Raw genomic sequence first — 144,179 nt, 5'->3', positions numbered from 1 at the left:
TTTATAAAAAGTGGACCAAACAATCATAGATCATTGTAAATGTTTTAATTGATTAATGTTGTGTAACGGCTAAATTTTTTGCTAGAAATGACTTATTGTTTGGGAGTAAACACAATTAAAAATGCCTCGCCCCCGTCTTCCGATGTTTGCAAAACCCAATATATAAAAAACTAAAAGAGTTTACAATCCTTAAAAACCACAGATAATTTTTGGAATTATCTCTCTTAGCATTTGTGCATATCCATTTTGGATGTTCAATTCTTTTTCAAATCCAAACTTGAGTTTTCATTCTCCCATTTTTCTCGTAAACAAAAAAATTAGGGAAATAGATCACAACAAAATGAAAATTTTGGATTTTATGTACACAAAAAATAGAAAACTATAATAAATGTAAGTGAAGAAAATGATTTCACGCACTAAAAATGAACACCAAGTTTTCGTTATATATGTTTGGAAAATTCCACTAGTACAACCACAAATGGCTTGGTGGAATTTTATAAGAAGGAGATTTCTAATTGATCGTAACATGTTTTAAATGTGGTGGATATGTGTGCCTGAAACATGTTGAAGAGGCAAGTGACCTAATGATCAAAAAATTTTAAAGAGAAGAAAAAATTAAATTCTCAAGTTAACGTGCGGTGGGATATTTGCCAGAGCCAAACAACTCACTTTTTACCTATTTTTAAAAAAGCGGATGTAACAATCGTAGATCATCGTAAATGTTTTGATTGATTATTGATGTGTAACGGCTATAATTTAAGTTAGAATTGACTTATGGTTTGAGATTCAACATTCAATTAAAAATGCCTTGCCCCCCTCTTCCGATGATTGCAAAACCTAATATATAAAAAACTAAAAGAGTTTACCATCCTTAAAAATCACTGATACTTTTTGGAATTATCTCTCTCAGCATTTGTGCATTTCCATTTTGGATGTTCAATTTTTTTTCAAATCCAAACTTGAGTTTTCACTCTCTTATTTTTCTCATAAACAAAAAGATAAGGCAAATAGATCACAATAAAATGAAAATCTTAGAGTTTATGTATGCAAAAAATTGAAAACTATAAAAATGTAAGTGAAGAAAATTAATTCACGCACTAAAAATGAACACCAAAGTTTTGTTATCCATGTTTGGAAAATTCCAAAAGTAGAACCCCTTATAGCTATATGGAATTTTATAATAAAGAGATTTCTAATTGATCCTAACTTGTTTTAAATGTGGTGGATATGCATGCCTTAAATGTGTTTAAGATGCAAATGACCTAATGATCCAAAAATTTCAAGGAGTAGAAAAAATTAAATTCTGAAGTTAAGGTGCGGTGGGATATTTACCAGAGCCAAACAACCCACTTTTTGCCTATTTTACAAAAAGCGGACCTAACAATCATAGATTCATCGTAAATGTTTTGATCAATTAATGAAGTGTAACGGCTATAATTTTTGTTAAAAATGATTTATGGTTTGGAAGTCAACACTCAAGAAAAAAATGCCTCGCCTCATCTCGCCCACCTCCCCCCCCTCCCTCCCCCCTCGCCCACCCTTCCACGCTCCCCCCTCTATTCCAATGATTGCAAAACCAAAATATAAAAAACTAAAAGAATTAACCATCTTTAAAAATCATAGATACTTTTTGGAATTATCTCTCTCAGTATTTGTGCATTTCTCTTTTGGATGTTCAATTTTTTTTCAAATCTAAACTTGAGTTTTCACACTCCCATTTTTCTCGTAAACAAAAAGATAAGGCAAATAGATCACAACAAAATGAAAATTTTAGTGTGTATGTATGTGAAAAAAAATGAAAACTATAATAAATGTAAGAGAAGAAAATTAAATGTCGCTCTAAAATTGAACACCAAAGTTTTGTTATCCATGTTTGGGAAATTTCACTACTACAACCCCTAATTGCATGGTGGAATTTTATAAGAAAGATTTTTCAAATTGATCCTAACATGTTTTAAATGTGGTCGATATACATGGCTGAAACATGTTGAAGATGCAAATGACCCAATGATCCAAAAATTTCAAGGAGTAGAAAAAAAAAAATTCTCAAGTTAACATGTGGTGGGATATTTACTCGAACCAAAGAACCCACTTTTTACCTATTTTAAAAAATTGCGGATCTAACAATCATAGATCATAAATGTTTTGATCAATTATTGATGAGTAACGGCAATAATTTTTGTTAGAAATGACTTATGGTTTGGGAGTCACCACACAATAACAACCCAACCCCCCCCCCCCCCCCCCCCCCCCCCTCTTCTTCTGATGAAAACAAAACCAAATATATAAAAAACTAAAAGAGTTTACCATTCTTAAAAATCACATAAACTTTTTGGAATTATCTCTCTCTGCATTTGTGCATTTCTATTTTGGATGTTCAATTTTTTTTCAAATCCAAACTTGAGTTTTCACTCTCCTATTTTTCTCGAAAACAAAAAGATGAGGCAAATAAATCACAACAAAATGAAAATCTAGGAGTTTGTGTATGCAAAAAATTTAAAACTATAATAAATGTAAGAGAAGAAAATTATTTCACGCACTAAAAATGAACACCAAAGTTTTGTTATCCATGTTTGGGAAATTCCACTAGTACAACCCCTAATAGCTTGGAGGAATTTTATAAGAAAGAGATTTTTAATTGATCCTAACATGTTTTAAATGTGGTGGATATGCATGCATGAAACGTGTTAAAGATGTAAATGACCTAATGATCCAAAAATTTTTAGTAGAAAAAATTAAATTGTCAAGTTAAGTGCAGTGGGATAATTACTAGAGCCAAACAACCCACTTTTTGCCTATTTTACAAAAAAGTGAACCTAACAATCATAGATCATCGTATCTATTTTGTTCGATTATTGATGTGTAACGGCTATAATTTTTTTTAGAAATGACTTATGGTTTGGGAGTCAATACTCAGATAAAAATGCCTCACCCCTCCCCCCCCTCCTCCAATGATAGCAAAACCTATTATAAAAAAATAAAGAGTTTACCATCCTTAAAAATCACAGATACTTTTCGGAAATATCTCTCTCAGCATTTGTGCATTTCCATTTAAGATGTTCAATTTTTTTTGAAATCCAAACTTGAGTTTTGTCTCTCCTTTTTGTCTCGTAAACAAAAAGATAAGGCAAATAGATCACAACAAAATGAAAATCATAGAGTTTATGTATGCAAAAAATTCAAAACTGTAATAAATTTAATGGAAGAAAATTATTCCACGCACTACAAATGAACACCAAAGTTTTGTTATCCATGTTAGGGAAATTCCACTAGTACAACCCCTAATAGCTTGGTGGAATTTTATAAGAAAGTGATTTTTAATTGATCCTAACATGTTTTAAATGTGGTGGATATGCATGCCTGAAACGTGTTGAAGATGCAATTGACCTAATGATCCAAAAATTTCGAGTACAAAAAATTAAATTATCAACTTAACGTGCGGTGGGATATTTACCTGAGCCAAACAAAACAATTTTTACCTATTTTACAAAAAGAGGACCTAACAATCATTATCATCGTAAATATTCTGATCAATTAATGATGTGTAATGACTATAATTTTTGTTTGAAATGACTTATGGTTTTGGTGTCAACACACAGTTAATAACGATCCCCCCCCCCTTCTTCCGATGATTGCAAAAAAAAATATATAAAAAACTAAAAGAGTTAACCATCCTTAAAAATCAAAGATACTTTTTGGAATTATCTCTCTAAGTTTTTGTGCATTTCCCTTTTGGATGTTCAATTTTTTTTCAAATCTAAACTTGAGTTTTCACTCTCCCATTTTTGTCATGAACAAAAAGATAAGGCAAATATTTCACAACAAAATGAAACTTTTAGAGTTTATGTATGCAAAAAATTGAAAACTATAATAAATGTAAGGGAAGAAAATTATATCTTGCACAAAAAATGAACACCAAAGTTTTGTTATCTATGTTTGGGAAATTCCACTAGTACAACCCCTAATAGCATGATGGAATTTTATAAGAAAGAGATTTCAAATTGATCCGAACATGTATTAAATGTGGTGGATATGTATGCCTGAAACATATTGAAGATGCAAATGACCTTATGATCCAAAAATTTCAAGGAGAAGAAAAAATTAAATTCTCATGTTAACGTGCGGTGGGATATTTACCAGAGCCAAACAACCCACATTTTGCCTATTTTACAAAATGAAGACCTAACAATCATAGATCATCGTAAATGTTTTGATCAATTATTGATGTGTAACAACTACAATTTTTGTTAGAATTGCCTGATGGTTTTAGAGTCAACATTCAGATAAAAAAGCCAAGCCCCCCCCTGCCCCCTCCCTCTTCCAATGATTGCATAACCCAATATATTAAAAACTAAAAGAGTTTACCATCCTTAAAATTCACATATACCTTTTGGAATTATCTCTGTCAACATTTGTGCATTTCCATTTTGGATGTTCAATTTTTTTTCAAATCTAAACTTCAGTTTTCACTCTCCACTTTTTGTCGTCACCAAAAAGATAAGGTAAATAGCTCACAACAAAATGAAAATCTTAGTTTATGTATGGAAAAAATTGAAAACTGTATTAAATGTAAGGGAAGAAAATCATTTCACCCACTAAAAATGAACACCAAAGTTTTGTTATCCATGTTTGGGAAATTCCACTTGTACAACCCTTAATAACTTGGTAGAATTTTATAAGAAAAAGATTTGTAATTGGTTCTAGCATGTTTTAAATGTGGTGGATATTCATGTCTGAAACGTGTATAAGACTCAAATGACATAATGATTCAAAAATTTTGAGAAGAAAAAATTAAATTCTCAATTTAACGTGCAGTGGAATCTTTACCCGAGCCAAACAACTCACTCTTTGCCTATTTTATAAAAAGTGGATCTAACAATCATAGATCATCGTAAATGTTTTGATCGATTACTGATGTGTAACGGCTATAATTTTTGTTAGAAATGACTTATGGTTTGGAGTCAACACTCAGTTAAAAATGCCTCGCCCCCCCCTCCTCCAATGATTGCAAAACCCAATATATAAAAAACTAAAAGAGTTTACCATCTTTAAAAATCACAAAAACTTTTTGGAATTCTCTCTCTCAGCAATTGTGCTTTTCCATTTTTTAAGTTCAATTTCTTTTGAAATCCAAACTTGAGTTTTCACTCTCCTAATTTTCTCGTAAACAAAAAGAAAAGGCAAATAGATCACAACAAAATGAAAATCTAAGAATTTGTCTATGCAAAAAATTGAAAACTATAATAAATGTGAGGGAAGAGAATTATAGCAGGCACTAAAAATGAACTCCAAAGTTTTGTTATCTATGTTTAGGAAATTCCACTAGTACAACCACAAATGGCTTGGTGGAATTTTATAAGAAGGAGATTTCTAATTGATCCTAACATGTTTTAAATGTGGTGGATATGCATGCTTGACACATGTTGAAGATGCAAGTGACGTAATGATCAAAAAAATTTAACGAGAAGAAATAATTAAATTCTCAAGTTATCGTGCGGTGGGATATTTACCAGAGCCAAACAACCCACTTTTTGCCTATTTTACAAAAAGTGGACCTAACAATCATAGATCATCATAAATGTTTTGATCGATTAATGATGTGTAACTGCTATAATTTTTTTTAGAAATGTCTTATGGTTTGGGTGTAACCACTCAATTAAAAATGCCTCGCCCCTCCTCTTCCGAGGATTGCAAAACCCAATATGTAAAAAACTTAAAGAGTTTTCCATCCTAAAAAATCATAGATACTTGTTGGAATTATCTATCTCAATATTTGAGCATTTCCCTTTTGGATGTTCACGCACTAAAAATGAATACCAAAGTTTTGTTATCCATGTTTGGGAAATTCCACTAGTACAACCCCTAATAGCTTGGTGGAATTTTATAAGAAAGAAATTTCTAATTGATCCTGACATGTTTTAAATGTGGCAGATATGGATGCCTAAAATAGGTTGAAGATGCAAATGACCTAATGATCCAAAAATTTCCAGGAGTAGAAAAAACTAAATTCTCAAGTTAACGTGAGGTGGGATATTTACCAGAGCCAGACAACCCACTTTTTACCTATTTTACAAAAAGCGGACGTAACAATCACAGATCATCGTAAATGTTTTGATCGATAATTGATGTGTAACAGCTATAATTTAAGATAGAAATGACTTATGGTTTGGGAGTCAACACTTAGTTAAAAATGCCTTCCCCCCCTCTTCTGATGATTGCAAAACCCAATATATAAAAAACTAAAAGAGTTTACCATCCATAAAAATCACAGATACTTTATTGAATTATCTCTCTCAGCATTTGTGCATTTCCATTTTGGATGTTCAATTTTTTTTCAAATCCAAACTTGAGTTTTCGCTCTCCTATTTTTCTCATAAACAAAAAGATAATGCAAATAGATCACAACAAAATGAAAATCTTAGAGTTTATGTATGCAAAAAATTGAAAACTATAAAAATGTAAGTGAAGAAAATTATTTCACGAACTAAAAATGAACACCAAAGTTTTGTTTTCCATGTTTGGGAAATTCCACTAGTTCAATCCCTAATAGCTATGTGGAATTTTATAATAAAGAGATTTCTAATTGATCCTAACTTGTTTTAAATGTGGTGGATATGCATGCCAGAAATGTTTTTAAGATGCAAATGACCTAATGATCCAAAAATTTTAAGTAAAAAAAATTAAATTCTCAAGTTAAGGTGCGGTGGGATATTTACGAGAGCCAAACAAGCCACTTTTTGCCTGTTTTACAAAAAGCGGACCTAACAATCATAGATAGATTCATCGTAAATTTTTTGATCGATTAATGATGTGTAACGGCTATAATTTTTGTTAAAAATGATTTATGGTTTGGGAGTCAACACTCAAGAAAAAATGGCTCACCTCGCCTCCCCCCCACCCCCCCCCCCCCCCCCCCCCCCCCCCCCCCCCCGCGCCCCTTGGGAAATTCCACTAGTACAACCTTAATAGCTATGTGGAATTTTATAATAAAGAGATTTCTAATTGATCCTAACTTGTTTTAAAAGTGGTGGATATGCATGCCTGAAACGTGTTTCAGATGCAAATGATCTAATGATCCAAATATTTCAAGGAGTAGAAAAAATTAAATTCTCAAGTTAACGTGCGGTGGGAAATTTACCAGAGCCAAACAACTCCCTTTTTGCCTATTTTACAAAAAGCGGACCTAACAATCATAGATTCATCGTAAATGTTTTGATCGATTAATGATGTGTAACGGCTATAATTTTTGTTAAAAATGACTTTTGGTTTGGGAGGTAACACTCAAGAAAAAATTCAGCGCCTCGCCTAATACCCCCCCCCCCCCTTCTCTTCTGATGATTTGCAAAACCAAAATATAAAAAACTAAAAGAGTTAACCATCCTTAAAAATCACAGATACTTTTTGGAATTATCTCTCTCAGTATTTGTGCATTTCCCTTTTGGATGTTCAATTTTTTTTCAAATCCAAACTTGGGTTTTCACTCTCCCATTTTTCTCGTAAACAAAAAGATAAGGCAAATAGATCACAACAAAAGTAAACTTTTAGAGTGTATGTATGCAAAAAAAATGAAAACTATAATAAATGCAAGTCAAGAAAATTATATCTCGCTCTAAAAAGGAACACCAAAGTTTTGTTATCCATGTTTGGGAAATTCCACTAGTACAACTCCTTATTGCATGGTGGAATTTTATATGAAAGAGATTTCAAATTGATCCTAACATGTTTTAAATGTGGTGGATATGCATATCTGAAACATGTTGAAGATGCAAATGACCCAATGATCCAAAAATTTCAAGGAGAAGAAATAATTAAATTCTCAAGTTAACATGCGGTGGGATATTTACTAGAGCCAAACAACCCACTTTTTGCCTATTTTACAAAATGCGGACCTAACAATCATAGATCATCGTAAATCTTTTGATTGATTATTGATGTGTAACTGCTATAATTTTTGTTAGAAATGACTTATGGTTTGGGAGTCAACACTCGGTTAAAAATGCCTCGCCTCCCCTCCTTCGATGATAGCAAAACCCAATATATAAAAAACTAAAAGAGTTTACCATCCTTAAAAATCACAAAAAAATTTGGAATTCTCCCTCTAAGGATTTGTGCTTTTCCATTTTGGATGTTCAATTTCTTTTGAAATCCAAACTTGAGTTTTCACTCTCCTATTTTTCTCGTAAACAAAAAGATAAGGCAAATAGATCACAACAAAATGAAAATCTAAGAATTTGTGTATGCAAAAAATTGAAAACTATAATAAATGTAAGGGAAGAAAATTATATCACGCACTAAAAATGAACACCAAAGTTTTGTTATCTATGTTTAGGAAATTCCACTAGTACAACCACAAATGGCTTGGTGGATTTTAATAAGATGGAGATTTCTAATTGATCCTAACATGTTTTAAATGTGGTGGATATGCATGCCTGAAACATGTTAAAGATGCAAGTGATCTAATGATCAAAAAATTTTAACTAGAAGAAATAATTAAATTCTCAAGTTATCATGCGGTGGGATATCTACCAGAGCCAAACAACCCACTTTTTGCCTATTTTAAAAAAAGCGGACCTAACAATCATAGATCATCATAAATGTTTTGATCGATTAATGAAGTGTAACTGCTATAATTTTTTTTAGAAATGTCTTATGGTTTGGGGGTAACCACTCAGTTAAAAATGCCTTTCCCCTCCTCTTCCGATGATTGCAAAACCCAATATGTAAAAAACTAAAGGAGTTTACCATCCTTAAAAATCACAGATACTTGTTGGAATTATCTCTTTCAGTATTTGTGCATTTCCCTTTTGGATGTTCACGCACTAAAAATGAACACCAAAGTTTTGTTATCCAATGTTGGGAAATTCCACTAGTACAACCCCTAATACCTTGGAGGAATTTTATAAGAAAGAGATTTCTAATTGATCCTAACATGTTTTAATGTGGTGGATATGCATGCCTGAAACGTGTTAAAGATGCAAATGACCTAATGAACCAAAAATTTTGAGTAGAAAAAATTAAATTCTCAAGTTAATGTGCGGTGGAATATTTACCAGAGCCAAACAACCCACTTTTTGCCTATTTTACAAAAAGTGGACCTAACAATCATAGATCATTGTATCTATTTTGTTCAATTATTGATGTGTAACAACAATAATTTTTGTTAGAATTGACTTATGGTTTGGGAGTCAACACTCAGTTAAAAATGCCTCGCCCCCCCTCATTCGATTATTGCCAAACCAAATATATAAAAAACTAAAAGAGCTTACCATCCTTAAAAATCACAGATACTTTTCGGAATTATCTCTCTCAGCATTTGTGCACTTCCATTTAAGATGTTCAATTTTTTTTGAAATCCAAACTTGAGTTTTGACTCTCCTTTTTGTCTCGTAAATAAAACGTTTTAAGGGCAGAAAATAGAACACAACAAAAAGAAAATCTTTGAGTTTATGTATGCAAAAAAATTCAAAACTATAATAAATTTAAGGGCAGAAAATTATTTCATGCACTAAAAATGAACACCAAAGTTTTGTTATCCATGTTTGGGAACGTGTTGAAGAGGCAAATGACCTAATGATCCAAAAATTTCAAGGAATATTAAAAATTAAATTATCAATTTAATGTGCGGTGGGAAATTTACCTGAGCCAAACAAACCACTTTTAACTATTTTACAAAAAGAGGACCAAACAATCATGATCATCGTAAATGTTTTGATCAATTAATGATGTGTAACGGCTATAATTTTTGTTAGAAATGACTTATGGTTTGGGAGTCAACACATAGTTAATAATGCCTCCCCCCCCCCCCCCCCCCCCCCCCCCCCCGCTCCCCTCACTCTTCCGATGATTTTAAAATCCAATACATAAAAAATTAAAAGAGTTTACCTTCCTTAAAAATCACATATACTTTTTGGAATTATCTCTCTCAACATTTGTGCATTTCCATTTTGGATGTTCAATTTTTTTTCAAATCTAAACTTGAGTTTTCATTCTCCACTTTTTCTTGTCAACAAAAAGAAAAGGTAAATAGATCACAAAAAAAATGAAAATCTTAGAGTTTATGTATGCAAAAAAATTTAAAACTGTAATAAATGTAAGGGAAGAAAATCATTTCACGCACTAAAAATGAACGCCAGAGTTTTGATGTCCATGTTTGGGAAATTTCACTTGTACAACCCTTAATAGCTTGGTGGAATTTTATAAGAAAGAGATTTGTAATTGATTCTAGCATGTTTTAAATGTGGTGAATTTGCATGCCTGAAACGTGTTGAAGACTCAAATGACATAATGATTCAAAAATATCGAGTAGAAAAAATTAAATTCTCAAGTTAACGTGCGGTGGGATATTTACCCAAGCCAAACAATAATTTTTGTTAGAAATGACTTATGGTTTGGGAGTCATCACTCAGTTAAAAATGCCTCGCCCCCCCTCCTCCGATGATTGCAAAACCCATATAAAAAACTAAAAGAGTTTACCATCGTTAAATATCACAAAAACTTTTTGGAATTCTCTCTCTCAACATTTGTGCTTTTCCATTTTGGATGTTCAATTTCTTTTGGAATCCAAAATTCAGTTTTCACTCTCCTATTTTTCTCGTAAACAAAAAGATAAGGTAAATTGATCATAACAAAATTAAAATCTTAGAGTTTATGTATGCAAAAAAAATAAAACTATAATAAATGTAAGGGAAGAAAATTATTTCTCGCACTAAAAATAAACACCAAAGTTTTGTTATCCATGTTTGGGAAATTCCACTAGTACGACCCCTAATAGCTTGCTGGAATTTTATAAGAAGGACATTTCTAATTGATCCTCACATGTTTTAAATGTGGTGGATATGCATGCCTGAAACGTGTTGAAGATGAAAATGACCTAACGATCCAAAAATTTCAAGGAGTAGAAAAAATTAAATTTTCTAGTTAACGTGCGGTGGGATATTTACCAGAGCCAAACAACCCACTTTTTACCTATTTTAGAAAACGTGGACCTAACAATCATAGATCATCATAATGTTTTGATCAATTTATGATGTGTAATGGCTATAATTGTTTTTAGAAGTGACTTAGGGTTTGGGAGTCAACACTCAGTTAATAATGCCTCGCCCCCCTCTTCCGATGATTGCAAAACGCAATATATAAAAATCTAAAAGAGTTTACCATCCTTCAAAATCACATATCCTTTTTGGAATTATCTCTCTCTGTATTTTTGCATTTCCATTTTGGATGTTCAATTTTTTTTCAAATCCAAACTTGAGTTTTCTCTCCCATGTTTCTCGTAAACAAAAAGATAAGGCAAAGAGATCACAACAAAATGAAAATTTTATAGTTTATTTATGAAAAAAATTGAAAATTATAATAAATGTAAGTGAAGAAAAATTTTTCAAGCACTAAAAATGAACACCAAAGTTTTGTTATCCATGTTTGGGAAATTCCACTAGTAAAACCTCTATTAGCTTGGTAGAATTTAATAAGAAAGAGACTTCTACTTGATCCTAACATGTTTTAAAAGTGGAGGATATGGATGCCAGAAACATGTTGAAGATGAAAATGACCTAATGATCCAAAAATTTCGAGTAGAAAAAATTAAATTCTCAAGTTAACGTGTGGTGGGACATTTACCAGAGCCAAACAACCCACTTTTTGCCTATTTTACAAAAAGGGTTCCTAATAATCATATCATTGTAAAGGTTTTGATTGATTAATGATGTGCAATAACTATAGTTTTTGTTAGAATTAACTTATGGTTTGGGAGTCAACACTCAGTTACAACTCCCCCTCTTCCAATGATTGCAAAACCCAATATATAAAAAACCAAAAGAATTTACAATTAATAAAAATCACAGATACTTTTTGGATTTATCACTCTCAGCATTTATGCATTTCCATTTTGGATGATCAATTTTTTTTCAAATTCAAACTTGAGTTTTCTCTCTCCCATTTTTCTCGTAACCAAAAAGATAAGGCAAATAGAGGACAACAAAATGAAAATTTTAGCGTTTATGTAAGCAAAAAATTAACAACTATAATATATGAAAGTGAAGAAAATTATTTCACGCACTAAAAATGAACACCAATGTTTTGTTATCCATATTTGGGAAATTCCACTGGTACAACCCTTAATAGGTTGGTGGAATTTTATTAGAAAGAGATTTCTAATTGATCATGACATGTTTTAAATGTGGTAGATTTGCATTCTTGAAACATGTTGAAGATGCAAATGACCTAATGATCCAAAAATTTCAAGGAGTGGAAAAAATTAAATTCTCAAGTTAACGTGCGGTAGGATATTTACCAAAGCCTAACAACCCTCTTTTTGCCTTTTTTCGAAAAAGCGGACCTAACAATCATAGATCATCGTAAAAGTTTTGATCCATTAATGATTTGTAATGACAATAATTTTTGTTAGAAATGGCTAATGGTTTGGGAGTCAACACTCAGTTAAAATTGCCTCGCCGCCCCCCCCCCCCCCCCCCCTCTTACAATGATTACAAAACCCTATATAGAAAAAACTAAAAGAGTTCACCACCCTTAAAAATCAGAGATACTTTTTGGAATTATCTCTCTCAGCATTTGTGGAATTCCATTTTGGATGTTAATTTTTTTTTCAAATCCAAACTTGAGTTTTCACTCTCCCATTTTTCTCGTATACAAAAAGATAAGGCAAATAGATCACAACAAAATGAAAGTTTTAGAGTTTATGTATAAAAAAATATGAAAACAATAATAAATGTAAGTGAAAAAAATTCTTTCACGCACTAACAATGAACACCAAACTTTTGTTTTCCATGTTTGGGAAATTCCACTTGTACAACCCCTAATAGCTCTGCGGAATTTTATAAGAAAGAGATTTCTAATTGATCCTAACATGTTTTAAATGTGGTGGATATGCATGCCTGAAACATGTTGAAGATGCAAATGACCTAATGATCCAAAACATTTGAGTAGAAAAATTAAATTCTCAAGTTAACGTGCGGTGGGATATTTTCCAGAGCCAAACAACCCACTTTTTGCCTATTTTACAAAAAGCATACCTAGCAATCATATATCTTCGTAATGTTTTGATCGATTAATGATGTGTAACGACAATAATTTATGTGAGAAATGACTTAAGGTTTGGCAGTCAACACTCAGCTAAAAATGTCTCACCACCCCCTCTGTTAATGATTGCAAAACCCGATATATAAAAAAATTGAAAGAGTTAACCATCCTTAAAAATCACATATAGTTTTTGGAATTATCTCTCTCACCATTTGTGCATTTCCATTTTGGATGTACAATGTTTTTTCAAATCCAAACTTGAGTTTTCACTCTCCCATTTTTCTCGTAAACAAAAACATAATGCAAAAAGATCACAAAAAAAAGAAAATTTAGAATTTAAGTATGCAAAAAATTGAAAAAAATTATAAATGTATGTGAAAAAAATTCTTTCACGCACTAAAAATGAACACCAAAAGTATTGTTATCCATGTTTGGGAAATTCCACTAGTACAACCATAAATATCTTGGTGGAATTTATAAGAAAGATATTTCTAATTGATCCTAACAGGTTTTAAATGTGGTGGATATGCATGCCTCTAACGTGTTGAAGATGCAAATGACCTAATGATGCAAAAATTTCAAGGAGTAAAAAATCAAATTATCTCGTTAATGTGCGGTGGGATATTTACCAGAGCCAAACAACCTACCTTTTGCCTATTTGACAAAAAGCGGACTTAAATGTTTTGATCGATTAAGGATGTCTAACGGCTATAATTTTTTATAAAAATGGCTTATGGTTTAGGAGTCATGACACACTCAGTTAAAAATGTCTCACCCCCACCCCACCCACCACCCCCCCCCCCCCCCCCCCCTCTGCCGATGATTCCAAAACCAAATATATAAAAAACTAAAACAATTTAAAATCCTAAAGAATCACAAATACTTTTTGGAATTATTTCTCTCAGCATTTGTGCATTTCTTTTTTGGATATCAAATTTTTTTTGAAATCCAAACTAGAGTTTTCATTCTCCCATTTTTCTCGTAAACAAAAAGATAAGCAAATACATCACAACAAAATGAAAATTTTATATTTTATGAATGCAAAAAAATTTGAAAACTATAATAAATGTAAGTGAAGAAAATTATTTCACGCACTAAAAAGCAACACCAAAGTTTTGTTATCCATGTTCGGGAAATTCCACTAGTGCAACCCCTAATAGCTTGGTGGAATTTTATAAGAAAGAGATTTCTAATTGATCCTAATGTGTTTTAAATGTGGTGGATATGCATTCCAGAAACATGTTGAAGATGCAAATGATCTAATGATCCAAAAATTTCGAGTAGAAAAAATTAAATTCTCAAGTTAACTTGCTGTGGGATATTTACCAGAGCTAAACAACCCACTTTTTGCCTATTTTACAAAAAGTGGACCTAACAATCATAGATCATCGTAAATGTTTTGATCGATTAATGATGTTTAACAGCTATAATTTATGTTAGAAATGACTTATGGTTTCGCAGTCAACACTCAGTTAAAAATGCCTCGCCACCCTCTCTGTCGAAGATAACCAAACCAAATATATGAAAAAATAAAAGAGTTTACCATCCTTTAAAATCTCAGATATCTCTCTCAGCATTTGTGTATTTCAATTTTATATATTAAATTTTTTTTCAAATCCAAATTTGAGTTTTCACTCTCCTTTTTTCTCGTAAACAAAAAGATAAGGCAAAAAGATCACAACAAAATGAAAATTTTAGAGTTTATGCAAAAAAAAGAAAACTATAATAAATGTAAGTGGAAAAAATTATTTCATGCACTAAAAATGAACACTAATGTTTTGTTATCCAAGTTTGGGAGTTTCCAGTAGTATAAACCATAATAGCTTGGTGGAATTTATAAGATAGAGATTTCTAATTGGTCCTAACATGTTTAAAATGGGGTGGATATGCATACCTCTAATGTGTTGGAGATGCAAATGACCTAATGATCCAAAATTTTCAAGGAGTAGAAAAATTTAAATTTTCACGTTAACATGCGGTGGGATATTTACTAGAGCCAAACAACCTACTTTTTGCCTATTTTACAAAAAGCAGACCTAATAAGAATAGATCATTGTAAATGTTTTGATTGATTATGGTTGTGTAACAGCTATAATTTTTCTTAGAAATGGCTTATGGTTTAGGAGTCAACACTCAGTTAAAAATGCCTCGCCCCTCTCAACCGATTATTTGCAAAACCCAATATATAAAAAACTAAAAGAGTTAACAATCCTTAAAAATCACAAATAATTTTTGTAATTATCTCTCTCAACATTTGTGCATTTCTATTCTGGATGTTCAATTTTTTTCATATCCTAACTAGAGTTTTCATTCTCCCATTTTTCTCAAAAAAAAAAAGATAAGGCAAATATATCACAACAAAATGAAAATTTTAGAGTTTATGTATGCAAAAAATTGAAAACTATAATAAATGTAAGTAAAGAAAATTATTTCAAGCACTAAAAATGAACATCAAAGTTTTGTTATCCAAGTTTGGGAAATTCCACTAGTACAACCCTTAATAGCTTGGTGGATTTTTTTATGAACGAGGTTTCTAATTGATCCTAACATGTTTTAAATGTGGGGAATATGCATGCCTGATACATGTTGAAGATGCAAATGACCTAATAATCCAAAAATTTCGAGTTGAAAAACTTAAATTCTCAAGTTAACGTGCGGTAGGATATTTATCAGAGCCAAACAACCCACTTTTTCCTTATTTTAAAAAAAGTGGACCTACCAATCATAGACCATCGTAAATTTTTTGACCAATTAATGATCTGTAATCCCTATAATTTTTGTTATAAATGACTTATGGTTTGGGAGTCAACACTCAGTTACAAATGCCTCCCCTAGCCCCGCCTCCTCCCCCCTCTCTTCTGATGATTGCAAAACCAAATATATAAAAAACTAAAAGAGTTTACCATCCTTAAAAATCACAGATACTTTTTGGAATTATCTCTCTCAGCATTTGTGAATTTCCATTTTGGATGTTCAATTTTTTTCAAATCCAAACTTGAGTTTTCACTCTCCCATTTTTCTAATAAATAAAAAGATAAGGCAAATAGATCACAACAAAATGAAAATTTAAGAGTTTATGTATGCCTAAAATTTGAAAACTACAATAAATTTAATTGAAGAAAATTATTTCATGCACTAAAAATGAACTCCAAAGTTTTGTAATCCATGTTTGGGAAATTCCACTAGTACAACCCCTAATAGCTTGGTGGAATTTTATAAGAAAGAGATTCCTAATTGATCCTAACTTGTTTTAAAAGTGGAGGATATGCATGCCTGAAACGTGTTGAAGATGCAAATGACCTAATGATCCAAAAATTTCAAGGTGTAGAAAATATTAAATTCTCAAGTTAACATGCGATAGGATATTTACCACAACCAATCAACCCACTTTTTTCCTATTTTACAAAAGCGGACCAAACAATAATAGATCGTCGTAAATGTTTTGATCGATTAATGATGTGTAACGGATATAATTTTTGTTAGAAATGACTTATGGTTTGGGCATCAACACTCAGTTAAAAATGCTTCGCCCTCCTCTTCTGATGATTGCAAAACCCGATATAAAAAAAAACTAAAAGGGTTTACAATCCTTAAAAATCAAGAATACTTTTTGGAATTATCTCTCTCAGCATTTGTGCATTTCCATTTTGGATAAACTTGAGTTTTCTCTCCCTTTTTTCTCGTAAACAAAAAGATAAGGCAAATAGCTCACAACATACTGAAAATTTTAGAGTTTATGTATCCAAAAATTTGAAAACTATAATAATTGTAATTGAAGAAAATTATTTCACGCAATAAAAATTAACACCAAAGTTTTGTTATCCATGTTTGGGAAAGTCCACTAGTACGACCCATAATAGCTTGGTGGAATTTTATAAGAAAGAGATTTCTAATTGATCCGAACATGTTTTAAATGTGGAGGAGATACATGCCTGAAATGTGTTGAAGATGCAAATGACCAAATGATCCTAAAATTTCAAGGAGTAGAAAAAATTAAATTCTCAAGTTAAAGAGCGGTGGGATATTTACCAGAGCTAAACTACCCTCTTTTTGGCTATTTTACACAAAGCGGACCAGACAATCATAGATCATTGTAAATGTTTTGATCGATTAATGTTGTGTAACAGCTAAATTTTTTGTTAGAAATGACTTATGGTTTGGGAGTAAACACACTTAAAAATGCCTCGCCCCCCTCTTCCAATGATTGCAAAACCCAATATATAAAAAACTAAAAGAGTTTACAATCCTTAAAAATCATAGATACTTTTTGGAATTATCTCTCTCAACCTTTTTGCATTTCCCTTTTGGATGTTTAATTTTTTTCAAATGCAAACTTGAGTTTTCATTCTCCCCTTTTTCTCGTAAACAAAAAGATTAGGCAAATAGATCACAACAAAATGAAAATTTTGGATTTTATGTACACAAACAATTGAAAACTACAATAAATTTAATTGAAGAAAATATTTCACGCACTAAAAATGAACACCAAAATTTTTTTATCTATGTTTGGGAAGTTCCACTAGTACAACCACAAATGGCTTGGTGGAATTTTATATGAAGGAGATTTCTAATTGATCCTAACATGTTTTAAATGTGGTGGATATGCATGCCTGAAACATGTTGAAGATGCAAGTGACCTATTGATCAAAAAAATTTAACGAGAAGAAAAAATTAAATTCTCTAGTTAACGTGCAGTGGGATATTTACCTAAGCCAAAAAACCCACTTTTTGCTTATTTTACAAAAACCGGACCTAACAATCATAGAACATCATAAATGTTTTGATCGATTAATGATGTGTAACTACTATAATTTTTGTTAGAAATATCTTATGGTTTGGGTGTAACCACTCAGTTAAAAATGCCTCACCCCTCTTCCGATGATTGCAAAACCAAATATGTAAAAAACTAAAAGAGTTTAACATCCTTAAAAATTATGGATACTTGTTGGAATTATCTCTCTCAGTATTTGTGTATTTGCCATTTGGATATTAAATTTTTTTTCAAATCCAAACTTGAGTTTTCACTCCCCCATTTTCCTCATAAATAAAAAAGATAAGGCAAATAGGTCATAACTAAATGAAAATTTTAGAGTTTGAGTATGCAAAAAAATGTAAACTGTAATAAATGTAAGTGAAAAAAATTATTTCACGCACTAAAAATGAACACCAAAGTTTTGTTATCCATGTTTGGGAAATTCCACTAGTACAACCCTAATAGCTTGGTGGAATTTTCTAAGAAAGAGATTTCTAATGGATCCTAAAATGTGTTAAATGAGGTGGATATGCATGCTTGAAACATGTTGAAGATGCAAATGACCTAATGATCCAAAAATTTCAAGGATTAAAAAAAATTAAAATCTCAAGTTAACGTGGGGTAGGATATTTAACAGTGCCAAACAACACTTTTTGCCTATTTTTAAAAAAGCGGACCTAACAATCATCGATCATCGTAAAGATTTTGATCGATTAATGATGTGTATCGACTATAATTTTTTGTTAGAAATGACTCATGGTATGGGAGTCAGCACTCAGTTGAAAATGCCTCGGCTCTCCTCTTCCGATGGTTCCAAAACCCAATATATAAAAACTAAAAGAGTTTACAATCCTTAAAAATTACAGATACTTTTTGGCATTATCTCTCTCAACATATGTGCATTTCCATTTTGGATGTTACATTTTTTTTAAAATCCAAACTTGGGTTTTCACTCTCCCTTATTTCTCGTAAACAAAAAGATAAGCCAAATAGCTCGCAACAAAATGAAAATTTTAGAGTTTATGTTGGCAAAAAATAGAAAACTATAATAAATGTAAGTGGAGGAAATTATTTCACGCACTAAAAATGAACACCGAAGTTTTGTTATCTATGTTTGGGAAATTCCACTAGTACAACCCTTAATAGCTTGGTGGAATTTATAATAACATGTTTTAAATGTGGTGGATATGCATGCCTGAAACATGTTGAAGATGAAAATGACGTAATGATCCAAAAATTTCAAGGAGTATAAAAAATTAAATTCTCAAGTTAACCTACAAAGGGATATTTACCAGAGAGAAACAGCCCACTTTTTGCATAATTTACTAAAAGTGGACCTAACAATCATACATCATTGAAAATGTTTTGATCGATTAATGATGTGTAACGGCTATAATTTTTGTTAGAAAGGACTTATGGTTTGGGAGTCAACACTCAGTTAAAAATGCCACGGCCCCCCTCTTCCGATGATTGCAAAACCCAATATATAAAAAACTTAAAGAGTTTACAATCCTTAAAAATCACATATAATTTTTGCAATTATCTCTATCAGCATTTTTGCATTTCCATTTTGGATGTTCAAATTTTTTTCAAATCCAAACTTGAGTTTTCACTTTCACATTTTTCTCGTAAACAAAAAGATAAGGAAAATAGATCTCAACAAAATGAAAATTTTAGAGTTTATTTATGCAAAAAGTTGAAAATTATAATAAATGTAGTGAGGAAAATTATTTCACACACTAAAAATGACCACCAAAGTTTTCTTATCCATGTTTGGGAAATTCCACTAGTACAACTCCTAATAGCCTTGTGGAATTTTATAAGAAAGAGATTTCTAATTGATCCTAACATGTTTTAAATGTGGTGGATATGCATGCCTGAAACATGTTGAAGATGCAAATGACTTAATGATCCAAAAATTTCAAAGAGTAGAAAAATTAAATTCTCAAGTTAACGTGCGGTGGGATATTTACCAGAGAGAAACAATCCACTTTTTGCCTATTTTAAAAATCATAGATCATCGAAAATATTTTGATCGATTAATGATGTGTAACGGCTATAATTTTTGTAATAAATGACTTATGGTTTGGGATTCAACACTCAATTAAAAATGCCACGCCCCTCTTCCAATGATTGCCAAACCCAATATAGAAAAAACTAAAAGAGTTTGCATTCTTTTGAAAATCACAAATACTTTTTGGAATTATCTCTCTTAGAATTTGTGCATTTCCATTTTGAATGTTCAATTTTTTTTCAAATCCAAACTTGAGTTTTCACTCTCTGATTTTTCTGGTAAAAAAAAAAGATAAGGCATATAGATCAGAGCAAAAAAAAAATTTTAGAGTACATCCCCTAATAGCAGGTGGAATTTTGAGAAAAATAATAAAAGTAAGCATAGAAAATTTGTTAGAAATAACTAATGGTTAGGGAGTCAACTTTCAGTTAAAAATTCCTCGCCCCTCCCCCCCCCCCCCGTCCGATGATTGTAAAACCAATATATAAAAAACTAAAAGAGTTTAGAATAGTTAAAAATCACATATACTTTTTGAAATTATCTCTCTCAACATTTGTGCAATTCCTTTTTGGATGTTCAATTTTTTTTTCAAATCCAAACTTGAGTTTTCACTATCCCACTTTTTCTTGTAAACAAAAAGATAAGGCAAATAGACCACAAAATGAAAATTTTAGAGTTTATGTATTCAAAAAAATTCGAAAACTAAAATAATCTTAAGTGAAGAAAATTATTTCACGCACTAAAAATGAACACCAAAGTTTTGTTATCCATGTTTTGGAAATTCCACTAGTACAACCCCTAATAGCTTCGTGGAATTTTATAAGAAAGAGATTTCTAATTGGTCCTATCATGTTTTAAATGTGGTGGATATGCATGCCAGAAAAATGTTGATGATGCAAATGACTTAATCATCCAAAAATTTCGAGTAGAAAAAATTAAATTCTCAAGTCAACGTGCGGTGGGATATTTACCAGAGCCAAACAACCACTTTTTGCCTATTTTACAAAAAGCAAACCAAACAATCATAGATCATCGTAAATGTTTTGATTGATTAATGATGTGTAACGGCTATAATTTTTTAGGAAATGACTTATGGTTTGGGAGCAACACTCAATTAAAAATTCCTTGCCCCCCTCTTCCGATGATTACAAAACCCGATATATAAAAAACTAAAAGAGTTTAAAATCCTTAAAAATCACAGACACTTTTTTGAATTATCTCTCTCAACATTTGTGCATTTCCATTTTGGATGTTCAATTTTGTTTCAAATCCATACTTGAGTTATCACTCTCCCATTTTTCTACAAAACAAAAAGATAAGGCAAATAGATCACAACAAAATGAAAATTTAAGTGTTTATGTATGCAAAAAATTGAAAACTATAAAAAATGTAAGTGAAGAATATTATTTCACACGCTAAAAATGAACACCAAAGTTTTGCTATCCATGTTCTGGAAATTCCACTAGTACAACCCCTAATAGTTTGGTGGAATTTAGAAGAAAGAGATTTCTAATTGATCGTAACATGTTTTAAATGTGGTGGATATGCATGCTTGAAACATGTTCAAGATCAAAATGACGTAATCATCAAAAAATTTGAAGGAGTTGAAAAAATTAAATTCTCAAGTTAACGTGTGGTGGGATATTTAACAAAGAGAAGCAACCCACTTTTTGCCTATTTTACTAAAAGAGTCCAACAATCATTGATTATGGTAAATGTTTTGATTGATTAATGATGAGTAATGGCTATAATTTTTGTAAGAAATGACTTATGGTTTGGGAGTCAACACACAGTTAAAAATGCCTCGGTACCCCTCTTCCGATGATTGCAAAACCCAATATAGAAAAAACTAAAAAGAGTTTGTAATCCTTAAAAATCACAGAAACTTTTTGGAATTATCTCTCTCAGCATTAGTCAATTTACAATTTGGATGTTTAATTTTTTATCAAATCCAAACTTGAGTTTTCACTCTCCCATTTTTCTCGTAAGCAAAAAGATAAGGTCAAAATGAAAATTTTAGAGTTTATTTACCCACAAAAAAATTGAAAATATATAATAAATGTAAGCTTAGAAAATTATTTCACGCACTAAAAATTATCACCAAATTTTTGTTATCCATGTTTGGGAAATTCCACTCGTACAACCCCTAACAGCATGGTGGAATTTTATAAGAAAGAGATTTCTAATTGATCCTAACATATTTTAAATGTGATAGATATGCATGCCTGAAACATGTTGTCGATGCAAATGACCTAATGATCCTAAAATTTCAAGGAGTAGAAAAAATGAAATTCTCAACTTAACGTACGGGGGGATATTTATTAGAGACAAACAACCCTCTTTTTGCCTATTTTTCAAAAAGCGGACCAAACACTCATAGATCATCGTAAATGTTTTGATCGATTAATGATGTGTAATGTCTATAATTTTTGTTAGAAATGACTTATGGTCTGGGAGTCAACACTCAGTAAAAAACGCCTCTCCCCCCCTTTTCCAATGATTGCAAAACCTAATATATAAAAAACTAAAAGAGTTTCAATCCTTAAAAATGACATATACTTTTTGGAATGATCTCTCTCAGCATTTGTGCATTTCCATTTTGGTTGTTCAATTTTTTTTCAAGTCCAAACATGTGTTTTCACTCACCCATTTTTCTCGTAAACAAAAAGACAAGGCAAATAGATCACAACAAAATGAAAATTTTAGAGTTTATGTATGCAAACAAATTTGAAAAATATAATAAATGTAAGCTTAGAAAATTATTTCACGCACTAAAAATGAACACCAAAGTTTTGTTATCCATGTTTGGGAAATTCCACTAGTACAACCTCTAATAGCTTGGTGGAATTTTATAAGAAAGAAATTTCTAATTGATCCTAACATGTTTTAAATGTGGTGGATATGCATGCCTGAAACATGTTGAAGATGCAAATGGCCTAATGATCCTAAAATTTCAAGCAGTAGAAAAAATTAAATTCTCAAGTTAACATGCGGGGGGATATTCACCAGAGGCAAACAACCAACCTTTTGCCTATTTTTCAAAAAGTGGACCTAACAATCATAGATTATCGTAAATGTTTTGATCGATTAATGATGTGTAATGGTTATAATTTTTGTTAGAAATAACTTATGGTTTGGGAGTCAACACTCAGTTAAAAATGCCTCGCCCCCCCCTCTTCCCATGATTACAAAATCCAAAATAGAAAAAACTAAAAGAGTTTACAATCCATAAAAATCACATAAACAGTTTTGGAATTATCTCTCTCAGCATTTGTCCATTTCCATTTTGGATGTACAATTTTTTTTCAAATCCAAACTTGAGTTTTCACTCTCCCTTTTCTCTCGTAAACAAAAAGATAAGGCAAATAGATCACAACAAAAAGAAAATTTTAGAGTTTATGTATGCAAAAAATTGAAAACTATAATAAATAAAACTGATGAAAATTATTTCACGCACTAAAAATGAACACTAAAGTTTTGTTATCCATGTTTTGGAAATTCCACTAGTACAACTCCTAATAGCTTGGTGGCATTTTATAAGAAAGAGATTTCTAATTGATCCTAGCATGTTTTAAATGTTGTGGATATGCATGCCCGAAACATGTTGAAGATACAAATTACCTAATGATCCAAAAATTTTAAGGAGTGGAAAAAATGAAATTTTCAAGTTAACGTACGGTGGGATATGTACCAGAGACAAACAATCCACTTTTTGCATTTTTACAAAAAATCGGACCTAACAATCATAGATAATTGTAAATGGTTTGATCGATTAATGATGTGCAATGGATATAATTTTTGTTAGAAATGACTTATGGTTTGGGAGTCAACACTCAGTAAAAAACAATGCCTCGCCCCCTCTTCCGATGATTTTAAAACCCAATATATAAAAAACTAAATGATTTTAATCCTTAAAAATCACAGATACTTTTTGGAATTATCTCTCTCAGCATTTGTGCATTTCCATTTTGGATGTTCAATTTTTTTTCAAATCCAAACTTGAGTTTTCACTCTCCCGTTTTTCTCGTAAACAAAAAGATAAGTCAAATGGATCACAACAAAATGAAAATTTTAGAGTTAATGTATGCAAAATATTGAAAATTGTATTAAATGAAACTGAAGAAAATTATTTCACGCACTAAAAATGAACACCAAAGTTTTGTTATCCATGTTTGGGAAATTTTACTAGTACATCTCCTAATAGCTTGGTGGAATTTTATAAGAAAGAGATTTCTAATTGATCCTAACATGTTTTAAATGTTGTGGATTTGCATGCCAGGAACATGTTGAATTTGCAAATGACCTAATGATCCAAAACTTTCGAGTAGAAAAAATTAAATTCTCAACCCACTTTTTGCCTATTTTACAAATCATAGATCATCGTAAATGTTTTGAACGATTAATGATGTGTGACGGCTATAATTTTTGTAAGAAATGACTTATGGTTTGGGAGTCAACACTCAGTTAAAAATACTTCGGCCCCCCTCTTCCGATGATTGCAAAACCCAATATAGAAAAAAACTAAAAGTGTTTACAACCTTTAGAAATCACTGATACTTTTTGGAATTATCTCTGTCAGGATATGTACATTTCGTTTTTGGATGTTTAATTTTTTTTAAATCCAAACTTGAATTTTTACTCTCCATTTTTTTGGTAAACAAAAAGATAAGGCAAATAGATCACAAGAAAATGAAAATTTTAGAGTTTATGTGTGTAAAACATTTTTAAAAATATTATAAATGTTAACTTATAAAATTCTTTCACGCACAAAAAATGAACACCAAAGTTTTGTTATTCATGTTTGGGGAATTCCACTTGTACAACCCCTAATAGCTTGGTGGAATTTTATAAGAAAGAGGTTTCTAATTGATCCTAACATGTTTTAAATTTGGTCGATATGCATGCCTGAGACAGGTTAAAGATGAAAATGACCTAATGATAAAAAATCTTCGAGTAGAAAAAATTAAATTCTCATGTTAATGTGAGGGGGGAGATTTACCAGAGACAAACAACCCGCTTTTTACCTATTTTACCAACAGCGGACCTAACAATCATAGATCATCGTAAATGTTTTGATCGATTAATGATGTGTAACGGCTATAATTTTTGTTAGAAATGACTTATGGTTTGGGAGTCAACACTCAGTTAAAAATGCATCGCCCTCCCTCTTCCGATGATTGAAAAATCCAATATAGAAAAAACTAAAAGAGTTTACAATCCTTAAAAATCACAGAAACTTTTCGGAATTGTCTCTCTCTGCATTTGTGCATTTTAGTTTTAGATGTTCACTTTTTTTTCAAATCCAAACTTGAGTTTTCTCTCTCTCATTTTTCTCGTAAACAAAAAGATAAGGCAAATAGATCACAACAAAAAGAAAATTTTAGAGTTTATGTAAGCAAAAAATTGAAAACTATAATAAATGTAAGTGTAGAGAATTATTTCACGTGCTAAATATGAACACTAAAGTTTTGTTATCCATGTTTGGGAAATTCCACTAGTACAACCACTAATAGGTTGATGGAATTTTATAAGAAATATATTTCTAATATATCGTAACATGTTTTAAATGTGGTGGATATGCATGCCTGAAACATGTTGAAGATACAAAATACCTAATGATCCAAAAATTTCAAGGAGTAGAAAAGCAGACCTAACAATCATAGATCATCGTAAATGTTTTGATCGATTAATGATATCTAACGGCTATAATTTCTGCTAGAAATGATTTATGGTTTGGGAGTTAACACTCAGTTAAAAATGCCTCGGCCCCCCTCTTCCGATGATTGTAAAACCCAATATATAAAAAACTAAAAGAGTTTACAATCCTTAAAAATGATAGAAATTTTTTGGAATCATCTCTCTCAACATTTGTACATTTCCATTTTGGATGTTCAATTTTTTTCAAATCCAAACAAGAGTTTTCACTCTACAATTTTTCTAGTAAACAAAAAGATAACGCAAATAGATCACAACAAAATGAAAATTTTAGAGTTTATGTATGCAAAAAAAATTGAAAACTAAAATAAATGTAAGTGAAGAAAAATATTTCATGCACTAAAAATGAACAGCAGAGTTTTGTTATCCATGTTTGGGAAATTCCACTAGTACAACCCCTAATAGGTTGATGGAATTTTATAAGAAATATATTTCTAATATATCCTAACATGTTTTAAATGTGGTGGATATGCATGCCTGAAACATGTTGAAGATACAAAATACCTAATGATCCAAAAATTTCAAGGAGTAGAAAAGCAGACCTAACAATCATAGATCATCGTAAATGTTTTGATCGATTAATGATATCTAACGGCTATAATTTCTGCTAGAAATGATTTATGGTTTGGGAGTCAACACTCAGTTAAAAATGCCTCGGCCCCCCTCTTCCGATGATTGTAAAACCCAATATATAAAAAACTAAAAGAGTTTACAATCCTTAAAAATGATAGAAACTTTTTGGAATTATCTCTCTCAACATTTGTACATTTCCATTTTGGATGTTCAATTTTTTTCAAATCCAAACAAGAGTTTTCACTCTACAATTTTTCTAGTAAACAAAAAGATAAGGCAAATAGATCACAACAAAATGAAAATTTTAGAGTTTATGTATGCAAAAAAAATTGAAAACTAAAATAAATGTAAGTGAAGAAAATTATTTCATGCACTAAAAATGAACAGCAGAGTTTTGTTATCCATGTTTGGGAAATTCCACTAGTACAACCCTAATAGCTTGGTGGAATTTGATAAGAAAGAGATTTCTGATTGATCCTAACATGGTTTAAATTTTGTTGATATGCATGCCTGAAACATATTGAAGATGCAAATGACCTAATGATCTCAAAATTTTAAGGAGTAGAAACAATAATATTCTCAAGTTAACGTGCAGTTGGATATTTACCACAGCCAAACAAACCACTTTTTTCCTATTTTACAAAAAGTGGATCTGTCAATCAAAGATCATCGTAAATATTTGATCGATTAATGATGTGTAATGGCTATAAATGTTTTTATAAATTACTTATGGTTAGGGAGTCAACACTCAGTTAAAAATGCCTCGTCTCCCTCTTCCGATGATTGCAAAACCCAATATAGAAAAAACTAAAAGAGTTTACAATCCTTAAAAATCACAGATACTTTTTGGAATTATCTCTCTTAGTTTTTGTGCATTTCCATTTTGGATGTTCAATTTTTTTTTCAAATCCAAACTTGAGTTTTCACTCTCCCATTTTTCTCGTAAACAAAAAGATAAGGCAAATAGATCATATAAAAAAGAATTTTTAGAGTTTACGTATGGAAATAATTGAAAGCAATAATAAATGTAAGTGAAAAAAATTATTTCACGCACTAAAAATTAACACCAAAGTTTTGTTATCCCTGTTTGGGAAATTCCATTAGTAAACCCCTAATAGCTTGGTGGAATTTTATACGAAAGAGATTTCTAATTGATCCTAACATGTTATAAATGTGGTGGATTTGCATGCCTGAAACATGTTGAAGATGCAAATGACAATGATCCAAAATTTTTTAGTAGAAACAATTAAATTCTCATATTAAAGTGTTGTGGGATATTTACGACAACCAAACACCCACTTTTTGCATATTTTACAAAAAGCGGATCTATCAATCATAGATCATCGTAAATGTTTTGATCAATTAAAGATGTGTAACGACTTTAATTTTAGTTAGAAATGACTTATGGTTAGGGAGTCAACACTCAGTTAAAAATGCCTCGCCCCTCCTTTTCCAATGATTACAAAACCCAATATATAGAAAACTAAAAGAGTTTACAATCCTTAAAAATCACAGATAATTTTTGGAATCATCTCTCTCAGCATTTGTGCATTTCCATTTTGGAAGTTCAATTTTTTTTTCAAATCCAAACTTGAGTTTTCACTCTCCCATTTTTCTGGTAAACAAAAAGATTAAGGCAAATAGATCATAACAAAATGAAATTTTCTGAGTTTATGAATGCAAAAAAAATTGAAAAATATAATAAATGTAAGCTTAGAAGATTATTTCATGAACTAAATATGAACACTAAAGTTTTGTTATCCATGTTTGGTAAATTCCAATAGTACAACCCCTAATAGCTTGGTGGAATTTTATAATATAGAGATTTCTAACTAATCCTAACATGTTTTAAATGTGGTGGATATGCATGCCTAAAACATGTTGAAGATGCAAATGACCTAATGATCATAAAATTTCAAGGAGTAGAAAAAATTAAATTCTCAACTTAAAGTGCAGGGGGATATTTACCAGAGGCAAACAACCCACTTTTTGCCTATTTTACAAAAAGCGGACCTAACAATCATTGATCTTCGTAAATGTTTTGATCAATTAATGATGTGTAACGGCTATAATTTTTGTTAGAAATGACTTATGGTTTGGGAGTCATGTCTCAGTTAAAAATTCCTCCCCAAACCCCCCACCCACTCCTCCCCTCTTCCGATGATTGCAAAACCCAATATAGAAAAAACTTAAAGAGTTTACAATCTGTAAAAATCACTGATACTTTTTGGAATTATCTCTCTCAGCATTTGTGCATATCCATTTTGGATGTTCATTTTTTTTTCAAATCCAAACCTGAGTTTTCACTCTCCCTTTTTTCTTGTAAACAAAAAGATAAGCCAAATTGATCATAACAAAGTGAAAAATTTTAAGTTTTTGTATCGAAAAAATTGAAAACAATAATAAATGTAAGTGAAGAAAATTATTTCACACACTAAAAATGAACACCAAAGTTTTGTTATTCATGTTTGGGAAATTCCACTAGTACAACCCCTAATAGCTTGGTGGAATTTTATACGAAAGTGATTTCGAATTAATCTTAACATGTTTTAAATGTGGTGGATATTCAAGCCTAAAACATGTTGAAGATGCAAATGACCAAATGATCCCAAAATTTTGAGTATAAAATATTAAATTCTTAAGTTAACATGCGGTGGGATATTTACTAGAGCCAAACAACCCACTTTTTGCCTATTTTGCAAAAAGCGGACCTATCAATCATAGATCATCGTAAATGTTTTGATCGATTAATGATGTGTAATGGCTATAATTTTTGTTCAAAATGAATTATGGTCAGAGAGTCAACACTCAGTTAAAAATGCCTTCCCCTCCCCCCCTCTCTCCTCCTCTTCCGATGATTGCAAAAAACAATATGTAAAAAACTAAAAGAGTTTACTGTGCTTAAAAATCACAGATACTTTTTGGTATTATCTCTCTCAACATTTGAGCATTTCCATTTTGGATGTTCTATTTTTTTTCAAATTCAAACTTTGGTTTTCACTCTCCCATTTTTCAGCTAAACAAAAAGGTATGGCAAATAGATCACAACTAAATAAAAATTTAAGAGTTTATGTATACAAAAAATTGAAAACTTTAACAAATGTAGGTGAAGAAAGTAATTTCACACACTAAAAATGAACACCAAAGTTTTCCTATCCAAGTTTGGGAAATTCCACTAGTACAACCCCTAATAGCTTGGTGGAATTTTATAAGAAAGAGTTTCCTAATTGATCCTAACATGTTTTAAATGTGCTGGATATGCATGCCTGAAACATGTTGAAGTTGCAAATGACCTAATGATCCAAATTTTTCAAGGTGTTGAAAAAATTAAATTCTCAAGTTAACGTGCGGTGGGATATTTACCAGATCCAAACAACTCACTTTTTTCCTATTGTAAAAAACGTTGACTTAAAAATCATAGATCATTGTAAATTTTTTGATCCATTAGTGATGTGTAACGGCTATAATTTTTGTTAGAAATGACTTATGGTTTGGGAGTCAACACTCAGTTAAAAATGCCTCGCCCCCTCTTCCGATGATTACAAAATCCAATATAGAAAAAACTGAATTTTCACGCTCCATTTTTTTCATCAACAAAAATATTAGGCAAATAGATCACACAAAATTAAAATTTTTGAGTTTATGTATGCAAAAACATTTGAAAAAAATAATAAATGTAAGAATAGAAAATTATTTCACGCGCTAAAAATGAACAACAAAGTTTTGTTATCGATGTTTGGGAAATTCCACTAGTACAACCCCTAATAGTTTGGTGGAATTTTATAAGAAAGAGATTTCTAATTGATCCTAACTAGTTTAAAATGTGGTGGATATGCATGCCTGAAACATGTTGAAGATGCAAATGACCTAATGAACCAAAATTTTCAAGGAGTAGAAAAAATTAAATTCCCAAGTTAACGTATGGAGGGATATTTACGAGAGAAAAATAACCCTCTTTTGGTCTATTTTTCAAAAACTGGACCTAACAATCATAGATCATCGTAAATGGTTTGATCGATTAATTATTTTTATGGCTGTAATTTTTGTTAGAAATGATTTATGGTGTGGGAGTCAACACTCAGTTAAAAAGGCCTCAACCCCCCTCTTCCGATGATTGCAAAACACAATATATAAAAAAATAAAAGAGTTTACAATCCTCAAAAATCACAGATACTTTTTAGAATTATCTCTCTCAACATTTGGGCATTTCCATTTTCGATGTTCAATTATTTTTCAAATCCAAACTTGAGTTTTCACTCTCCCATTTTTCTCGTAAACAAAAAGATATGGCAAATAGATCACAACTAAATGAAATTCTAGATTTTATGTATACAAAAAATTAAAAACTATAATAAATGTAAGTGAAGAAAATTATTTCATGCACTAAAAATGAACACCAAAGTTTTGTTATCCATGTTTGGGAAATTCCACTAGTACAACCCCTAATTGCTTAGTGAAATTTTATAAGAAAGGGATTTCTAATATATCCTAACATGTTTTAAATGTGGTGGATATGCATGCCAGAAACATGTTGAAGATATAAATTACCTAATCATCCAAAAATTTCGAGTAGAAAAAATTAAATTCTCAAGTAAACGTACAGTGGGATATTTACTAGAAACAAACAACCCACTTTTTGCATATTTAAAAAAAAGTGGACCAAACAATTGTAGATCATCGTAAATTTTTTGACCGATTAATGATGTGTAATGGCTATAATTTTTGTTAGAAATGACTTATGGTATGGGAATCAACACTCAGTTAAAAATGCCTTGTCGTCCCTCTTCTGATGATTGCAAAATCAAATATAGAAGCGTTTAAAATCCTTAAAAAGCACAGAAACTTTTTGGAATTATATCTCTAAGCATTTGTGCATTTCTATTTTGGCTGTTCAATTTTTTTTCAAATCCAAACTTGAGTTTTCTCTCCCTTTTTTCTCGTAAACAAAAAGATAAGGCAAAAAGATCACAACAAAATGAAAATTTTAGATTTTATGTAAGCAAAAAATTGAAAACTATAATAAATGTAAGTAAAGAAAATTATTTCACGCACGAAAAATGAACACCAAATTTTTGTTATCCACGTTTGGGAAATTCCACTAGTACAACCCCTAATTGCTTGGTGGAATTTTATAAGAAAGAGATTTCTAATTGATCGTAACATGATTTAAATGTGGTGGATATGCATGCCTGAAACATGTTGAAGATGCAAATGACCTAATGATCCAAAAAATTCAAGGAGTAGAGAAAATGAAATTCTCAAGTTAACGTACGGTGGGATATTTACCAGAGACAAACAACCCACTTTTTGCATATTTTAAAAAAAGCGGACCTAACAATCATAGATCATCATAAACGTTTTGATTGATTAATGATGTGTAACGGCTATAATTTTTGTTAGAAATGACTTTCGCATTGGAAGTCAACACTCAGTTAAAAATGCCTCGGCCCCCCTCTTCCGATGATATCAAAACCCAATATATAAAAAATTAAAAGAGTTTACAATCCTTAAAAATCATAGATAATTTTTGGAATTATTACTCACAGCATTTGTACATTTCCATTTTGGAAGTTCAATTTTTTTTCAAATCCAAACTTGAGTTTTCACTCTCCTATTTTTCTGGTAAACCAAAAGATAAGGCAAATAGATCACAATAAAATGAAAATTTTACAGTTTATATAAAAAATAATTTGAAAAATAAAATAAATATAAGCTTAGAAAGTTTTTTCATGCACTCAAAATGAACATCAAAGTTTTGTTATCCATGTTTGGGAAATTCCACTAGTACAACCCCTAATAGCTTAGTGGAATTTTATAAGAAAGTGATTTCTAATTGATCCTAACATGTTTTAAATGTGGTGGATAAGCATGCCTGAAACATGTTGAGGATGCAAATGAACTAATGCTCCAAAAATTTCAAGGAGTAGAAAAAATTAAATTCTCAAGTTAAACTGCGGTGGAATATTTACCAGAGCCAAACAACCCACTTTTTGCCTTTTTTACAAAACGCAGACCTAACAATCATAGATCATCATAAAAGTTTTGATCGATTAATGATTTGTAACGGGTATAATGTTTGTTAGAAATGACTTATGGTTTGGGTGTCAACACTCAGTTAAAAATGCCTTGTCCCCCCTCTTCCGATGATTACAAAACCCAATATATAAAAAACTAAAAAAGTTTACAATCCTTAAAAATCACAGATACTATTTGGAATTATCTCTTTCAGCATTTGTGCATTTTCATCTTGGAAGTTCAATTTTTGTTTCAAATCCATACTTGAGTTTTCACTCTCCTAGTTTTCAAGTAAACAAAAAGATAAGGCAAAAAGATCACAACAAAATTAAAATTTTAGAGTTTATATGCAAAAAAATTTGAAAAATTTAATAAATATAAGCTTAGAAAATTATTTCATGCACTAAAAATGAACACCAAAGTTTTGTTATCCATGTTTTGGAAATTCCACTAGTACAACCCCTTATAGCTTGGTGGAATTTTATAAGAAATAAATTTCTAATTGATCCTGACATGTTTTAAATGTGGTCGATCTTCATGCCTGATACATGTTGAAGATGCAGAAGACCTAATGATCCAAAAATTTCAAAGAGTAGAAAAAATTAAATTCTCAAGTTAACGTGCAGGGGGATTTTTACCAAAGGCAAACAACCCACTTTTTGCCTATTTTAAAAAAAGCGGACATAACAATCCTAGATCTTCATAAATGGTTTGATCGATTAATGATGTGTAATGGCAATAATTTTTGTTAGAAATGACTTATGGTCAGAGAGTCAACACTCAGTTGAAAATGCCTCACCCCCCCTTCTTCCGATGATTGCAAAACCCAATAAAGAAAAAACTAAAAGAGTTTACAATCAGTAAAAATCACTGATACCTTTTGGATTTATCTCTCTCAGCATTTGTGCATTTCCATTTCAGATATTCAATTTTTTTCAAATCCAAACTTGAGTTTTCACTCTCCCATTTCTCTCGTAAACAAAAAGATAGGCAAATAGATCATAACAAAATGAAAATTTTAGAGTTTATGTATGGAAAAAATTTAAAACTATAATAAATGGAAGCGAGGAAAATTATTTCACGCAGTAAAAATTAACACCAAAGTTTTTTATCCTTTTTTTAGAAATTCCACTAGTACAACCCCTTTTCCTTTGACTGAAAAACCTAATAGATAAAAAACTAAAAGTGCATACAATCCTTAAAAATTATAGATACTTTTTGCAATTATTTCTCTTAGCATTTGTGTATTTCCATTTTGGATGTTCAATTTTTCTCAAATACAAACTTGAGTTTTCACACTCCAGTTTTCTCGTAAACAAAAATATAAGGCAAATAGGTCAAAAAAAATGAAAATTTTAGAGTTTATTTATGAAAAAATTTTAAAAATATAATAAATTTATGTGAAGAACATTATTTCACGCACTAAAATTGAACACCAATGTTTTTTTATCCATGTTTGGGAAATTCCACTTCTACAACCTCTAATAGCTTGGTGGATTTTTATAGGAAAGAGATTTCTAATTAATCCTAACATGTTTTAAATGTGATGGATATGCATGCCTGAAACATGTTGAAGATGCGAACGACCTAATGATCCAAAAATTGTAAGGAGAAGAAACAATTAAATTCTCAAGTTAACGTGCGGTGGGATATTTACCACAGCCAAACAACCCACTTTTTGCCTATTTTACAAAAAGCGGATCTATCAATCATAGATCATCATAAATGTTTTGATTGATTAATGATGTGTAACGACTATAATATTTGTTAGAAATGACTTATGGTTAGGGAGTCAACACTCAGTTAAAAATGCCTTGCCCCCCTTTTCCGATGATTGCAAAACCCAATATATAAAAACCTAAAAGAGTTTAAAATCCTTAAAAATCACAGATACTTTTTGGGATTATCTCTCTCAACATTTGTACATTTCCATTTTGGATGTTCAATTTTTTTTCAAATCCAAACTTGGCTTTTCACTCTCCCATTTTTCTGGTAAACAATAAGATCAGGCAAATAGATCACGACAAACAGAAAATTTAAGATTTTATGTATGCAAAAAATTTAAAACTATAATAAATGAGTGAAGAAAGTTATTTCACGCACTAAAAATGAACACCAATATTTTTTTATCCATGTTTGGAAAATTCCACTTGTACAACCCCTAATAGCTTGGTGGATTTTTATAGGAAAGAGATTTCTAATTAACCCTAACATGTTTTAAATGTGATGGATATGCATGCCTAAAACATGTTGAAGATGCAAATGACCTAATGATCCAAAAATTTCAAGGAGTAGAAAAAATAAAATTCTCAAGTTCACGTGCAGTTGGATATCTACAAGAGCCAAACAACCCATTTTTTGCCTTTTTTACTAAAAGAGGATCTAACAATCATAGATCATTGAAAATGTTTTGATCGATTAATGATGTGTAACGGGTATAATTTTTGTTAGAAGTGACTTATGGTTTGGCTGTAAACACTCAAATAAAATGCCTCACACCCACCCGCCCGCAATATAGAAAAAACTAAGAGAGTTTACAATCCTTAAAAATCACTGAAACTTTTTGGAATTATCTTTCTGAGCATTTGTGCATTTCTATTTTGGATGTTCAATTTTTTTTCAAATCCAAACTTGTGTTTTCACTCTCCCATTTTTCTCGTAAAAAAAAATATAAGGGAAATAGAACACAACAAAATGAAAATTTTAGAGTTTATGTAGGAAAAAAATTGAAAACTATAATAAATGTAAAAGAAGACAATTATTTCACGCTCAAAAAATGAACACCAAAGTTTTGTTATCCATGTTTGGGAAATTCCACTAGTACAACTCCTAATAGCTTGGTGGAATTTTATAAGAGAGAGATCTCTAATTGATCCTAACAAGTTTTAAATGTGGTGTATATGCATGCCTGAAAGATGTTGAAGATACAAATTACCTTATGATCCAAAATTTTTGAGTAGAAGAAGTTAAATTCTCAAGTTAATGTACGGTGGGATAATTACCAGAGACAAACAACCCACTTTTTGCGTATTTTACTAAAAGCGGACCTAACAATCATAGATCATCGTAAATGTTTGGATCGATTAATGATGTGTAACGGCTATAATTTTTTATAGAAATGACTTATGGTTTGGGAGTCAACACTCAGTTAAAAATGCCTCGGCACCCCTCATCCGATGATTGCAAAACACAATATATAAAAAACTAAAAGAGTTTACAATCCTTAAAAATGACATATACTTTTTGGAATTATCTCTCTCAGTATCTGTGCATTTCCTTTTTGGTTGTTCAATTTTTTTTCAAATCCAAACTTGAGTTTTGACTCTCCTATTTTTCTCGTAAACAAAAAGATAAGGCAAACAAATCACAACAAAATGAAAATTTAAGAGTTTATATATGAAAAAAATTGAAAACTATAATAAATGTTAGTAAATAAAATTATTTCACGCACTAAAAATGAACACCAAAGTTTTATTATCCATGTTTGGGAAATTCCACTAGAACAACTCTTAATAGATTTGTGGAATTTTATAAGAATCAGATTTCTAATTGATCCTAACATGTTTTAAATGTGGTGGATATGCATGCTTGAAACATGTTGAAGATGCAAATGACCTAATGATCCAAAAATTTCATGGAGTAGAAAAATTTAAATTCTCAGGTTAATGTGAGGTGGGATTTTTGCCAGAGAGAAACAACCCACTTTTTGCCTATTTTACAAATCATAGATCATCATAAATATTTTGATCAGTTACAAATGCCTCCCCCCCACCCCTCCCCTGCTTCCGATGATTGCAAACCCAATATTGAAAAAGCTAAAAGAGTTTACAATCCTTAAAAATCATAGATACTTTTTGGAATTATCTCTCTTAGCATTTGTGCATTTCCATTTTGGATGTTAGTTTTTTTTTTAAATCCAAACTTGAGTTTTCACTCTCCCTTTTTTCTGGTAAACATAGAGATATGGCAAATAGATCACAACAAAATGAAAAAATTTGAGTTTATGTATGCAAAAAAATTTGAAAAATATAATAAAAGTAAGCTTAGTACTAAAAATGAACACTAAAGTTTTGTTATCCATGTTTGGGAAATTCCACTAGTACAACCCCTAATTGCTTGGTGGAATTTTATAAGAAAGAGATTTCTAATTGATCGTAACATGATTTAAATGTGGTGGATATGCATGCCTGAAACATGTTGAAGATGCAAATGACCTAATGATCCAAAAATTTCAAGGAGTTGAACAAATAAAATTCTAAAGTTAATGTACGGTGGCATATTTACCAAAGAGAAACAACCCACTTTTTGCCTATTTTACAAAAAGCGGACCTAACAATCATAGATCATTGTAAATTTTTTGATCAATTAATGATGTGTAACGACTTTAATTTTTGTAAGAAATGACTTATGGATTGGGACTCAACCCTCAGTTAAAAATGCCTCGCCCCCCTCTTCTGATGATTGTAAAACCCAATATAGAAAAAACATTAAGAGTTTACAATTCTTATAAATCACAGATACTTTTTGGAATTATCTCTCTCAGTATTTGTGCATTTCCATTTTGGATGTTAAATTTTTTTTCAAATCCAAACTTGAGTTTTCACTCTCCCATTTTTCTGGTGAACAAACATTTAGCTAATACATGTCCCAAAAGACAAAACAATAACTCTAGAAGATCTACTCTAGTAGAAAATGTCCAACAAGATCTTATAGAAGTAGATGAATATATGTCAGATACAGAATCCATTTATAGCAAAATTAGTATACCAAATGCTCCTCTAGACTCTTCAGAATCAGATGAAGACTTAGTTGTGGATACCGAAGAAAACCTTGACCTAATGGACACAACTTCCGAATGTACACATATATGGTCTTGGTATACTGGGCTAGACAGCAATCCTTGTTTTAAATGTGCTTGGTATCCCAGTAAGAAACAAAGACCTAAATGTAATCAATGCTTCTTAGAAGCCTGCATCCTGTGTCTCAAAATACTTGGTATAGAACCTGTAGACAATACTATCCACAACAGATAACATAACACTAAGCTAGATATCTTGACTAGAAAAATAGAAAATTGTGAAGCAGAAATCAGTATCCTAGATACATTAGAAAAAGATTCCTATGATGGGATTACTGTAGGATTAGATGAACCAGAAACCTCTTATGTTTGTAACCAAGACAAAACCTTTTCTAGTATCTTAGTTAGAGCTAAGATTATTTTCCCCAATAAACAATCTTTAACTTTAGATGCCTTGGTAGACTCTGGATGTACTAAATGTATTATCCATAGGAGACTAGTTCCTCTCCAATTTCTTAAGAAAACTACTAAACAAGTCTTTAGTCAACAAGTCAATGGCACATATAACCCATACACCACTTACTTTGATGAAGGCAAGATCCAATTTTATACAAATTGCTCCACCTTTTCTGGATCTTATCCTTTACCATTAACATGGGTTAGAGACCTTAAACTAAAAGTCAACTTTATTTTAGGCCTTAATTTTATCCTTCATAATAATGGCTCCCTTACTATTTCTAGAGATTATCTTCAATTCCATACGGACACCAGTACAATTCCTGTCTGAACCACATACTCTCCTACTCTCACCTCTTCCGCGGAGCATGGTGGTCCCCTAGATTCAGAATCAGAATCCGAATTAAAAACTAGAGAATTAAAAGAATCAGAATTCAAATTAAAAACTAGAGAATTAAAAACTAGTTGTCAATGTCAAATTCCAGGTAGTTGTAAACAACTCAATAACCCTACTATTCTCGCATTAGAACAACAAATAGACAACATAGGAGACTAGTTCCTCTCCAATTTCTTAAGAAAACTACTAAACAAGTCTTTAGTCAACAAGTCAATGTCACATATAACCCATACACATCTTACTTTGATGAAGGCAAGATCCAATTTTATACAAATTGCTCCACCTTTTCTGGATCTTATCCTTTACCATTAACATGAGTTAGAGACCTTAAACTAAAAGTCGACTTTATTTTAGGCCTTAATTTTATCCTTCATAATAATGGCTCCCTTACTATTTCCAGAGATTATCTTCAATTCCATACGGACACCAGTACAATTCCTGTCCAAACCACATACTCTCCTACTCTCACCACTTCCGCGGAGCATGGTGGTTCCCTAGATTCAGAATCAGAATCCGAATTAAAAACTATAGAATTAAAAGAATCAGAATCCAAATTAAAAACTAGAGAATTAAAAACTAGTTGTCAATGTCAAATTCCAGGTAGTTGTAAACAACTATATAACCCTACTATTCTCGCATTAGAACAACAAATAGACAACAATATAGTTAAATTATATAATAAACTATTATGTAATGAGCAAGTGGAATTATATTCCTAGATCCGCAAATCACTTGGAGGATAGTCGGGTTAAAACAGGTGTTTTTTTCCAACAGCTTGTTGTGGAGGAAGGTCCTATTTAGTATGGTTTGTATTTTTTCTCTCTCAGTAATATATTCACACGTTTTTAAAAAAAAATTATGTTATGAAGAAATAGATGAAGCTTTAATCGAAGTCCATATTCAACAATTTCAGATTTTTCCTGAAGCCGTAGTTCATACAGGCTTAGTCCCAGTGTCAGTTTAACCCGAGACCTACATCCAACAATTACCAAGTCCTCAAGATTATCCAGAAGAGGTAATGGGTGAAGATGAAGATATGGATGATTGGATAGAAAGATTGATAGATTTAGATTATACTTTCTTAGACACAGAAAAACTATATTTAGAAATAATTAACGTTAATCATAAAGATAAACATCACTTACAACAGATCATAGACAAATTAGACCAATTAGAATATTTTGGAGAGAATCCCCTAAAACATTGGGATAATAATCATATACAGTGTAGGTTAGAATTATTAAATCCAAATTATATAGTTAAAACAGCCAATATAGAAGCTACTAACCTAGATAGGGAAGATTTTAAACTTCATATCACAAAACTACTAAAATTAGGAATCATTAGAAAATCTATTAGCCCCCATAGATCCGCAGCCTGTATAGTAAGAAAACACAGTGAACAGAAAAGCGGAAAATCTAGAAAGGTTATTAACTATAAAATATTAAATGATAACACTGTTACAGATAACTATAACATACCAGATAAGTCTCAACAAATTAATAAAATTCAAGATAAAAATATATTTGGTAAGTTTGACTGCAAGTTAGGGTTTTGGCAGGTAAAAATGCATCCTGATAGTATAGAATGGATGACATTCACATGTCCAGAAGGACATTTTGAATGGTTAGTAATGCCTTTTGGTTTAAAGAATGCACCTACAATTTTCCAAAGAAAGATGGATAATATATTTAAAAAATATGACACTTTTGTTCTAGTTTACATAGAAGACATTCTAGTTTTTAGCAAAACTATTGAAGAACATATAGGTCATTTACAATTAGTATTAGCCACTTTTATGCAAGAAAGAATCATTATTAGCAAAACAAAAATAGAATTATTTAAAGAATATATAAAATTCTTAGGAGTAAATATAGGACAAGGACAGATAGAATTACAAGAACATATTTCCAAGAAAATTTTAGAAATGCTAGATGATCTATCAGATACAAAACAACTTCAAAGATTTTTAGGAGATGTCAATTATGCTAGACCCTTTATTAAAGACATAGGAAAAATCATTGGCCCTTTGTATGGAAAAACCTCTCCAACAGGCCAAAAATTCTTTCATCAAGAAGATAAAATTTTGGTCAAAAAGGTTAAAGAAAAAATCCAAAAGTTGTCCAAATTACAAATGCCTTTAGACTCCGATTACCTTATAATAGAAATTGACGGAAGTAATTTAGGATGGGGTGGTGTTCTTATAGCTAAACCCCATAAGTATAGCGAGAAAGAGCAAACAAAAAATTGTAGTTATGCTAGCGGGAAATTTAAAGAGAAAGGAAATATGAGTAGCATAGACTCAGAAATCCTAGCAATAATTTATTCTTTAGAATCATTTAGATTATTTATTATTAACAAACAAGAATTCACTTTAAGAACAAATTACGAAGCTATAGTTAAATATTTCCAAAGAAGTAAAGAAAATAAAATAAGCAGAAGAAGATGGCTAAATCTAGTAGATATTATTACAGGAAATGGGTATAAGATTGAATTTGAACACATTAAGGGTAAGAATAATAGTCTTGCTGATACTCTTAGTAGGAGATGTTTTGACTCAAAAATTATGGTTAATTGAACAAATGGATTTTCCAGACCATCCTCCAGACCAACTTCATCTAGATTTAATAATTATGGTCAAGAATTTCTTAATTTTGGTAGCCAGAAATTAGTAGTTTTTCCTAAATCTAATATTACTTTTAAAACTTTACCAAGCATTTTGGTAACAAAAGAAGAACAATGTTTACTAGACAATTTATGGCTTTCTTATCAAATAATTCCAAAAGATTAGAAGTATTTCTTAGCCAGCATAAATGGGCTTTCAGAATATTTTTCTCAGAAAAAGAAAAGTTTTAATTTTTATGTAGTTTTTCAAGGTCATACTCCTGGAGTCTTCCATTCCTGGACCGAAGTTGTTGAGAGCATCCAAAATTTTAAAAGACCCATTTACAAAGGTTTTAATAATCTGCAAGAAGCCTTAGAAGTAGCCAAGTTAACAATAGGGACAAATTATTACATAGCCCCTTCCTTGAAACATGTGAGAGAAGATCAAGTATCCTATGGTGTTGCCAAGGATAATAAAAGAATTATTTTCAGTGACCTTTGTGAAACCTTAGCCAGAACCATACAAAGACTGAACGAGAAAAGAAGACTTCTAGAAGAGAAAAATGACTTCCTAAAAGGATACATCAAATAATTGGAAGAAGAAAACAGAAGACTATAAACCAGGGCAATAGGTACTATTTGTAACCAGATCCCTACTAGTGAAGGGTTTTCACTAGCTAGTCCGACTCAAACGGCAGCCGATAAAGACTCATCAAGACCGTTGATGGCTGGACATTTGCCAAAAATGTCAGAAGAGAAAAAGAAAGACAAACAGCAGATAGAGCCTACAGAAAAGCAGTATACAAACCTAGAGGAAATCAAGAAGATGATGAAAGAATATTTTGAAGAATACTTAAAAGAACAAGGTTATGAGAAGAACGATTCAGATGCTTCCAGTAAAACTGGATCCACAAGAATTGGAACTCAGACTATTCAGTGTTATTCCCAAGATGAACATGAAAACTTTGATTTCGATTCAGAAGCCATCCATAATTTGACAACACTTGATGGCAAATAGACTATTAATTTAGAAAAGATACTGGATAGAAAAGACAAAAAAGACTATTTAGAAAAGAGACTGGATAGAAAAGACTAAAAAGACAACACATGGTACTACTTTCTTTCTTTCTCCTAATTATTCAATCCTATGGTTCAATTCTCTGCGAACTGAAATGTCTTCATGTCTCTTCATTTGCAGGGGAAAAAGGTCAGCCGAGTAAGAAGCTTAGGACTTCCTCTAAGGTTTTATAATTTTGAAAACCCCAACTCTCGTTCTGTATTTGGTTGCTCTCCTACTCTTCCCCTGATTGTTTTTTCTTGGCAGGAGGATTATCGAATTGCTGTTGTTGATGATGATGTTGATTATGCTGAAGATTTTGATGAGGATCGTCGTGAAGGTATTACTTTTATTCATTTTTTTGTTTTGTTTTAGCTTTTTAGTTTTATTTTACTTTAGGTGCTTGAATTGTGTTTATGGGTACGGAATATGGATTATGAAGATGAATGCAAACTGACAAAGAGGGGATTTTCTAAACTCAAATTAAAGCCTGATCATGCAAACCGCCCTTTATGGGCTTGCGCTGATGGCCGGATCTTTCTTGAGACATTATCACCGTTGTATAAGCAAGCCTATGATTTCCTCATTGCAATTGCTAAGCCCATTTGCTAGTATTTAAGATGTCCTTCTATTTTCTTCTACTTAAAACTCTGTGTGGTTGCTCATTTTCATTTTGTTGGAAAAATGTTGTGCAGGCCAGAGTCTATGCATGAGTATAACTTGGCGCCTCATTCCTTGTATGCTGCTGTTTCTGTTGGGCTCGAGACTGAAACTATAATTACTATTTTTAACAAGCTATCAAAGACTAAGCTCCCTAAAGAAATGATTGATTTCATTTATGCTTCAACTTCTAATTATGGTTAAGTAAAACTTGTACTTAAGAAGAACCGGTACTTTGTGGAGTCCCCTTTCCCGGAGGTGCGAATTTGGTCTCGTATTCTATCACAAGTGGTTTATTAGTATTGTTGATGTTGTTATTATCATTATTATTATTCTTATGGTGATGAGGGGAATTTGGAACTTATGCTTTATATGATACTTGCAAGTGCTGAAGACTTTGCTGAAGGACAAGGTTATATCTAAAGAGAGAATTTATTCCAATGAGGTAATTTATTTTGCTGTTATTTTCTTCATGCATGTCCACTATATTTTTCTAAGGTGTTATTCTGAGTTGTGCCTTTTTATTTTTAGTCTTTTCTCTTATCTTTTTGGTGAGTGACATAAAATTTACATAGGAGTTTCTATGGATTCATCTATATGCCTATTCTTTACATATTTTACTATTATTCAAAATGGTTGCATTTACCATTTAAATCATGAAGTTGTTTGCTTGTTACAGTGGAAGAAAATAACTTCTACTCTTTTTCTTTTTCATAGAAGGGAAGTGGAGTTTGAACATCTCTTTTGAAAAAAAAATTGCGTTGTTAAATAATTTAATCATTTTTTTCCTGCATAGTGAATCAAAACTATCATCTCCAAAGCCACTATCACACTACAGCATGGAAAGATTATTTGTCACTATGGCTAAACCTTCAGATAAATGGTTAAGTTTCTATGATAGATCATGAGAACTTTGACACAATTCTGATGGTGATGCAAACTCTTGATCTACTGTTTAGGGTTCACAAGGAAGTGATGTATTTACAGTTAGCAAAGCTTTGAGTGAAATGGATGGTGGTGGTCATCAGAAGTTGTTCACTGGTGCTGATGTGGCAGCAGTAGCTGAATAGAAAGAAACCCATTCTTTTGAAATAGATCCTGCTCAGGTAGGGTGGTCTATGAATGATGATGTATATTTAAGTGATTAGTGGTTATAATTTTTTTGACCTAACTTCACATTTACAGGTTGAAAGTGTCAAGCAAAGGTGCTTACCAAATGCATTAAATTATCCCATGTTGGAGGAGTATGACTTCAGAAATGATACAGTAAGCTTTATTTCTCACAAATGCTTGATGTTCTGCCAGTTTTGTTCCTTGTCACACATCATGGGTATGTTGTTGACTTGATGTTGCTAACTGCAGGTGAACCCTGACTTAAACATGGAATTGAAGCCTCAGGCTCAGCCACGCCCATACCAGGAAAAGAGTCTCAGTAAAATGTTTGGAAATGGTGAGGCCTATTGTAAGACAATATTTTTCATGTCAATATAACTCTCCAGCAAAATAGTTGAGACTGTTGAAGACAATGTGTAGAATTCTCAGAGAGGCTACATTGGCCAGTGCACTAGAACTAGATATTACACACATTGGTTATCCATGATTTCTTCCAATTTCATGTATAATCTTACTTCATCTTGGTACTGATTGTCACATAGGCCAAACATAATCATGCTTACTAGTGGACATCTCCATCATGATAGGTGCAATTTCAACTGATTTTTCTATTACCAAAAATTTAAAGAATCATGTAGTTGGAAGTAGACTGCTCTCTTTTGTAGTGTGGAATACCAAATGTCTGACATGGTCTATTTAAAGTAACTTATCAGGAACTTTGGTGGTGATGCTATTGGATGAAAAAATTTTAATTTCAGAACTTCCATTGTGGTTGCCAGTCATTTGGAGTTGTTGTACTGACATAGTGCTTGGTGATATCTTATATCGCGATCTATATCATATAAGATTCTATATCAAGAATATGTTAATGAAGCATAATATTATCATATCCATTCTTGATAATCCTTTTCTACATTTGCTTTCATTTTCTCATATCAAATAGTCTGGCTGTTCCATGTATTTCTTAATAAATTCTTTCTTTTTACTTGTTGTCGTTGAAAAAAAATTCTTGTTGTGCCTTGGTTTTAGTGTTTTCTGCCACAAATTAGTTGAACTACATTTTACTAATTGGTGTTCTGCATCTTGTCCAAGCATATTGATTTGTTGTACATTTATATTTGAACTTTTCTTCTTATATTACTTGACCTTGTAGATGCACTGTCGAGAACCTGTGTGGCTCGATTATTTGCTATTTTGAGGGTGCCAGCTTTGAATGTACCACCCAAGAGGTGGCCTAGAGTTGGTTGGTCAATGCTACCACATGCTTGCACTTTCAAAGACATCATGCTGCTGAGTTATGTAGGAGTTTGTCCTATCTAGAGGATTGAATAATGTGGCAATGATGAGGCTGTCAATTTGCTCTAACATGAGCGAGCCTCTTCATGGTATGAGCCCTCAATTGGTGGGTGCAAGTTGTCGATTGTCAGTCACTTGTTAGAAATAATGTTGGTTTTGAAGAAGACCACCTTGGATGTGTATACCCAGAGGCTTTCATTTAAGAAATGATCTCTTAAATTGGATGCTAGGTTCACACCTTTCTTTAAACATTTGTGTCTTAAAGTTGAGATTTGATTATTTTCTTTACTTCTCTGTGTAGCTTGGTCTTTTCTGTTTCGATTATAGATTTTTCAGCATGAGGGTGAACTTGTAGTAAATTGCAGGAAGAGCAAGATCTAGAATTATAGTTCTTCCTTGTGGGGCCGGGAAGTCTCTTGTTGGTGTCTCTGCAGCCTGTCGAATACGAAAGAGTTGCCTCTATTTAGCAACAAATGCTATTTCTGTAGACCAGTGGGCCTTCCAATTCAAGTTGTGGTCTACTATTCGAGATGATCAGATATGTCGTTTCACTTATGATAGTAAAGAGAGATTTCGTGGTAATGCTGGTGTGGTTGTACAACTTATAACATGGTTGCTTTTGGCGGGAAAAGGTTTGAAGAGTCTGAGAAGATAATTGAGGAGATAAGAAATCGAGAATGGGGTTTGCTTCTCATGGATGAGGTACATTTCTTGTGTAAAGCTATATTTTAGTTATACGTGTATGCTTTGGAATTATAGTAGGTGTTTAATGGAAGAAAGGAAAAATTGATGTCAATGGCAAAAAGCGACATAAAATATGAAATAGAGTATGGACTATGATCCAAAACTCTCACCTATTAGATAATTTTAGTTGTTAGACCATGAGGGAAAACTATTTTGAACTATGACCTAGACCCTCTTACTGAGTATAGGTTCTTAAGTGGATGATTTTCGGAGCAACTGCTTCAGCATAGCTAAGTTGTTTGTTGTATATACAAAGTGCATTTATGCAGCATCCTTTCTTGATCATTTTGATTAGCGAATTGTGTGTTGTCACTATTGGACGTGGATTGCACACTAGGCTTGTGAGGTTAAGCAGTTCCTGACATGGATATATGATCTTGGTGCTCTTAAATAAATATTTCACTAAATTTAAACTCTTTCACACTGTTGATTTACACATTCTTTACTTTGGAGATTATCTACCTACTTCTTGTGCTTTCTAATTGAATTTTTCTTACTGTTTCCTTTTATTTGGGTTTCAAACGGTGTTTTCAGGTGCATGTTGTCCCTGCACATATGTTTCAGAAGGTCATTAGTATCACTAAATCTCATTGTAAACTTGGGCTAACTGGTCAGTATTGGTATTTGATGGATTTTGGATCTGCCCTTCTTAAAGAATGTTGTCTTCACTCTTCATATTTGCTAGGAACTGACTTTCAAACTTCATACCACAGCAACCCTCGTGAGAGAGGATGAACGTATCACAGATTTGAACTTCCTTATTGGCCCTAAATTATGTGAAGCAAACTGGTTGGATCTTGTAAAAGGAGGGTTCATTGCAAATGTCCAGTGTGCTGAAGTATGGTGTCCAATGACAAAAGAGTTTTTTTTTAGAATATTTGAAGAAATAAAATTCTAAAAAAAAAAAATAGGTTAGTTACATATGCTCTTTGCACTCGTTTGTATTTTCACCTTTCTAGATTATTCATAAATTTGGTTATGTAAAAAAACAGTTTGTGATTTTGATTGCCTTAACTATGAAATATGTTATGTCCTATATTTTTTATTGACAGCTGTTATGCATTGTGAGAGCTTGTGCCTCTTAGCATATAGTAATTTTACATCTTTAAGTGTAGATCAATTGACAATGCAATTTTTAGTGACATTACAATTTTCCAACAATTTTGAAGTGTTAATAGTCCTGGTTCCTAGACTAATTTAAGTGAATTTACATTTTAAAATGACTAGCTAAATGTACTTTATTTTTTCTAGTGGATGGGTTTATTAATTTAATCTGCATGAAGCTGACTTCGTTAATGAATTGCCCATAGTGTTGAAGTAACTTGATTTTGACTTCAACCAACTTAGATCTCTCTTTTGGTAGGAGTCAGCATATGTAGAAGTTCACCCTTCAGATGAGTATGCCATGATTTTGGTATTGAACAAGTACAATCTTTGCAGTTTTATTTGTTGTACTGGGGTATTTCACACTAAAATCATGGAAATGCACCGTCATAAACTAATTGGTTTGTTATTAAAAAATACATTGATACTGTGTTTATGTCATCATGCTCTTATTTTTAGGATGTTAACAGTTTGCTTCACCCAAAGAGTATTTCTATTAGTTACTCTTCTTTCCTGCTTAACTGTTCTTATATTTTATTTTCTGAATAAAATTGTGGTCTTATTTATTTCTTTGCAACGGTCTTTGTTCTTTCAGGCTTTATATGTAATGAACCAAAATAAATTCAGGGCATGTGAGTTTCTTATCCAGTTTCATGAACAACAGCGCGGTGATAAGATCATTGTGTTTGCTGATAATCTTTTTGCACTTACTGAGTATGCTATGAGAGAGAGAGAGAGAGAGAGAGAGAGAGAGAGAGAAAGGAATTTCAGAAGGGAGCAGACGGTAGAGGTGGGGCAGAAGAAGAAAGAGACAAGTCCCCCACCACTGAAAGCCTAGGGAAAAGAGCCATCACAGAAGCTAGCTCTGCATATTTCGGGTGAATTCTGCAACTGGATCAAGAAAATCGATAGTTCAGCTTTTAAGGATTTTTAGTTCTTCTGATGAAAACCAAAAAGAAAACCCACATCCCAAAAACTCACTCTCGAGTCAAATTATGCGAAGTAAAGCCCAGAGCCGTCTCAGCTTTTCAGTTGTAGAAGATTTTAACTCTTAGAGCAGGGGCGGGTAACAGATAATCCATCAAAGTCTCCTCTCGCTCTTGTTCTCACCTCTCAGCCGAAGAAGAAGAAGAAGAAGAAGAAAAACAAGGAGAAGAGGAGAAGATATAGGATGGAGAGGCTGCAGAAGAGGGGAAGATATAGGATTGAAGAGACTGCAGAAGATTACAGAGGAGGAGTCTGGTTTTGTTTCTGGTTTGGGTGGCAAGTGACGTGGCCGGCCTTGCAATTGTCCTGACGTGGGTGTTGGATTTTGTCTTGTAATGAAAGGGAAGAAGGGGATTGGAAGTCTGTTTAGCTCACGGCCCAGGCCATATCATGAGCAAATCATTTGTAATTACTTTTAAGACACTTAGGGTTCCGCCGCTTTGGGGCTGGATGGATTTTATTCCACCATTTTGGAGTCTTCCATCTTTAAGCTCGTTTAGGTATCAATAGAGAAATCAGCCTCCCCTAGCTTGATTCAATTTTTTTTATTGACTAATCATATGAAGATGAAATTTATTTATCTAAATATACAATTCAACCCTCTTAAAATTTCGTGTTGTAAAAAATCAACTTTGTGCATAAATAATTGATATTGACACAATCAAGACCACATGTAGGACTTACATGAAATAGAGAAGGAGGTATGCCCCTCCTCTCTTTGCGTGTTGACGAGAACATTGTCGATAGATGGGGTTGGCCTTCCCCTTCCTTATTTGAGGGTTGGGGTAGGGGAAGCCCCCTAATGCTCGTTTGCGTCAATAAAGCCAATTGGAGGGGAAGGTCTCCTTTTTTGGAATGTGATAATCAAGTAACATAACGGAATTTATGAGAAAATAATTTTTTTTCTTCTAAATTCCATTAGTAAAGTTATTTTAGTAGATATATTATTTTTTTATCATATTCTTGCAATATATTTATTTCTCAAGACTAGAAATTCTCCTTTATTTCGTAAGTCAATTTATTATGATTTTGATTTAAAAGCTTCAAAACACATTTGAAATGAGTCAAATATTACTTTTTATTTTAACATTCTTATATTAGATGCATATTTGAAATGTGATACTTATCTCTAAAATCGGTTTTAGAGATAAGGCATGGTGTGTTTAGGGAGAACGAATGAACCATTGGGCAACCTAGAAAGAAAGTTCCCAAGGAAAATTGAATTCAGATAAAAACTCCATAGAAATCACTTATGATTGTTTATCATTATAAACAGGGGGAGATTGTAGATCTCAAGATCTTCATTGAGATATTTTTTTATTATAACAAATACTCAAAGTTACTAATGATATACATAAAGTATGCCTCTTACCTCAAAAGGCCTCAAAAGAGATTTATGGTAACATATCCTTTTGACCGGCCATGGTCTTCCCAAATGGCTCATACAAAAAGGGTTAGCAAGCAGTTCATCGTTAAACAGCTTGCAACACCATTTGTCCAAATAAGAGAGAAAAGAGACTCTACTGAGGAATGTTTGCCCAAACTTCAGGATGACCAACCCAAAAGAGGGTAAAAGAGTAAAAATGATAAAAAAAGTTGACCACTGCAAAGATCAAGTTTAAGGTACAAAGGAGTCAAATTCTTCAATAGGAGGAAGTGAAAACATCGTAAGAGGTCAAACACAATGAAAGAAGTTGGCCACATTCTAAAATTGTTGTTGTGTTGCACAAAAAATATATTCTACAATATTTCAAGCTCAGTTTTAGGAGCTTTAAGTTTCAAAATTTTACTAGTGACCTATTATTGTGTTCAACATCAAAAAAAGAATTTAATATATTTTTAAAAAAAATTAACCTTTGTTAACCCATTATTTCTAAAATACAAAAAAGTCATTTTCTAGCTATAATAACTAATTTTTTGAATGTTGGAACTCGTGCTATTTAACCCAAACACAGCCCGAACAAACTTTCTCTCTCATCATAGTGAAAAACCAAACCTCCTAAGCCCTACCGCATGATTCAAGGAGTTTTTTACCTCCTCTAAAGCTTGAAAGGAAGCCAAACTCGATAATTTTTTTCATTGACCTATGTATTTTTTTACTTGATCATTTAAATCCTTATGGAATGCTTATATTTCAACTTTTTAAATGTGTGCCAAGTTATTTTAAGTTCATATTTGAATCAATCATAACATTGTGAATAGTTGTGCGGTTGACAACCATTTGAAATCAATTTTGGAGCATCAATAATATCAATACATGTTTGTATGTTGTTTTAGTGGGGTATTTGAAAGGGCCTTTCTTAAGTATTAAAATGTGGATCAAATCTAAGTATTTGACATGCATATACTTTGAGATATTTCAATCATTACATTAGGTAGTTGTATGTGCATTACCTAGTTTTCAATTAAAACCAATCTCGAATTTACATGGAGACTACACTTTTTAATCAAGTCATTGAAGATTATATTGACTTGATTATATTTTTAAATCTGTCATTAATGGATATTTTAAGTTTCTAATTACATGGGTAAGTACTTAGAGTTGGTGTACTTATTTGCTTGTGTTTAGATTGTTAAAATCTATCTATTAACATGTAATTTACATTGGACTATATTCTAAGCAAGTAATCATTTGCAATTGGGTCAAACTTTGAATAGGTAAAATCGTCCTAATTCCAAAATTATTTGAGAAAAATTATCGTGGTTGAGAATAGAAGTTGGAAAGTTGTGTTTGTTGTTGTGTGAGGCATAAGACCTTGTAGGTAGGCGGTGTTGAAACTCTTTTTGTAGGTTGAAGTTGATGTGCCTAGTGAGTTGTTGCAAATTTGTGAAAGTCTAGGCTAGACCACCCTATTTAGCTATTGGAAAAACCCTTTGCGGGTTAGGCTAGTGAGCTTAGTGAATTGTTGTAAGTCCTTGCATGGCTAGTATTATAATTGGCCTTAAAGACGATTTATTGTAAATATCCTACGCCAACCCCAACTTAACGGAGTTTCAAGGTGCTAAAACATCTTGGGAGGGGGACTAGCAATCTGTGAAAGAATTATGAACTACCTAAAAATATTGTATATGTGTACTTTCTATGGGATTACTCCGGCTTGTACCTTGATCACTATGCATAAATGTAAACTGTGAAATTGGTTTTAAACTATATATTTAGTTTTACACATTGGATTAATTGAAGAAACAAATACATAAATAGGAATTAAGCAAAACCATTTAAAATTAAAAGCAAAAGTTAACAAACTTATTCATCACCCTTCTAAATTTGTTCCTTGTCAACCTTACAAACTATGCCTAATATATACAAAGCATGTGAGAGCATATAACATATTGTGGCCTTTTATCTCCAACTCAGTTTTTTTTCTAAATTTCACATCTATTAAAATCCCAACCCCAAAGTTAGGAGTCTCACAATGAGAATCTGCACCAAATAGAAAAAGGAACTGTTGGCCATCTCTATGTAGGATCCCTTTTGTTCCAGGTTCATAATAGACTACTCAGTCCCTCCCCCACCCCCCACCAAACACAAAAACCCTAGTTTCGATTCCCATCATCATCGTCATCTTCGATATCATCTGCGACTGAGTCCTGGGCTCAGACTGACATCTTCTTGTCGCTATCAGCCACCATCGCCAACCAGTGCCTGCATGCCTGGCCATGTGTGTGCCAAAGGGCACGTCCATGTCTTCTCACAATTGTTCATTTCAGCTGCACTTAGAACGAATTAGACACTCCATCTTCAGTTGTTTTAAGTTCAGTAAATCCATATCTGAGCTCTCAGAGAGGTACATCTATGTCTGCATGGATATGGTAAACCTTGGGAATTGACGTGGTCAATATAACAACCACATGCAGAAGCAGCATATACTGATCAACAAACCCAGACGCATCGCTAGCTCCGACTCCCGTGAGGGGTTCGGTTCTGGCATGCCATGTCCATGTCGACGATTCTGCTTTCACGGTGGGGTTGTTTCCAACTCTGTTTCAGTTCCCCTCTACCTCTATTTGCAGGCAGTAGAGTTACTGCTACGATTCCATTCTTGACCAGTTCTTACAATGGATGCCTGAAACAGCATCGCTCCTTGCTCTGCTGCAGTAGGTACATAGACACCTCTGTTGGCATTTCACAATTACAAGAAAGAGAAAAAAAGGGGTCTTGATTCCATTTCCATGGAGAATACATTTTCCTTCTTTTGAGTGGGTGCTCAACAAAATTCACATGTGAGACTGTCTTCCACTATCAAACAGTTGTTCAGAGAGAGAGTAGTCCCAACAAAATTACTGGGAGACCCAAATGATCTGTCTGATGAAAAAAAAGGAGGGTTTATAGTTCTTTCCATGAAGATCCAAGTCAAGGAGGACGACAAAGGACAGAGATGTTGTTTTCTAACGTGGGTTATTCACACTGTAGAGATTGGCATCTGTATCAAGTCGAGACAAAAAGCCAAAACAAGAATGGTCAAGGAAGATAGAATTTCTTGATATCTAAAATGCATGGAGCTCAAGGATAGTATAAGAAGAATCTCAAGCAAAGCATATAATGAGAACGAAGTAAGTTAAAGCTGGAGAGTTTTTTTACTCTCTGTGAGAATTTTGAGGGTTTCTAAGCTTTTAGAAACAAGAGCTATTCTAGAGTTTCTTCAATGGGATTCTCCTAAATTTTATTTTAAAAGCCCCTGATGGGAGTAAGGAATGTTAGCATGTGCTCTCAGGATGCCCTTACTCAATTTGAATTGTGAACAAACTCGGGGCCTTATTTGAATGTGTTTTTGGAGTTCAACCAATAGAGACGAAAGCCAAATAGTAGGACGTTTTTATCAAATTTTGAGCTTTTGGGGTTTGGAGAAGGAGACATTCTCTCTCTCTCTCTCTCTCTCTCTCTCTTTCCCGACTATATTTGTTTTAAATTCATGCAAGTTAAAATGTCAGTGAGGAGAACCCAATCATTTCAAGAGATTGGACTTTCTAATGTAGGTAGGAGGGGCTGTTCGAGGCACCTGAGGGTCCCAAGGAGGTGAATTCATTCCAAAGAATCTCATGTGGTACTAACTTAAAAGGCTCTATTCTTGGAAAGATTTTTTTTTAATTGGTTTTCTACTGTTAATTTTGCTGGCACTGGGCTAATTGAGGCATGGCTTGTTAATGGACATTATATTTGGAAAAATTCAGATGACAAAATAAAGTTATGATATTTTGTTAATTAAGAACATAAAAAAATGAAGTAAGAGAGATGAAGATAAGGAAAAAGAAAGAAGTAAAGTAGTAGAAGACAAAGGAAGAAGAAGAAAGAAAAGAGAAACATTTAAAGAGGGCAAACTTGAAAAATTCGACTACACCTCACTCATGCATTGCATTTACTTAAATATGAGAGTGATTACATGATTAAAAAATTACCCCCAAGGTTCTCAATAAACTACACTCGTAATATTTTAATTAACTTTTAACACTCCTCCTCAAGCTAAGAAATATGCATCAAATAATACCAGTTTGGAGCACGAGGTATCACACTAAGCTCCATGCAATGCCTAAGTAAATATATTTGTCAATTGATGTTCAATTCTCATATGAGGGGTTATGATTCTTCCACTTAGTACACTTAATCTTTGGTGAAATGACCATATAATTTGATGAACTTCGTTCGTTCATAAAAAAACAAGATTATTGGCTATAAAGATAAAGGCCTGATTATCGCTTGATAACTATCAATCAAATTTACCTCCATACCAAATTTTGACAAAAGAGATTGTATCTGGATCATTTCACAAGTTATAGGTGCCATAGATTTGCATTCAGCCTCTGTACTTGATCTTGCTATTACTTTTTGTTCACTTACTTTTCAATGCTCCAAATGTTCCCAACAAAGGTACAATAACCAGTGCTTGCCTTCATGTCACCTTTTATCCAACATAGTCTCTAGCATAGTAGTCCATCACTTTTATGTGATGCTAATACTTACAAAATATTTTATCCCTAGTCCTCCTTTTAGATGTTGAAGTATTCAATGAACAACCTTTGCATGAACTTTTCTATGTTTCCCCATAAACCTACTAACTAGTCCCACAACATACAATATATCGGCCTCATCAACAATAACATGTATGAGCTTTCCAACTAAGCATATATAAGAAGTTAGATCTTTTAAAGGAGGAGAACTAGCATAAAATAAATCAAGATTAGGTTCTAGTGGTGTATCAACTAATTTAGCTCCCAATAATCCAATTTCACTTAGAAGATAAATTATAGATTTCCTTTGAGACAAAATAGTATATGATTTGTTTCTTGCCACATCTATTTCCAAAAAAATTATTTAAGAATCCCAAAGTCTTTAATTTGAAAATGCTTTTGAAGATAGGCATTAATCTTAACAAGTCCACCTTTGTCATCTCCAGACAAAATTTTATCATCTACATAAAGTACTATCAATATCACACAACTTGTTACTCTTTCCAAAATAAATATAGATTGATCATAGTTACTTCTATGAAATCACAACCCTAGAACAACACGATTGAATTGCTCAAACTATGATCGAAGGGTTTGTTTCAACCCATAAATGGCTTTATGCAATTTGCATGCTTTACTTAACTCTCCCTAAGCAACTAAACTAGGTGGTTGTTCTATATAGACTTTTGCATTGAGATCACTGTATAAAAAATGTCATCCAATTGTTGAAGTGAGCATCCCTTTTTCACAACCATAGACATCAAATTGGTTTCAATTTAATTTAGCAACTAGGAAAAATCTCACACGATAGTCAATGCCATAAGTTTGTATGTAATCTTTAGTTACCAATTGAGCTTTGACTTGAATGGTACAGACCCATATGCAATCCACATTTTTGGCATTTAGGGGAGGAATATAAAGAGATACCAAGTACTCTAAGACACAAGAGCAACACTTTCATCTTCAATTCTAGATTTTCAATGAGGACTCAAAAAAGCTTCGACACAACTAGTGGGAACACATGAAACATCAAGAGTAGACAAAACAAACCTTATAGCAAGAAGAGAATCAATCAAATGATGACAAAAACTTTGAGATGGGAAATCAAGTACATTGTCTAACTCCATTCCTAATTACAACAAGAAATGCAAATTAGGAAATAAGGAAGAGGAGGACTCTCCTTCGGAAGAAATGACTACAGGGAGCCTTGAAGAGGAGCATCACAATTCTCAACTCTGCCATTATCTGTATCTTCCAATGCATTCATTGGTAGGACAATAAGTACTTCCACATGAGAATGATCTTTGAACATGTTGGGCCGATAGTTAAGGATTATCTTAAAAGAAGGAAACATATGTCGAAACATACCAAGTTCTACTTTGAGGGTCATAACATCTATATACCCTTTCTCAAATCTAGGGTAACCCATGAAAAACACTGAATGGATCAATAATACATTTTTTTTCTTGGATGGACTTGAATTATTGTTAAATTCCATGGTTTAATCCATATGAACTAGGTTTTATAACTTTTATATAAAATTTGACTTTTACAATCTTTAAGGTCTTCCACTTTACTTGCCATCTTCATAATAGTTTTCTTTCAATTTTTCCTTTGGGGTATTGACTCAACAACTTAAATCTTCGATTTTCTCGCTCCAACTCATACCATAGACCACTAGAGTGTGTAATAAAGGGTATGTATCTAACAACATCAATACTTTTCTTCACTTCAATTTCCAATTTAATGCACAATTGATGGCAATTCAACTGTTGTAAGAGATGATTTAGTTAATTTTTATAGTTACATAAGACATTAACATCAACGCTTAAGGATCATTTGTGTCAACTTAGGAAAATAAAACGGTGAGAAAATTATTTTTTCTTTTACTAATTTTCTCATTGGATGATGTTTTTATTGACAAACTCTCTTAGAAAATTTTGTTGCATTTGTGACGCCATTGAAAATAAAATAAAATAATAATTATGTAGCTGTAGTGTTTACAATTGGAACAAAATAAGAAATTAAATATAGAAAATGAGCAATCAACATAAATCTTCTTGGCTTACGTTTCCCATGATATCGGATTAAGCAATAAGAAACATAGTTATTTTTTTTTAAAGACAAGAAGATAAAAAAGAAAACTTTTTCTATTCATTAAATAGTGCAAATATTAGAAAAAAATTCAAAAAATAATTCCTCTATTTATTTTTCTTATAATGTTCTATCGGCATATACACACCCTTAAATTTTTTATGACTCGTTACATGTAATCTCCATAACATAAGTAAAATATATGCTAGCTAGGGTATACCTTGTTATTTTTCAATCATGTTTCTCATGACCTCCACAAAACTGAGGTTACATTGTCCTCATCAAAGACTCAGGTCCAACACATAATCAAAACTAGGAGTGTGCGAAAAAAAAAAAAACTTAAATTCACTCTGTTGGGTGGAGAAAGGATAGAAGGTAAGAACCCTAAGTTCAGGTCAAGTTTGGAACTTGAGGTCCAACACATAATCAAAGTTAGGAGTGGGCAAAAAAAAAAAAACTTAAATTCACTCCGTTGGGAGGAGAAGGGATGGAGGGAAAGAAACCTAAGTTGGAGGTAGGCTTGGGTTTTCCCAAATTTGACCTAAACTTGATGGAAATACCTTATAGATATTTTTTTAAAATTAAAATAACATATATATAAAACTTATCTATTTTTTATTTTTTATTATTTATATTTTGACATTGTATAATAATTTTATACATTGTATTCTTTAATTATTTTTATATTTAAAAAATATTTTAATTGGAGAATTACTAGGTTGACTTGGGAATGAGACAATGGATAATGTTTGATTTCTAAACCGTTCGGGTTTCCGAGTTGGGGTTCGGGTTCTCAAAACCCGACCCATGCTTTCCCCTCTAAATTAACCTGCTTTTTCTTTGGCCGGACCAGCTCAAACGGCGTTTACTAGATCGCTGGTTTAGATGAATCGAGCTAAGCAGGGTAAGAAGTCTGTGTGTTTTTTTTTTCTCCCTCATTATTTGGGTTTTTATCGACCTCGCGACTCTGCAACTCTGCTGCTGTCTTCTCATCGATGGCGGTTAGGGCGACAGTATCTCGTTTCCCGACCGATCCCGATGCACAGGAAGCCTCCGATTGACGAGCTTGGTAACCCCCCTGTTTCCAGGTCCAACGGTAACCTTGTTCCTCGCTGCGATAATTGCTGGGCTTATTTCAATTCCTACTGTGAGCTTGAACAATGGGCTTGGACTTGTTCTCTCTGTGGCACTCTTAATGGGTTAATGTCAGAAACAATCACTCGTTACTCTTGACCGGAGTTATGTGCAGAGATGTGATCTTCCTTCATAGATCTCAAGCTACCTGGTAGAGTTCCGTTTTATTATAATTGAACCTGAGTTTTACTAGATCATTTAGCTGTGAGAATTTAAGTCTAATAGCATTTGATCTTACCAGATGACAGCGAGGAAGCTATGAAGGCTCGGCCGGTTTATGTTGCAGTAGTGGATCTTGCATGTAAGATTCGATAGTCTTTGTGATCATACCCTTCATTTCATATGCGAACTTTGCTACATTTTATCTTTATCGATGTTACTACTGCATTTTGCTTTTTTTTTAAAGTGTTTATTAGTACCTTATATAGAGTTGTATTTCCTAGATCGAGGTGTAAGTGTTGTAGGGGTGTCTTCTTTTGTTACTGTTAAATGTTTAACCATGGTTTACTGATAAGATGGCTCATGTATTGAGGTGATTATGTTGCTATGTTTGTATGTGTTTTCCTTGTCGAATCTGTATTGACTTGTACAATGGTACTAGTTATGCACTCGATGTATCTGAGTATTCAAATATTTTTATTGTATCATGTAAAAGTTTTTATGGTAAACAGCGTTGGCAGGATTACATATTTATCCAGTCAAGATAAATGACAAATTCTTGATTCCCACTTTGGAGTGTTGTGTCCAGACGGAGTAATGGTAACTTATGCAATTGATGAAACTAGTTCAGTCAAGCTGCATTATGTCCAATCATTTCCTGTATTACGTTACCTGTTAGGAGCCAAATGTTGCCTGAAGATTTATTGGGAGAAAAGATAATTGGCATTCTTCTTTTTTCTTTTTTGGTGTCATCAAGCATTAACAAATGGCTACTTCATTAAAGATACTGTTCATGTTTCAGGAACATTGTATAGTTCAATCACTTGAATGCTCATCCACTAAATATTTATGACCCTACATCCATTATGGTATTGCATTACAGTTCTTCTAACCTTTTTTATTTTTTCTAAATGGATCATAGTAATCAAAACTTTCTCAAAGATGTCTCAAAAGCCCATCTAAAAGTTGTTTGTGGCTGTGACGCAAAAGCAAGATGATGAGGGTAATCTTGTGTTCATGGTTATCATTCATGGATATTACATGGAGGCGGAATTATAATCATAAATCTTGTCTTCTACAAGTTCAATATGATGAGTTGGCATGAGGCTCAAAACTGTATTAATTATTTTGCACATTTATTAGTGATATAAAAATTTTAAGTTCTCAACATGCTCTATCCCTTACATTGTGCTAGAATTCACTTACTAGTTTTTTGTTGTACTTCTGAACATAAATGCAGCATCTGAGGAGTTTTTGGAGTTGATCAAAAGTGCGCTACTGGCTTCTTTAGAAGGTGGGCAATTGTTTTTCTCAGTATTGGCCTTCATAAGGTGATCAATATTTTAGAAGATCACCCTCAGCTTTTCACACATTTGTGGTTGCATTGGTAATTATTATTCTTGTTTATGATAATGTTTTAATACCAAATACCTTTTACATTTGCAGCACTTGGGCCGGGTTCTCTGTTTGGGCTTGTTACATTCAGTCATAAGATAGGCTTATACGATGTGCAAGGACCCATACCAGTTGTCAAAAATGTCTTTATTCCCCCCAGATACAAATGCTTCATTGCCCTTTGAGCTTGAAGATGCCATGCCATTGTTTTCTTTCTTGGCTCTTGTATGTTTATGATGGCAAATGTCAACATACCCTTGACTTCAAATTGTTAAAAAAAAAAGAATCTCTACCAACACTACAATCAATTGGAAAACGGATTTTAGTGAAGGTTTGGTTCATTCTCCAACAGGTAGATACTTGCAAAGACCGAATAGCTGCAGCCTTGGAAACACTGAAACCTACAACTTCATGGGAAAGAACTATAGCTGCTGGAGAAGGACATGATGGTATATTATTAGGTGGCAGAGGTTTTGGAGCTGCAATGGAGGCTCTAATTAACTACCTTGGATCAGAATACGGAAATACATTTGCACTGGGTATGGTAAAGTCCAATACTTACTTCCCTGTGCTTCTTTTACATTATCATGGACCAAAATAAATTAACATATGTTTCTTTTATAGTCATCTTTGTTCTAACAATTTAGTGATGTTTGTTGAAAATCAAGTAAATGCATATTACCTGTAAATGGATTTACAGAATGACATTTTGTTTCTTAGGAAGTGGTCTTGAATTGCAAAGCCTCCATCCTTGGATGAGAAAAGGCTTCTAATTCCCATTGAGGATGGAACAATGCTATGAGGAAATTTCAGTTAATCTTTCACCTTATTGACATCTGGTGGCACCAGATTTAGATCATCAAACATTCTTGCAGTTACTGCCACCAAAGTGTGTCATCCATGTTTGATGTCTTCCTCTTTCCAATGCACAAGATATATCTGGTTCTGTTTTCCTTATGGGTAGACTTATTCTTTCAACTAAAATCTATCATTAATTTTTTTCTAATAAAATCTTTTTCATTATTGAAAAAATGGCCTGTACCCCTTATTGCTGGATGCTCTCTCTTTAAAAAAGTTGAGTGTTTTCATTGTTCTTTTCCCATTGATGTTCGTTAGTCATATGCATGCAACTTATTGTGAGGGATAAATCTAGAGAGTCATTCCTTGTTTTTCTATTCGTATTTTTGAAGATTTCTGCTTTGAATCTAGGATTGTCTTTATCCCTCACTATGAAAAGTATATGTTAATTCTATTAATTATGTCTTGTGAAACCATAATGGCTGGAAATGAGCTAAATGTTGCCAATTGAAAGAATTTGTTTTTCAATGGTTGATTATCAGTTTCCTGGAAAAGCACTGGTCACAATTTTTTTGGATACTTCCTCTTACCAGGTAATAACATGTTCTTTTCCTTGGGTGGAGTGTTTCCTCTCAAGGGCGACAATAGGGGCCTGGAAGAATATCTTGTCTCAATTTACCTTTCTGAATTTTGTTTTCTTAAAATTGACTGTACTAATTGCATTAATATTTATAAACATTCGTTTATTGGTTATGTGGCTCCAAAATCGACTGCATTAGTGACTATCAACATTTGTTTATTAGATATTTATGTGGGTCAAAAATTGATTGCAGCTAGGGTTTTTACATTTTTGTCTGGTCCTCCTGATTATGGAGCCAGTCAATTAGTTACAAGGCGTTATGGTGAGCAATATGCCAGTAAAGGAGAGGATGCAGACTGTGCACTGCTTCCTGAGCAGACACCCTTCTACAAAGAACTGGTAAATTGCCTTATGCCTCTATATATACCCAAGTGCTGAAATGGTTGAGTTTTTTAGAATCTACAAATCTTTGGAAAAATAATCCATGATGACTTTGCACAGGCAGCTGTTGCTGTTCAATCGGGGGTTTGTGTGGACATATTTGTTGTTACCAATGAATATACAAACTTAGCTTACTTAAAATTCCTTAGCATCAAGAGTGGCGGCTCACTATTTCTGTACTCTAATACTGATGACTCTACACTTCCTCACGACATGTAAGTTGATTTGCTTATATCCACATTTTGAGAAATCATACTTTTTTTTTTGTTGTGAATGAATGTGGAATCACTTTTTTTGAATGATTGAAGAATGACATTTTTTTTGAAATGATGTAGAATGACATTAACTGTTCATCTGCATTGAAGAGTAAAGTTCACTCTTAATTACTTAGAAAATATTTTTTTTTAATAGGGATCATTTTTTTTAAATCGATTTTGGTGAGACGATTTGGCCTGCTCATTCATTCATGGGGTGCCATACTATGAAAAGACCATGCTTGTAATGTTAGAGCTTAGGTGTTGCATGGGTTCAGTTATGCAGTGGAAAGTTGAATTTACTTTTACCTGTGTCGGCCTAGTTGCATCCTTGGGATAACCCACACTAGTCAGCCTCCCTTGCATACAAATAGTTGGCCCACAATAAACCTTTTCTCATATACACAAATCTGTCTACATACAAGATATTTGAGAGCTCCTTTGAGTCTCTATGTCAATGTCTGATTGTTTGGCACTCATCCAGCCCCCCTATATATAGTTGGGGAAATTGCTGGCCACATGCCCCTTCGAATGGTCATGGGCTTCTTGGCGCATGCCTCCTCATGTAAAAATGCCCCAGCTAACACCCCATGGCCCACGTGACTAGAAACCGTTTAGGAACCATTATAAGCTGAATTTTGATGGTAGCGCCTTTGGGAACCTGAGTTTGGATGGTTTTGGCGGGGTGATTTTTGATCCGGTCGGCACTGCCATACTCTCTTACTGTGGCCCTCTCGGAATTGCTGACTCGACCATTGCTAAGCTCTCTGGTCTCCTTCATGGCTTGTGTATTTTTAAGGATCGCTTTAGTGGTCTCCTTATCATGGAGGGAGACTCCAAGGTCGTCATCGGATGGTGCTCCACCTCATCCTTCCCCCCGTGGTGTCACTGGCAGATTTTTCTTGATATTTTGGATATTGTATCCACAATTTCTTTTACTTCATCTCATTTACTTAGATCAGCCATTTCGGTTGCTGATTTGTGTGCCTAGGTCCCCCCTTCAATCTCTTATTGTTAAGGGAGGTCTCCCTTGATGTATCTTCCCTTTCTTTGAAATAAGTTTATCATCATTAAAAAAAAAAAGTTGGCTGCCACTAATCTGACTTGCCTCCATGCCTTGGTGTTCAAGCACTAGTCCGTATGTGCCCAACCTATACTTGCAGTGCCTAGGGGTGGCATTGAGTCTAGTCGAGCCAAGTTTGAATCTGCATATGTTCAAGCTGGGCTTGATTTAAATACTTCGAACTTAAGCTAGAGCCAAGCTCAGCCTTAAGCTTAAAATTGGAATTGAGCTTGAGCAGGGTTCATGCTCTAACCTACATTTAAAACTTTGCATAAAATACAAGTCAAATAAACTGTGCATAAAATTATGCATAAATTTTACTTAAAATTGGGCATGACCTTTGTACATAAACTCTGCATAAAATTGTCTATAAACTCTGCATAAAATTGTTTATAAACACTGCATAATATTATGCCAATGTGACTTATATAAAAACATGACCTATATACAAAATGTGACTTTTATATACATTTCCCACTCTCTTAAGCCTAGCCAAACTCGAACCTGTATATGTTCGAGCTTTGCTTGATTTGAATACTTTGAACTTGAGTTCGAGCTCAAGCTTAGCTTTGAGACTAAAATTGGAATCGAGCTCAAGCCCAAGAATTGTAACCAAATTTGAGCTCAAGCTCGAGTCGGGTTTGAACTTTAACCTACATTTAAAACTTTCCATAAAATACATATTTCATATTAAGTTCAAAGAATCCTAAAAGTATGGAAAACAAATAGAGATAATCTTGCATATCAGAGTTATTAAGAAACGAAATATGACTAGATCTATAACTCATAAAGGATCTCAAAATAATTTGTATTGCATAAATTCTGTACTACATTGCATGGAGAGAATAAGGATGAAGGAGATCAAATGGGAGAAATGAGCTTACCTGTGGCTGACATATATTCCGTGACTTTCGTCTGTAATGCCCAGGTCAGCAATGCCTAAATGCGGTTGGGCGATGAAGAGATTGAAAGCGCTAAAGATGGAACATGGCAGAAATAGGTTGAGGAAGGACTGAAATACGAAACGTCCCTAAAAATCCGAGCATGCATATTACTAGTGGTTGGTAATATGCATGCTCTCTTTTCTTTTCTTTTCCATTTTCCTTGTGCATCCAAACAAGAGAAACCACATTTCTCTTTTTTTTCTCTCTTATTTTTCATGGGCATCCAAACAAGAGAATCGATCTTTTAGTCTCATTCATCTTATTGGGTAAATCTTCTTCAACGTCCGTCATTTCTAAATAACTGGTGCGCCCAACACTGTCAATAATACCATATGGTTTGACATTGTGCACAGCCCCTTTAGGGAAAATCCTCGCAGAAGGGAGCCATTCCTGGTTATGAAAAAGTTGAGTCTCATCCCGCTCTGACCACAGATCGTAGCCTCCAGAAAACTGAGACCTGTTAGCCAAAGCCTTCAACTGCTCGTCGGCTTTGATGGAAAAGAGAGTTGGGGCTTGCTCAACAACCTCCCACGGTCGCTCAAGCTTAGAAACTGCGGCTCTAAGTTCCGCCCTCTGCCTCATTTCGTAAATCTGGCACTCACGGCAAAGACGGGCCTTTAGGAGCTGTTTGGCTTTTTTGGCCTGCATCCACTGCCATTTCGAGACTCCGCCGAGGTAGGTACAAGGCCCCCCACCCAGTTTGTCATGAGGTCAGATGAACCTAAAATCACTTAGGCTAGCGGAACTCCAACTCCCGTGATGGCCTACCTTCAATTCGTCAAAGGTAGTACAACCTCTCACCCCTTAGATCAACGTTGCAAACTCCTTCCTCTTAAATGAAGCACGAGCAATGAAAAGATAGAAAGACAATAGAATAGGAAGAGAAAGTAACCTTGTATTAATACTAGAGAAGATTACAAGGAGTGACCGTCCAAGGTGGAAGGCCAGCACTCTACAAAAACTCTCCCTCTCGTCTATGCTGAATGAATCTACAAGGGTTGAATGCCTTGGTATTTATAGGCTTCAACCCCTCCCTTCTCTCATGCTTCCATCCAATGAGAGCAGAGATCCTCCCTTATAAAATCTCCTTGATTTGATCCTCCATTCAAATCCCTTGATTTGCACCTTTTTCTTAAAATTCGTTTTACCATTGTTATTTTCCTTAGACACTTGGTTAGCCGAATCATTCTTTCTCTCATATTCGGTTAACTTTTCAACAGTAGATAAAGCTGAAGCTAATGTCTTTACTTCCTGTGGGCTGAGCAAGAATTGAGAAGATGGGAAGTAAAGACATTAGCTTCAGCTTTAACTACTACTGAAAAGTTAACCGAATATGAGAGAAAGAATTATTCGGCTAACAAAGTGCCTAAAGAAAATAACAATGGTATAACGAATTTTAAGAAGAAGGAGAAAGAGGCGAAGAAGTCACTGGCAAAGGATGCCAAGGCTAGGCCAGAAGAGAAGAAACGAGGGACAAACAGAAAAAGAAGGTCCGTTGTTTCATATGCGAGGGATTGTCTTAAAAAGAGGTTCCTCAATGCTGCTCAAACTGAGGTGAACAATGGAGGGATTGAGCCTAGGTTGGGCTCCTTAACACTTCTCCATGCTGTTGTCCATTCAAAGGAGGAGAAGGCTGCTCCACTTCCGATAAGACCCTTAAGAGAATTTCTTTTTATCTCTCTAACACTTGCTGGACGTACTGTTAGAGTAGTGGTGGACACTGGCGCCACCCACAACTTCCTTTTGTCAGTGGAGGCTAGGCGCCTAAATATACGAGGAGAGAAAGATGGGAGTAAAATGAAAGTTGTAAATTCTGCTGGTTGTAAAGTCTAAGGCATTACCAAGAACGTCCCGGTGCAGATAGGCAAGTGGGTTGAATTTTTGAATTTTACTATTGTTGTCATGGATGATTTCAATGTGATTTTGGGAATGGAGTTTTTCATGGTTTGTAAGGCATTTGTAATGCCGCATGTTGGGGTAGTGGGGATTGTGGACGAGCAAAGTCCTTGTACTATTTCTGAACTTGATAACAAAGATGTAACAAAAAGGACTTAATGCTATCAGCCCTCCAGCTTAAGAAAGGTCTTAAGCAGGGCCGCTCTACTTACATTGCTTTTATTTGTGCTATAGAGCAGGTAGAGGTCATGCCTACCCCTAAAGAGATACAAGCCGTATTGCATGAATATAGAGATGTCATGCCTGAACAACTTCCAACGAGGTTACCACCTAGGAGAGGGGTGGACCATCGTATAGAGCTTGAGCTCGGAGCAAGAAAGCCAGCACAAGCACCATACCGAATGGCGCCCAAAGTGCTGGATGAACTGCGAAGACAACTCAGTGAGCTACTGGACGTTGGGTTCATAAGGCCAAGTAAAGCACCTTATGGGGCCCCTATAATGTTTCAGACTAAGAAGGATGGAAGTATGAGACTGTGCATCGATTGTAGGGTGCTCAAATGGGTAACTATAAAGAATAAGTACCCTATTCCTCTTATTGCAGATCTCTTTGATCAGTTGAAAGAGGCGCAAGTTTTCTCCAAATTGGGTTTTCGAAGTGGTTATTACCAAGTCCGGATTGCTGAAGGAGACGAGGGGAAGACTAGTTGTGTAACCAGATATGGGGCTTACGAATTCATGGTTATGCCCTTTGGCCTAACCAATGCACCTGCAACATTTTCCACTCTCATGAGCGAAGTATTTTCTGAATACTTGGACAAGTTTGTCGTTGTTTATTTGGATGACATCGTGGTGTACAACAAGAGTATGGGCGAGCACAAGAAACACCTTTGAAACGTTGAGAAATAATCAGCTGTATGTCAAGGAGGAGAAGTGCTCCTTTGGGTTGCAAGAGGTGTCCTTTCTTGGACATTGGATAGGGGGAGGACGGATATGGATGGGCAGCAAGAAGGTGGAGGTTGTGCATGTCTAGTCGATCCCTTCCAAGGTGATTGAGCTTAGGAGTTTCCATGGTCTTGCAAATTATTACAGGAGGTTTATCAAGGGCTTTTCAGCTATAACAGCCCCCTTGACCGACCTTCTCAAGAAAGACCAAAAGTGGCAATGGACGGACTCATGCCAAAGAGTATTCCAACGGCTAACCATGGTGGCTGAACCAGTGCTGCACCTTGCTGATTTGAGCAAGCAGTTTGAGGTAAATACAGATGCCTCCAAACAAAAGGATATGAATCCTTTGTAGGAAATAATCTATTATTATGTATTGGATTCTTAGGAAGATGGCCTAGTTCTAGTACCACCAGGTTTAAAGTTAAGGTAGATGATGTAGTAAATGTAATAGGTAATAAAGGAATCAAATTACTTAAACGTATTAAATATTCTCCAGATATTTTGGTAGGACTAGAATGGAATCTTAAATTTAAAGAAAAAAAATAATTAGTCCCAAAGAAAGTATCATGTATACAGACACAAAGGGTAACATAAACATTAGATTTAATAGCTACAAACAGAAAAATAAAGAGGACACTGAATCAGTCTCCAGTGAGAACTATGATTTAGTTAATATTGAATTTGAAACAGATGAAATAATATATCCTAAGGAACTAGAATTAAAACTGGTAGAAAGAGAACTTCTTCACCTGGAAGAAGATCTGATAAAAAACAAGAGGATAAAAGAAGAAGAATACTTGTATTACAACAGTGAAATGAACATTAGAATAGGAAAAATGCCTTTAGAACCAAAAGAAGATGAAACCTTTAGTATCAAAGAATATATGGATGAAGAAAGTTCTACTAATATTCCCGGAAGTAGTTACACTACGTATCCAAGACCTCCACCTAGAGAAGTATATTATTCAGGCAACATGCCTAGGATTCCTTATAGTGAACCCATAAATTTGGATAGAAAAATACATCCAAAGGGAAAACAGAAAAGAAATAGAAAGACCTATAACTTTTCAGGAAAAGGGCAAAGGAAAAATTCTTAATCTTTCAGCCCATGATCCTCAAGAATGGACAATTGTATTAGACCTTTGGAAAAACCAAGTAGTATCAGATTATATCCAGAACTTTTCATCCCAAGATGTAGAAGAAATGTATAGGTACTTAGAAACACTCCTAGGAGAAAGCGTTAAAGCTTTATGGGAAAGCTACAAAAGAAGTAATCTAGAAGAATTTGGTCATATAATGGGCCTAGGATCCAACCCTTATAATTTTGTTAACAAAGTTTACCAGTTAGTAACAAGAGATGACCCAAATTTAGGTTCTATAACACTACAGAAAGATGTTGTAGTTTACTTAGAACAACTTAGTTTACATAATTATAAATATGTTAAAAAATTCCTACAAGACTACTTTTATTATACCTACATTTCAGGTAATGCCTTTAACAAAGACTTAAGAATCAAATTATTTAGAAAACTACCTGGAGCTTTAGGAAAAGAAATTTATGACAAATGGCAAAACAAAGAATTAGCAAACCCTACATCGGTATACTCCATCGGACAGAGAACAAAATTCATTATGACAGTTCTCCAAGAAAAATGTACAGATATCTAGATACAAAGACAGCTTAAGGGAAATGACTTTGGCTTCTGCAAATAGATATATACTACTTAAGCTTATGGTCTAAAATATTCAAGACAAAAACCTAGAAATAAAAGATATTTTAAGAAAGGATATTATATCCGAAGATCTAAGAGTAGAAAGCCTTACTTGAACAAAGATAGACATGTCAGAAGATTCAACCCAAAAAGAACTTATAAAAATAAATTATCTTGTTATATTTGTGGTCAGACAGAACACTTAGCCAACACTTGCCCTAAAAGACAGAACATTAATTCTAGAAGATCCACCCTTGTAGAAAACGTACAACAAGATCTCATAGAAGTAGATGAATATATGTCAGACACAGAATCCATCTATAGTATTGTAAGCATACCCAATGCTCCTTTAGATACATCAGACTCTGATAAAGATCTTGTCCTAGACCTTAATATAGAAGAAAACCTTGACCTTATGGATACAGTAAATGAATGTACCCATACCTGGTCTTGGAATGCTGGTTTAGACAGTAACCCCTGTTTAAATGCTCCTGGTATCCTAGTAAGAAACAAAGAGCAATATGCACTCAATGTTTCCTAGAAGCTTGTATTCCTTGCTTAAGACTCTTAGGTATTGAACATGTAGAATCCCCTAATCATAATAAGGTACACAATACTAAATTGGAAATTATGGCCAGAAAAATAGAAAACTATGAGGCAGAAATAACTCTTCTCTAACATAGATTAGATACAATAGAAAAAGATTCTTATAATGGTATCAATGTAGGATTAGAAGAACCAGAAACTTCCTACGTATGTAACCAAGATATGAGTTAGAGCAAAGATTATTTTCCCTAACAAACAATCCCTCATGTTAGATGCTTTAGTAGATTCCGGCTGTACCAAATGTATTATCCATAGAAGATTAGTTCCTCCTCAGTTCCTTAAGAAAACCAATAAACAAGTGTTTAGCCAACAGGTAGATGGTACCTATAACCCATATACAACCTATTTTGATGAAGGCAAAATCCAGTTCTTTACCAACTGTTCAACTTTTTCTGGATCATATCCTTTACCCTTAACATGGGTTAGAGATCTCAAACTAAAAGTAGACTTTATTTTAGGTCTTAATTTTATTCTTCATAACAATGGTTCTCTTTACTCCATGTTTGCAATGTCCTTTTTACAACTATCTTTGGAGTTAATGTTCAGTCTTTTAGAGCAAGTGTTGGTTAAGTGTTCTGTCTGACAGAACATTAAAAGACAGAAGCGTTTTAGGAACTACCTTCTGGAAGTTTTTACCACTATCTTTTACTTCTCTTACGATTGCTTTCATGCTTATACTTTTCATAATATTAGGCATCGTTCTTGTTACCTTAATACTTACTGCTTTTATCATGTGTTGAGTATTTTTTTTTTTGTTCATATTTAATACTTTATTTTAAGACGTTATTACAGAAAGGTATATAAGGCTGGAAACCACTGGGTGAGGGCTAAGCCCTAACAAACGCCTATGCCTCAGTTGAGCCAAGCGTTGCTCTCAGTTGTCACAACGCCGTTGTACCTTTTTATGTATATTTGGTTAATTAATAAGATAATAAAACAGTTTTTGAGATTTGTTTTGCGAATATTACCTATATATTACTTATACTTAGGATTATTATATAATACCTTAAGAGATTATTGTGCAATATCAAAGGAACTTATAGCTACATATTGTTCTTGGTAATAATAGCATTAGAATTATTTGGATATTTTATATTTCTCCTAGAACAAGTAGATAATATTTAAGCCTCTGATATATTCTTATTACTTAATATGTTAGGGGAATCATAGATAGAACCTAAGATACATGATTTTTATGTTTATAGCTTTAACAATAGTCTTCTGTAATTTAGTTATATTTAGTTTTGTCTATTTTACCTTATCTTTATATTCATACAGAATATTTGTAGAGACTCCTAGGCAAATATTTATACCTAGAACACAAGTAATTAGAAGAACCCCAAATAATTCACCTCTAAATACTCCAGATTAAAGCAGATTAAAGTAGTACCCCTCCAAATTGGTATCTAGAGGGAGGGGGGAGCGAGGGAGGGAGGGAGGCTAAGTGCTCTGACAGAACATTAAAAATAGAAGCGTTTTAGGAACTACCTTCTGGCTAAGTATTCTGACAGAACATTAAAAGACAAAAGCATTTTAGGAACTACCTTCTGGAAGTTTTTACAGCTATCTTTTCCTTCTCTTACAATTGTTTTCATGCTTATACTTTTCATAATATTAGGCATCGTTCTTGTTACCTTAATACTTACTGCTTTTATTGTGTGTTGAGTATTTTCGTTTTTGTTCATATTTACTACTTTATTTTAAGACGTTATTACAGAAAGGTATATAAGGCTGGAAACTACTGGGTGAGGGCTAAGCCCTGACAAACGCCTCTGCCTCATTTGATCCAAGCGTTGCTCTCGGTTGTCACAACATCGTTGTACCTTTTTATGTATATTTGGTTAATTAATAAGATAATAAAACAGTTTTTGAGATTTCTTTTGCGAATATTACCTATATATTACTTATTCTTTGGATTATTATATAATACCTTAAGAGATTATTGTGCAATATCATAGTAACTTATAGCTACATATTGTTCTTGTTAATAATAGCATTAGAATTATTTGGATATTTTATATTTCTCCTAGAACAAGTAGATAATCTTTTAGCCTCTAATATATTCTTATTCCTTAATATTTTAGCCAGAATCATAGATAGAACCTTAGATACATAATTTTTATTTTTATAGCTTTAACAATAGTCTTTTGTACTTTAGTTATCTTTAGTTTTGTCTTGTTTACCTTCTCTTTATATTCATACAGAAGATTGTAGAGACTCCTAGGCCAATATTTATACCTAGAAGACAAGTAATTAGAAGAACCCCAAATAATTCACCTCTAAATACTCCAGATTAAAGCAGATTAAAGTAGTACCCCTCCGAATTAGTATCTAGAGGGAGGGAGGGAGGGAGGCTAAGTGTTCTGACAGAACATTAAAGATAGAAGCATTTTAGGAACAACCTTTTGGCTAAGTGTTCTAATAGAACATTATAAGACAAAAGCGTTTTAGGAAGTACCTTCTTGAAGTTTTTAAAACTATCTTTTCCTTCTCTTACGATTGCATTCATGCTTATACTTTTCATAATATTAGGCATCGTTCTTGTTATCCTAATACTTACTGCTTTATTGTGTGTTGAGTATTTTCGTTTTTGTTCATATTTAATACTTTATTTTAAGACGTTATTACAGAAAGGTATATAAGGCTGGAAACTACTGGGTGAGGGCTAAGCCCTGACAAACGCCTCAGCCTCAGTTGAGCCAAGCATTGCTCTCGGTTTTCACAACGCCGTTGTACCTTTTTATGTATATTTGGTTAATTAATAAGATAATAAAACAGTTTTTGAGATTTGTTTTGCGAATATTACCTATATATTACTTATACTTAGGATTATTATATAATACCTTAAGAGATTATTGTGCAATATCAAAGGAACTTATAGCTACATATTGTTCTTGGTAATAATAGCATTAGAATTATTTGGATATTTTATATTTCTCCCAAAACAATTAGATAATCTTTTTGCCTCTGATATATTCTTATTCCTTAATATTTTAGCCTGAATCATAGATAGAACCTTAGATACACGATTTTTATCTTTATAGCTTGAACAATAGTCTTCTGTAATTTAGTTATCTTTAGTTTTGTCTGTTTTTCCTTATCTTTATGTTCATACAGAAGATTTGCAGAGACTCCTAGGAAAATATTTATACCAAGAAGAAAAGTAATTAGAAGATCCCCAAATAATTCACCTCTAAATACTCCAGATTAAAGCAGATTAAAGTAGTACCCCTCGGGAGGGAGGGAGGGAGCGAGGGAGGCTAAGTGTTCTATCTGACAGAAGCGTTTTAGGAACTACCTTCTGGATGTTTTTACAACTCTCTTTTCCTTCTCTTACGATTGCTTTCATGCTTATACTTTTCATAATATTACGCATCGTTCTTGTTACCTTAATACTTACTGCTTTTATTGTGTGTAGAGAATTTTCGATTTTGTTCATATTTAATACTTTATTTTAAGATGTTATTACAGAAAGGTATATAAGGCTGGAAACTACTGGGTGAGGGCTAAGCCTTGACAAACGCGTCTGCCTCAGTTGAGCCAAGCATTGCTCTCGGTTGTCACAACGCCGCTGTACCTTTTTATGTATTTTTGGTTAATTAATAAGATAATAAAATAGTTTTTGAGATTTGTTTTGGGAATATTACCTATATATTAGTTATACTTACGATTATTATATAATACCTTAAGAGATTATTGTGCAATATCAATGGAACTTAAAGCTACATATTGTTCTTGGTAATAATAGCATTAGAATTATTTGGATATTTTATATTTCTTCCAGAACAATTAGATAATCCTTTAGCCTCTGATATATTTTTATCCCTTAATATTTTAGCCTGAATCATAAATAGAACTTTAGATACATGATTTTTACCTTTATAGCTTTGACAATAGTCTTTAGTAATTTAGTTATCTTTAGTTTTTGTTTGTTTTGCCTTATCTTTATATTCATACAGAAGATTTGTAGAGACTCCTGGGCAAATATTTATACCTGGAAGACAAGTAATTAGAAGAACCCCAAATAATTCACCTCTAAATACTCCCGATTAAAGCATATTAAAAAAATACCCCTCAGGAGGGAGGGAGGGAGGGAGGCTACGTGTTCTGTCTGACAGAACATTAAAAGACATACGTGTTTTAGGAACTACCTTCTAGAAGTTTTTACAACTATCATTTCCTTCTCTTACGATTACTTTCATGCTTATACTTTTATAAATAATAGGCATCGTTCTTGTTACCTTAATACTTACTGATTTTATTGTGTGTTGAGTATTTTCGTTTTTGTTCATATTTACTACTTTATTTTAAGACGTTATTACAGAAAGGTATATAAGGCTGGAAACTACTGGGTGAGGGCTAAGCCCTGACAATGCCTTTGCCTCAGTTGAGCCAAGCATTGCCCTCGGTTGTCATAACGCCGCTGTACCTTTTTATGTATATTTGGTTAATTAATAATATAATAAAATAGTTTTAGAGATTTGTTTTGCGGATTTACCAATATATTACTTATACTTAGGATTATTATATAATACCTTAAGAGATTATTGTGCAATATCATAGGAACTTATAGCTACAAATTGTTCTTGGTAATAATAGCATTAGAATTATTTAGATATTTTATATTTCTCCTAGAACAATTAGATAATCTTTTAGCCTCTGATATATTCTTATTCCTTAATATTTTAGCATGAATCATAGATAGAACCTTAGATACATGATTTTTATCGTTATAGCTTTAACAATAGTCTTCTGTAATTTAGTTATCTTTAGTTTTGTCTATTTTACCTTATCTTTATATTCATACAGAAGATTTGTAGAGACTCCTAGGCAAATATTTATTCCTAGTAGACTAGTAATTAGAAGAACCCCAAATAATTCACCTCTAAATACTCCCGATTAAAGCAGATTAAAGTAGTAGCCCTCCGAATTGGTATCGAGAGGGAGGGTGGGAGGGAGGGAGGGGAGGAAGGGAGGGAGGGAGGCTAAGTGTTCTAACAGAACTTTAAATGACAGAAGCGTTTTAGGAACTACCTTCTGGCTAAGTGTTATGACAGAACATTAAAAGACAGAAGCGTTTTAGGAACTAACTTCAGTAAGTTTTTACAACTATCTTTTGCTTCTCTTACGATTTCTTTCATTCTTATACTTTTCATAATATTAGGTATCGTTCTTGTTACCTTAATACTTACTGCTTTTATTGTGTGTTGAGTATTTTCATTTTAATTCATATTTACTACTTTGTTTTAAGATGTTATTACAGAAAGGTAAATAAGGCAGAAAACTACTAGGTGAGGGCTAAGCCCTGACAAACGCCTCTGCCTCAGTTGATCCAAGCGTTGGTCTCGCTTGTCACAACGCTGTTGTACCTTTTTATGTATATTTGGTTAATTAATTACATAATAATACAGTTTTTTGAGATTTGTTTTGCGAATATTACCTATATATTACTTATACTTAGGATTATTATATAATATCTTAAGAGATTATTGTGCAATATCATAGGAACTTATAGCTACATATTTTTCTTGGTAATAATAGCATTAGAATTATTTGGATATTTTATATTTCTCCCAGAAGATGTAGATAATCTTTTAGCCTTTGTTAGATTCTTATTCCTTAATATTTCAGCTAGAATCATGGATAGAACCTTAGGTACATGATTTTTATCTTTATAGGTTTAAGAACTGTCTTCTGAAATTTAGTTATCTTTATTTTTGTTTTTTTTTCCTTATCTTTATATTCATACAGAAGATTTGTAGAGACTTCTTAGCAATTAATTATACCTAGAAGACAAGTAATTAGAAGAACCCCAAATAATTCACCTCTAAATACTCCAGATTAAAGCATATTAAAGTAGTACCCCTCGGGAGGGAGGGAGAGAGGGAGGGAGGCTAAGTGTTCTGTCTGACAGAACATTAAAAGACAGACCGGACAAACGCCTCTGCCTCAGTGGAGCCAAGCATAGCTCTCGATTGTCACAACGCTGCTATACCTTTTTATGTATATTTGGTTAATTAATAAGATAATAAAACAGTTTTTGAGATTAGTTTTGCGAATATTACCTATATATTAATTATACTTAGGATTATTATATAATACCTTAAGAGATTATCGTGCAATATCATAGGAACTTATAGCTACATATTGTTCTTGGTAATAATAGCATTAGAATTATTTGGGTATTTTATGTTTCTCCCATTACAAGTAGATAATATTTTAGCCTCTAATGTATTCTTATACCTTAATATTTTAGCCAGAATCATAGATAGAACCTTAGATACATGATTTTTGCCTTTATAGCTTTAACAATAGTCTTCTGTAATTTAGTTTTCTTTAGTTTTGTTTGTTTTACCTTATCTTTATATCATACAGAAGATTTGTAGAGACTCCTAGGCAAATATTTATACCTAGAAGACAAGTAATTATAAGAACCCCAAATAATTCACCTCTAAATACTCTAGATTAAAGCAGATTAAAGTAGTAAACCTCCGAATTGGTATCTAGAGGGAGGGTGGGAGGGATGCTAAGTGTTCTGACAGAACATTAAAAGACAGAAGCGTTTTAGGAACTACCTTCTGGAAGTTTTTACAACTATATTTTCCTTCTCTTACGATTGATTTCATGCTTATACTTTTCATAATATTAGGCATCGTTCTTGTTACCTTAATACTTACTGCTTTTATTGTGTGTTGAGTATTTTCGTTGCTGTTCATATTTACTACTTTATTTTAAGACGTTATTATAGAAAGGTATATATGGCTGGAAACTACTGGGTGAGGGCTAAACCCTGACAAACGCCTCTGCCTCAGATGATACCAGCGTTGCTCTCGGTTTTCACAATGCCGCTGACCTTTTTATGTATATTTGGTTAACTACTAATATTATAAAACAGTTTTTGAGATTTGTTTTGCGAATATTACCTATATATTACTTATACTTAGGATTACTATATAATACCTTAAGAGATTATTGTGCAATATCATAGGAACTTATAGCTACACATTGTTCTTGGTAATAATAGCATTAGAATTATTTGGATATTTTATATTTCTCTCAGAACAATTAGATAATCTTTTACCCACTAATATATTCTTATTCCTTAATATTTTGGCCTGAATCATAGATAGAACCTTAGATATAGGATTTTTATCTTTATAGCTTTAATAATAGTCTTCTATAATTTAGTTATCTTTAGTTTTGTTAGGTTTAACTTATCTTTATATTCATACAAAAGATTTCTAGAGACTCCTTGGCAAATATTTATACCTAGAAGACAAGTAATTAGAAGAACCCTAAATAATTCACCTCCAAATACTCCAGATTAAAGCAGATTAAAGTAGTACCCCTCGGGAGGGAGGGAGGGCGAGAGGGAGGCTAAGTGTTTTGTCTGACAGAACATTAAAAGATTGAAGCGTTTTAGGAACTACCTTCTGGAAGTTTTTACAACTATCTTTTCCTTCTCTTACGATTGCTTTCATGCTTATACTTTTCATAATATTAGGCATCATTCTTGTTACCTTAATACTTATGGCTTTTATTGTGTGTTGAGTATTTTCGTTGTTGTTCATATTTACTACTTTATTTTAAGACGTTATTACAGAAAGATATATAAGGCTGGAAACTACTGGGTGAGGGCTAAGCCCTGACAAACACCTCTGCCTCAGTTGAACCAAGTGTTGCTCTCGGTTCTCACAACGCCGCTATACCTTTTTATGTATATTTGGTTAATTATTAAGATAATAAAACAATTTTTGAGATTTGTTTTGTGAATATTACCTATATATTACTTATTCTTAGGATTATTTATAATACCTTAAGAGATTATTGTGCAATATCATAGGAACTTATAGCTACATATTGTTCATGGTAATAATAGCATTCGAATTATATGGGTATTTAATATTTCTCCCAGTGCAAATAGATAATCTTTTAGCCTCTGATATATTCTTATTCCTTAATCTTTTAGCTAGAATCATAGATAAAACCTTAGATACATGATTATTGTCTTTATTGCTTTAACAATAGTCTTCTGTAATTTATTTATCTTAAGTTTTGTTTGTTTTACCTTATCTTTATATTCATACAGAAGATTTGTAGAGACTCCTAGGCAAATATTTATACCTAGAAGACAAGTAATTAGAAGAACCCGAAATAATTCACCTCTAAATACTCTAAATTAAAGCAAATTAAAGTAGTACCCCTCCGAATTGGTATCTAGAGGGAGGGAGGGAGGGAGGCTAAGTGTTCTGACAAAACATTAAAGACAGAAGCGTTTTAGGAAATACATTCTAGTTAAGTGTTCTGAAAGAACATTAAAAGACAGAAGCGTTTTAGGAACTACCTTCTGGAAGTTTTTACAACTATCTTTTCCTTCTCTTACGATTGCTTTCATGCTTATAATTTTCATAATATTAGGCATCGTTCTTGTTACCTTAATACTTACTGCTTTTATCGTGTGTTGAGTATTTTCGTTTTTGTTCATATTTACTACTTTATTTTAAGACGTTATTATAGAAAGTTATATAAGGCTAGAAACTACTGGGTGAGGGCTAAGCCCTGACAAACACCTCTGCCTTAGTGTAGCCAAGCGTTGCTCTCGGTTGTCACAACGCCGTTGTACCTTTTTATGTATATTTGGTTAATTAATAAGATAATAAAATAGTTTTTGTGATTTGTTTTGCGAATATTACCTATTTATTACTTATACTTAGGATTATTATATAATACCTTAAGAGATTATTGTGCAATTTCATAGGAGCTTATAGCTACAAATTGTTCTTGGTAATAATAGCATTAGAATTATTTGGATATTTTATATTTCTCCCAAAAGAAGTAGATAATCTTTTAGCCTCTGATATATTCTTATTCCTTAATATTTTAGCCTAAATCATAGTTAGAACCTTAGATGCTTGATGTTTATCTTTATAGCTTTAACAATAGTCTTCTATAATTTATTTATCTTTATTATTGTCTTTTTTACCTTATCTTTATATTCATACAGAAGATTTGTTGAGACTCCTAGGCAAATATTTATACCTAGAAGACCAGCAATTAGAAAAACCCTAAATAATTCACCTCTAAATACTCCAGATTAAAGTACATTAAAGTAGTACCCCTCCGAATTGGTATATAGAGGGAGGGAGGGAGGGAGGGAGGCTAAGTGTTCTGATAGAACATTAAAAGACAGAAGCGTTTTTGGAACTACCTTCTGGCTAAGTGTTCTGACAGAACATTAAAAGACAGAAGCGTTTTAGGAACTACCTTCTGGAAGTTTTTACAACTTTCTTTTCCTTCTCTGACGATTGCTTTCATGCTTATACTATTCATAATATTAGGCATCGTTCTTGTTACCTTAATACTTACTGCTTTTATCGTGTGCTGAGTATTTTCGTTTTTGTTCATATGTAATACTTTTTTTTAAGACGTTATTACATAAAGGTATATAAGGCTGGAAACTATTGGGTGAGGGCTAAGCCCTGACAAACGCGTCTGCCTCAGTTGAGCCAAGCGTTGCTCTCGGTTGTCACAACGCCGCTGTACCTTTTTATGTATTTTTGGTTAATTAATAAGATAATAAAACAGTTTTTGAGATTTGTTTTGCGAATATTACCTATATATTTGTTATAAATTATTATATAATACCTTAAGAGATTATTGTGCAATATCAATGGAACTTAAAGCTACATTTTGTTCTTGGTAATAATAGCATTAGAATTATTTGGATATTTTATATTTCTCCCAGAACAATTAGATAATCCTTTAGCCTCTGATATATTCTTATTCCTTAATATTTTAGCCTAAATCATAGAGAGAACTTTAGATACATGATTTTTATCTTTATAGCTTTGACAATAGTCTTCTGTAATTTAGTTATCTTTAGTTTTGTCTGTTTTGCCTTATCTTTATATTCATACAGAAGCTTTGTAGAGACTCCTAGACAAATATTTATACCTGGAAGACAAGTAATTAGAAGAACCCCAAATAATTCACCTCTAAATACTCCAGATTAAAGCATATTAAAAAAGTACCCCTCAGGAGGGAGGGAGGGAGGGAGGCTAAGTGTTCTGTCTGACAGGACATTAAAGGTCTTACGTGTTTTAGGAACTACCTTCTAGAAGTTTTTACAACTATCTTTTCCTTCTCTTATGATTGCTTTCATGCTTATACTTTTCGTAATATTATGCATCGTTCTTGTTACCTTAATACTTACTGCTTTTACTGTGTGTTGAGTATTTTCGTTTTTGTTCATATTTACTACTTTATTTTAAGACGTTATTACAGAAAGGTATATAAGGCTGGAAACTACTGGGTGAGGGCTAAGCCTTGACAAATGCCTCTGCCTCAGTTGAGCCAAGCGTTGCTCTCGGTTGTCACAACTCCGCTGTACCTTTTTATGTATATTTGGTTAATTAATAAGATAATAAAACAGTTTTTGAGATTTGTTTTGCGAATATTACCTATATATTACTTAAGCTTAAGATTATTATATAATACCTTAAGAGATTATTGTGTAATATCATAGGAACCTAAAGGTACATATTGTTCTTGGTAATAATAGCATTAGAATTATTTGGATAATTTATATTTCTCCCAGAACAATTAGATAATCTTTTTGCCTTTGATATATTCTAATTCCTTAATATTTTAGCCAGAATCATAGATGGAACCATAGATACATGATTTTTATCTTTTTTGCTTTAACAATAGTCTTTTGTAATTTAGTTATCTTTGTTTTTGGCTGTTTTACCTTATCTTTATATTCATAGAGAACATTTGTAGAGACTCCTACGCAAATATTTATACCTATAGGACAAGTAATTTGAAGAACCCAAAATAATTCACCTCTAAATACTCCAGATTAAAGCAGATTAAAGTAGTACCCCTCCGAATTGGTATCTAGTGGGACGGAGGGAGGGAGGGAGGGAGGGAGGGAGGGAGTCTAAGTGTTCTGAGAGAACATTAAAAAACAGAAGCGTTTTAGGAACTACCTTCTGGCTATGTGTTCTGACAGAACATTAAAAGACAGAAGCGTTTTAAGAACTACCTTCTTGAAGTTTTTACATCTATCTTTTCCTTCTCTTACGATTGCTTTCATTCTTATACTTTTCATAATATTAGGCATCGTTCTTGTTACCTTAATACTTACTGCTTTTATTGTGTGTTGAGTATTTTCGTTTTTGTTCATATTTACTACTTTATTTTAAGACGTTATTACAGAAAGATATATAAGGCTGGAAACTACTGGGTGAGGGCTAAGCCCTGAAAAACGCCTTTGCCTCAGTTGATCCAGCATTGCTCTCGGTTGTCACAACGCCGCTGTACCATTTTTTTGTATATTTGGTTAATTAATAATATAATAAAATAGTTTTTGAGATATTTTTTGCGGATTTACCAATATATTACTTATACGTGGATTATTATATAATACCTTAAGAGATTATTGTGCAATATCATAGGAACTTATAGCTACAAATTGTTCTTGGTAATAATAGCATTAGAATTATTTGGATATTTTATATTTCTCCCAGAACAATTAGATAATCTTTTAGCCTCTGATATATTCTTATTCCTTCATATTTTAGCTTGAATCATAGATAGAACCTTAGATACATGATTTTTATCATTATAGCTTTAACAATAGTCTTCTGTAATTTAGTTATCTTTAGTTTTTTTCTATTTTACCTTATCTTTATATTCATACAGAAGATTTGTAGAGACTCCTAGGTAAATATTTATACCTAGTAGACTAGTAATTAGAAGAACCCCAAATAATTCACCTCTAAATACTCCAGATTAAAGCAGATTATAGTAGCCCTCTGAATTGGTATCGAGAGGGAGGGTGGGAGGGAGGGAGGGGAGGAAGGGAGGGAGGGAGGCTAAGTGTTCTAACAGAAATTTAAAAGACAAAAGCTTTTTAGGAATTACCTTCTAGCTAAGTGTTCTGACAGAACATTAAAAGACAGAAGCGTTTTAGGAACTAACTTCTGGAAGTTTTTTCAACTATCTTTTCCTTCTATTACGATTTCTTTCTTGCTTATACTTTTTGTAATATTAGGCATCGTTCTCGTTACATTAATACTTTCTGCTTTTATTGTGTGTTGAGTATTTTCATTTTAATTCATATTTACTACTTTGTTTTAAGATGTTATTACAGAAAGGTATATAAGGCTGGAAACAACTGGGTGAGGGCTAAGCCATGACAAACGCCTCTGCCTCAGTTGAGCCAAGCGTTGGTCTCGCTTTTCACAACGCCGTTGTACCTTTTTATGTATATTTGGTTAATTAATAAGATAATAAAATAATTTTTTGAGATTTGTTTTGCGAATATTACCTATATATTACTTATACTTAGGATTATTATATAATACCTTAAGAGATTATTGTGCAATATCATTGGAACTTATAGCTAAGTATTGTACTTGGTAATAATAGCATTAGAATTATTTGGATATTTTATATTTCTCCCAGAACATGTAGATAATCTTTTAGCCTTTGACAGATTCTTATTCCTTAATATTTTATCTAGAATCATAGATAGAACCTTAGGTACATGATTTTTATCTTTATAGCTTTAGCAATTGTCTTCTGAAATTTAGTTATCTTTATTTTTGTTTTTTTTCCTTATCTTTATATTCATACAGAAGATTTGTAGAGACTTCTTAGCAATTAATTATACCTAGAAGACAAGTAATTAGAAGAACCCCAAATAATTCACCTCTAAATACTCCAGATTAAAGCAGATTAAAGTAGTACCCCTCAGGAGGGAGGGAGAGAGGGAGGGAGGCTAAGTGTTCTGTCTGACAGAACGTTAAAAGACAGAAGCGTTTTAGGAACTACCTTCTGGAAGTTTTTACAACGATCTTTTCCTTCTCTTACAATTGCTTTCATGCTTATACTTTTCATAATAGTAGGCATCGTTCTTGTTACCTTAATACTTACTGCTTTTATTGTGTGTTGAGTATTTTTGTTTTTGTTCATATTTACTACTTTATTTTAAGACGTTATTATAGAAAGGTATATAAGGCTAGAAAGTACAGGGTCATCGCCAAGGCCGGACAAACGCCTCTGCCTCAGTGGAGCCAAGTGTAGGTCTCGGTTGTCACAACGCCGCTGTACCTTTTTATGTATATTTGGTTAATTAATAAGATAATAAAACAATTTTTGAGATTTGTTTTGCGAATATTACCTATATATTACTTATACTTAGGATTATTATATAATACCTTAAGAAATTATTGTGCAATATCATAGGAACTTATAGCTACATATTGTTCTTGGTAATAATAGCATTAGAATTATTTGGGTATTTTATATTTCTCCCAGTACAAGTAGATAATCTTTTAGCCTCTGATGTATTCTTATACCTTAATATTTTACCCAGAATCATAGATAGAACCTTAGATACATGATTTTTGCCTTTATAGCTTTAACAATAGTCTTCTGTAATTTAGTTATCTTTAGTTTTGTTTGTTTTACCTTATCTTTATATCATACAGAAGATTTGTAGAGACTCCTAGGCAAACATTTATACCTAGAAGACAAGTAATTAGAATAACCCCAAATAATTCACCTCTAAATACTCCAGATTAAAGCAGATTAAAGTAGTAAACCTCCAAATTGGTATCTAGAGGGAGGGAGGGAGGGATGCTAAGTGTTCTGACAGAACATTAACGACAAAAGTGTTTTAGGAACTACCTTCTGGCTAAGTGTTCTGATAGAACATTAAAAGACAGAAGCGTTTTAGGAACTACCTTCTGGATGTTTTTACAACTATCTTTTCCTTCTCTTACGATTGCTTTCATGCTTAAACTTTTCATAATATTAGACATCGTTCTTGTTACCTTAATACTTACTGCTTTTATTGTGTGTTGAGTATTTTCGTTGTTGTTCATATTTACTACTTTATTTTAAGACGTTATTACAGAAAGGTATATAAGGCTGGAAACTACTGGGTGAGGGCTAAGCCCTGACAAACACCTCTGCCTCAGATGAGACCAGCGTTGCTCTCTGTTTTCACAACGCCGCTGTACCTTTTTATGTATATTTGGTTAATTATTAATATTATAAAACAGTTTTTGAGATTTGTTTTGTGAATATTACCTATATATTACTTATACATAGGATTATTATATAATACCTTAAGAGAGTATTCTGCAATATCATAGGAACTTATAGCTACACATTGTTCTTGGTAATAATAGCATTAGAATTATTTGGATATTTTATATTTCTCCCGGAACAATTAGATAATCTTTTTCCCACTGATATATTCTTATTCCTTAATATTTTGGCCTGAATCATAGATAGAACCTTAGATACAAGATTTTTATCTTTATAGCTTTAACAATAGTCTTCTATAATTTAGTTATCTTTAGTTTTATCTGGTTTACCTTATCTTTATATTCATACCAAAGATTTATAGGGACTCCTTGGCAAATATTTATACCTAGAAGACAACTAATTAGAAGAACCCTAAATAATTCACCTCTAAATACTCCAGATTAAAGCAGATTAAAGTAGTAACCCTCGGGAGGGAGGGAGGGTGGGAGGGAGGCTAAGTGTTTTGTCTGACAGAACATTAAAAGACTGAAGCGTTTTAGGAACTACCTTCTGGAAGTTTTTACAACTATCTTTTCCTTCTCTTACGCTTGCTTTCATGCTTATACTTTTCATAATATTAGGCATCGTTGTTGTTACCTTAATACTTACGACTTTTATTGTGTGTTGACTATTTTCGTTTTTGTTGATATTTACTACGTTATTATAGAAAGGTATATAAGGCTGGAAACTACTGGGTGAGGGCTAAGCCCTGACAAACGCCTCTGCCTCAGTTGAGCCAAGCGTTGCTCTCGGTTGTCACAACGCCGCTATAACTTTTTATGCATATTTGGTTAATTATTAACATAATAAAAAAGTTTTTGAGATTTGTTTTGCGAATATTATCTATATATTACTTATTCTTAGGATTATTATATAATACTTTAAGAGATTATTGTGCAATATCATAGGAACTTATAGCTACATATTGTTCTTGGTAATAATAGCATTAGAATTATTTGGGTATTTAATATTTCTCCCAGTGCAAATAGATAATCTTTTAGCCTCTGATATATTCTTATTCCTTAATATTTTAGCCAGAATCATAGATAGCACCTTAGATACATGATTATTGTCTTTATTGCTTTAACAATAGTCTTCTATAATTTAGTTATCTTTAGTTTTGTTTTGTTTACCTTATCTTTATATTCATACAGAAGATTTGTAGAGACTCCTAGGCAAATATTTATACCTAGAAGACAAGTAATTAGAAGAACCCAAAATAATTCACCTCTAAATACTCCAGATTAAAGCAGATTAAAGAAGTACCCCTCCGAATTGGTATCTAGAGGGAGGGAGGGAGGGAGGCTAAGTGTTCTGACAAAACATTAAAGACAGAAGCGTTTTAGGAACTACCTCCAGGCTAAGTGTTCAGAAAGAACATTAAAAGACAGAAGCGTTTTAGGAACTACCTTCTGGAAGTTTTTACAACTATCTTTTCCTTCTCTTATGATTGCTTTCATGCTTATACTTTTCATAATATTAGGCATCGTTCTTGTTACCTTAATACTTACTGCTTTTATTGTGTTTGAGTATTTTCATTTTTTTTCATATTTACTTCTTTATTTTAAGACGTTATTACAAAAAGGTATATAAGGCTGGAAACTACTGGGTGAGGGCTAAGCTTTGACAAACGCCTCTACCTTAGTTGAGCCAAGCGTTGCTCTCGGTTGTCACAACACCGTTGTACCTTTTTATGTATATTTGGTTAATTAATAAGAAATGAAATAGTTTTTGTGATTTGTTTTGCGAATATTACCTATATATTACTTATACATAGGATTATTATCTAATACCTTAAGAGATTATTGTGCAATATCATAGGAACTTATAGCTACTAATTGTTCTTGGTAATAATAGCATTAGAACTATTTGGATATTTTATATTTCTCCCAGAAGAAGTAGATAAGCTTTTAGCCTCTCATATATTCTTATTCCTTAATATTTTAGCCTGAACCATAGTTAGAACCTTAGATGCATGATGTTTATCTTTATAGCTTTAACAATAGTCTTCTATAATTTAGTTATCTCTATTTTTGTCTATTTTACCTTATCTTAATATTTATGCAGAAGATTTGTAGAGACTCCTAGGCAAATATTTATACCTAGAAGACCAGTAATTAGAAAAACCCCAAATAATTCACCTCTAAATACTCCAGATTAAAGCAGATTAAAGTAGTACCCCTCCGAATTGGTATATAGAGGGAGGGAGGGAGGGAGGGAGGCTAAGTGTTCTGACAGAACATTAAAAGACAAAAGCGTTTTTGGAACTACCTTCAGGCTAAGTGTTCTGACATAACATTAAAAGACAGAATCGTTTTAGGAACTACCTTCTGGAAGTTTTTACAACTTTCTTTTCCTTCTCTTATGATTTCTTTCATGCTTATAATTTTCATAATATTAGGCATCGTTCTTGTTACATTAATACTAACTGCTTTTATCGTGTGTTGAGTATTTTCATTTTTTTTCATATTTACTACTTTATTTTAAGACGTTATTACAGAAAGGTATATAACGCTGGAAACTACTGGGTGAGGGTTAAGCCCTAACTAACGCCTCTGCCTCATTTGAGCCAAGCGTGTCTCTCGGTTGTCACAACGCCGCTGAACCTTTTTATGTATATTTGGTTAATTAATAAGATAATAAAACATTTTTTGAGATTTGTTTTGCGAATATTACCTATTTATTACTTATACTTAGGATTATTATATAATACCTTAAGAGATTATTGTGCAATATCATAGGAACTTATAGCTACAAATTGTTCTTGGTAATAATAGCATTAGAATTATTTGGATATTTTATATTTCTCAGAAGAAGTAGATAATCTTTTAGCCTCTGATATATTCTTATTCCTTAATATTTTAGCCTGAATCATAGATAGAACCTTAGATACATGATTTTTATCTTTATAGGTTTAACAATAGTCTTATATAATTTAGTTATCTTTAGTTTTGTCTGTTTTGCCTTATCTTTATATTCATACAGAAGATTTGTAGAGACTCCTAAGCAAATATTTATACCTAGAAGACATGTAATTAGAAAAACCCAAAATTATTCACCTGTAAATACTCCAAATTAAAGTAGATTAAAGTAGTACCCCTCCAAATTGGTATATAGAGGGAGGGAGGGAGGGAGGGAGGGAGGGAGGCTAAGAGTTCTGACAGAACATTAAAAGACAGAAGTGGTTTAGGAACTACCTTCTGGCTAAGTGTTCTGACAGAACATTAAAAGACAGAAGCGTTTTAGGAACTACCTTCTGGAAGTTTTTACAACTTTCTTTTCCTTCTCTTACGATTGCTTTGATGCTTATACTTTTCATAATGTTAGGCATCGTTCTTGTTACCTTAATACTTACTGCTTTTATCGTGTGCAGAGTATTTTCGTTTTTGTTCATATTTACTACTTTATTTTAAGACGTTATTACAGAAAGGTATATAAGGCTGGAAACTATTGGGTGAGGGCTAAGCCCTGACAAACGCCTCTGCCTCAGTTGAGCCAAGCGATACTCTCGGTTGTCACAACGTCGTTGTACCTTTTTATGTATATTTGGTTAATTAATAAGATAATAAAACAGTTTTTGTGATTTGTTTTGCGAATATTACCTATTTATTACTTATACTTAGGATTATTATATAATACCTTAAGAGATTATTGTGCAATATCAAAGGAACTTATAGCTACAAATTGTTCTTGGTAATAAAAGCATTAGAATTATTTGGATATTTTATATTTCTCCCAAAAAAAGTAGATAATCTTTTAGCCTCTTATATATTCTCTTCCTTAATATTTTAGCCTGAAACATAGATAGGACCTTAGATACATGATTTTTATCTTTATAGCTTTAACAATAGTCTTCTGTAATTTAGTTTATCTTTAGTTTTGTCTGTTTTACCTTATCTTTATATTCATACAGAAGATTTGTAGAGACTCCTAGGCAAATATTTTTACCTAGAAGACAAGTAATTAGAAAAACCCCAAATAATTCACCTCTAAATACTCCAGATTAAAGCAGATTAAAGTAGTACCCTTCCGAAAGTGTATATAGAAGGAGGGAGGGAGGCTAAGTGTTCTGACAGAACATTAAAAGACAGAAGCGTTTTAGGAACTACCTTCTGGCTAAGTGTTATGACAGAACATTAAAAGACAGAAGCGTTTTAGGAACTACCTTCTGGAAGTTTTTACAACTTTCTTTTCCTTCTCTTATGATTGCTTTGATGCTTATACTTTTCATAATGTTAGGCATCGTTCTTGTTACCTTAATACTTACTGCTTTTATCGTGTGCAGAGTATTTTCGTTTTTGTTCATATTTACTACTTTATTTTAAGACGTTATTACAGGAAGGTATATAAGGCTGAAAACTACTGGGTGAGGGCTAAGCCCTGACAAACGCATCTGCCTCAGTTGAGCCAAGCATTGCTCTCGGTTGTCACAACGCCGCTGTACCTTTTTATATATATTTGGTTAATTAATAAGATAATAAAACAGTTTTTGAAATTTTTTTGTAAATATTACCTATTTATTACTTATACTTAGGATTATTATATAATACCTTAAGAGGTTATTGTGCAATATCATAGGAACTTATTGCTACAAATTTTTCTTGGTAATAATAGCATTAGAATTATTTGGATATTTTATATTTCTCCTAGAACAAGTAGATAATCTTTTAGCCTCTGATATATTCTTATTTCTTTATATTTTAGCCCGAATCATAGATAGAACCTTAGATATTTTAGCTTTAGTGGTCTCCTTATCATGGAGGGAGACTCCAAGGTTGTCATCGGATGTTCCTCCACCTCATCCTCCCCCCCGTGGCGTCACTAGCAGATTTTTCTTGATATTTTGGATCAATATCCACCATTTCTTGTACTTCATCTCATATACTTAGATCAGCCATTTCGGTCGCTGATTTGTGTGCCTAGGTGCCCCCTTCAATCTCTTATTTTTAAGGGAGGTCTCCCTTGATGTATCTCCCCTTTATTTGAAATAAGTTTATCATCATTAAAAAAAAAAGTTGGCTGCCACTAATTTGACTTGCCTCCTTGCATTGGTGTTCAGGCACTAGTCCGTTAGTGCCCAGCATATACGTGCAGTGCCTAGGGGTGGCATCGAGTCGAGTCGAGCCGAGTTTGAATCTGCATATGTTCAAGTTGGGCTTGATTTAAATACTTCAAACTCAAGCTAGAGCCGAGCCCAGCCTTAAGCTTAAAATTGGAATTGAGCTTGAGCAGGGTTCAAGCTCCAACCTACATTTAAAACTTTGCATAAAATACAAGTCAAATAAACTGTGCATAAAATTATACATAAATTTTACTTAAAATTGGGCATGACCTTTGTACATAAACTCTGCATAAAATTGTCTATAAACTCTGCATAAAATTGTTTATAAACACTTCCCACTCTCTTGAGCCTAGCCAAACTCGAACCTATATATGTTCGAGCTTTGCTTGATTTGAATACTTTGAACTTGAGTTCGAGCTCAAGCTTAGCTTTGAGACTAAAATTGGAATCGAGCTCAAGCCCAAGAATTTTAACCAAATTTTAGCTCAAACTCGAGTCGGGTTTGAACTTTACCCTACATTTAAAAATTTCCATAAAATACATATTTAATATTAAGTTCAAAGAATCCTAAAAGTATGGAAAAAAAATAGAGATAATCTTGCATATCAGAGTTATTAAGAAACAAAATATGACTAGATCTATAACTCATAAAGGATCTCAAAATAATTTGTATTGCATAAATTCTACTACATTGCATGGAGAGAATAAGGATGAAGGAGATCAAATGGGAGAAATGAGCTTACCTGTGGCTAACATATATTCCGTGACTTTCATCTGCAACACCTAGGTCAGCAATGCCTAAATGCGGTTGTGCGATGAAGAGATTGAAAACGCTGAAGATGGAACATGGCGGAAATAGGTTGAGGAAGGACTGAAATACGTAACTTCCCTAAAAATCTGAGCATGCATATTACTAGTGGTTGGTAATATGTATGGTCTCTTTTCTTTTATTTTCCATTTTCCTTGTGCATCCAAACAAGAGAAACCACATTTCTCTTTTTTTTCTCTCTTATTTTTCATGGGCATCCAAACAAGAGAATCGATCTTTTAGTCCTATTCCTCTTCTTGGGTAAATCTTCTTCAACGTCCGTCATTTCTGAATAACTAGTGTGCCCAACACTGTCAATAATACCATAGGGTTTGACATTGTGCATGGCCCCTATAGGGAAAAACCTCGCGGAAGGGAGCCAGTCCTGGTTATGAAAAAGCTGAGTCTCATCCCGCTCCAACCACAGATCGTAGCCTCCAGAAAACTGAGACTTGTTAGCCAAAGCCTTCAACTGCTCGTCGGATTTGATGGAAAAGAGAGTCGGGGCTTGGTCAACAACCTCCCACGGTTGCTCAAGCTCAGAAACTGTGGCTCTAAGTTCTGCCCTCTGCCTCTTTTCGTAAATCTGGCACTCACGGCAAAGACGGGCCTTTAGGAGTTGTTTGGCTTTTTTGGCCTGCATCTGCATCCACTGCCATTGTGAGACTCCGCCAAGGTAGGTACAAGGCCCCCCACCCAGTTTTTCACGAGGTCAGATGAGCCTAAACTCACTTAGGCTAGCGGAACTCCAACTCCCGTGATGACCTACCTTCAATCCATCAAAGGTAGTACAGCCTCTCACCCGATCAATGTTGCAAACTCCTTCCTCTCAAATGAAGCACGAGAAATGAAAAGATAGAAAGAAAATTGAATAGGAAGAGAAAGTAACCTTGTATTAATACTAGAGAAGGTTACAAGGAGTGACCGTCCAAGGTGGAAGGCCAGCACTCTCATGCTTCCATCCAATGAGAGCAGAGATCCTCCCTTATCAAATCTCCTTGATTTGATCCTCCATTCAAATCACTTGATTTGCTCCTTTTTCTTAAAATTCGTTTTACCCTTGTTATTTTCCTTAGACACTTTGTTAGCCGAATCATTATTTCTCTCATATTCGGTTAACTTTTCAGCAGTAGATAAAGCTGAAGCTAATGTCTTTACTTCCCGTCTTCTCAATTCTTGCTCAGCCCATGGACATAAGCCAACGAGAAAGGAAAAGAGACGATCTTCATCTGACATATAGGAGATACAAAGCATAAGGGAAGTGAAGGATTGTACATACTCTAATGATGCCTTTCTATGTCAATGCATGAAGTTCCTTCCTTGCTTGGTACTCGACATCTTCCGGAAAGAACTGCCTCCGCAACTCCCTCTTGAAATTGACCCAAGTGTGGACGGGGTCCTCTCCCTCTTGCTCATCTCCCATACGTCTTCTCCACAAGAGAATAGCATCATTAGATTAGAACATAGCAGCAGTACTAACCTTAGCTTGCTTGTCCAACAACTTGCTTGCATGAAAATACTGCTCCACTTGCCATAGAAAATTATCTATGACCTTTGCATCTCTCTTTCCAGTGAAGGACTTTGGCTCACGCATCTTGGAAGGGATCGACCAGTCACGCACAACCTCCACCTTCTTGCTGTCCATCCATATCCGTCCTCCCCCTATCCAATGTCCAAGAAAGGACACCTCTAGCAACCCAAATGAGCAATTCTCCTCCTTGACATACAGCTGATTATTTCTCAATGTTTCAAAATTGTTTCTTGTAATCGTCCGTACTCTTGTTGCACACCATGATGTCATCCAAATAAATAACGACAAACTTGTCCAAGTATTCGGAAAATACCTTGCTCATGAGAGTGAAAAATGTTGCAGGTGCATTGGTTAGGCCAAAGGGCATAACCATGAATTCGTAAGCCCCATATCTGGTTGCACAAGTATTCTTCCCCTCATCTCCTTCAGCAATCCGGACTTTGTAATAACCACTTCGCAAATCCAATTTGGAGAAAACTTGTACCTCTTTCAACTGATCAAAGAGATCTGCAATAAGAGGAATAGGGTACTTATTCTTTATAGTAACCTTTTTGAATGCCCTACAATCGATGTACAGTCTCATACTTCTGTCCTTCTTAGATTGAAACAGTATAGGGGCCCCATAAGGTGCTTTGCTTGGCCTTATGAACCCAGCGTCCAGCAGCTCATTGAGTTGTCTTGGCAATTCGTCTAGTTCTTTGGGCGCCATTCGGTATGGTGCTTGTACTGACTTTCTTGCTCCGGGCTCAAGCTCTATGCGATGGTCCACCCCTCTCCTAGGTGGTAACCTTGCTGGAAGTTGTTCAGGTATGACATCTCTATATTCATGCAGTACGGCTTGTATCTCTTTAGGGGTAGGCATGACCTCTACCTATTCTATAGCACAAATAGAAGCAATGTAAGTAGAGAAGCCCTGCTTAAGACCTTTCTTAAGTTGGCGGGCTGATAGCATTAAGTCCTTTTTTGTTACATCTTTGTTGTCAAGTTCAGAAATAGTACAAGGACTAATTCTTAGACACTTTGTTAGCCGAATAATTCTTTCTCTCATATTCGATTAACTTTTCAAGAGTAGATAAAGCTGAAGCTAATGTCTTTACTTCCTGTGGGCTGAGCAAGAATTGAGAAGACGGGAAGTAAAGACATTAGCTTCAACTTTATCTACTCTGAAAAGTTAACCGAATATGAGAGAAAGAATTATTCGGCTAACAAAGTGCCTAAGGAAAATAACAATGGTAAAACGAATTTTAAGAAGAAGGAGAAAGGGGAGAAGAAGTCATGGGCAAAGGATGCCAAGGCTAGGCCAGAAGAGAAGAAACGAGGGGACAAACAAAAAAAGAAGGTCCATTGTTTCATATGCGAGGGATTGTCTTAGGAAGAAGTTCCTCAATGCTGCTCAAACTGAGGTGAAAAATGGAAGGATTGAGCCTAGGTTGGGCTCCTTAACACTTCTCCATGCTGTTGTCCGTTCAAAGAAGGAAAAGGCTGCTCCACTTTTGGTAAGACCCTTAAGAGAACATCTTTTTATCTCTCTGACACTTGCTGGACGTACTGTTAGAGCAGTGGTGGACACTGGCGCCACCCAAAACTTCCTTTCGTCGGAGGAGGCTAGGTGCCTAAATATATCAGGAGAGAAAGATGGGAGCAAAATGAAAGCTGTAAATTCTGCTGCTCGTGAAGTCCAAGGCATTGCCAAGAACGTCCTAGTGGAGATAGGCAAGTGGGTTGGATTTCTGAATTTTACTATTGTTGGCATGGATGATTTCAATGTGATTATGGGAATGAAGTTTTTCACGGTTTGTAAGGCATTTGTAATGCCGCATGTTGGGGTAGTGGGGATTATGGACGAGCAAAGTCCTTGTACTATTTCTGAACTTGATAACAAAGATGTAACAAAAAAGGACTTAATGCTATCAGCCCTCCAGCTTAAGAAAGGTCTTAAGCAGGGCCACTCTACTTACATTGCTTCTATTTGTGCTATAGAGCAGGTAGAGGTCAGGCCTACCCCTAAAGAGATACAAGCCGTACTGCATGAATATAGAGATGTCATGCCTGAACAACTTCCAGCGAGGTTACCACCTAGGAGAGGGGTGGACTATCGCATAGAGCTTGAGGCCGAAGCAAGAAAGCCAGTACAAGCACCATACCGAATGGCGCCCAAAGAGCTGGATGAACTGCGAAGACAACTCAGTGAGCTACTGGACTCTGGGTTCATAAGGCCAAGCAAACACCTTATGGGGACCCCCATACTGTTTCAGACTAAGAAGGATGGAAGTATGAGACTGTGCATCGATTGTAGGGCGCTCAACAAGGTAACTATAAAGAAAACGTACCCTATTCCTCTTATTGCATATCTCTATGATCAGTTGAAAGAGGCGCAAGTTTTCTCCAAATTGGATTTGCGAAGTGGTTATTACAAAGTTCGGATTGCTGAAGGAGACGATCTGAAGAATCTAAAGGTGCATTTTGGATACTTACTATGCTATAATTAGATTCCGTATCTGACATGTGTTCATCTACTTCTATGAGATCTTGTTGGACATTTTGTACAAGGGTGGATCTCTTTGAGTTAATGTTTTGTCTTTTGGGACAGGTGTTGGCTAAGTGTTCTGTTTGGCCGCAATATAGCAAGAAAGTTTATTCTTATAGGTTATTTTTGGGTTAAATCTTCTAACATGTCTATCTTTGTTTAAATATGGTTTCCTACTTTTGGATCTACAGATAAAGTATCCTTTCTTGAAGTATTTTTTTATGTTTTCTTAGTTTCTGTCCCGAGTCTTTTAGACCATAAGCTTGGGTAGTATATATCTGCTTAAAAAACCCATAATCATCTCCTTTAAGTTGTCTTTGTATTTGAATGTCTGTACATTTTTCTTGAAGGATAATCATAATAAACTTGGTTCTTTGTCCTGTTGAATACACTGCTGTAGGATTTGTTGTTTCTACGTTTTGCCATTTATCATATATTTCTTTTCCTAGAGCTCTTGGTAATTTCCTAAATAACTTTGAGCCTAAGTCTTTGTTGAAAGCATTTCCTGAAATACATGTATAATAAAAGTAAACTTGGAGAAATTTCTTAACATATTTATAATTATGTAAACTAAGTTGCTCTAAATAAACTACTGCATCTTTTTGTAATGTTACAAATCCTAGATTAGGGTCATCTCCTGTTACTAATTGATAAACTTTATTGACAAAATTATAGGGATTTGATCCTAGGCTCATTAGATGGTCAAATTCTTCTGGATTCCCTCTTTTATAACTTTCCCATAAAGCTTTTACGCTTTCTCCTAAAAATGTCTCCAAGTATATGTACATTTCTTCTACATCTTGAGACTGAAAGTTTTGAATATAGTCTCACACTACCTGATTTTTCCAAAGGTCTAATACTGTTGTCCATTCTTGGGGATCATGGGCTGAAAGATTAACAAAAATTTCTTTGCCCATTTCTTGAAACTTTATAGGTCTTTCTATTTCTTTTCTTTTTCCTTTGGGACGTATCTTGTGATTAAAAGTTACTGGGTCGCTATAAGGAATCCTTGGCATATTACCAGAATAATATACTTCCCTATGAGGAGTTCGTGGATAAGTGGTATAACTATTTCGGGGAATAGTATTAGAGCTTTCTTCATCCATGTATTCTTTGATACTTATAGTTTCTTCATCTTTTTTTGGCTCTAGAGGCATTTTTCCTATTCTGATGTTAGTTTCTTGGTCATAGTACAGATATTCTTCCTCTTGGATTTTTCCATTTTTAATTAAGTCTTCTTCTAAATGAAAAAAGTTCTTTTTCTGTTAATTTTAATTCTAGTTCTTTAGGGTATATTATTTCATCTGTCTCTGATTCTCCTTGTGTGTGAACTAAATCATAATTTTCGCTAGAAATTGATTATGTGTCTACTGTATTCTTTTGTTCATAACTATTAAATCAAATATTTATATTACCTTTTGTATCTGTATACATAATACTTTCTTCAGGACTAATTATTTTTTCTTCTCTGAATTTAAGGTTCCATTCTAATCCTGCTAAGATATCTGGGGAATATTTGATAGGCTTAATTAATTTAATTCCCTTGTTACCTATTAAATTAACTACATCATCTATTTTAACTTTAAACCTAGTAGTACTGGAGCAAGTACATCTTCCTAAAAATCCAATACATAATAAAAGATTGTTTCCTATAAAGGATTCATATCCTTTTGTCTGAATACCTATTTTAATATATTTTCTGAAATCTTGTAGTCCTATGAGGAAATCAGGGGAGCAATAAAATATTCCTCCCTTTTGATTCATATCTATTTCGGTGATTCCTAACATAGCTTTTTTAGGATCAGCCCATCTATCATCATAGATGCAGAGCAGAGTTTTGGTTCCTAGGTATTTTCATCCTAATCCTTTTACCCCTATGACAATTAAACCTAAATGAATTAAAGTATATAATTTCTTAATTTCTTTGAAAGCTTGTTCCGCTATTAAGTTTATGTTGACAGAATCCTGTCCTACACAACTAACTTGAATTTCCCTATAGTGTCTGAATAATCCAGTATTAAAATTCAAAGGTCCAATTCTATATTACTGTCTAGGATTAAGGAGATTTAATTGATTATTACTGAAGAAAGTAATATCTAGTTCTATGTCGATTATTTTGTCTAACTGAATATCTCTTTGGTCTACACTTCTTCTTCCTGTTATTCTATCTATTATATTAAGATTTCTAGAAGAACTTCCTTTTTCTAAGGTAAATCCTTCACCTCACTGTGAAAGTGCCATGGTTTTGTTGCTGATGAAGTTCTAGGTTCTATTTTTACAACTTTTAATTTCTGAGTTATTAAATCTATCTCTTTATCAATATTTTTTTGCGATCCTTTACTAGTTTTTAGATAATCTAAATTTTCAGAGAGTTTTTCTGTTTTTACTCATAAGGTTCTTAATTCGTCTTGTAGTTTTTTCAAAGTAAATTCTATTTCTGTTACTTTGCTTTGTAGATTATTGCCTAAACTTATAATAAGATCTGCGATAGTATGTAATTGTGAATTATTTCCGTGTAATATGTGTTCTTCACTATTAAAATGACACCTAAGACAATTAGGTCCTATGTATTTTATATCAAATCTTGATTAAATTCTTAAGTCTAAATAATCTACTTTTTTAAAAGGTTCCAAGTCTTAAGGCTCTGATACCAAATTTAGGGGGTTCTAATTTAATTTAGTCTGGAGTATTTAAAGGAGAATTATTAGGAGATCTTCTTATTACTTGCCTTTTGGGAATAAAAACTTGCCTAGGGGTTTCTACTATTCTCCTATAGGAATAGAGGGATAAAGTGAAACAGATAATACTAAATATGAAAAAGTTACAAATAACTATTGTTAATGCTATAAAAACAAAGATCATGTATCTAGGATTCTTCCTATAATATTAGCAATTAAAAATATATAGGAGAATAAGAGGTTTTCTAGTTGTTCTGGTAAGAAAAAAATTAGTTAAATAACTCCACAACTAATATAAATAAAAACAGGATGCTAGTATAAGGTCCTATATTTTAAATCTTCTACCGTAATATATGGAATTGTAAAACAGAGCTAGATATAGGTAGTGTATAGGTAGTATGCATAATACTATCCTAAAAAACTGTCTTAATATTTTATTAACAAGCCAAATAAACATAAAAGTACGGCGGCGTTGTGGCTTCCGGGAGCAACGCTTGGCTCCGAAGAGGCAGAGGCATTTGTCAGGGCTTAGCCCTCATCCAGCATTTTCCAGCCTAATATACCTTTATGTATAAGCACAAAAAACAAACACAAGCACACACAATCTATAAAACTTAGAAAACAATAAAAGTGGTAAGTATTATACAGATAAGAACAATACCTAAAGTTATAAAGAGCACAAGCATGGAGAGGATTTTGGAAAATAAGTAAGAAATGTAATTCCCGAGGGGTTTGACTTTAGATCAAAGCTGTTTAGATCTTTATGCTTACTCCTTCAGGTATGGGGAACCCAAGACATAGTGAGGTGTGCAGTTTCCTAGCATTAAGCTTCTGCCACGGGCTCCAGCATTTAGTCCCAAGAAAAACAAAGCCCTGAAAACCTCCTTGGGTATAAACGGGCAGAAACAAGGGACGCATGGACTGTGAAGCATTTGAGGAATACCACAATGCTTTTACTCTGGGCTTGGGATTAACCCTGGGTTAGAGGAAGAAGGTACAGATCTAAATAGACATAGATCTAAAGCTTCCCCTTAAGGAAGTCCCGAAAACTAAACGAAAATGGCGGAGAGTAACACTTACTGTTTAAAACAGGGGTGTTTGTGAGGAATGCTTTGGTTGAGAAGAAGATGGAACTCATGGGTGGAAGACAAAGGATGCTCTGAAACACACTCTTTCATTCATATGGTTTAAATGTACACAAGGCTATTTATAGCCAAGAGCTGCCAACACTGGGAGACAACGAGAATCACCCGGGTGCTCATTGGGCCCCATCGTCAGTGATGTTCATGATGCTTTCCAAGTGTGTGGTTTACAAAATAATCTTTAAAAAAGAGGTAAAAAAAGTCAAAAAGTACAAGATATTATCTTGAAAACCATGTGATGTCTTGAAAACTGTGTGCCGAAACTGGGTGCTGGAGAAACTGCTTTTGGAAACCTGTGTGCCGAAACTGGGTGCTGGTAAAACTGCTTCTGGATACCGTGTGCTGAGTGGTCTTCTGAATAATTTTTTTTGTTGTTTTTTTTATCCTATCTCTTTTCTAAGTACTTTGTCTTTTTAGTCTTTTCTATCCAGTCTCTTTTTTATAGTACAGTCTTACTGCTTTATCTATTTGCCATCAAGTGTTGTTAAATTATGGATGGCCTCTGAGTCATAATCAAAGTCTTCGTCTTCTTCTTGGGAATAACATTGGAGAGTCTGAGTACCGGTTTCGGTGGAGCCAGTTTTACTAGAAGTGTCTGAGTTATTCTTCTCATAACCTTGTTGTTTCAGATGTTCTTGAAAATAATCTTGTATCATCTTCTTGATTTCTTCTAGGTCTGTGTATGGTTTTTCTTTACTGTCTTCCTGCCGTTTGTCTTTTTTCTTTTCATTTGACATTTTTGGCAAATGTCCAGCCATCAACGGACTTGATTTGTCTTTACCGACTGCCGTTTGAGCCGGACTAGCTAGTGAAAACCCTTCACTAGTAGGGATCTGGGTACAAATATTACCTATGGTCTTGGCTTTGAGCCTTCTATTTTCTTCTTCCAAAGTCTTGATATATTCTTTTTGAAAGTCATTCTTTTCTTCGAGAAGTCTTCTTTTTTCATTGAGTCTTTGAATGGTCTTGGCTAGAGTATCACAATGGTCACAAAATATAATTCTTTTATTATCCTTGGCAACACCATAAGATACTTGGTCTGCTCTCATATGTCTCAAAGAAGATTATTAAAGTCTTTGTAAATAGGACTGTTGAAATTCTGAACACTTTCGACAACTTCTGTCCAGGATTGAAAAATTCCTGGAGTGTGACCTTGGAAAACTACATAAAAATTAAAACTTTTCCTTTTTTGCAAAAAATATTTTGAAAGTCCGTTAATACTTGCTAAAAAGTATTTCTGATCTTTGGGAATTCTTTGGTAAGAAAGCCATAAGTTATCTAATAAACACTATTCTTCTTTTGTAACTGAAATACTAGGTAAAGTCTTAAAAGTAATATTAGATTTTGGAAAAACTACTAATTTCTGATTGCCAAAACTATGAAATTCTTGTCCATAATTATTGAATCTGGAGGACGTTGGTCTGGAAGAGCCGTGGTCTGGAAAATCCATCTGTTCAATTAATCATAATATTTGTGTCAAAAAATCTTCTACTAAGAGTATCTGCAAGACTATTATTTTTACCTTTAATATGTTCAAATTCATTCTTGTACCCATTTCCTGTAATAATGTCTACAAGATTTAACCATCTTCTTCTACTTATCTTATTTTCTTTGCTTCTTTGGAAATATTTTACTATAGCCTCACAGTCTGTTCTTAAAGTAAATTCTTGTTTATTAATAATAAACAGTCTAAAAGATTCTAGGGAATAAATTACTGCTAGAATCTCATAATCTTTGCTACTCATGTTTCCTTTTTCTTTAAATTTTCCACTATCATAACTACAAAAATTTTCTTGTTCTTTCTCACTATATTTGTGGGGTTTGGCTATAAGAACTCCACCCCATCCAAGATTACTCCCATCTGTTTCAATGATGAGATAATCAGAATCTAAGGGCATTTTTAATTTTGATAATGTTTGAATTTTTTCTTTAAATTTTTTAACCAAATTCTTATCTTCTTGGTTAAAGAATTTTTGGCCAATTGGAGAAGTTTTTCCATATAGAGGGCCAATAATTTTTCCTATGTCTTTAATAAAAGGTCTGGCATAATTGACCAATCCTAAAAATCTTTGGAGTTGTTTTGTATCTGATAAATTGTTTGGCATTTCTAATATTTTCTTAGAAATATGATCTTGTAGTTCTATCTGACCTTGTCCTATATTTACTCCTAAGAATTTTATGTATTCTTTAAATAGTTCAATTTTTGCTTTACTAATAATGATTCCTTCTTGCATAAAGGTGGCTAATACTAATTGTAAGTAACCTATATGTTCTTCAATGATTTTGCTAAACACTAAGATGTCATCTATGTATACTAGTACAAATGTATCATATTTCTTGAATATATTATCCATTTTTCTCTGAAAAATAGCTGGTGCATTTTTTAAACCAAAAGGCATTACTAACCATTCAAAATGTCCTTCTGGACATGTGAATGCTGTCCATTCTATACTATCTGGATGCATTTTTACCTACCAAAATCCTGATTTGCAATCTAACTTACTAAATATCCTTTTATCTTGAATCCTATTAATTAGCTGAGACTTATCTGGTATGTTATAACTATCTGTAACTGTATTATCATTTAGCCCTTCTAATTAATAACCATTCTAGATTTTTCCCTTTTCTGTTCGCTATGTTTTCTAACTATAAAGGCTGCAGATCTATGGGGGATTAAGGATTTTCTAATAAGTCCAAAATTTAATAATTTTGTGATATGAAGTTTAAAGTCTTCTTTGTCTAAATTTGTAGCTTCTATGTTGGATGTTTTCACTATGTAATTAGGATTTAATAATTCTAACCTACACCGTATGTGATTATTATCCCAGTGTTTTAAGGGATTTCCTCCAAATTATTTTGATTGGTCTAATTTGTCTATAATTTGTTGTAAGTGTTATTTATCTTTATGATAAACATTAATTATTTCTAAATAAAGTTTTTTAGTATCTAAAAAGGTATAGTCTAAATCTATCATTCTTTCTATCCAATCATCAAAGTCTTCATTTTCTCCCATTACTTCTTCTGGATAATCCTAGGGACTTGGTAATGGTTGGATATAAGGTTCTGGTTGGACGGAAACTTGAACTAAGCCTGTATGTGTTACTGCTTCAGGAAAAGTCTGGGAGTGTCGTATAGGAACTTCCGTTAAAGCTTCATCTATTTCTTCATAACATAATAACTTATTATCTAATTTAACAATATTGGTTTCTATTTGTTTTTCTAAGGCTAGGATTGTAGGATGATGTATTTGTTTGTAGCTACTTGGAACCGGACATTGACAACTAGTGGTTTCTTTGTCTTTTGCTTCTAGGGGACCACCACGCTCCACTGAAGAGGTGAGAGTTGGAGAATAGGTGGTTTGGACAGGAATAGTACTAGAATTCTTATGAAATTGAAGATAATCTCGGGAAATGGTAAGGGAGCCATTATTATGTAAAATGAAATTTAGGCCTAGGATGAAGCCTATTTTAAGTTTAAGGTCTCTAACCCATGTTAAGGGCAACAAATAAGATCTAGAAAAGGTAGCACAGTTGGTATAGAATTGGATCTTGCCTTCGTCAAAATAAGTAGTATATGGGTTATAAGTACCATCTACTTGTTGACTAAATACTTGTTTAGTAGTCTTCTTTAGGAACTGAGGAGGACTAAGCGTCTATGGATAATGCATTTAGTACATCCAGAGTCTACTAGGGCATCTAAAATTAAAGAGTGTTTATTAGGGAAAATGATTTTGGCTCGAACAAGGATACTAGAAAAGGATTTGTCTTGATTACAAACATAAGAAGTTTCTGGGTCTTCTAAACCTACAGTAATCCCATCATAGGAATCTTTTTCTATTATATCTAATCGGTGTTTTAGGAGGCTAATTTCTGCTTCACAATTTTCTATAAAAAGAGTGCTAATGACATTCTTTTGTCGACATACAGGCCAACTGTCCACTAGTTGTTAAAAAGATTTTGCTTTTTCTCTTGAGAGAGAGAGAGAGAGAGAGAGAGAGAGAGAGATACCCACCAGTGAGGGTTTTTCACTGGCTAGTCCGGCTCAAACGGCAGTCGGTAAAGACTCATCAAGTCCGCTGATGGCTGGGCAGCAAAATGCCAGAAAAAAACAAAAGAAAAACAGAAAGATAAAGATTACACAGATCTAGAAGAAGAAAAGAAGATGATGAGACAATATTTCGAAGAATTCAGGAAGAGAGAGAGAGAGAGAGATACCTACCAGTGAGGGTTTTTCACTGGCTAGTCCGGCTCAAACTGCAGCCGGTAAAGACTCATCAAGTCCGTTGATGGTTGGGCATTTGCCAAAAATGCCAGAAAAAACAAAACAAAAACAGAAAGAAAAAGAATACACAGATCCAGAAGAAGTAAAGAAGATGATGAGACAATATTTTGAAGAATTCCTGAAGAAAGAAAGAAATAAAGAAAGAGAGAGAGAGAGAGAGAGAGAGATACCTACCAGTGAGAGTTTTTCACTGGCTAGTCTGGCTCAAACAACAGCCGGTAAAGATTCATCAAGTCCGTTGATGGCTGGGCATTTGCTAAAAATGCCAGAAAAAACAAAATAAAAACAGAAAGAAAAAGAATACACAAATCTAGAAGAAGTAAAGAAGATGATGAGACAATATTTCGAAGAATTCATGAAGAACGAGAGAGAGAGAGAGAGAGAGAGAGAGAGAGAGAGAGAGAGAGAGAGAGAGAGAGAGAGAGAGAGAGAGAGAGAGAGAGAGAGAGAGAGATGACCTTATCTACGCCATAGGACACTTGGTCTTCTCTCACATGTCTTAAAGAAGGGGCTATGTAGTAATTGGTGCCAATAGTTAACTTGGCTGCTTCTAAAGCTTCTTGGAGATTATTAAAACCTTTGTAAATGGGTCTTTTGAAATTTTGCATGTTTTCTACGACTTCTGTCCAGGAATGGAAGACACCTGGAGTGTGACCTTGAAAGACTACATAAAAATTAAAACTTTTCTTTTTCTGAGTAAAATATTCTGAAAGCCCATTGAGACTGGCTAGAAATATTTCTGGTCTTTTGGAATTCTCTGATAAGAAAGCCATAGATTGTCTAACAAACACTGTTCTTCTTTTGTAACAGAAATATTTGGTAAAGTCTTAAAAGTAATATTAGATTTGGGGAAAATTACTAATTTCTGATTACCAAAACTAAGAAATTTTGTCCATAATTGTTAAATCTGGAAGAAGAAGGTCTGGAAGAACCTTGGTCTGGAAAATCCATCTGTTCAATCAATAATAAGTTTTGAGTCAAAAAACCTTCTACTAAGAGTATCTACAAGACTATTTTTTTTCCCTTAATATGTTCAAATTCAATTTTATATCCATTACCAGTAATAATATCTACGAGATTTAACCATCTTCTTCTGCTTATTTTTTTTCTTTACTTCTTTGGAAATATTTTACTATTGCCTTGCAGTCTGTTCTTAATGTAAATTCTTGTTTGTTAATGATGAATAATCTAAATGATTCTAAGGAATAAATTACTACTAGTATTTCAGAATCTATGCTACTCATGTTCCCTTTTTCTTAAAAATTTTCACTAGCATAGCTACAGATTTTTTCTTGTTCCTTTTCACTATACTTGTGGGGTTTGGCTATAAGGACTCCTCCCCATCCGAGGTTACTTCCATCTGTTTCTATGATGAGATAATCAGAATCTAAAGGCATTTGTAATTTTGATAGTGTTTTATTTTTTTCTTAAACCTTTTTAACTAAATTCTTGTCTTCTTGATTAAAAAACTTTTGGCCAGAAGGAGAGGTTTTTCCATATAATGGGCCAATGATTTTTCCTATGTCTTTTATAAAAGGTTTGGCATAATTAACTAACGCCAAAAATCATTGGAGCTATTTTGAGTCTGATAGGTCATCTAGCATTTCTAGTATTTTCTTGAGAGAGAGAGAGAGAGGTTTGGCTATAAGAACTCCACCCCATCCGAGATTACTACCATCTGTTTCAATGATTAGATAATCAGAATCTAAAGGCATTTGTAGTTTTGATAGTGTCTGGATTTTTTCTTTAACTTTTTTAACCAAATTTTTATCTTCTTGGTTAAAGAATTTTTGCCCTGTTGGAGAAGTTTTTCCATGCAAAGGGCCAATAATTTTTCCTATATCTTTAATAAAAGGTCTGGCATAATTGACCAATCCTAATAATCTTTGGAGTTGTTTTGTATCTGATAAATCATCTGGCATTTCTAATATCTTCTTAGAAATATGTTCTTGTAATTCTATCTGACCTTGTCCTATATTTACTCCTAAAAAGTTTATATATTATTTAAGTAATTCAATTCTTGTTTTGCTAATAATGATTCCTTCTTGCATAAAAGTGGCTAATACTAATTGTAAATGACCTATATGTTCTTCAATGGTTTTGCTAAACACTAAGATGTCATGTATGTAGACTAGAACAAATGTATCATATTTCTTGAATATATTATCCATTTTTCTTTGAAAAATGGCAGGTGCATTTTTTAACCCAAAAGGCATGACTAACCATTCAAAATGTCCTTCTGGACATGTGAATGTTGTCCATTCTATACTATCTGGATGCATTTTTACCTGCCAAAATCCTGATTTGCAATCAAACTTACTAAATATCCTTTTATCTTGAATCCTATTAATTAGCTGAGACTTATCTGGTATGTTATAACTATCTGTAACAGTATTATCATTTAGCCTTTTGTAATTAATAACCATTCTAGATTTTCTCTTTTTTGTTCACTATGTTTTCTAACTATAAAGGTTGCTGATCTATGTGGACTTATGGATTTTCTAATAATCCCTAGGTTTAATAATTCCGTGATGTGAAGTTTAAAGTCTTCCTTGTCTAGGTCAGTGGCTTCTATGTTGGCTGTTTTAACTATGTAATTGGGATTTAATAATTCTAGTCTACACTGTATGTGATTGTTTTCCCAATATTTTAGGGGGTTTTCTCCAAAATATTCTAATTGGTCTAGTTTATCTATAATCTATTGTAAGTGTTGTTTATCTTTATGATGAACATTAATTATTTCTAAATAAAGCTTTTCTGTGTCTAAAAAGGTATAATCTAGGTCTATCATACGTTCTATCCAATCATCAAAATCTTCATCTTCTCCCATTATTTCTTCTGGATAATTTTGAGGACTTGGTAATGGTTGGATGTAAGGTTCTGTTTGGATAGAAACTTGAACTAAGCCTGTATGTACTACTGCTTCAGGCAAAGTCTGGGAGTGTTGGATAGGAACTTCTGTTAGGGCTTCATCTATTTCTTCGTAGCATAATAATTTATTATCTAATTTGACTATGGAGTTGTCTATCTGTTGTTCAAGGGCAAGAATTGTAGAATTATTGGGTCGTTTACAACTTCCTGGAACTTTACAGGGATTGATTCTGATACCAATTTAAAGGGGGTATTAATTTAATTTAATCTAGTCTGGAGTATTTAAAGGTGAATTATTACGAGATTTTCTTATTACTTGCCTCTAGGAATAAATATTTTCCTAGGGGTTTCTACTACTCTTCTGTAGGAATAAAGGATAATATAAGACAGATAATACTAAATATGAAAAGATTACAAATAACTATTGTTAATGCTATAAAAACAAAGATCATGTATCTAATATTCTACCTATAATATTAGCAATTAAAAATATGTAAGAAACTAAAAGGTTTTCTAATTGTTCTGGCAAGAAAACAAAGTAATTAAATAATTCAACCACTAATATAAATAAAAACAGGATACTAGTATAAGTTTCTATATTTTAAATCTTCTACCGTAATATATGGAGTTGTAAAAAAGAGCTAGATATATATAGTATATAGGTAATATGCGTAAGATTATTCTAAAAAAACTATCTTAATATTTTATTAACTAACCAAATAAACATAAAAGTATAGCGGCATTGTGGCTTTCGGGAGCAACACTTGGCTCCGAAGAGGCAGAGGCGTTTGTCAGGGCTTAGCCCTCACCCAGCAGTTTCCAGCCTAATATACCTTTATGTATAAACACAAAAACAAACACCAAGCCACACAATCTATAAAAATTAGCAGACAATAAAAGCAGTGAGGATTAAACAGATAAGAACAATACCTAAAGTTATAAAAAGCACAAGCATGGAGATGATTATGGAAAATAAGTAAGAAGTGTAATTCCCGAGGGGTTTATCTTTAGATCAAATTTGTTTAGATCTTTATGCTTACTCCTTCAGGTATGGGAAACCCAAGACACAGAGAGGTGTGCAATTTCCAAGCATTAAGCTTCTGCCACTGGCTCCAACATTTAGTCCCAAGAAAACAAAGCCCTGAAACCTCCTTGGGTATAAACGGGCAGAAACAAGGGACGCATGGACCGTGAAGCATCAAAGGAAATACCACAATGCTTTTACTCTGTGCTTGGGATTAACCCCGGGTTAGAGGAGGAAGGTACAGATCTAAACAGACAGAGATATTCTTTGATTAAATATCTTTGGGTTTGAGGATCTTCCTCTTGATCAATGTTCTTAAGCACAAGTTGTTGTTCATTCGTAAGAACATTAATCTGATGCATTTGTGCCATAGATTGTAGATGAGAACAACTACAATCTTGGTCTTCTTCTGATTGGCTGGATGAGGCATAATCAATATCATCCCCAGAATCAGAGTTTAAGAGAATTTTAGCCAACTGAATTCTTAATCCTTCATCAATCTGAAGTTGGTTAAGTTTCTCTTTAGTTTTGCATCTATTTGAATAGTGGCCTAATTTACCACATTTGTAACAAACAATTTTCTTTTTGTCTGGAGGATTTCTTCTAGGAGGTGGTCTCTGACGAGGAGGAGGTCTCCTAGATTCATGACGAGTCTTTTGATGAGACTGTCTTTTTGGATATCTCCTACTCTGGTGTGAATAGGGTTCATGTCTCTTAGAGTGAGAGACTTTACCTTTTCCCTTCCTTTGATTGGAAGGTGATGGACCTGTGTCACAAGCAAATTGTTCATAGAATTCACCAAGCTCACGCTTTCCTGTAAGATTTTGTTTCTTAATCTGAGCTTGAAGCTTTAAATCATTACATAAGGTCAGCCCTTCTTGGATGATAGCACTGGTAAGGAGACTATATATGTATATTGATGGTAGTTTATAATTCCTACCTCATTACCTAACCTTTTTCTTACCTTGCTGGCAAAAAGAGTTGGTAAACCATCAATAAATTTTGCTTTCCAATATTCATTATTGGCATCTGGTCTTTGCATAACCTTAGTGAGGAAAACATCTTTATACCAGCGAAACTGGCTAAGTGTTCGACACCTAAGATTTTGCAAAACTTCTCTTCCCTTATCTGATTGGGAAGTCAGATTTCCAATGAAATGATGAACAATACAGGAAATCAAGGTATAAACTGCATTGTCCTCACCTAGGTAGGCTTGGCCAAATTCAGTTTTGATAACCTTCTTTGAATTATAAATTTCCTGATGTTGTTCAAGGGTGAGGATATTATCCCACCAACCTTTGAGAGTTCCAGAAAACCCTGCAGTAAGCATTTGTGCAATTCCTTGATCGGAATTCTTATGTTGCCAACATATTGTACAATACATAAGCATTCGGTGACAATGTTCCAATATCTGATATTCAGATAATCCATCTATATTCCATTCATAAATGGATTTGCCATCATAATATTTTTTTATCTAAATAAACATTCTCTTCATACAATAGGTCTTGAGGTGTAGGCCTATGGTAATAGAGTTTGTTAGGTAGATCCCATTCCGAGTAGACTTTTTCTCATAATCCAATTTTTGGATACTCAGATCTTGTATCATGTCTTGAAGAATTTCTTCAGTCTGATTGACATTGGTTAAACCTAAATCTTTGAGATTAGAGTTTTGACCAATATCAGAATCAGAATATGCTAAAGCAGTTAAATCCTCAAAATTTTGAGATGAAAAATCTTCACTTAGATCTTCGTGAGATTCTAATGTTTGAATATTTTTCAAAATCTTCGCAGTTTTTGCTTCTTTGGCTTGTTTTAGTTGATCTTCAGAAAGATTTAATCTTCCAAGCCGAGATAATAATTCATTAACAACTTCAGAATTATTATCACATTTAAATTTCCTAATAGGAACGGGTGGTTTGATGAGCGGTTTATTGTTCATCAACAAAGGTAATTTTCGAGAAGATAAGTCATAAGGATTTTGACAATATTTCTCTGGATTTTACCTTTATCCAACAAATCTTCAATACGAATTAGCTGTTGGCCAATTGTTTTGAGATTTAAATTGGTAAAATTGTTTTGTCTCCTAATTTGACCCATAGGATTAAGAGTACAGAGAGAGAGAGAGAGATGCTCGTGCTTGTCAGCCAACCAGATGATTATTGTCGGAGAGTAGACAGTTTATGACCCTATGTGCTGTCTTTATAAACCATGAGGTCAACAACCTGTCCTAAGAATGTATCTGTTCTCAAGGTGGTTAAGAAGGTTTCTTGCCTCATCCATCCCAGTGTTGGTCAAAGCACGCCTCTGATTAAGGTCTCAAGGACAAAATGTACCACTATGATGAAGGGAATTTTGGACCTTAATTTGAGTGTGTTTGGCATACGCATGTAGACCTCTGACCCAGGATCAAGCAAACATCTGGTGAAGTTATCTTTCTGGACATCAATTCGTAATCCACTAAAAAAACTGAGTGAGCTTGCAGATGGATTTCATAGCACTAAATGCAGAGTGAGGAAGGGGATGTGGAGGAAACCATGAGACTGTTCAAGCATTGTGGCCTCTGCTTCATGGTTTGAGGCTGTCTAGAGATTGCTTTTTCATCTTGTTTAGACTTGAAGGAGCCTCTTCAAATGTCACCTAGTGGGCTTAGGCTAGATCCCTCCATTTTGGAAGCTCTCACATATGTTTAAGGAGATCAATGACAAGTTTTTTTAAAAAAAGTTATCTTGCTGTTTCTTGGGTATGCACCCCTTGCTCAGCAATTCTCCATGATATTTCTTTCGTTGGGAGTGGCTACAGCAGTCAATCCTATCATGGGTGGTTGCATTCCCCTCGTATAGATGGACTGGCAATGATGGGCTCCTTGCAATCATCTAATGTTTTTAGTAGCCAGCTCATGTATCTATTTCTCTACTATCTAAAATAAAAATGACAGAGAGAAGGAAAAGGAAGTGTTGTGCAGTGATGGGGAAGATGCAGTCATTAGATTTTGTTGGTTCTCTTATAAATGTTTCTTGGGAAGGGGCTTATAAGCTCTGTTTGTGCACCAATTGGTTTATTGGTCTTTGTTTCACCCTTATGATGTTATTTGTGGATGTGATTTGGAGCTTGGATGCAGGTGGTATGAAGCTGAAAGCTGCTTAGCCTTTGCATGCATCCGCTCTTTGCCCTTGATTTCTCATAGTGGAAGACATAAAGGCAGATTATGTTGTTGTTTTTTCTATTGAATTTCTTTAATATTACATAAAAAATTTATGGGAGAGGAAGGGAGGAGGGGAAATTAACAGATTAGTGTCTGGAGTGCCAAAAAATGTAAAAAAGGGCTTGTCATCTTTGCTGCCTGCCATAATGGCAATGAGGCTCTGTGCTTTCATGGACATTTTGATTGTGTGGTCACTACCTTCTCCATTGATTACATGAAAATTTTGCGTTATCTTTATTCTTAAATAAAACATCTATGAGTAAGCTGATTGGTAATGAGTGCTAGATTACCCTCAAACCGGTTTGTTTGATTGTTTTATTAATTGAAAGAGGGTGATTGCTTTATTCCGATATTACATGTATGACTCAACACAAGTATATGACTCATAATGGGCAAGGATAAGCTATAGTCCACTACTTTCTATATTTTGACAGTTTCATGGGTAGCTTAATCTAAGTTCATTTTTGAAAATATAATTTATGTTTCAGATACCGGATGCTTAGCCGTTCATATACCTTTCGATGCATACTAAGATTCAGAACATCCTCTGATTTCCTGCCAGGATGCTTGTTATGGTCTTGGAGATCTTCAAAAACATTTTAAGTTTTGCTTCTGATTCATATCTAACTAAGATCTGCTCTTATGTGGTCTGATTTACTTTTTTCTTCTATAGTATGGTCATTTCTTTGCAGATCCTCAGTATGAGAACGTTCAGCACATTATATGTTGCGACTCTTATGCCACTTATGGTTATGACTTTGATTTTTCTAATTCTGTGGGATTCTCGAGGTATTCAGATCCTGTCTTGATGTCATATACTAAGAAGGATGGGTCTTTATTTTAGAAATATGAAACAATATGTCTTAAATCATGTACAGACACACAGAGCCTCCTGCGATACAAATTTCTTTCCAGTATACTGTCACTGTGCCACCTGAGGAATCTTCAGTTTCAGGATCAAGTGCTGAAAACAAGTACGTATAACCAGCTGCCATGTGCTAGGAAGTCCTTGTCTTTTCATTTGTGGTCATTTTGTGTTAATTGACTCTAAAATTTATAATTGCTCTTACCTACAGTTAAAGTTGTGTAAACATCAAAGTTTTTTTAACCCAGAATCATATGTATTTTAGGTTTCTTGTACTATGTCATCACAAGGATTTCTCTGGTTTTTCATATTATATTGTAATTAGTATTATAGAAGCAGTGTATGGAGATCAGAACTTGGTCTAATATTAGAGTTTCTTGGGAAGAGGAGTAATAAGTTGTTCTCTATCTCTTTTTTCTTTTTTTGTATAAAAGCGAGATAGTAATTTATTAGTAGAGAGAGGTACAAGATGTTAAAAGCAAACTTAAAAAGCATACAACTGAATAGTTATTAGAGGACATTAAAGAAAACAAATACAATAGCACAACCAATCTATTACAATGTTAACCAATGGGAAGGGAATCTCCCACAATGAGTTGTTGTTCCAAGAAATCAGTTAGATGATTCACATCCCCATAGAGTGGCATCCAGCTCTTCCATCAAATGCCTATAAAGGTCGACAATTTTCTCAAAAATTAGAATTAAGCATCAAGGTGAGGACTTCCCTGAACATCCTGCTTGAAACAACAGCCAAATCACCTCAATGATGGCAGGATTAGAAAAAAGAGTTGGTAAACACTCTTAAGCCTATGAGGAGGATCAAAAACTTTGCCTCAATGGGTCACACTGCATCCACCAGCTAGGGTAGGATTGCTCTGAGATCAAAATTGTGCTTTTACCACCTCTTCTATGGTGGTGTCTACTCCTTGATTGTCTCCATTCTAGCAGTCAAATGTGAGGCAATCAGCTTTCTGTTTCTCTCTGAATGGATCCAAGGAGATGAAAAAGGTCAGGAATTTCACTGGACCAAAATTTTATTTAGTTCTAAATCTTAGTTGATTAGTCAATTTGGGAGACCCACTCCTCAACCTGTAGACCTTATGTGTTTTCAAGCCTAAACTTATTGGGACTTATTCTTCTCTCTCTGATCGGACCTAACATCTTATACTGAGATGAAGACTATCTTGGCAACTAATTCAACTCTAGCCCTCATAGAGCAATAAACAACACTGTTATGCTGGAAATTTGCTGCCATTTTCATCATTACTTTGTTTCTCTTATTCATTCAAACCTTTTTTTAGGGGATTGTTTGACTTTCTTCAAGCATCTTCTAGGGGGTTTTGTTGGCAAAGAAATGAGTTTTGCCAGCCTCAACTAGCAGTTGCAACATTTGATAATTACTCTTTGCTTTGGTCAATGCTCTTGTTAAAGTCACGAAAAAGATCTTGGTCATTGTTATTGTAAAATAATCAGATATGAGAAAGACGAAGTTTTGGAGTGAAGAATAGCCAATTCTGGGAAGTCTCCCTTTTCATCAACATTGATCAACCCCTATATAAAGATGTCATCGAGTTGATGTGCAAAGCAAACATACCATGTTATAATCTTGACACTCATAATGGCATCGTGAATGAAATGACAATTTACTTCAATGTATTTAGTTCTCTCATGAAATATTGGATTGTTAACAATAAAACTAACAGCCTGATTGTCACAACATATTGCCATAAGTTTTCAATTGAGAACCCAAACTCTATTGCTAAAGACTTAATCCACATTATTTCACAAGCTGCATACACTTGACCTTGCTAGTATAGTTTGTTTTGGTACTTTTTCTAGGTCACAAGGTTACTGCTCATAAATGTGCAATAAGCACTTACTGAGGTTCTACTAATTTTAGACTTTACATTGTCAACATTTTGAAAACCTCATTATTTCTAGATTATGGTGTGGTTTATGAAACAATCCCTGTCCACATTTTAAATACCTTAATATCAGTTTCACAACTTCAACTCCTCAGGTTTTCCATAAACTGACTGACAACACCATCAACATAGGAAATATTAGGTTGAGTCTTAAATCAGCTTACCAACAAGTCTTGTAGTATTGGGTCTTATCTTTAGGTATTGGAGTCTGACATTATCAACATAGGAAATGTTAGGTTGAATCATTGGATCGTTATTCAGTTTGCTAACAAGTTGTCTATACTGGGTCTTATCTTTAAATATTGGGTTTTGTTCATCATGCAAATTTGCATTTGTTTGCATCAGACTCTCTGTTGACTTAGCTCCAAATAAACCTCTCTCAGCTTATCTCAGTCTACATATCAGTTGTATATTTCCTTTGTGTTCGTATAATTCTCTCCTTGTTTCGTGCAACATCAATATTGAGGAAGTAATTCAGGTGTCTTAAATCCTTGGTTTGAAAATGTTGTTTGATATTTTCACTTTCTTGTTGTGTAGTCATCTACATAGACTATTAAGATAACAATACTTTTGTCCCTCTGGAGAACAAAGATAAAGTGGTATGAATGGCTCTTTTTAGACCCCAAGCCTATCATCGTTTGACTGAATTTATCAAACCAAACTCTTGGCTTAGTTTTAGACCATATATTGCCTTTCCAATCTACGAGCCCTATATTTCTCCCCTTGAGCAACATATCTAGGATATTGCTTGATATAGGCCTTTACAATAATATCTTCATAACAAAAAGACATCTTTAATGTCCTACCCTTTATTAATAGTAATAGAATTGGATGAAATTTAATTTGACATCAGGAGAGAATGTTTCATAAAAACCCAGTGACAACTACAACAATGTGGCTCTGATACCATTAAAATAATCAAAATTAGGAAAGATGAAATTTTGGAATAAAGAATAGCCAACTACAGGAATTCTCTCTTTGCGTTAATCTGAGATTAGGATATATATCCAACCTTCATTCCTTAATAAATTTGTCTAATGAGTTTTTACAAGATGAGACTAAAATACCTGTGAGTAAAAGCCTACCTGTCACTCAAAATAAGTTGAGGGACTGAATTACCATTAACTTAAAAAGCATGCTCTAAGCATAAACCACAATAATAGGAATGCCCCTGAATTATAAGAAACACTTGTCCACAGTTGTTAAGAAAATCTTATTTGCCTTTTAGAAAGAAAAAAATTTGAACATTGATGTTAACAATATTTTGTGGAATTGGCCTTTTTCATTGACAATCATATATTGTTCCACTCATAAAGAGGAGTGTTTTGGCCTTTTTCAATGTTGAAATATGGTTGTCAATGCCTTCGCCTAACTGTCAACATTCTTCTCAGTGCATTTTTTATGGCATAACAATGTACTTTCTTTAGGTCCAGATACTCCCTTAAGCAGCACTTAAGGATAAGGACATTTCAATATGCTACAGCTGAAAATATGAATGAAATTTACGACAGCGTTGATCCTGAAGTTGTGTTGTCAATCCTTGTTCATAAGGTTGTTTCGTATCAAATTTTTTTTTTTGTATTTTATTATTAGATTTTATTTGTTTCTTAGTGCAGAACAAGCTAGTTTTATTGAGAGTTTGGAATATCTTGGTTGAGTAAGACACTTCTGTATTTGAGAGGCCTGATATGCATCACCATTCTGAATGGCTTTTTGAGCATTGGCGGGAAATTTGGTTTAAGGCAACAATCTATACTTGAAGCTCATCTAAACGTTTTGGGTCCAAAACAGTTAGTGTTGTTGGATTAAAAAATTGGACCATGGGCTATGGATGTACTAGAGTAAAGTAAACTCTTAAAATGGTAGGTTGAACTCAAGTACACATGAGCATTATCTAGGTAAAAGGGGTGGTGCATCTTTTAGGTAAGCTAGAGATTGATGCATTAGTGCCTTTTCCGTGTGATACATTCTGTAAATTGTCACTGTTGATGAGTGAGTGTGTGTAGATATATATATTTGGTTTTGTTTTCTTGTTAGCATTTTTTTCTTTGTATGCATTTAATAATATGGAATTGACCATTTCAAAAAAAAAAAGGGAATTTGTCAAATGCTTAGCTATCTGCAGTATTTTTTTGACTTGACTGTGGTAATATGGTTTGTGAACATGATTTCTCTACCATTGATGTTGAATCATAAATTTCCTGTGCCAAATATGCCTTCTGGTTTACTATACTTCTTAAAGTTCCATCACATGTGGAGAAGGGAAAAAGAAGGAAAACTGTTGTGTTTTCGAGTCAATTAAACTAGTCAAAAACATTAAGGTCAGTCCTGACTGGAGAGTTGAGTACCACAATCTACTTTATATTGATCCTTCCTGCTCATTTGCCCTTGTTTGCCACAAATTTTCAGGTAATTTCAGCTTCTTTGGAGCAAGGAATTAGGGAGGGTAGGATTTGGCTTTAGGATTGGCTTGTTATTCTCACAGCACAGTATAATGAAGCCTATACTTGTTCAACATGGAAATGAATCTTTACTTTCTCGCGTTGATGTGGCATTTTCTCAGTGCCCTCAGCTGCAGCCTCTGCCTCGACTTGTGTTTGCTCTGCTTAGAAGCCCACTTCTCCGTGTGCATGAAGGTGTTCATCCCGATTATCGCATATATATTCAATGCATGTTCAAGTACTTACTAGATATATTTGACTGTTTCTATGATTTTTTCTTCCACTCGAAGTTAAACAAAATTTTTTCTTGACAATTTTGTTAACTGAATGTGTTGATGCAGTGCACTAGAGCCAGGTTCCCTTCACCGAGCTATATATCCAGTATTGAAATCATATGCCACTCTTGACAAACAAGCATATCCACGTCACTCATTGAGCCGTGTAGCACTAATAACAAGTGGAAGTCCAATCTTCTTTCTCGATGCTTTGACAAACTTAATTTTATACTATTCCTCAACAGTAGATCCGGCACTCCCCTTTCCTCCTCCACAAGACTGTAAGTTATTTCCTTTTTGGTTCTTCAAATACTGATGCTAGGAGGAAGGCATAAAATTTGGGTTTACATTCCAAGTTTTGGAATTTGATTCCTACCTAAAGCATGTAGTTAGGATTTAAAAAATCCTTTAGTTGTTAAGTTTGATTTTGAGCTCATAAATATTTAACTAAGTTATTCCAACTGCACTGTCACAAGAAATGTGTTTCCTTTTTGTGGTTCATCAAGAAATCATACCAGGAGAAGGCCCTAAAATTTAAACATAAGATTTGCGGGTTAGAATCCAGTCATTCTATTTGTCAAGTCCCGTAAGGATGTTGTGTGAAATGTTATGCACGCAATAACATTATTATTTTAGTGTTTTCTTTAATTTACTTTATTTTATTTCAGTTTTAGGTCACTAGGGGTATTTTTGGAATTATTTATTAATAGGGATATTTTTGGAATATTTTATTCATAGGGATATTTTTGTAATATTTTATTCAACCCTAACAGGTTGAACCCTATTTAAGGGTAAGAGTAATGAGAAAAAGGGAGATTGAAGTATTAAGAATTAGGTTAAATCAAGCGTAAAGAGGCTTAGAGTTCTCCTCAACGAGCTCTAGGCTATCAAGCTTCCCTTGATCTTCGTTTTCGTCTTCCCCATGTCTTCCTACTACCCCTACGGTAATGCTTGGAAGACCCATAACCCGTGGCAGATTGCAGATCCTCCCAAAGAATCCTTGTGTCAGATCCGGGACCATAACAACTGGTATCAGAGCGGGAACACAATGGGTTATTCTATATCCCAAGAAAGATGGATGACTATGGGTAAGGAATTGGAAGAAATACGAGCACGGTTAGATGCTTCCATTGAAATTTATGCAAGTGAAGAACTCGTTGCTGCAACAGAAATGGTCACACGACCTCAAATATCCGACCATAAAATATGTGCAAAAGAGGTAGTAGAAACTATCTCGGACGGGCAGAACGGCCACCCAGAAAATTCGAAGATTTTATCTTCTTTACCGGCCGACGTCCCAGAAGAGGCAGACGTCCCTATAGAAGAGGCAGACGCCAAGAAGGACCCTGGAAATCAGATATCGGAGGGGTATGCGACCACAAACCCGTCGGTAAGGGTTGATTTGGGTTCATCCTCAACAAACCCCTCCTCACGGACAACAGAAGCTATTCGTCTGACAAGGAGGCGTTTTCGAGAGCCCTTGGTCGTGGAAAATAACCAAGAGGCGAAGCCCCAAAGGGCTGCCCTTTGCCACTGGACACAGAGGAGGCTTCGTCGGCGCCGTCAGACACAACTCCGGTGGGATTGGATTTCTGGCCAACACATCCACTCGCAATCTACTTCTCGGCAGACCAGCACAAACCCAAATTCCAATTTGGGGGGGGGGGTAAGCATCTCGGCAAAAAATTTTTGAAGGAACTTTGTTTTTATGTTGATGCGCACAATACTTGTGTGTATGGTGATTGCCCAATTGAAATTGTGGGGCTGTTTATTCTTTCTGTTGATGAGACCACCACCAGGGTTGATTTCCCATATCGGTTTGTGCTTACTGGGATGCTCCTGCATGATAAGCAAGGTGAATTAGAGACTGCAGATGTTGCTATTCTAGACATTGAGGGTGTGGTTGGGTATGTGTCTCAGAAATTGGAATCGAGTTTTCCCTCTTCTTTTCAATTGTGGTCCCTGACTAATTTTCTTGCTGGAATTCGTTGGAGAGATTTGAATGAGGTTGATCTTAGGATCAAAGCAGTTTTCACAATTTTGTTTGTGGATTGCATAGTATTGCTTCCCTTTTCTTATTATCTAGACCAGGTTGCTTCATTAGGCAGTGGTATTATAACACGTCCTCTATTTGTTTTTCAATCTGTGGGGAAGAAAGGGAAGATGTATGAGGCATTGCAGCTGTTTGATGAATTGCCCAAGAAAAATGTCGTGTACTGGTATGCAATGAATCGGGCACACTGTATTCATGGGGGTCTTGCAGACGGTCTTATTTTAGTTTCAGAAATGGTGGGACTAGGTTCCAGCACCAAACCCGGTGCCAAGCCAGCTTCAAAAAATAAAAGGTTGACGGCTGAAGTTACACTACTACTCCAAAGAAATTACAAGTTTCAAACAAAGTCAAACAAGATCCGCCTCTTAGATTATCTCGAATCACGAACCAATGGCAAGGCGCTAAATTTATTTCTTTTGATCCTCCAAAGGGTGAATGGAGATTTTTTGTTTGCCATTTCAGTAGATTTGGACTGCATGACGAGCAGGTTGAGGTTGATATTATCATGGATGATACTCTGGTTCAGGAGCCACAGGGAACCACTGGGGTGGAAGAATTGGATGTTGATGATGAACCTCATGGGTCTTTTGCTTCTTCTTCTATGTATTTGTTGCACCAGGTCATGGGGTGGGAGTTGATCCAGGTTCTGTTTTCAGCATGGGAAATCAGTAGCCAATCTCAACCACAGCATGTAGATGCCGATGTGGATGAGGGAGGGATATGATTGATGATGTCAAGGATGGTCCAAGGGACTTGCATCCTGAGGCCTACCCTCTTGTTCGCAGAGCTGAGTTCATTTATTGGGTGCAGGAGAGTGTTTGCCACCGTGTGCAAGAGGAGTATTGAGGGAGGTTCGAGAAAGGTGCTGTACTGGAGGTTATTTGTGCTAGTTTTGCTGCCGCATGGTTCTTCCAGAAATCGTTTTGTGCTGCTGCTGCGGTTCTGCAGCCACCAGTGCTGCCACCAGTGGCACTGCTGCAACCAGTGCTGTTTATTCATAAAGTAGTTGCAGCAGTGACATATGGCGCTCGCGCTGATGAGGCCAAGATGTTTCTGCTCTCTCCCTTTCCTGCTGCAATTGCAGTGATGATATGGGCACCCCAGCAGCAACCACACACTGCAACATATTATTCAGCTCTATATGGTGTACAGAAACAGGTCCATGGTTTGGACATGGCATTGGATAAGAAATTGAGTGCTTCAGGCACACCTGTCCTGCAAAGTGGCCTGCAAGTGTACATGGCTATGCCTTTTAGCACTGTGCATTGTGCTGTTGGCACAATGCGAAGTCATGACGTGCCGGAAAGTTACCACAGGTATCGGCTACCTAAAGATACCATCCAGGTGCGGCTGACAGGACGTGCTGGAAATTCTGTTGGAATTTCCATGACTCAGTTGCTTGTTGTAATTTCTATTGGAATTTCTGGAGTGTCATGGAGGGAGCTGCATGCCATTGATAATGGGATCAACGCAGTTGTTCCTTTTCTGTTTGGGAAAGAGCTTAATTATCACCGAGGGATTATGTGGGCTCCAAGTGGCATGTTGGTGGAGATTATGAAGTACCTCAACATCCAAACATAGTGTGTTTGAGGGATACTTACGAGGATGATACTGCCGTGCATCTTGTGCTGGAATTGTGTGCAGGAGGTAACTTGTTTGATCGTATGGTTGCTCGAGGACATTTTACAGAAAGGAGTGCTGCTGGGCTTACCAGAACCGTTGTGGCAGTAGTGCAGATGTGTCCTACGTATGAGATCATGCACCAAGATCTCAAGCCTGAGAACTTCTACTACTGGGCACCTGTATCTACTGCTACAGATGCATTTGTGTTGTATGGTTCTGCTAATAGTGCAGTAACTACTGCTGGGTCTGCTGCTATTCCAATCAGCAGTGGAATCGTGTTAGATTTCTTGTGGTATGAACCTTCTAGTGAGAGAATCGACGATATGGCAGTAGTGCAAACGGCAAAAGATTTTCATCTCGGTGGGTTTCTGGAACCAAACAGATTTGGTCACTACCCCAGCTCAATGGAACTAATGGTAGGAGAGCGGCTCCAACAACTCTGCTAGGTGAAATCAGATTGGAATAAAGATGAAAGAATGGCAGGTGCTTGGGTGCACACTTCTGGAAAATGGAGTGGTAATCCCACTGACAAAGGCATCCAAACCTCTCCAGACTACGGAATTTTTGCTCTCTCTTCACAGTTTTCTCAGCTCTCTACCAAAGACAAGACCTTGGACTTTCAATTTTTTGTTAAACATGAGCAGCAGCTTGATTCTGTCCCCATGAAGAGGAGCACCCTCCAGCAACTCAGGCAGGATATGACATTGGCTTCACTACTTATTGATCAAATTACCTACCTTGATGATTGGGTTGTACGGGATAGAGAGCATTCACTGTCTTTGTCTGGGGCTACTGCAGCATTGGTAGCATGTCCTCTCCACCTTCCTGTCACAGATGGGGCGTGGGCAGATGTACAGCTGGTGAAGGATTCAATTAGTTCAGTTGTTCATGTTGTGCTAGCCATGGGTTCCTCAATGTATCATTTACTGTCAAGGGCAGAGGAGCTGAATTTTTTAGTGTCAGCACTTGCTACCGTAGCAGCACTAGAGAGTGTCCTGCTTGACGCATGTGGAGACCTATTAGCTTCAATAGTAGCAATGCCTATAAAGTAAAGTAGCCTCAGAACTCACCTTATACAACTCCAAACAAGCACTGCTTCATGGGCTCTATCTATCTCAGCCAATGAATATTTGTTTACCGGCCAGCGAAATGTAGAATGTCCACGCAAAAAAAAAATCCTAGAAAGCTTGCTCCAGTTTTTGGGCCTCCAGAGAGCGCAAATGGCTATGGTGGATGCTACTCGGGCACCGATGAAGACGTCGACATACAGACACTACTTTCGAGCTTGAGGACAAGCTCATTTTCCAAGAGGGGTGTAATGTTATGCACGCAATAACATTATTAATTTAGTGTTTTCTTTAATTTACTTTATTTTATTTCAATTTTAGGTCACAAGGGGTATTTTTGAAATTATTTATTAATAGGGATATTTTTGTAATATTTTATTCATACGGATATTTTTGTAATATTTTATTAAACCCTAACAGGGTGAACCCTATTTAAGGGTAAGAGTAATGAGAAAAAGGGAGATTGAAGTATTAAGAATTAGGTTAAATCTAGCGTAAAGAGGCTTAGAGTTCTCCTCAACGAGCTCTAGGGTATCAAGCTTCCCTTTGGCTTGAGCTTCGTTTTCGTCTTCCCCATGTCTTCCTACTACCCCTACGGTAATGCTTGGAAGACCCGTAACCCGTGGCAGATTGCAGATCCTCCCAAAGAATCCTTGTGTCAGATTCGGGACCAAAACAGACATCCTTGTGCAGAAATAGATCGATATGTGATCTTAACTAGGGTCATATTCTTGCAATCACGTGTTAAATAGATTATGTTTGTATAGTCTAATGGTGGGTTTGGAAATATTTAGCTCAAATGTTGCAGGGTTACAGGAAAGTAATCCTGACATGATGGGGCCACCGAGTGGAAATCAAGGATCATCTGATTGCTCATTTTTCTTGGATTATATGCATAATCTTTTTGGAATGACCAGCCAGATGGACCCTACTCTCTCCTTTGGGTTCTAGACCTTTTTTAGTTAACCATTTCAATAACAGTGTTTAGATTGTTTTGCTTCACCTACTAATACTAATGTTATTTGGAGCAGGCCTCTTGCGAACAACAATTAACAAACTGAAACAAGACAGAAGTATCACTCCAAAGCTCACATTTATTCGAGGGGGACAGGACGATGCCACTGTGTTCGAAAACTATCTCATAGAAGAGCAGGATGTTGATGGTAATGGTTTAACAATTGTGGTAGGCTTTGTATCCTTCTTGGATGAAGTGACTCAGCAGGTGGCGGAGTATCTTGCATAAATGAGTTAGCTAGATAAATGTTCTTGCAGTACCAAATCATGCTTTGTGTCAAAACCCATGGAGCAGCCTTTGATATCGCATTGGTATTCTGCTTCCTCGTCTTTTAGTTTCTGCCCTTTCCAGAGGCGGTAGTCAGAAGGGGCGACGAACGAGTCGTCCACCCCTGTAATCACTTTCGAGTGAAGAAAGAAATAGGTCCCTCATCTGTGTCCCTTAGAGTGAGCAACAGAGAACTAATTAGAATCGAGAATACTGAAACCGAAAAGTATTTCTTCCCTTTTTCGAAGCAACTCATTCATTTCGACGGTTACTACGTCGAACTGTGGGACTCATAAAATATGGTTGGACATGGTACTACTTTCTTTCTTTCTCCTAATTATTCAATCCTATGGTTCAATTCTCTGCGAGCTGAAATGTCTTCATGTCTCTTCATTTGCAAGGGAAAAAGGTCGGCCTAGTAAGAAGCTTAGGACTTCCACTAAGGTTTAATAATTTTGAAAACCCCAACTCTCGTTCTGTATTTGGTTGCTCTCCTGTTCTTCCCCTGATTGTTTTTTCTTGGCAGGAGGATTATCGAATTGCTGTTGTTGATGATGATGTTCATTATGCCGAAGATTTTGATGAGGATCGTCGTGAAGGTATTACTTTTGTTCGTTTTTTGGTTTTGTTTTAGCTTTTTGTTTTTATTTCACTTTAGGTGCTTGAATTGTGTTTATGGGTACGGAATATGGATTATGAAGATGAAAGCGAAATGACGAAGAGGGATTTTTCTAAACTAGAATTAAAGCCTGATCATGCAAACCACCCTTTATGGGCTTGCGCTGATGGCCGGATCTTTCTTGAGATATTCTCACCGTTGTATAAGCAAGCCTATGATTTCCTCATTGCAATTGCTGAGCCCGTTTGCCGGTATTTAAGATGTCCTTCTATTTTCTTCTACTTATAACTCTGTGTGGTTGCTCATTTTCATTTTGTTGGAAAAATGTTGTGCAGGCCAGAGTCTATGCATGAGTATAACTTGACGCCTCATTCCTTATATGTTGTTGTTTCTGTTGGGCTCGAGACTGAAGCAATAATTACTGTTTTGAACAAGCTATCAAAGACTAAGCTCCCTAAAGAAATGATTGATTTCATTTATGCTTCAACTTCTAATTATGGGAAAGTAAAACTTGTATTGAAGAAGAACCGGGACTTTGTGGAGTCCCCTTTCCCAATGGTGCGAATTTGGTCTCGTATTCTATCACAAGTGGTTTATTATTATTATTGATGTTGTTATTATCATTATTATTATTCTTATGGTGATGAGGGGAATTTGGAACTTATGCTTTACATGATACTTGCAGGTGCTGAAGACTTTGCTGAAGGACGAGGTTATATCTAAAGCGAGAATTTATTCCAATGAGGTAATTTATTTTGCTGTTATTTTCTTCATGCATGTCCACTATATTTTTTTGAGGTGTTATTCTGAGTTGTGCCTTTTTATATTTAGTCTTTTATCTTATCTTTTTGGTGAGTGACAGAAAATTTACATAGGAGTTTCTACAGATTCATCTATATGCCTATTCTTTACATATTTTACTATTATTCAAAATGGTTGCATTTACCATTTAAATCATGAAGTTGTTTGCTTGTTACAGTGGAAGAAAATAACTTCTGCTCTTTTTCTTTTTCATAGAAGGGAAGTGGAGTTAGAACATCTCTTTTGAAAGTGTCAAGCAAAGGTGCTTACCAAATGCATTAAATTATCCCATGTTGGAGGAGTATGACTTCAGAAATGATACAGTAAGCTTTATTTCTCACAAATGCTTGATGTTCTGCCAGTTTTGTTCCTTGTCACACATCATGGGTATGCTGTTGACTTGATGTTGCTTACTACAGGTGAACCCTGACTTAAACATGGAACTGAAGCCTCAGACTCAGCCACACCCATACCAGGAAAAGAGTCTCAGTAAAATGTTTGGAAATGGTGAGGCCTATTGTAAGACAATATTTTTCATGTCAATATAACTCTCCAGCAAAATAGTTGAGACTGTTGAAGACATTGTGTAGAATTCTCAGAGAGGCTACATTGGCTAGTGCACTAGAACTGGATATTACACACATTGGTTATCCATGATTTCATCCAATTTCATGTATAATCTTACTTCATCTTGGTACTGTGATTATACTGATTGTCACATAGGCCAAACATAATCATGCTTACTAGTGGACATCTCCATCATGATAGGTGCAATTTCAACTGATTTTTCTATTACCAAAAATTTAAAGAATCATGTAGTTGGAAGTAGGCTGCTCTCTTTTGTAGTGTGGAATACCAAATGTTTGACATGGTCTATTTAAAGTAACTTATCAGGAACTTTGGTGGTGATGCTATTGGATGAAAAAATTTTAATTTCAGAACTTCCGTTGTGGTTGCCAATCATTTGGAGTTGTTGTACTGACGAAGTGCTTGGTGATATCTTATATCGTGATCTATATCGTATAAGATTCTATATCAAGAATATGTTAACGAAGCATAATATTATCATATCCATTCTTGATAATCCTTTTCTACATTTGCTTTCATTTTTCTCCTATCAAATAGTCTGGCTGTTCCATGTATTTCTTAATAAATTCTTTCTTTTTTCTTGTTGTCATTGAAAAAAAATTCTTGTTGTGCCTTGGTTTTTGTGTTTTCTGCCACAAATTAGTTGAGCTGCATTTTACTGATTGGTGTTCTGCATCTTGTCCAAGCATATTGATTTGTTGTACGTTTATATTTGAACTTTTCTTCTTATATTACTTGACCTTGTAGATGCAATGTCGAGAACCTGTGTGGCTCGATTATTTGCTATTTTGAGGGTGCCAGTTTTGGATGTACCACCCAAGAGGTGGCCTAGAGTTGGTTGGTCAATGCTACCACATGCTTGCACTTGCAAAGACATCATGCTGCTGAGTTATGTAGGAGTTTGTCCTATGTAGAGGATTGAATAATGTGGCAATGATGAGGCTGTCAATTTGCTCTAACATGAGCGAGCCTCTTCATGGTATGAGCCCTCAATTGGTGGGTGCAAGCTGTCGATTGTCAGTCACTTGTTAGAAATAATGTTGGTTTTGAAGAAGACCACCTTGGATGTGTATACCTTGAGGCTTTCATTTAAGAAATGATCTCTTAAATAGGATGCTAGGTTCACACCTATATAAGATGTATGAGTCCATGTTAAAAGTCAGTTTTCTTCAATGACAACCATATATATGATTTTTTTTAATATTATATTGGTATTTATCAAATAAATATTTATTTTCTTCTATTTTAAAAGAAAAAAACCCTCTTTGGATATGTGCTTAATGATGACCAGTTCTTCTCTATTAAGAGTAAGACAAAGCATCAATTATGGCTTGATAGATAGATAGATAGATAGATAAATGTTCTTGCAGTACCAAATCATGCTTTGTGTCAAAACCCATGGAGAAGCCTTTGATGTCGCATTGGTATTCTGCTTCCTCGTCTTTTAGTTTCTACTCTTTCCAGAGGCGGTGGTCAGAAAGGGCGACGAACGAGTCGTCCACCCCTGTAATCACTTTCGAGTGAAGAAAGAAATACGTCCCTCTTCTGTGTCCCTTAGAGTGAGGGACAGAAAACTAATTAGAATCGAGAATATTGAAACCGAAAAGTATTTCTTCCCTTTTTAGAAGCAACTCGTTCGTTCATTGTCTAACTCCCTTCCTAATAACAAGAAGCAAATGCAAATTTGGAAATAAGGAAGAGGAGGACTCTCCTTCGGAAGAAATGATTACAGGGAGCCTTGAAGAGGAGCATCACAATTATCAACTCTGCCATTATTTGTATCTTCCAATGCATTCATTGGTAGGACAATAAGTACTTCCCCATGAGAATGATCTTTGAACATGTTGGGCCGGTATTTAAGGATTATCTTAAAAGAAGGAAACATATGTCGAAACATACCAAGTTCTACTTTGAGGGTCATAACATCAATATACCCTTTCTCAAATCTAGGGTAACCCATGAAAAACACTGAATGGATCAATAATACATTTTTTTTCTTGGATGGACTTGAATTATTGTTAAATTCCATGGTTTAATCCATATGAACTAGGTTTTATAACTTTTATATAAAATTTGACTTTTACGATCTTTTAGGTCTTCCACTTTACTTGCCATCTTCATAATAGTTTTCTTTCAATTTTTCCTTTGGGGTATTGACTCAACAACTTAAATCTTCTATTTTCTCACTCCAACTCATATCATAGACCACTAGAGTGTGTAATAAAGGGTATGTATCTAACAACATCAATACTTTTCTTCATTTCAATTTCCAATTTAATGCACAAATGATGCCAATTCAGCTGTTGTAAGAGATGTTTTAGTTAACTTTGATATTTGCATAAGACATTAACATCAACGCTTAAGGATCATTTGTGTCGACTTAGGAAAATAAAACGGTGAGAAAATTATTTTTTCTTTTACTAATTTTCTCATTGGATGAAGTTTTTATTGACAAGTTCTCTTAGAAAAATTTCTTGCATTTGTGATGCCATTGAAAATAAAATAAAATAATAATTACGTAGTTGTAGTGTTTACAATTGGAACAAAATAAGAAATTAAATATAGAAAATGAGCAATCAACATAAATCTTCTTGGCTTACTTTTCCCATGATATCAGATTAAGCAATAAGAAACATACTTATTTTTTTTTAAAGACAAGAAGATCAAAAAGAAATTTTTTTCTATTCATTAAATAGTGCAAATATTAGAAAAAAATAAAAAAGAATTCCTCTATATATTTTTCTTATAATGTTCTATCAGCATATACACACCCTTAAATTTTTTATGACTCGTTACATGTAATCTCCATAACATAAATAAAATATGTGCTAGCTAGGGTATACCTTGTTATTTTTCAATCATGTTTCTCATGACCTCCACAAACCTGAGGTTACATTGTCCTTATCAAAGACTCAGGTCAAACACAATCTAAACTACGAGTGTGCGAAAAAAAAAAAACTTAAATTCACTCCGTTGGGTGGAGAAGGGATAGAAGGAAATAACCCTAAGTTCAGGTCAAGTTTGGGACTCGAGGTCCAACACATAATCAAAGTTAGGAGTGGGCGAAAAAAAAAAAAAACTTAAATTCACTCCGTTGGGAGGAGAAGGGATGGAGGGAAAGAACCCTAAGTTGGAGGTAGGCTTGGGTTTTCCCAAATTTGACCTAAACTTGATGGAAATACCTTATTGATATTTTTCAAAAATTAAAATAACATATAAATAAAACTTATCTATTTTTTATTTTTTATTATTTATATTTTGACATTGTATAATAATTTTATGCATTGTATTCTTTAATTATTTTTATATTTAAAAAATATTTTAATTGGAGAATTACTAGGTTGACTTGGGAATGAGACAATGGAAAATGTTTGATTTCTAAACCGTTCGGGTTTCCGAGTTGGGGTTCGGGTTCTCAAAACTAGACCCATGCTTTCCCCTCTGAATTAACCCGCTTTTTCTTTGGCCGGACCAACTCAAACGACGTTTACTAGATCACTGGTTTAGACGAATCGAGCCAAGCAGGGAAAGAAGTTTGTGTTTTTTTTGCTTCCTCATTATTTGGGTTTTTATCGACCTCGGGACTCTGCAACTCTGCTGCTGTCTTCTCGTCGATGGTAGTTAGGCCGACAGTATCTCATTTCCCGACCGATCCCGTTGCACTGGAAGCCTTCGGCCTTCCTTGGGGAGGCACCATTACCCCATTTTCTCCAGTTGACGAGCTTGGTAACCCCCTTGTTTCCGGGTCCAATGGTAACCTTGTTCCTCGCTGCGATAATTGTTGGGCTTATTTCAATTCCTACTACGAGCTTGAACAATGGGCTTGGACTTCTTCTCAATTCTTACTCAGCCCACGGAAAGTAAAGATATTAGCTTCAGCTTTATCTACTGCTGAAAAGCTAATCGAATATGAGAGAAAGAATTATTCGGCTAACAAAGTGTCTAAGGAAAATAACAATGGTAAAACGAATTTTAAGAAGGAGAAAGGGGAGAAGAAGTCATGGGCAAAGGACACCAAGGCTAGGCCGGAAGAGAAGAAATGAGGGGTAAAACAAAAAAAGAAGGTCCATTGTTTCATATGCGAGGGACTGTCTTAGAAAGAGGTTCATCAATGCTGCTCAAACTGAGGTTAACAATGGAGGGATTGAGCCTAGGTTGGGATCCTTAACACTTCTCCATGTTGTTGTCCGTTCAAAGGAGGAGAAGGTTGCTCCACTTCCGGTAAGACCCTTAAGAGAACTTCTTTTTATCTCTCTAACACTTGCTGGACGTACTGTTAGAGCAGTGGTGGACACTGGCGCCACCCACAACTTCCTTTAGGAGGAGGAGGCTAGGCGCCTAAATATATGAGGAGAGAAAGATGGGAGCAAAATGAAAGCTTTAAATTCTGCTACTCGTGAAGTCCAAGGCAATGCCAAGAACGTTCCGGTGGAGATAGGCAAGTGGGTTGGATTTCTGAATTTTACTATAGTTGTCATGGATGATTTCAATGTGATTTTTGGAATGGAGTTTTTCACAGTTTGTAAGGCATTTGTAATGCCGCATGTTGGGGTAGTGGGGATTATGGACGAGTAAAGTCCTTATACTATTTTTGAACTTGACAATAAAGATGTAACAAAAAAGGACTTAATGCTATCAGCCCTCCAGCTTAGGAAAGGTCTTAAGCAGGGCCGCTCTACTTACATTACTTCTATTTGTGCTATAGAGCAGGTAGAGGTCACGCCTACCCCTAAAGAGATACAAGCCGTACTGCATGAATATAGAGATGTCATGCCTGAACAACTTCCAGCACGGTTACCACCTAGGAGAGGGGTGGACCATCGCATAGAGCTTGAGCTAGGAGCAAGAAAGCCAGCACAAGCACCATACCGAATGGCACCCAAAGAGTTGGATGAACTGCGAAGACAACTCAGTGAGCTGCTGGACGCTGGGTTCATAAGGCCAAGCAAAGCACCTTATGGGGCCCCTATACTGTTTCAGACTAAGAAGGATGGAAGTATGAGACTGTGCATCGATTGTAGGGCGCTCAACAAGGTAACTATAAAGAATAAGTACCCTATTCCTCTTATTGCAAATCTCTTTGATCAGTTGAAAGAGGTGCAAGTTTTCTCCAAATTGGATTTGCGAAGTGGTTATTACCATGTCCGGATTGCTGAAGGAGATGAGGGGAAGACTACTTGTGTAACCAGATATGGGGCTTACGAATTCATGGTTATGCCCTTTGGCCTAACCAATGCACCTGCAACATTTTGCACTCTCATGAGCGAGGTATTTTCCGAATACTTGGACAAGTTTGTCATTGTTTATTTGGATGACATCGTGGTGTACAACAAGAGTATGGACGAGCACAAGAAACACCTTCAAAAGGTGTTCGAAATGTTGAGAAATAATCAGTTGTATGTCAAGGAGGAGAAGTGCTCCTATGGGTTGCAAGAGGTGTCCTTTCTTGGACATTGGATAGGGGGAGGACGGATATGTATGGACAACAAGAAGGTGGAGGTTGTGCGTGACTGGTCGATCCCTTCCAAGGTGCGTGAGTTTAGGAGTTTCCTTGGTCTTGCAAATTATTACAGGAGGTTTATCAAGGGCTTCTTAGCTATAGCAGCCCCCTTGACTGACCTTTTCAAGAAAGACCAAAAGTGACGATGGACGGACTCATGCCAAAGAGCATTGCAACGGCTAAAGGACACCATGGTGGCTGAACTAGTGCTGCACCTTGCTGATTTCAGCAAGCCGTTTGAGATAAATACAGATGCCTCGAACTATGCCATTGGAGGTGTACTAGAACAAGACAGACACCCAATCGCTTATGAGAGTAGGAAGCTGAATGAAACTGAGCAACGTTGTATTGTAAAAGAGAGAGAGATGACGACTGTAGTACATTGTTTACGTCTTTGAAGGCACTATCTTTTAGGTTCCAAATTTACTGTAAAAATTGACAACGTCACATCTAGCTACTTTCTTATGCAGAAAAAAGCTCAATCCAAAGCAGGCTCGATGGCAAGATTTCTTGGCTGAGTTTGACTTTCAGATGATGTACAAAGCAGGGAAGGCCAATGGTGCTACAGATGCACTGAGCAGGATGGTGGATGCACCTAACTCTTACGAGGAAGAGACTAGACTGAGCTTGGCGCACATGGTGCAACTAGCACCAGCAAGTGCAGTCTTGGCGCACGTAGCAACCCTTCCAACTTGCGCGGCAGCCAGGTGCAAATGAAAAGGGCGCAGCAGCTGCTAGCAAGGGTACAGACGCACACAGTGCAGCAAACTAGAGCAACATGCGTGTGGGCAACTAAGGAGGAAACGCATGCGGCACCTTGCTTTCGAGCGGTTGCAACCCCGCATACCGCAGCAAGCGGCACTTGCTTCACGCGTGGTGTTGTAGCATCAAAACATGAAGAGGTGCGATGAGAAGGGCCGGGGAAGCGTGGTAGTTGTCACACTCCCTGCCTTCCAAAGGTGCCTAGAGGATGGGCCAGATGGAGCAGAGCGACGACCCGGGAGCGGATTCCCCACCAGCAGGGGACAGGAGATGGCCATCTCGAGGCACATCACGACCTACCGGCAACACCGGCGAGACCCAGTTTGGCAACCCGATTGGGAGTCAGTGGATCCATAGTACCTGTTGCCTCCCGAACTTCATCGTAATCATTTTGAAATGCGGGGGTAAGGGAACCCGTGTTGGCTTTTATAGAGAGGCAGTTGACATGTATGTCGACAAAAGAATGTCACTATCACTCTATTTGGAAAATCATTTTATATTTCCAGCAACACATGGGATTTGGCCGCTAGCCGCCATAATAATGGAAGACAGCTGGTTCAAAGCAATTGGCCCTCCGGCAGTACCAAAGACAGCTAGATATATAATAATGGCAAGGTCCACTTAGAGAACCTACAACCTCAATAATGGAGGCATACTTCGGCCGCCTCAATAATGGAGGCATCGTGTTACATTTTTATTGGTGGACTTGTGAAAAGGTTGTGTCCACCTTTGCAAGCTCCATCTATATAAGGAGCGTTGTTTTATTGTAGAAGGTATCACTTGGAAAATAATTTTCTCTGTCTCCAAGGTTGCTTAGCAGTGTGCTTGTTTTTTGCAGTTTAAATTGTAAGTTTGTTTTCCTTCTTTTCTTGTTGTTTTTAAAGTTGAATTTCCTTCGCTTTCCGTGTATTCATTTTTTGTTGAATTCGATATTCAACTAATTGTGAATTCTTCACAGATCTTCTACTACTAGAAGCCATTGGAACTAAATTGAAATGAATGTTCTATATGACTATTGATGTTTTATGAAAATTATAAAATAAGAGGAAGTGTGTTAATCAAAGCATAGCAAATTAAACCTCTATTCTACTGTTCATTATACAGTACATGTCTATCAATGATCTAAGAGTATTCACGGCTTTCAACGCCTTTCTGCCAACACGGCCTAACTCAACTCGACTTGGGTGACGTCCCATACTTTCTCAGGAAGATGGTTAGCAGAAGAAACGATGTTTAAGAAACAAGCTTGAATAAACACATTACTAATTATGATATAAGAAATCGAGAACATCATAGAGTCATATAGAAACATTCTTATTTAGCCAATCATGACTCTGATATCATACACAAAAAGCGAAGGAAATTCAACTTTAAAAACAACATGAAAAGAAGGAAATCAAACTTACAATTTAAACTGTAAAACACAAACACATTGCTAAGCAACCTAGGAGACAGAGAAGATTATTTTCCAGGTGATGCCTTCTACAGTAAAACAATGCTCTTTATATAGATGGAGCTTACAAAGGTGCATTCAAATTTTTTACAAGTCCACCAATAAAAATGTAACACGATGCCTCCATAATTGAGGCGGTTGATGCCTCTATTATTGAGGCGGCAGATTCTCTAAGTGGACCTAGCCATCATTATATATCCAACTGCCTTTGGTACTATTGGAGGGCTAGTTGCTTTGCACCAACTGTCTTCCATAATTATGGCGACTAGCGGCCAAATCCCATGTGATGTTGGAAATATAAAAAGATTTTCCAAATAGAGTGATAGTGACATTCTTTTGTCGACATACAGGCCAACTGTCCACTAGTTGTGGATAAGATTTTTTCTTTTTTTCTTGAGAGAGAGAGAGAGAGAGAGAGAGAGAGAGAGAGTATTCATTTTTAAATATTCTCTGTTTTTTTTTGTCTTTTTAGTCTTTTCTATCCAGTCTCTTTTCTAAAGTACTATGTCTTTTAGTCTTTTCTATCCAGTCTCTTTTGTAATGAAGTGTCTTATTTGCCATCAAGTGTAGTCAAATTATGGATGGCCTCTGAGTCATAATCAAAATCTTCGTCTTCATCTTGAGAATAGCATTGGAGAGTCTGGGTACTGGTTCCAGTGGAGCCAATTTTGCTAGAAGTGTCTGAATTATTTTTTTCATACCCTTGTTCTTTAAGATATTCTTGAAAATAGTCTTGCATCATCTTCTTGATGTCTGCTGAGTCTATATACTGTTTTTCTTCAGTCTTTTCTTGCTTCTTGTCTTTTGACATTTTTGGCAAATGTCCAGCCATCAATGGACTTGATGTGTCTTTACCGGCTGCCGTTTGAGCCAGACTAGCTAGTGAAAACCCTTCACTAGTAGGGATCTAGGTACAAATAGTACCTGTTGCCTTTGCCTTAAGTCTTCTATTCTCTTCTTCTAAAGTCTTGATATATTCTTTTTGGAAGTCATTTTTCTCTTCTAGTAATCTTCTCTTCTCATTGAGTCTTTGAATAGTCTTGGCCAGGGTATCACAATGGTCACAAAATATAATTCTTTTTGTATCCTTGGCAACACCGTAGGATACTTGGTCTTCTCTCATATGTCTTAAGGAAGGGGCTATGAAGGTTATTAAAGCCTTTGTAAATGGGTCTTTTAAAATTATGGATACTTTCACCAACTTCTGTTCAGGAATGAAAAACTCCTGGAGTGTGACCTTGGAAAACAACATAAAAATTAAAACTTTCCTTTTTCTATGAAAAATATTCTGAAAGTTCGTTAATGATAGCTAAAAAATATTTCTGGTCTTTGGGAATTCTCTGGTTAGAAAGCCATAAGTTATCTAATAAACATTGTTCTTCTTTTGTAATTGAAATACTTGGTAAAGTCTTAAAAGTAATATTAGATTTTGGAAAAACTACTAATTTCTGATTACCAAAGCTGAGAAATTCGTGTCCATAATTATTGAATCTGGAGGAAGATGATCTGGAAGAGCAGTGGTCTGGAAAATTCATCTGTTCAATTAGTCATAATATGTGTGTCAAAAAATCTTCTACTAAGAGTATCTGCAAGGCTATTATTTTTACCTTTAATCTGTTCAAATTCAATCTTGTACCCATTACCTGTAATAATATCGACAAGGTTTAATCATCTTCTCCTACTTATCTTATTTTCTTTGCTTCTTTGAAAATATTTTACTATAGCTTCGTAGTCTGTTCTTAGGGTAAATTCTTGTTTGTTAATAATAAAAAATCTAAAAGATTCTAAGGAATAAATTACTGCTAAAATCTCAGAATCTATGCTACTCATGTTGCCTTTTTCTTTAAATTTTCCACTAGCGTAGCTACAAATTTTTTCTTCTTCTTTTTCACTATATTTGTTGGGTTTGGCAATAAGGACTCTGCCCCATCCAAGATTACTACCATCTGTCTCTATCATTAGATAATCTAAATCTAAAGGTATTTGTAATTTGGATAATGTCTGGATTTTCTCTTTAACCTTTTTAACCAGATTTTTATCTTCTTGGTTAAAGAATTTTTGGCCTGTTGGAGATGTTTTTCCATACAAAGGGCCAATAACTTTTCCTATGTCTTTAATAAACGGTCTGGCATAATTGACCAATCCTAAAAACTTGTGTAATTGTTTTGTATCTGATAAATCATCTGGCATTTCTGATATTTTCTTAGAAATATGATCTTGTAATTCTATCTGTCCTTGTCCTATATTTACTCCTAAGAATTTTATATATTCTTTGAATAATTCAATTTTTGTTTTGCTAATAATGATTCCTTCTTACATAAAGGTGGCTAATACTAATTTTAAATGACCTATATGTTCTTCAATAGTTTTGCTAAACACTAAGATGTCATCTATAGATACTAGCACAAATGTATCATATTTCTTGAATATATTATCCATTTTTCTCTAGAAAATAGTTGGTGCATTTTTTAATCCAAAAGGCATTACTAACCATTCAAAATGTCCTTCTGGACATGTGAATGCGGTCCATTCTATGCTATCTGAATGCATTTTTACCTGCCATAATCCTGATTTACAATCAAATTTACTAAATATTTTTTTTATCTTGAATCCTATTAATTAACTGAGACTTATATGGTATGTTATAACTATCTGTGACTGTATTATCATTTAGTCTTTTGTAATTAATAACCATTCTAGACTTTCCTCTTTTTTGTTCACTATGTTTTCTAACTATAAAGGTTTTTGATCTATGGGGACTTATGGATTTTCTAATAATTCCTAGGTTTAATAATTCTATGATATGAAGTTTAAAGTCTTCTTTGTCTAAATTTGTGGCTTCTATGTTGGCTGTTTTTACTATGTAATTAGTATTTAATAATTCTAGCATGCACTGTATATGATTATTTTCCCAATGTTTTAAGGGATTTTCTCCGAAATATTCTAATTGATCTAATTTGTCTATGATCTGTTGTAAGTGTTGTTTATCTTTATGATGGACATTAATTATTTCTAAATAAAGTTTTTCTGTGTCTAAAAAGGTGTAATCTAGGTCTATCATTCATTCTATCCAATCATCAAAGTCTTCATTTTCTCCCATTATTTCTTCTGGATAATCCTGTGGACTTGGTAATGGTTGGATATAAGGTTCTGGTTGGATTGAGACTTGGACTAAGCCTGTATGTGCTACTGCTTCAGGAAAAGTCTGGGAATGTTGTATTGGAACTTCTGTTAAGTCTTCATCTATTTCTTCATAACAGAAGAGCTTATTATCTAATTTAACAATATTATTATCTAATTGTTGTTCTAAGGCTAAAATTGTAGGATTGTTAACTTGTTTGCAGCTTCCTAAAATTTTACATTGATAACTAGTTTCTTTTGCTTTGTCAGTTTCTGTTTCTAGCACTCTGCTGTAGAGGTGAGAGTTGGTGAATAAGTGGTTTGGACAGGAATAGTACTTGAGTTCTTGTGAAATTGTAAATAGTCTCGGGAAATAGTAAGGGAGCCATTATTATGTAAGATGAAATTAAGACCTAAAATAAAGTCTACTTTAAGTTTGAGGTCTCTAACCCATGTTAAGGGTAAAGAATAAGATACAGAAAAGGTAGAGCAATTAGTAAAAAATTGGATCTTGCCTTCATCGAAATAGGTGGTGTAAGGGTTATAAGTACCATCTACCTGTTGGCTAAATACTTGCTTAGTTGTTTTCTTAAGAAACTGAGGGGGAACTAGTCTCCGGTGAATAATACATTTTGTGCAGCCAGAGTCTACGAGAGCATCTAATATGAGGGATTGTATATTAGGGAAAAGGATCTTAACCCTAACAAGTATGCTGGAAAAAGATTTATCTTAGTTACAGACGTAAGAGGTTTCTGGGTCTTCGATGCCTACAGTAATCCCATCGTAGGAGTCTTTTTCGATTGTATCTGATCTATGTTTGAGGAGAGTAATTTCTGCTTCACAGTTTTCTATTTTTCTGGCCATGATATCGAGTTTAGTGTTATGTATCCTATTATGGATAGTCTGGTCGACGGGTTCTATTCCTAAGATTTTGAGGCATGGGATATAGGCTTCTAAGAAACATTGATTGTACTTTGCTCGCTATTTCTTACTGGGATACCAGGCACACTTAAAACAAGGGTTGTTGTCTAACCCAGTATTCCAAGACCAGGTATGTGTGCATACTGAAGTTGTATCCATAAGTTCAAGGTTTCCTTCTATGTCTAAGACTAAGTCTTCATCGGAATCTGATGAGTCTGGAGGAGCATTTTGTATGCTTACAATGATGTAAATGGATTCTGTGTCTGACATATATTCGTCAACTTCTATAAGGTCTTATTGGATATTCACTACAAGGGTAGATCTTCTAGAGTTAATATTTTGTCTTTTAGGGCAGGTGTTGGCTAAATGTTCAGTTTGTCCGCAAATATAGCAAGATAATTTATTCTTATAGGTTCTTTTTGGGTTAAATCTTCTAACATGTCTATCTTTATTTAAATATGGTTTTCTACTTTTCGATCTTAGGATAAAATATCCTTTTTTGAAATATCTTTTGTTTTTTCTAGGTCTTTGTCCTGAGTCTTTTAAACCATAAGCTTGGGTGGTATATATCTGTTTACAGAACCCAAAGTCATCTCCTTTGAGTTGCCTTTGTATTTGGATATCTGTACATTTTTTCTTGAAGGAGAGTTATTATGAATTTTTTTCTTTGTCCTATTGAATAAATTGCTGTAGGATTTGCAATTTCTAAGTTTTGCCATTTATCATAAATTTCTTTTCCTAATGCTCCTGGTAATTTTCTAAACAGTTTACTACCTAAATCTCTATTGAATGCATTTCCTGAAATGCTGGTATAGTTGAAGTAATCTTGGAGAAATTTCTTCATATTTGTAATTGTGTAAACTAAGTTGTTCTAGATAAACTGCCGCATCTTTTTGTAATGTAACAAATCCTAGATTAGGATCATCTCCTGTTACTAATTGATAGACTTTGTTAACAAAGTTATATGGGTTAGATCCAAAACTCATTAAAAGACCAAATTCTTTGGGATTACCTCTTTTATAGCTTTCCCATAAAGCTTTTACACTTTCTCCTAAAAATGTTTCTAAGTACCTATACATTTCTTCTACATCTTGGGATTGAAAGTTCCGAATGTAGTCTGAAACTACTTCGTTTTTCCAGAGGTCTAGGATTGTTGTCCACTCTTGAGGGTCATGGGCTGAATGATTAAGAATTTTTCCTTTGCCCATTTCTTGGAATTTTATAGGTCTTTCTATTTCTTTTCTTTTTCCTTTGGGATGTATCTTTCGATCATAAGTTACTAGTTCACTATAAGGAATCCTTGGTATATTACCTGAGTAATATACTTCCCTAGGAGGGGTTATTGGGTAAGTTGTATAGCTACTTCTGGGAATAGTGTTAGAACTTTCTTCATCCATATATCTTTAATACTTAAGGTTTCTTCTCTTTCTATTTTTTCATCTTCTTTTGGTTCTAAGGGCATTTTTCCTATTCTACTATTAGCTTCATTATCATAATATAGGTATTCTTCTTCTTTTATTCTTCTATTTTTTATCAGATCTTCTTCAAGATGAAGAAGTTCTCTTTTTGATAATTTTAATTCTAATTCTTTAGGATATATTATCTCATCTATGTCTAATTCTATATTGAGTAGGTCGTAATTTTCACTAGAAATTGATTCAGCATCTTCTGTATTCTTTTGGCCATAGCTATTAAATCTAATATTGATGTTACCCTTTGTATCTGTGTACATAATACTTTCTTCAGGACTAATTATTTTTTCTTCTCTAAATTTAAGATTCCATTCTAAGCCTGCTAAAATGTTTGGGGAATACTTAATAGGTTTGATTAATTTAATTCCTTTATTCCATATTAAATTAATAACATCATCTATTTTAACTTTGAACTTAGTAGTACTAGAACAAGTACATCTCCCTAAGAATCCAATACATAGTAAAAGATTATTTCCTACAAATGGTTCGTATCCTTTTGTCTGAATGCCTATTTTTATATATTTTCTAAAATCTTGTAATCCAATAAGGAAGTCTGGGGAGCAATAAAATATTGCTCCATTCTGATTCATATCTACTTCAGTAATTCCTAACATTGCTTTTTTAGGATCTGCCCATCTATCATTGTAAATGTTAAGTAAAGTTTTGGTTCCTAGATGTTTTGTCCTAATCCTTTTACGCCTATTACAATTAAACCTAAATGAATTGAAGTATTTAATTTTTTAATTTCTCTAAAAGCTTGTTCTACTAGTAGGTTAATGTTAACAGAATCTTGTCCTACACAACTAATCTGGATTTCTCTGTAATGTCTGAATAATCCTGTATTAAAGTTTAATGATCCTGTTTGATATAATTGTCTAGGGTTAAGGAGGTTTAATTGATTATTGCTGAATAAGGTAATGTTTTGGTCTATATCTATGATTTCATCTAATTGTATATCTCTTTGGTCTACACTTCTTCTTCCTGTTATTCTATCTATAATATTTAAGTTTCTAGAGGAACTCCCTATTTCCGAGGTGCATCCTTCACCTCGCTGTGAAAATGTCATGATTTTTTAGGCTGGGTTGTTCTAGGTTGTTCTATTTTAACAGCTTTTAATTTTTGAGTTATTAAATCTATTTCCTTATCAATGTTCTGTTGGGATCCTTTACTAGTTTTAAGATAGTCTAAATTTTTGGCTAATTTGTCTGTTTTTATTCTTAAGTTTCTTATTTCTTCTTGTGTTTTACTTATACTAACTTCTATTTCTGTTATTTTACTTTGTAGATTATTTCCTAAACTTATAATAAGATCGATAATACTCTTGAGTTGAGGGTTATTTTCGTGTAGACTATGTTCTTCACTATTAAAGTGACACCTAAGAGTATTAGGTCCTATGTATTTTGTGTCAAATCTTGTCGGAAGTCTGAGGTCTAAATAATCTATTTTTCTAAAGGGTTCCGGGTCTTATGGCTTTGATACCAAAATGAGAGGGGTACTAATTAAGGTTCTAATTAATCTAGAGTATTTAAAGATGAATTATTTGCAGGTCTCCTTACTATTTGTCTTCTGGGTATAAATATTTGCCTAGGAGTCTCTACAAATCTTCTATAAGAATATAAAGAGAAAGTGAAACAGATAAAACTAAAAATAACCAGATTAAGGCTATAAAGACAAAGATCATGTATCTATAATTCTAACTAAAATATTAATAATTAAGAATATATAGGAAACTAAAAGATTCTCTAGTTGTTCTGGGAGGAACACAAAATAGCTGAATAATTCTACTGCTATTACTAATAAAAACAGAATGTAAGTATATGTTCCTATAGCTTAAATCTTAAGGTGTTGTAAAATAGACCTAGATATAAGTAATATATGGGTAATATGTGTAGGATAAATCTAAAAACATGTCTTAATATTTTATTTACTAACCAAATAAACATAAAAGTACTACGACGTCGTGGCTTCCGGGAGCATCACTTGGCTCCGAAGATGTAGAGGCGTTTTTCAGGGCTTAGCCCTCACCCAGCAGTTTCCAGCCTAATATACTTTTATGTATAAACACAAGCACACACAATCTATATAATCTTAGCAGACTATAAAGGCGGTAAGAATCAAACAGGTAAGAACGATGCCTAAAGTTATGAAAATAACAAGCATGAGATTAATACGGAAAAGAGATAAGAAGTGTAATTCCCGAGGAGTTTTACTTTAGATCAAAGCTGTTTAGATCTTTATGCTTCCTCCTTCAGGTATGGAGAACCCAAGACACAGAAAGGTGTGCAGTTTCCTAGCATTAAGCTTCTGCCACGGGCTCCAGCATTTAGTCCCAAGAAAAAACAAAGCCCTGAAACCTCCTTGGGTATAAACGGGCAGAAACAAGGGACGCATGGACCGTGAAGCATCAGAGGAATACCACAATGTTTTTACTCTTTGCTTGGGATTAACACCGGGTTAGAGAAAGAAGGTACAGATCTAAACAGACCGAGATCTAAAGCTTCCCCTTAGGGAAGTCCCGAAAACTGAACGAAAATGGCGGAGAGTAACACTTACTTTAAAAATAGGGGTGTTCGTGAGGAAGACTTAGGTTGAGAAGAAGATGGAATTCATGGGTTGAAAAAAGATGATGCTCTGAAACACTCTTTCATTCATATCCTTTGTAATGTACAAGGGGGGCTATTTATAAGCAAACTCTGACGACACACTTGGTAAAAGAGGTGTTTATCCGGGTGCTCATTGGGCCCCATCGACAATAAACTTTCCCCAGAATCTTCCAGGTGGACGGTGAGAGTTATTCCAAGCCAAAAAACGAAAAAGTACACTTTTTACAAGTAAAAAACAAGGTGCCCAAAACAGCAGGCGGAAATTAAAAACCACTATCTTTTACAAAACCATGGGTTATAAACCATGGGCTGAAACTATGTGTCTGCAAACCGGAGATCTGGAAAATAGTAGATTTCAAAAACCATGTGCTTTTGTAAATCAGGGTGCTGGAGAGTACCAGGTATCTTTTTGGAGAGCCTTCTAGTGTTCTGAGTTCTTGAGTTCTTGGGAGGTCTTCTTTTTTTTTTTCTTGAGAGAGAGAGAGAGAGAGCAGCCTATCCATAATAGGATACATAACACTAAGTTAGAAATTATGGCTAGAAAAATAGAAAAATGTGAATTACTCTCCTCAAACATAGATTAGATACAATCGAAAAAGACTCCTATGATGGGATTACAGTAGCCATAGAAGACCCAGAAACTTCCTACGTCTTCAACCAAGACAAATCTTTTTCTAGCATACTTGCCAGGGCCAAGATTGTTTTCCCTAATAAACAATCCTTAATATTAGATGCCTTAGTAGACTCTGGCTGTACAAAATGTATCATCCATAGAAGACTCGTTCCCCCTCAGTTTTTTAAGATAACAACTAAACAAGTTTTTAGCCAACAAGTAGATGGTACTTATAACCCATATACCACCTATTTCGATGAAGGAAAGATCCAATTCTTTACCAACTGCTCCACCTTTTCTGGATCTTATTCTTTACCTTTGACATGGGTTAGAGCGTTGCTAATATACTTTTATGTATTATGTATTAAACACACACAATCTATAAAACTTAGCAAACAATAAACGCAGTAAGTACTAAAGCGATACGAACAATTCCTAAGGTTATGAAAAGCACAAGCATAGAGAATCTTTTAGGTTCCTATATATTCTTAATTATTAATATTATAGTTAGAATCGTAGATACATGATCTTTGTCTTTATAGCCTTAGTAATAGTTTTCTGTAATTTAGTTATTTTTAGTTTTATCTGTTTTACTGTCTTTATATTCTTATAGAAGATTCGTAGAAACCCCTAGGCAAATCTTTATACCTAGAAGACAAATAGTAAGGAGACCTGCATATCATTCAGCTTTAAATACTCCAGATTAATCAGTACCTCCTCCAAATTGGTATCAGAGCCCTAAGACCTAGAACCCTCCAAAAAACTAGATTATTTAGACCTTAGACTTCCATCAAGATTTGAGATAAAATATATAGGACCTAATTCCCTTAGGTGTCATTTCAACAGTGAAGAACAAATTTTACACGGGAATAATCCCTAATTAAATACTATCACAGATCTTATTATAAGTCTGGTAATAATCTTCAAACAAAGTAACCAAAATAGAATTCATTTTAACTAAGATACAAGAAGAAATTAAGACTTTAAAAATAAAAACAGAAAAACTCTCTGAGAATTTAGACTATCTAAAAAGTAGTAAAGGATCGCAACAAAATATTGATAAAGAAATAGATTTAATATCCCATAAATTGAAAGGTATCACAATAGAAGCCAGAACCTCCTTAGCTAAAAAACCATGGCACTTGCACATCGAGGTGAAGGATTTACCTCAGAAATAGGAAGTTCTTCTAGAAACCTTAATATAATAGATAGAATAACAGGAAGGAGAAGTGTAGACTAAAGAGATATACAATTAGACGAAATAATAGATATAGATCAAGACATTACTATATTTAGCAATAACCAATTAAACCTTCTTAACCCTAGACAATTATATAGAACATGACCATTAAACTTTAATACCGGATTATTTAGACATTACCGAGAAATCCAGATTAGTTGTGTAGGACAAGATTCTGTTAACATTAACTTAATAGCAGAACAAGCCTTTAAAGAAATAGGGGTAAAAGGATTTATTTAGGTCTGATTGTAATAGGGGTAAAAGGATTAGGATGAAAACATCTAGGCACTAAAACCTTACTTAGTATCTATGATGATAGATGGGCAGACCCTAAAAAGGCAATGTTAGGAATCACTGAGGTAGATATGAATCAAAATGGAGGAATATTTTATTGCTCCCCAGACTTCCTTATTGGACTACAAGATTTTAGAAAATATATCAAAATAGGTATTCAAACAAAAGGATATGAATCCTTTGTAGGAAACAATCTTTTATTGTGTATTGGATTCTTAGGAAGATGTACTTGTTCTAGCACTACTAGGTTCAAGGTTAAAATAGATGATGTAGTTAATTTAATATTAAACAAAGGAATAAAATTAATTAAGCCTATTAAATATTCTCCAAACATTTTAGCAGGATTAGAATGGAACCTTAAATTTAGAGAAGAAAAAATAATCAGTCCTGAAGAAAGTATCATGTACACAAATACTAAAGGTAACATAAATATTAGATTTAATAGCTATGAACAAAAGAATACAGAAGATACAAAATCAATCTCTAGTGAAAATTATGACCTAGTCAATATAGAATTAGAAACAGATGAGATAATATACCCTAAAGAATTATATATATATATATATATATAGAGAGAGAGAGAGAGAGAGAGAGAGTCTGGTCTGCAGGTTCTATACCTAGGGTTTTTAGACAAGGGATGCAAGCTTCTAGGGAACACTGATTGCATGTAGCTCTTTGTTTTTTGCTAGGATACCAAGCACACTTAAAAACAAGGATTACTATCTAACCTTGTATTCCATGACCACGTATGTACACATTCTGAAGTAGTGTCCATAAGGTCAAGGTTTTCTTCTAGGCTTATGACTAAATCTTCATCTGAATCTGAAGAATCTAAAGGTGCATTTTGGATACTTACTATGCTATAAATAGATTCCGTATCTGACATGTATTTATCTACTTCTATGAGATCTTGTTGGACATTTTCTACAAGGGTGGATCTCTTAGAGTTAATGTTTTGTCTTTTTGGATAGGTGTTGGCTAAGTGTTCTATTTGGCCGCAAATATGGCAAGAAAGTTTATTCTTATAGGTTCTTTTTGGGTTAAATCTTCTAACATGTCTATCTTTGTTTAAATATGGTTTCCTACTTTTGGATCTACGGATAAAGTATCCTTTCTTGAAGTATTTTTTATGTTTTCTTAGTTTCTGTCCTGAGTCTTTTACACCATACATAAGCTTGGGTAGTATATATCTGCTTACATAACCCATAATCATCTCCTTTAAGTTGTCTTTGTATTTGAATGTCTGTACATTTTTCTTGAAGGATAGTCATAATAAACTTGGTTCTTTGTCCTATTGAATACACTCCTGTAGGATTTGTTGTTTCTGCGTTTTGCCATTTATCATATATTTCTTTTCCTAGAGCTCCTAGTAATTTCCTAAATAACTTTGTGCCTAAGTCTTTGTTGAAAGCATTTCCTGAAATACAGGTATAATAAAAGTAATCTTGGAGAAATTTCTTAACATATTTATAATTATATAAACTAAGTTGCTCTAAATAAACTACTGCGTCTTTTTGTAATGTTACAAATCCTAGATTAGGGTCATCTCCTGTTACTAATTGATAGACTTTATTAACAAAATTATAGGGATTTGATCCTAGGCTCATTAGATGGCCAAATTCTTCTGGATTCCCTCTTTTATAACTTTCCCAGAAAGCTTTTACGCTTTCTCCTAAAAATGTCTCTAAGTATCTATACATTACTTCTACATCTTGAGACTGAAAGTTCTGAATATAGTCTGACACTACCTGATTTTTCCAAAAGTCTAATATTGTTGTCCATTTTTGGGGATCATGGGCTGAAAGATTAAAATATTTTCCTTTGCCCATTTCTTGAAACTTTATAGGTCTTTCTATTTCTTTTCTTTTTCCTTTGGGACGTATCTTGTGATCAAAAGTTACTGGGTCACTATAAGGAATCCTTGGCATATTACCAAAATAATATAGTTCCCTAGGAGGAGTTCATGGATAAGTGGTATAACTATTTTGGGGAATAGTATTAGAGCTTTTTTTTATCCATGTATTCTTTGATACTTTTAGTTTCTTCATCTTTTGTTGGTTCTAGAGCCATTTTTCCTATTCCGATGTTAGTTTCTTGGTCATAGTACAGATATTCTTCCTCTTGGATTTTTCCATTTTTAATTAAGTCTTCTTCTAAATGAAAAAGTTCTTTTTCTGTTAATTTTAATTCTAGTTCTTTAGGGTATATTATTTCATCTGTCTCTGATTCTCCTTCTATGTGAACTAAATCGTAATTTTCTCTAGAAATTGATTATGTGTCCTCTGTATTCTTTTGTTCATAACTATTAAATCTAATATTTATATTACCTTTTGTATCTGTATACATAATACTTTCTTCAGGACTAATTATTTCTTCTTCTCTGAATTTAAGGTTCCATTCTAATCTTGCTAAGATATCTGGGGAATATTTGATAGGCTTAATTAATTTAATTCCCTTGTTACTTATTAAATTAACTACATCATCTATTTTAACTTTAAACCTAGTAGTACTGGAGCTAGTACATCTTCCTAAAAATCCAATACATAATAAAAGATTGTTTCCTAGAAAGGATTCATATCCTTTTGTGTGAATACCTATTTTAATATATTTTCTGAAATCTTGTAGTCCTATGAGGAAATCAGGGGAGCAATAAAATATTCCTCTGTTCTGATTCATATCTACTTCGGTGATTCCTAACATAGCTTTTTTAGGATCGGCCCATCTATCATCATAGATGCTGAGCAGAGTTTTGGTTCCTAGATGTTTTCATCCTAATCCTTTTACCCCTATGACAATTAAACCTAAATGAATTAAAGTATATAATTTCTTAATTTCTTTGAAAGCTTGTTCTGCTATTAAGTTTATGTTGACAGAATCATGTCCTACACAACCAACTTGAATTTCCCTATAGTGTCTGAATAATCCAGTATTAAAATTCAAAGGTCCTTTTCTATATAACTGTCTAGGATTAAGGAGATTTAATTGATTATTACTGAAGAAAGTAATATCTTGGTCTATGTCGATTATTTCGTCTAACAGAATATCTCTTTGGTCTACACTTCTTCTTCCACTTATTCTATCTATTATATTAAGATTTCTAGAAGAACTTCCTTTTTCCGAGGTAAATCCTTCACCTCGCTGTGAAAGTGCCATGGTTTTGTTGATGATGAAGTTCTAGGTTCTATTTTGACAGCTTTTAATTTCTAAGTTGTTAAATTTATCTCTTTATCAATATTTTGTTGCAATCCTTTACTAGTTTTTAGATAATCTAAATTTTCAGAGAGTTTTTTTGTTTTTACTCTTAAGGTTCTTAATTCGTCTTGTAGTTTGTTCAAAGTAAATTCTATTTCTATTACTTGCTTTGTAGATTATTGCCTAAACTTGCAATAGTATTTAATTGTGAATTATTTCCGTGTAATATGTGTTCTTCACTATTAAAATGACACCTACGACAATTAGGTCCTATGTATTTTATATCAAATCTCGATGGAATTCTTATGTCTAAATAATCTACTTTTTTAAAAGGTTCCAAGTCTTAAGGCTCTGATACCAAATTTAGGGGGTACTAATTTAATTTAGTCTTGAGTATTTAAAGGAGAATTATTAGGAGATCTTCTTATTACTTGCCTTCTGGGAATAAAAACTTGCCTAGGGGTTTCTACTATTCTCCAACAGGAATAGAGGGATAAAGTGAAACAGATAATACTAAATATGAAAAAGTTACAAATAACTATTGTTAATGCTGTAAAAACAAAGATCATGTATCTAGGATTCTTCCTATAATATTAGCAATTAAAAATATATAGGAGACTAAGAGGTTTTCTAGTTGTTCTAGTAAGAAAACAAAATAGTTAAATAACTCCACAACTAATATAAATAAAAACAGGATGCTAGTATAAGGTCCTATATTTTAAATCTTCTACCGTAATATATGGAATTGTAAAACAGAGCTAGATATAGGTAGTGTATAGGTAGTATGCGTAATACTATCCTAAAAAAATGTCTTAATATTTTATTAACAAGCCAAATAAACATAAAAGTACGGTGGTGTTGTGGCTTCCGGGAGCAACGCTTGGCTCCAAAGAGGCAGAGGCGTTTGTCAGGGCTTAGCCCTCACCCAGCATTTTCCAGCCTAATATACCTTTATGTATAAGCAAAAAAAAATAAACAAAAGCACACAATCTATAAAACTTAGCAAACAATAAAAGCGGTAAGTATTAAACAAATAAGAACAATACCTAAAGTTATAAAGAGCACAAGCATGGAGAGGATTTCGGAAAATAAGTAAGTAATGTAATTCCCGAGGGGTTTGACTTTAGATCAAAGCTGTTTAGATCTTTATGTTTACTTCTTCAGGTATGGGGAACCCAAGACACAGTGAGGTGTGCAGTTTCCTAGCATTAAGCTTCTGCCACGAGCTCCAGCATTTAGTCCTAAGAAAAATAAAGCCCTGAACCTCCTTGGATATAAACGGGCAGAAACAAGGGACGCATGGACCGTGAAGCATCAGAGGAATACCACAATGCTTTTACTCTGTGCTTGGGATTAACCCCGGGTTAGAGGAGGAAGGTACAGATCTAAACAGACATAGATCTAAAGCTTCCCCTTAGGGAAGTCCCAAAAACTAAACGAAAATGGCAGATAGTAACACTTATTGTTTAAAACAGGGGTGTTAGTGAGGAATGCTTAGGTTGGAAGAAGATGGAACTCATGGGTGGAAGACGAAGGATGCTCTGAAAGACACTCTTTCATTCATATGGTTTAAATGTACACAAGGCTATTTATAGCCAAGTGTGCGGTTTACAAAATAATCTTTACAAAAGAGGTACAAAAAGTCAAAAAGTACAAGATATTATCTTGAAAACCATGTGTTGTCTTGAAAACTGTGTGCCGAAACTGGGTGCTGGAGAAACTGCTTCTGGAAACCTGTGTGCCGAAACTGGGTGCTGGAAAAACTACTTCTGGATACCGTGTGCTTAGTGGTCATTTGAATAATCTTTTGTGTTGTTTTTTTTTATTGTCTTGTCTCTTTTCTAACTTTTTCTTTTTAGTCTTTTCTATCCTGTCTCTTTTTTATAGTACAATCTTACTATTTTATCTATTTGCCATCAAGTGTTATTAAATTATGGATGGCCTCTGAGTCATAATCAAAGTCTTCGTCTTCTTCTTGGGAATAACATTGGAGAGTCTGAGTATCAGTTCCGGTGGAGCCGGTTTTACTGGAAGTGTTTGAATTATTCTTCTCATAACCTTGTTCTTTCAGATATTCCTAAAAATAGTCTTGCATCATCTTCTTGATTTCTTCTGGGTCTGTGTATGGTTTTTCTTTATTGTCTTCCTGCCGTTTGTCTTTTTTCTTTTCATTTGACATTTTTGGCAAATGTCCATCCATCAACGGACTTGATTTGTCTTTACCGGCTACCGTTTGAGCCGGACTAGCTAGTGAAAACCCTTCACTAGTAGGGATCTGGGTACAAATAGTACCTATGGTCTTGGCTTTGAGCCTTCTATTTTCTTCTTCCAAAGTCTTAATATATTCTTTTTGAAAGACATTCTTTTCTTCGAGCAGTCTTCTTTTTTCATTGAGTCTTTGAATGGTCTTGGCTAGAGTATCACAATGGTCACAAAATATAATTCTTTTATTATCGTTGGCAACACCATAGGATACTTGGTCTTCTCTCATATGTCTCAAAGAAGGAGCTATGTAATAACTGATGCCAATAGTTAACTTGGCTGCCTCTAGTGTTTCTTGAAGATTATTAAAGCCTTTGTAAATAGGTTTGTTGAAATTTTGAATACTTTCGACAACTTCTGTCCAGGAATGAAAAACTCCTGGAGTGTGTGACCTTGGAAAACTACATAAAAATTAAAACTTTTCTTTTTCTGTGAAAAATATTCTGAAAGTCCGTTAATACTAGCTAAAAAGTATTTATGATCTTTGGGAATTCTTTGGTAAGAAAGCCATAAGTTATCTAATAAACATTGTTCTTCTTTTGTAGGTAAAATGCTAGGTAAAGTCTTAAAAGTAATATTAGAGTTTGGAAAAACTACTAATTTCTGATTACCAAAACTAAGAAATTCTTGTCCATAATTATTGCATCTGGAGGACGTTGGTCTGGAAGAGCCATGGTTTGGAAAAT

The 144,179-nt window shown here is 34.1% G+C and overlaps 2 pseudogenes; both read left to right on the top strand.

Annotated features, from left to right (window-relative positions):
* Positions 1-41,084: 41,084 nt before the first annotated feature.
* On the top strand, positions 41,085-50,211 carry LOC137938416 (general transcription and DNA repair factor IIH helicase/translocase subunit XPB1-like; annotated as a pseudogene).
* Positions 50,212-56,356: 6,145 nt separating this feature from the next.
* LOC137938415 (protein transport protein SEC23 D-like) lies at positions 56,357-118,014 on the top strand (annotated as a pseudogene).
* The last annotated feature ends 26,165 nt before the right edge of the window (positions 118,015-144,179 follow it).

Source organism: Aristolochia californica, unplaced genomic scaffold (assembly GCF_029961685.1).
Source record: "Aristolochia californica isolate CCGP_79_NKW_82.1479 unplaced genomic scaffold, dmAriCali1.0.hap1 SCAF_8, whole genome shotgun sequence".
NCBI lineage: Eukaryota > Viridiplantae > Streptophyta > Magnoliopsida > Piperales > Aristolochiaceae > Aristolochia > Aristolochia californica.
The sequence above is the reverse complement of the archived record's forward strand: the minus strand, read 5'-3'. Positions and strand labels throughout refer to the sequence as shown.